Source organism: Sminthopsis crassicaudata, chromosome 1 (assembly GCF_048593235.1).
Source record: "Sminthopsis crassicaudata isolate SCR6 chromosome 1, ASM4859323v1, whole genome shotgun sequence".
Classification (NCBI taxonomy): domain Eukaryota; kingdom Metazoa; phylum Chordata; class Mammalia; order Dasyuromorphia; family Dasyuridae; genus Sminthopsis; species Sminthopsis crassicaudata.
In genome coordinates this window covers 7,348,389-7,471,551 of record NC_133617.1, presented here as the reverse complement: position 1 = coordinate 7,471,551, position 123,163 = coordinate 7,348,389, and the positions used below count along the sequence as shown (strand labels likewise).

At 57.0% G+C, this 123,163-nt stretch overlaps 5 protein-coding genes and 1 long non-coding RNA gene across 24 annotated transcripts; 3 read left to right on the top strand and 3 right to left on the bottom strand.

Moving 5' to 3' along the window:
- Nucleotides 1-15,077: 15,077 nt before the first annotated feature.
- On the bottom strand, nt 15,078-26,414 carry RAB36 (RAB36, member RAS oncogene family). Of its 18 annotated transcripts, none has more exons than XR_012486567.1 (12): nt 26,076-26,414; nt 23,356-23,428; nt 22,954-23,028; nt 22,498-22,613; nt 21,221-21,286; nt 20,768-20,869; nt 20,346-20,410; nt 20,207-20,258; nt 19,897-20,002; nt 19,416-19,529; nt 18,745-18,870; nt 15,078-16,425 (listed from the first exon to the last, which is right to left on the bottom strand). XR_012486567.1 is itself a non-coding variant. In XM_074290813.1 (12 exons), exons 1-12 carry the CDS (start codon nt 26,303-26,305, stop codon nt 16,367-16,369), a joined length of 1,188 nt encoding a protein of 395 aa, XP_074146914.1. In that variant the 5' UTR covers nt 26,306-26,412; the 3' UTR covers nt 15,078-16,366. The 18 variants fall into 18 exon arrangements, 15 of the variants coding, with proteins under 15 accessions (XP_074146914.1, XP_074146951.1, XP_074146920.1 ...); XR_012486569.1 differs by having other exon boundaries at nt 19,897-19,978; XR_012486570.1 differs by having other exon boundaries at nt 19,416-19,506; nt 19,897-19,974.
- Nucleotides 26,415-26,680: 266 nt separating this feature from the next.
- On the top strand, nt 26,681-33,747 carry MIF (macrophage migration inhibitory factor). Its single transcript, XM_074290919.1, has 5 exons — nt 26,681-26,714; nt 29,176-29,412; nt 32,747-33,110; nt 33,239-33,411; nt 33,601-33,747. The coding sequence occupies exons 3-5, from the start codon at nt 33,003-33,005 to the stop codon at nt 33,665-33,667; spliced, it is 348 nt and encodes a 115-aa protein (XP_074147020.1). The 5' UTR covers nt 26,681-26,714; nt 29,176-29,412; nt 32,747-33,002; the 3' UTR covers nt 33,668-33,747.
- Nucleotides 27,388-28,782, bottom strand: VPREB3 (V-set pre-B cell surrogate light chain 3). The gene is made up of 2 exons (XM_074290893.1): nt 28,652-28,782; nt 27,388-27,878 (listed from the first exon to the last, which is right to left on the bottom strand). Exons 1-2 carry the CDS (start codon nt 28,707-28,709, stop codon nt 27,571-27,573), a joined length of 366 nt encoding a protein of 121 aa, XP_074146994.1. The 5' UTR covers nt 28,710-28,782; the 3' UTR covers nt 27,388-27,570.
- Nucleotides 33,748-40,541: 6,794 nt separating the features above from the next.
- On the top strand, nt 40,542-42,928 carry DDT (D-dopachrome tautomerase). The gene is made up of 3 exons (XM_074290906.1): nt 40,542-40,785; nt 41,046-41,221; nt 42,752-42,928. The coding sequence occupies exons 1-3, from the start codon at nt 40,678-40,680 to the stop codon at nt 42,822-42,824; spliced, it is 357 nt and encodes a 118-aa protein (XP_074147007.1). The 5' UTR covers nt 40,542-40,677; the 3' UTR covers nt 42,825-42,928.
- A 1,826-nt stretch (nt 42,929-44,754) lies between these two features.
- Nucleotides 44,755-104,212, top strand: CABIN1 (calcineurin binding protein 1). Of its 2 annotated transcripts, XM_074290729.1 has the most exons (38): nt 44,758-44,952; nt 46,377-46,437; nt 46,908-47,000; nt 47,086-47,199; nt 56,649-56,783; nt 57,582-57,762; nt 58,008-58,137; nt 58,474-58,623; nt 58,854-59,128; nt 59,390-59,561; nt 60,237-60,373; nt 60,470-60,687; nt 61,268-61,346; nt 62,339-62,404; nt 62,843-63,030; nt 63,861-64,007; nt 64,300-64,494; nt 64,888-65,124; nt 70,257-70,419; nt 70,916-71,031; nt 71,149-71,310; nt 71,396-71,602; nt 71,691-71,836; nt 71,991-72,252; nt 78,416-78,676; nt 79,507-79,658; nt 80,054-80,229; nt 80,525-80,698; nt 81,076-81,386; nt 83,806-83,919; nt 89,886-90,049; nt 90,415-90,511; nt 91,202-91,771; nt 91,975-92,049; nt 100,628-100,832; nt 102,471-102,635; nt 103,470-103,672; nt 103,815-104,212. In XM_074290729.1, the coding sequence occupies exons 2-38, from the start codon at nt 46,435-46,437 to the stop codon at nt 103,956-103,958; spliced, it is 6,387 nt and encodes a 2,128-aa protein (XP_074146830.1). In that variant the 5' UTR covers nt 44,758-44,952; nt 46,377-46,434; the 3' UTR covers nt 103,959-104,212. The 2 variants fall into 2 exon arrangements, with proteins under 2 accessions (XP_074146819.1, XP_074146830.1); XM_074290718.1 differs by lacking the exon at nt 62,339-62,404 and having other exon boundaries at nt 44,755-44,952.
- LOC141556578 (uncharacterized) lies at nt 92,044-97,140 on the bottom strand. Its single transcript, XR_012486577.1, has 3 exons — nt 96,631-97,140; nt 93,103-93,191; nt 92,044-92,873 (listed from the first exon to the last, which is right to left on the bottom strand). It is a non-coding gene; the product is annotated as an uncharacterized LOC141556578 (long non-coding RNA).
- Nucleotides 104,213-123,163: the final 18,951 nt, after the last annotated feature.

Genomic DNA, 123,163 nt, shown 5'->3' with positions numbered 1-123,163 from the left:
CCTCCCCCTCCCTGGAGCGTGGACCGGCAGCAGGTCCCCAGGGCCCCGACCCTGGCAGCGGACTGAGGGGGGGACGGCCCGCTTCCTCTGGCCATCCCCTGGCCCTGCCCAGGCCGCCAAGCATCTCGGGTCCCTTATTGCGGAAGAGCTGTGCCCGTAGGAGGGCCCTGCCCTGGCAGCTCTGCCAAGGGGGCCCTGGCCCCCAGAAGGGACCCAGACAGCCCATCCCCTCCTGGGACAGACCCGCCCCCAGGGACTCCAGGCAGCCTGGGTCAGCTGGACAAGGCAGCTTTGTTTCCAGTAGGGACAGCCCCAGGGGGAGGCTCCAGGGACCTGACTCACAGGGCACTGAACCCTGGGAAACCTGGAGTCCGGCCTGGCCTCTGCCTCAACTGGGCCAGCCCCTTCCCACTCTGGCTTCCCCTCCTGTTCTAGAAAGGAAGAGGGTCAAAGACTAGAAACCCTGGCTGGTCCTTCACCTCTGTCTGTGAAGAGGGGGCCGTGTCCTAGGCCAGCCCCTCCCTCTGCCTACCCAAGTGCGGGGCATCAATCCCTCCTGCCTGCTGCAGCAGAGTGCTCCCTCCATTAATCCTCCTGCCCAGGCCAGCAGTGCTCCCTCCATCATCCCCCCTGCCTGCTGCAGCAGAGGGCTCCCTCCATTAATCCTCCTGCCCAGGCCAGCAGTGCTCCCTCCATTAATCCTCCTGCCCAGGCCAGCAGTGCTCCCTCCATCATTCCCTTGTCCCTGTTCTAGTAGAATGTTCCTTTCCGTATCCTTTCTGCCCAATCTAGCAGAGTGTTTTGTCAGTCATCCCCGCTCACTCCAGCAGTGTTCTATCATCCCTCCTACCTCTTCCAACAGAGTCCTCCCTCATCATCCCCTTCTGCCTTCTCTAGCAGAGTGCTCACTCCATCATCCCCTTCTGCCTTCTCTAGCAGAGTGCTCACTCCATCATCCTTCCTGCTGCAGCAGAGTGCTCCCCCCATCATCCTCCCTGACTCTGGCTGTTTCCCTGCTTCCTCCAAGTTTGGCCAAGTCACTGGCTCTCTTCATCCCAGCAAGCCTCCCTCTCTCTCTCTCCTCCTCGGCCGTCTACACTTGCTGCTTCCTTCCATTCCCCCTGCTGCCTGAATTCCCACCTCCCATTTAGTTCTTGAGCCCCTCTTGGTCACCAGAGCTAATGATCTTTTCTCAATCCTCGGCATTCTGGAGCTCTCTCGAGGCAGCGGCATACTGCCCGGAACTTGGGCCCGGAGTCAAAAAGATCAAGGTTCAAATACAGCCACAGACACTGAGTAACTGCCTGCTTTGGCCGAGTCACTCAGCCTTTGTCTGCCTCAGTTTCCTCATCTGTCAAATGGAGATAATAATAGTACCCACTTCATAGGACTGATATAAAGATCAAATGACATATCTGTAAAGTGTTCAACTCATTGTCTGGCAAATAATAGGTGTTTACAAGATTAAGTGGTGATCAGCCTTGGCTCTTTTCAACAGCGAGGTGCTTCAGGCCAATTCCAATAGGCGTGGGATGGAGACAGCCATCTGCACGCCAGAGAACTATGGGGCCTGAGTGTGAATCACATTGGATTTTCTACTTTGTTGTTTGCTTGCTTGGTTTTTTTCTTGTTTTTTCCCTTTTTGATCTGATTTTTCTCTCCTCATTCTCCTTCCTCTTTGTCTGTTCCTCCTCAGTCTCCTTTGCTGCAACCTCCTCAGAATCACACCCTCTGACCATGGATGTCCCTCAGGGCTCTGTCCTGGGCCCTCTTCTCTTCATCCTCCGCTCCCACGAATTTAATGATTCTCCAACCGACCTGTCCTACAAGAGTCTTTCTGCTAATTCCAACCCCCCCATCTGCAACTGCCTCCTTACCATCTTGAACTAGATGTCCAGTAGGCATTTTTAACTCAGTATGTCTAAAATTGGTCTCTTATCTTCCCCCTCAAACTACCTCCCATCCGAACTTCCCTATTACTATTAAAGATACCCCCATCCTCCTGGGCCCTCAAGGCTTCCAACCCAGGGGTAATCCTGGCTGGATTCTTCATTCTATCTACTCTCCCAGATCCAACATAGCGCCAAGGCCTGTCAATTTTACCTCTACTCCACCTCTGGTCCATTTCACTTCTGCTCCACCTCTGGTCCATCTCACCTCTGCTCCACCTCTGGTCCATCTCACCTGTGCCCCACCTCTGGTCCATCTCACCTGTGCCCCACCTCTGGTCCATTTCACTTCTGCTCCATCTCTGATCCATTTCACCTGTGCTCCACCTCTGGTCTGTTTCACCTCTGCTCCATCTCTGGCTGTTTTCAACACTTCTTGTTGATTTCAGTTGTGCAGAATCTCTTAGCCATGCCCCCTCCTCTTTGATACAATGCCCATCCTCAGGTAGCCCCTCAGCCCTTCACCCCTGAACTATTACACAAGAGCTGCCAGGGGTCTGCCTGCCTCCGTGTCTCCTCACTCCAGTCCATCTTCCACTCCCCAGAAAGAAAGGGGATGTGTCAGCCCCTGAAGCTTCTAACTCAGCTGGCTAGCTCCGCGTGGCCTCACCCTGGTTGTCCATCAGGCCGCCTCTCCAACCAAGCCTTGCTGCTTGTGCTTATCCTTCCATCACCCCAGACCCAGCACAGGACTCTGTACACAGCCACTGTGATTCAGACTGCTCTGACTTTTCTTTCTTGGGAACCCTATCTCCCAATAGGACAGAAGCCCAGAGAATTCCAGGCTACTTTCTTCCTCCCCTGGGCTGAGGTTTCCTCCTTTTCCTCTGTAAGATGAACCTGGAAAGGCTTTCCAGCTCTTCCCTCTAAGGATAGTCTTTTCTTTTGCTGAGGCAATTGGGGTTAAATGACTTGCCTAGGATCACACAGCCAGGAAGTGTTAAGTATCTGAGGCCACATTTGAATTCAGGTCCTCCTGACTTCAGGGCTGGTGCTCTGTCCACTGCGCCAACTAACTGCACCTAAGGATAGTATTAAGAGCCACAATTTCTGGAAGGGGAAGTCTGGGTGAAAAATCCATACTGTCCTTGGACTTGGAACATTTCGGCTTTTCCTCCCTTGAGGAACCTGCTACTCCTATGGCAGATGAGACTTGCCAGGACAGAAGCCAGATAGGAAAGGAGCTATGATATGTCTGGCACTGCCTTTCTGCTCAGGCAAAGAAGATCTCAGGCTACTCCTGTGTCTTCCCACTCCGGCCTCTGGCGCCCTCGTCCCCCCTCCTGTATGGGCTGCCCAGTGTCTGCTGAATCAAAAGGAAGGATTTGAGAGAATGGAGGAGATTGGAACTGCAGGTGGTGGTGGGAACTGGATGCTCCACACTGGTTCTGTCTTGTGACTCAAATCTGGAGCCAACTCAGTTTCCTTTCTATTCAGTTATGGGTCTAGTCCAAATTCTGTCCAGTGAGCAAACTTTATTCAAGGAGAAAACCTTATTTCATTGTTTGAAGCTGGCCCCGCGTGCCTGAAGCTGGACCACATCTCCCTGCTGCTTAGAGACCCGTAACTAAGGACCTCAGTTACACTGACCAGACACGGGCCAGATCCAAAGATGGTTGCAGAGCGTTTTCTCACAGTTGTACGGCTCAAGCAGCCCCGAGTCACATCTGAAAGCCAGCCCTGATCCATCAGTTACTGTTTCCAAGTTCCTTTGATCGTTTACACACACTGGGGGGGGGGCACCTCTTTTTCTGAATCCAGGAAACTACCTTTTGCCATTCTCCTCCTAATTTAGAAAATCCCTAGTCTTTCCTTCAGTTGAAATCAGATTGCCTAATTGTGTATTATTTCATTTTAATTCATGAATTGTTTATAATATGTAAATGCCTCTCTCCCTCCTCCCCTCCCTCCTCCTCCCTCCCCCTCTTCCCCCTCCTCCCCCATAGTCTGGGTCCAGGGCCAAAGCTGAGGGAGGCGACCGGCCCTGATTGCTTGGGCAAGAGGCATCCGTTGCATAATAAACTGAGATGTTTTGGAGCTTGACCCTTTGTCTCCTTGCCACTTCATGTTTCACAGATCCCTCCGGTCAGTCCAGTTCCCTAAGTGGTCGTTAAGCACCTGGTGACGGTTCCCCCTCATTCTTGAGGAGGCCCCAGATGACATCAGGTCATGGGAGTCGAGCTGCCTTGTGCCCAAACGTGGCCGATCAGACCGAGACGAGCTCGGACCAAGACGATCCGACCAGGGTGCTCGGGCCCAGGTCAGACATCCATGTGAACGCTTGGGGTGGATTCCCTAACTTGGAGCATCTTGTGTTTCTTCTGCGATCTCATAGAGCCTTCTCCGATGAAACGCGCCATGCTAACCCTAAAGGCTGTCCAGTGGCTCCTGTGTCATACAAGCACCTGCTGCGTGCCCCACTGGAGGCCGGCACTGGGAAGGCCAGATGGAGCAGTCCTCTCTGCCCCAGGGACATGGAAGTAAATGCAGGGGCTTGGAACATGGACCGGGTGGCCTCTGAGGAGGTTGCCTGAGCCAGAGAGCTGCTCCCCTGCTGGCTCAGCCGGAGTCCACTGCTGCTGAGCCATGTGACAAAAGATTCCAGAGGGTTCTTTCCTCCCTGGAGCCTGGGTAGCAGGCTGGGGGATGCCCAAAAGGCAGGCATTAGGTAGGAAAGAGGCAGCAGGTTCCGGTCTCCATCCCTGGAGACGAGGTCCCCAAAGACTACTCAGATAATATCACCATACCCATGGCCAGGAAGACCGAGTCAAATCTGGTCTCACCTATTATTAACCCTGGGATCCTGGACCAATCCTTTAACTCCTATCTGCCTCAGTTTCCTCCCCTACAAAATGGGCGTAAGAAGAGCATCTGCCTCTGAAGGATTGCTGTGAGGATCGAATGAGATGATGTTTGGGGCAGAGTGGGCCCCCAGCACCCCCTACAGAACCTTAGTTCTTCCTTCCCTGTGGTAGCCACGGTGATGGAGCCTGATGTGCCAGGGACCTTGATCTCATCTTTCTTTTGCTCTCCCGGCCCAGTCAGCCAACATCTGTTAAGTAGACACTAGGAGCCAAAGCCCGAGCTGAGGGATAGCCTCAGGCTCCGGGGAGGGGTCCTTCTTTCCCAGCTGAGAAGCCAGAGGAAGGAGCCCCAGTCCGGAAGGACTCAGCCAGGAGCCAGACGCAGGCTGGGCACTAGTCTCTCTTGGGACTGAAGGACAGAATGGAGGCCAGGAGACCAAGCTGGCTAGAGGCAGATTCAAACTTGTTGTCATGAGGAAAAGGCCTTAAGATAGGAGTTGCAGACTCCAGGGGCAGAAGCGCTGGCTGCCCCTTGTTCTTCTCCCGCCAAACCTCCCAGTGTCCCGGCAGCCTCAGCCTCCACAGAGAGGAGCACCCGGTGCATGGAGAACTTGCCTGGAGGGCAGCATGTGGTCTCAGACACACTCCCAGCTGTGTGACTCTAGGCAAGTCACTTAACCACACAAAGAGCAGGCCAGGACTTGCCAGCAGAGGCCTCCAGAAAGTCTAGGCCTGCCGGACCAGGGCCCATCAAGGATTTACTACAAGATCGTTCCTTTTGGAATTGTACCTGTTTAACATATATTCCATTAACTTCCCATCTAGGGGAGGGGGCAGGAGGAAGAGAGGGAGAAAAAAATTGGAACCCAAGGTTTTGCAAGGGTGAGTGTGGAAAATTCTCTGTGCATGTGTTTTGAAAATAAAAAGCTTTAAAATAAAAAAAAAATAAACAAGATCTTTCCTTTTTAATTTGTTGCTTGCTTGCTTGCTTTCTTTTTTTGCTTTCTTTCTTTTTAATACACATTGCTTTCTGAATCGTTTTGGGAGAGAAACATTGGAATAAAAGAAAAAACCATGAGATTAAAAAAAGCCCACCAACAACAGAAAAAATAATGAATCAGCTTGTGCTGGTTTACATTCAGCTCCTAAGGTCTTTTTCTGGCCGCAGATGGCACTTGGGGGCCAAAGTTTGTGAGGATGGCTTTGGATCACTGAACCATTGCAAGGAACGGAGCCTTTCACAGCTGAAGGTCTTTCCTTTCACATGTGACGGTTATGGAAGGTTATTGTCTCTAAGAAATGCTGAGCGGGCTGATTTCAGAGACCTGCAGAGACTGATGGGAACTGGAGCTGAGGGAAGGAAGCAGGATCAGGAGATCTTTGGACACAGCAACAGCAAGATCGTGTGATGATCCACTGTGATGGATGCGGCTCTTCTCAACGATGAAAAAACGGATGTTAAAAACTACCTTTACATGTAATTGGAAAAATCAAATACAGTGGATATTTTTCAAAAGATCTTTCCTTAATGATACATGTTGGAGAGGGTATGGGGAAAATGGGGCACTAATTCATTGTTGGTGGAGTTGGAAATGAGCCAACCATTCTGGAGAGCAATCCCCCCAAACTGTGCATGCCCTTTGACCTAGCGGTGTCTCTAATGCGTCTGTATCCCAAGGAAATCAAAAAGGAGAGGAAAAGACAGGTGCAAAATGGTAGCAGCCCTTTTTGTAATAGCAATTGATTGAATGCTCCTTCTTTGGGGAATGGCTGAGTAAATTATGGCCTATGAAGGTAATGGAATATTATTGTTCTATAAAAAATGATGAACAAGCTGCTTATAGAAAGGCCTGGAAAGATTTACAGGAACTGAAGCTGAGCAAAACAAGCAGAACCAGGAATACGTTGTGCACAGTAACAGCAAGAACGTGTGATGATCAACTATGAAAGACTTTCTTCTTCTCAGTGCTTCAGTGATCTAAGGCAATCCCAAGAGACTTTGGAGGGAAAATGCCATCTGCATCCAGAAAAAGAACTAAGGAGACTGAATGCAAATCGCCACATGCAATATTCACTTTTTCCCCTTCTGGTTTTTTTTTTTTTTTCCTCCCATGTGTTGTTTTTTTTTTTTTTTTCCTTTTTTCCTGATTTTTCTCTCCCAACATGATTCATAAAGCAATGTGTATTGAAATAAGTAAACTAAAAATTAAAAAAAAAAAATAAAGAAGAGAAATAAAAACAAAACCAAAAAATCTGGGGCAGCTAAATGGTGCAGTGGATAGAGTGCTGGCCCTGCAGTCAGGAGGACCTGAGTTCCACCGGGTCCCTGCTGCTTGCAAGCTGTGCTTCCTCAGTCCCGGCTGCCTCAGTTCCTCACCTCTAAAAGGAGAATCGGAATGGCCCCCTGCCTTCCAGACAAAATGGTGCCAAGGGCTTAGTGGGGGCCCGGCATACAGTAGGCACTTAATCCTTCCTCTCCTTCCCTGGAGGAATGCCAGCCCCCAAGGGCAGGACTGCTCACTTCTCCTAGTCCAGCCTATGGTTGGGCCCCGGCTCTCCCCCCACCCACTGAGCTCCTCGGTCCCTGTTGCCACCAGGACCAGATCCAAGGTTCCTTTCTTTGGTATCCAAGGCCCTCAGACTTTTCCCAACTTGGTCCACCTTCCATCCCCCGCCTCTGTGCCCCTTGCTCGCTGAGCCCACTGCCATCTCCCGTGGCCGCCTTGTGTGTACACTTGCCCTCGCTTCACCCGTTAGAATCCCGGGCACCTCTGGAGGCCCAGCCCGGCTGCCACCTTCTGCAGGGCACTGCGCTGCCCTCCAGATGCAGGCCGCCCGCTGATGGCTCCGTCCTCAGACAGGACCAGGAGCTCTTTAGTCTGGCTGCCGCTCCCACATGCCTTCCTCAGTTTCTCCTGGCACTTGCAGGCTGCCAGCCAAGCCCTGTGGCCATCCCTGCCGGGCCTGGCTGCTGCCGCAGAGCCTCTTCTCTTCCTAGTCCATGTTCCACTGGTGCCCGGCCCTGGCAGTGCTGAGTCCTGGAGGGAGCTTCCCTTCAGTTCTCAGAGTGCTGGCCGGGTCTCAGTGCGGGCCATCGCATGGGAAGGAGCTCAAGATGGGCCTTGGTTGGCACGAGGGGCGTGGGGGAGGGGGCCCCTGGTTTATCAGAACCTATTTGTTAGAAGAGCAGCTACAGGGCAGAGCAGTGGCTAGAGCCTAGCCCTGGAGTTGGGAAGACTCCTCTCCTAAATTCGAATGTGACCAGACACTGGCCAAGTCGCCTCCCCTTGTTTGCCTCGGTTTCCTCAGCTATAAAATGAGTTTGGAGAAGGAAGTGGCTAATCACTCCAATATCTCTGGCAAGAAAAGCCCAAGTGGGGCCCCGAAGGGTCGGATCGTTGAAATGACTGAAGAGCAGCAACATCATTTGTTCCATCGTTTGATGGCTTCTGTCAGGGAGAGGAAGAGGGGCTAGTGGCTGATGTCAGGCACAGAAGAAGAAAAGAGCTAACAGACCCTGAAAAAACCCGAGGAGGCGAACGGGAGGGAGTCAGAGACGGAGGAGAGAGGCCACGGCAGGACTGAGGAGAGGATGTGGATGTTTGTTACTGCTTCCCAGGGCACCCGGCAAACCCGTGCCCCTGGCCTCCTCCTCCGTCCCTCCTCTCTAGGGCTTTCTTCCAGCCCCGCCTCCAACTGCTGTCCTCCCTCTCTTCCCTCAAGGCTCCCCTCCGAGCCCCGCTCCAGGCTGTGTCTCGGACTATCCCCCATGAATCCCGTCCATTGTGCTGGTCCTCTCCCCTCCCCCAGTAGACTGGAAGGGCCTGAACTACTTTTGTTTACATTTGTATTCCCGGTGCATTCCGGGCCTCCTTTGCTCCGCTTGCCAGAGCTTGGTTACAAACTGGATACAAGCTTGGTGGCTTGGTTACTTTGTGTCTAGGAACAATGGGCTTTACAGAGCTTGCAACAATGTTACAAGGTTTCCCAGGAAGTTTCCCCAAAGATTTCCAGGGCTTTGTAACCCAGTAACCATCCTACTTGCAAGGGATCCTCCACGGCGAGGTGTCCCAGGTCCTCACTGCCAGGAGCCTCACTGGACAGGTGGTTCACGGGCTGGCGCTCCTCCCTCCCAAGGATGACTGTCTTGTGGGAGAGTCCCTCCCTTCATGGAAGAAGGGGATCACTGGAGTCATTTGAACAACTGGGGTGATTGGGTGCAGATCCCTGTTGGAGGAAGGCCTTTCATTGGAGCACTTTGTTCTGCTGAATCTCATGCTTATTCGTGATCAGCGGCCAGGAATCTGCTGGGAGGAAGCCGGCTCTACATCTTCCCCTTAGATGGAGTGGTAGAGATGGGGTCAGGAATGGAATAATGCTTAGAGAGCTGCCCAGGACCTGCTCATGCCCCCTCGAGGATTCATGGCTGGAGGAGGCTCTACAAAGTTTTGCATGGATGGGAAGGGAGGCGGAGAGATGTCTCAGCTTCGGTCCATTCAGGTGCTTTGGGGGCATTACGGAGATTTCCCCCCCCATGCTTTAGGCATCTCTCCATGCTCCAGGACCTTTAGCCCTTTGATACCCTCCCATTGTTGGGTTTGTTGGGGTTTTTTTATAGAAATAGGTGAAAATTTCTTCCCCTTTCTTTTTTACTATCCTGTCCTTCCACTTCTGTCGTCACACATTCTTGGGATGACTTTGGCTCTCCAGTGGAATCAGGTTTCTTTAAATTGGTTGTCTCCCCACATGACCTCTCACCGTTTTATAGGACAACACTGCTCCTGATCAGCTTTGCCACAAGATCTCAAAAGAAACAAGTTTATATTGTAAAAGTGAGTGTTGCCAGCTCTCTGCTTGGCAAGGATGATGACTTTAATGCTGAAGGTGCTTTGGAGCCCTTGAAGTCTCCTGTTCCGGAAACTGATGTTTTCTCCATTAAACTTGCAAGTAGAAATGTTTCTAATCGGTGTCCATGTCACTTCTGTTGTCTGTTATTCTGTCAACTTGATAGTTCTGAGCTATTCCAAGTGTACACCCTACTTTTTTACCCTTATTATTCTTTCTTCTAGCTCCTCACTTACTCTGATTCGTTCTGACAAGTTCAAGGTCGGAGGGCACCCAGGCAAGGCTGGGCCCCACTTCCCACCCCCTCAGGAACAGACCTTTCCTGTGTGTTTCACAAGGTCCTTTGACAATACTTGCCATGCTGGCCAAAAAATTGATAGCGAATGATCTCAAGAGTTCAGTAGCAGCGATTAGAGCCTCAATATCATTGAACCACTTGGTGTCTCCTCCATATCAATGACGAATCAATGACCTTCAACTAGCTTTCAGTAGGAGAGATGATAGAAGGCAAACTTATTGAGAGGAGGAGTGATTTCAATCTGTGTACTTCCATCCCAAGTGCCTGGCACATAGTAGGTGTTTCATGAAAGCTTGTTGCTATAAGATATAGATTAGATTTATTCTGAAAAGGTAAATACCCCCTCTGAAACCAGGGATGCTTTCCACCCTCTACACACCACCGGGGCTCCTGGAGAGAGTGGGTTCAAGTTCAACGTGGTTGCCTACCAAGGTCATTTGTGTGGTATGACCATTGTGTGGGTTTCTCATTGTATGAGCAGCTTCTGGCCTGGGTCCAGACTCAGCTGCCCTTATGATGATTGTCCGGTTTTTCCAACTCTTCATGACCCCACTCCGGGCATTCTTGGCAGAGATGTCCTTCTCCAGCTCATTTTACAGGGGAGGAAATTAAGGCAAACAGGGGTAAGTGACTTGCCCAGCCTGAGTCCCACAGCTAGTGAGTGTTTGAGGCAAGATTTGAATTCAGGAAAGAAGTCATCTTTTTTTTTTTTTTTTTTTTTTTTTTTAATTTTTTATTTTATTTTATAATTATAACATTTTTTGACAGTACATATGCATGGGTAATTTTTTACAACATTATCCCTTGCACTTACTTCTATTCAGATTTTTTCCCTTCCTCCCCCAACCCCCTCCCACAGATGGCAAGCAGTCTTATATATGTTAAATATGTTACAGTATATTCTAGATACAATATTGTGTGTAGAACCGAATTTTTTGTTGCACAGGAAGAATTGGATTCAGAAGGTAAAAATAACAGTTTACATTCATTTCCCAGTGTTCCTTTTCTGGATGTAGCTGGTTCTGTCCATCATTAATCAATTGGAATTGGATTAGTTCTTCTCTATGTTGAAGAAATCCACTTCCATCAGCATACATCCTCGTACAGTATCATTGTTGAAGTGTATAATGATCTTCTGGTTCTGCTCGTTTCACTCAGCATCAGTTGATGTAAGTCTCTCCAAGCCTCTCTGTATTTCTCCTGTTGGTCGTTTCTTATAGAACAATAATATTCCATAACATTCATATACCATAGTTTACCCAACCATTCTCCAATTGATGGACATCCATTCATCTTCCAGCTTCTAGCCACTATGAAAAGGGCTGCCACAAACATTTTGGCACATACAGGACCCTTTCCCTTCTCTAGTAGTTCCTTGGGGTATAAGCCCAGTAGTAGTATGGCTGGGTCAAAGGGTATGCACATTTTGATAACTTTTTGGGCATAATTCCAGATTGCTCTCCAGAATGGTTGGATTCTTTCACAACTCCACCAACAATGCATCAGTGTCCCAGTTTTCCCACAGCCCCTCCAACATTCATCGTTATTTGTTCCTGTCATCTTAGCCAATCTGACAGGTGTGTAATGATACCTCAGAGTTGTCTTAATTTGCATTTCTCTGATCATTAGTGATTTGGAACACTCTTTCATATGAGTGGAAATAGTTTTAATTTCATCATCTGAAAATTGTCTGTTCATATCCTTTGACCATTTATCAATTGGAGAATGGCTTGATTTCTTATAAATTAAAGTCAATTCTCTGTATATTTTGGAGATGAGGCCTTTATCAGAACCTTTAACTGTAAAAATTTTTTCCCAATTTGTTACTTCCCTTCTAATCTTGTTTGCATTAGTTTTGTTTGTGCAGAAACTTTTTAATTTGGTGTAATCAAAATGTTCTATTTTGTGATCAATAATGGTCTCTAGTTCTCCCTTGGACACAAACTCCTTCCTCCTCCACAAGTCTGAGAGGTAAACCATCCCATGTTCCTCCAATTTATTTATGATTTCGTTCTTTATGCCTAAATCTTGGACCCATTTTGATCTAATCTTAGTATGTGGTGTTAAATGTGGGTCCATGCCTAGTTTCTGCCATACTAATAGGAAAGAAGTCATCTTGACTTCCAACTTAGTGCTCTGGGCACCCCGAGCAGCTGGAGCTCCGGCGGACTCTGAGCTGGGCCCTGGTAGCCTCTCGGAGACGCCGAGGTCCTCATTAGTCTGATGTGTCTTCTGTGCTCTCACCCCCAATGAGGGACGGGAGGAAACACAAGCCAGAGAAACAAGAACCGGGTCAAAGACAGCGGGCCTCCTGCTGCGAGCCCTGGAGAGGGAAGAGCGGGGCCACAAGGGGTCAAAGCTTCTCTCCACTTCTGCCTGTCTGTGTCTCTGTCTGCCTCTCTCCTGCCTGTGGGTTCCTCTCCCCTCCTCTCCGTGCCCTGTGTCTGTCTCTGGGAGTGTGTCTCTCTGGGTCTCTCTCCTGTCCTCTCTCCCACTTCTCTGTCTGTGTGTCTGTCTCTTCCTCTCTCTGTGTATCTGACCCTCCCTGTCTCCTCCGGGCCCCGGGGCCCCCTCAGTCGGGCCGGAGGCTTCTCTGCACCCCGTGGACAGCAGGCGGCCCCAGAATTCCCGGGGCAGGGCCCCTCGGGCGCTCCCAGAGGCGGGTTCCCTAAGGGTCTGCGGCCGGGGAGCCCTTCCTGGGCAGTCCCCGCCTCCCCACACGCCGCCAGTGCCCGGAGGCCACACGGGGAAGACCCGAGTTCGGTGGCCACGTGACCCCAAGTGACCTCGGCCGCCTGGGCCCGTCCTCTGCACAGTGGAGCCCACAGTCGCGCCCCCTGGCTAGGTCGTTGTGGAGAAAGCGTCCCGGGACGAGCACCCAGCCAGGGCCGCCCGCGGCCGGGGTTTAATTACCGGGCGCTCCCCGCGGAGCCGGGCTGCCCACGGCCGCCAGTGGGGCTCCCTTCCGAGGAAGCCGGGGACGTGGGAGGGGAGCGGCCCCGAGCGCCACCTGCTGGCCGGCCCGGGATCCGCCGCTGTTCGGAACGCGCCCTCGGGCCGGTCGGGTTGGGAAGGAGACTGTGGCGGCCCCACAGCCGGCTCCCGGAGGCTGAGGCAGCCCCCCACTTCTGCCCCGGGGCGGGGGCGGCGCGGGCCGGGCATCGGGGTGGTCAGAGGTGGAAGGCATGGAGAGCCTGGCCGGGGACCCCAGAGGGGAGGGGGAGGAGAGGCCCAGAACTCAGAGGGCGCCCATCCCAGGCACTGAGGGTGCTGGTAGCAGCGATGGCCGAGAGGAGGGGTGCTGGGCGGGGGCGGGAGGAGGGTGCTGGGAGGTGGGAGGAGGGTGCAGGGAGGTGGGGAGGAGGGTGCTGGGCAGGAGGAGGGTGCAGGGAGGTGGGGAGGAGGGTGCTGGGCGGGGACGGGAGGAGGGTGCTGAGAGGTGGAGGGAGGAGGGTGCTGGGAGGTGGGGAGGAGGGTGCAGGGAGGTGGAGGGAAGAGGGTACTGGGAGGTGGAGGGAAGAGGGTACTGGGAGGTGGGGAGGAGGGTGCAGGGAGGTGGAGGGAGGAGGGTACTGGGAGGTGGAGGGAAGAGGGTACTGGGAGGTGGGGAGGAGGGTGCTGGGCGGGGGCGGGAGGAGGGTGCTGGGAGGTGGAGGGAGGAGGGTGCTGGGAGGTGGGGAGGAGGGTGCTGGGCGGGGGCGGGAGGAGGGTGCTGGGAGGTGGAGGGAGGAGGGTGCTGGGAGGTGGGGAGGAGGGTGCTGGGTGGGGGCGGGAGGAGGGTGCTGGGAGGTGGAGGGAGGAGGGTGCTGGGAGGTGGGAAGGAGGGTGCAGGGAGGTGGAGGGAGGAGGATGCTGGGAGGTGGGGAGGAGGGTGCAGGGAGGTGGAGGGAAGAGGGTACTGGGAGGTAGAGAAGAGGGTACTGGGAGGTGGGGAGGAGGGTGCAGGGAGGTGGAGGGAGAAGGGTACTGGGAGGTGGAGGGAAGAGGGTACTGGGAGGTGGGGAGGAGGGTGCAGGGAGGTGGAGGGAGGAGGGTACTGGGAGGTGGAGGGAGGAGGGTACTGGGAGGTGGAGGGAAGAGGGTACTGGGAGGTGGGGAGGAGGGTGCAGGGAGGTGGAGGGAGGAGGGTGCAGGGAGGTGGGGAGGAGGGTGCTAGGCGGGGGCCGGAGGAGGGTCCTGGGAGGTGGAGGGAGGAGGGTGCTGGGAGGTGGGGAGGAGGGTGCAGGGAGGTGGAGGGAGGGGGGTACTGGGAGGTGGAGGGAGGAGGGTGCTGGGAGGTGGAGGGAGGAGGGTGCTGGGAGGTGGGGAGGAGGGTGCTGGGAGGTGGGTGCTGGGAGGTGGGGAGGAGGGTGCTGGGAGGTGGAGGGAGGGGGGTACTGGGAGGTGGAGGGAGGAGGGTGCTGGGAGGTGGAGGGAGGAGGTTGCTGGGCAGGGGCGGGGAGGAGGGTGCTGGGCAGGGGGGGAGGAGGGTGCTGGGCAGGGGTTTCTTTCAGAGTGGGGGGCAGGATTTCGGGGCCAGAGAGACAGGAGGTGAGCGGCCCCAGGGGATGGTGGTCCACCGCAACACTACCGGACCCTGGATTCTGACACCGGGGTTCTCCAGGATGCGCCATTCAGGCCAGTTCCGCTTGTTCAGAGCGGAGAGAGCCGGCTACACCCAGAGGGAGGCCCAGGAGTTGAGTGGGGACCAGCGCAGCCTTCCCACGCTCCTTGTTTGCTTTGTTTTCTTACTCAATTTCTTTCCTTTTGATCCCATTTTCCCCCTTCTTTTTTCTTTTACTTTTTTTAAGCGAGCTCTAGGTCGTGGGTGCTCCCCCCTCCCCCGCCCCATCAGCATCAGGTTGGGTCCAGAGTGCTCGTGAGGGGAGGGAAGGTCGAGGGGGCAGAGGTGACCCTGGGGCTCGGCTAGGGTCAGAGATCTACCCCAAGGCTGTCGCTGGAGGTGCTGCCCTGCAGGCCGGCCCACCTCTGCTCCCTGTGCCTCAGTCTCTCCGTCTGTAAAACAGGGTGATGGCAGCCCCTCCCTCCCAGGCTGGCCGGGACTCTCCCAGGAGCAAACACTGACAGTGGTCGCCAGGCCCGGCCTGCACTCAGGGCTTTCTGTCAGGGCCCTCGAAGGCCGGCTCAGCCATCTGCAGACACGCTGGCAGTGCGCCCCAAAGAGACCTCCCTGGCCAGAACTCGGGGCGAATCACAGATGGCTTTTAATAGCAATAAATGTGAAATCAAACAAATTAAGTAGCAGAGAGGGCTATGGAGGGAGAGCAGTCTGTCTGAAAAAGATCTGGGGGTCTGAGAGGGCCACACCCCGGGGAGCACCAAGAGGGGGAAGGGCAGCCAAAAAGGAGGCACGGCTCCCAGGACAGGGCCGTGATCCCCCCGTGTCTGCTTCCTTGGGGCCATAGGGTTCACTTTTGGGGTGAGAGCTGAAGGGTGATCGGCAGAGGGAAGGGTCTTCAAGTCAGGCTGCCGGCCTCAGCTGGAACACAGGTGGAGACCCCCCCTGCGCCAGGCCCTCTGGCAGTGGCTGGGTGGTGTCTCATCTGGGGTCAAGGAAGACGTCCCGCCCTGGAATTGGGGGGGCTCAGCATCGCTGCAGAGGCCCCTTGGACCCTGCAAACAAGGAGCCCCTTGTTCCAGGGGCTGAAGCCCAGGGCTGGGTTGGAGGTCCCAAGCCAAGAACAAGATGGCGCATCCGCCTAACGGGGAGCAGGTCCTGACACCGACCCTGCTGGATTCAGAGCAGTGACGCCCACTCCTGCCCACGCCCTGGGCCGCTCTCCAAAGACTGGGAGACCTCGTCCAACCGAACTCCTCCCTGGTCCACTGGCCAGGGGCCACCCGCTCCAGCTCAGGCCATCTCCCCATGCCAGGAATTAGGCCCAAGGTGATGGCGCTGAGGGTCACGGTCCAAAAGCTGATGGAGCTGGGGTTGATGGTCCAGGCAGTGATGGCCCCCGTGCTGAAGAGGTGATGGAGCTGGGGCTGATGGTCCAGGAGGTAGCAGCCTTGGGGGTCACAATTCAGAAGGTGATGGAGCCAAGGCTGAAGGTCCAGGAGGTGATAGGGCTGGGGCTGATGGTCCAGGAGGTGAGGAGCCAAGGTTTATGGTCCAGGCAGTGATGGCCCCAGTGCTGACGGTCCAAGAGGTGGAGGCCCCCGGGATCACAGCTCAGAAGGGATGGCTCTTGGTGGGTGGCAGCTTCCAGGAGGGTGTGGGGCTGGGCGGCTCCCTCCGGTGTGGTCAAGGCCACAGGCTTGTCACAGGGGGAAGGGGTATAGAGGAGGATATCTGGAGAAAACATGAGGACAGGTGGGTTTGGCCACTATGCGTCCCAACTGTGCCCACTGTACGGATGAGGAAGCCACCGGCCAGGCAAGGCAGAAGGGGACACATGTCCTGAGGGTGGATGAGACACCAAAGACGTTCAGTCTGCACCAGACTGTCCTGGGGCTCCAGAGATCCCCTCCTAGCAGCACCCGGGGCTGCTAGCGCTGGCATCTTCCGCAGTAGAGTGCTCCTCCATTCCTGTAAATAAAGGAAACAGAAAGTGTTCTTCCATCATCAGTGAACCCATCCATGTGGGAAACTGGGGGAATGCTCTGTTTGCTTATTTGTTCATTCATTCCTATCCATTTATTCAATCATGTATTCATTCCTGCATTTGTTTATTCATTTGTTTGTTCATTAATTCACTTGTTTGCTCAATCATTTGTTCAATCATTCCTCTGTTAATTCATTTGTCCATCTGATCATCTATTCATTAATTCATTTGTTTGTCCATTCATGTATTCTATCATTTCTTTGTTTATTTGTTTGTCTATTTGATCATTTACCTATTCATTAATTCATTCCATCAGTTATTCAATCAAGTCCATCAGTTATATTCAAGTCCATCAGGTAATTCAATCATTTTTTCATTTGCTCATTCATTTATTCATTCCTTTGTTTGTTTGTCCACTTGGTCCTTCACCTATTCATTCATTCATTCGTCATCTATTCAATCATTTGTTCATTTGCTCATGCATTCAGTCATTCCTTCGTTTATTCGTTTGTCCATTTGGTCCATCAGTTATTCAGTCATTTGCTCATTCATTCAATCATTGCTTTGTTTGTCCATTTGATCATCCATTTACTTTTTAGTTCATTCATTTGTTTGCCCATTCATCTGTTCAATCATTCATTCATTCAGTCATTCATTCATTGCTCGACCTCCATGGAGGCTCACAAAGATGAATCAGAAGGAGGCCTTGAGTGGAGGACGCCCCAGCGGCCCTGCAACCCTCTGCAAGAGGCTCCTCCTCATTGCCCTTGATTGGGGGCAGGCACTGGCTAAGACCCTGTGTGTTACTCTGAACTGTATATCAGGACCCAGAATGGGCTGAGACTGGCTGGACATGATGGTCACTCATTCAGGTCCTACGTCAGGGAGGCCAGACGCTTCCAGGAGCGCCCCGGGGGTCTGTGGGTGACCTTGGGAACAGAGGGCAAGCTCCCCTAAGGGCAGATGACCCAGAGCTGGTCACTGGCATCTTCCCCTGAGGTCCAAGAACCAGCTTCACTACAAGATGAGTGAGATTCCTTCAATGCTGTATGAAGATATATTCTGAGGGAAGTGGAAATCTTCAACATAGGGAAGATCCAACTCACTTCCAGCTGATCAATGATGGACAGAAACAACTGCACCCAGAGAAGGAACACTGGGAAGTGAATGTAAATTGTTACCACTACTGACTATCTACCCAGGTTACTTATACCTTCGGAAGCTAATAATTAATGTGCAACAAGAAAATGGGATTTACACACATATATTGTATCTAGGTTATACTGTAACACATGTAAAATGTGTGGGATTGCCTGTCATTGGGGGGAGGGAGTGGAGGGAGGGAGGGATAATTTGGAAAAATGAATACAAGGGATAATATTATAAAAAAAATTACTCATACATATATACTGTGGGAAAAAAAATTCTAAAAAAAAAAAAAAAAAAAAAAAAAAAAAAAAAAAAAAAGATGAGTGAGATTCCAAAAAAGATTTCTGTACAAACAATACTAATGCAAACAAGATTAGAAGGGAAGTAACACATTGGGAAATTATTTTTAAAGTTAAAGGTTCTGACAAAGGTCTCATTTCCAAAATATATAGAGAACTGACCCTAATTTAAAAGAAACCGAACCATTCTCCAATTGATAAATGGTCAAAGGATATGAACAGACAATTCTCAGATGATGAAATTGAAACTATTTCCACTCATATGAAAGAGTGTTCCAAATCACTACTGATCAGAGAAATGCAAATTAAGACAACTCTGAGATACCACTACACACCTGTCAGATTGGCTAAGATGACAGGAACAAATAACGATGAATGTTGGAGGGGCTGTGGGAAAACTGGGACACTGATGCATTGTTGGTGGAGTTGTGAAAGAATCCAAGCATTCTGGAGAACAATCTGGAATTATGCCCCAAAAGTTATCAAAATGTGCATACCCTTTGACCCAGCCATACTACTACTGGGCTAATATCCCAAGGGAAAGGGACCTGTATGTGCCAAAATGTTTGTGGCAGCCCTTTCTGTAGTGGCCAGAAACTGGAAGATGAATGGATGTCCATCAATTGGAGAATGGTTGGGTAAATTGTGGTATATGAAGGTTATGGAATATGATTGTTCTGAGAGAAACGAGCAGCCGGGGACTTCAGAAACGCGTTCTGACACCGCCGCTGGCGTTTGGGCGGGGGGAGGGTCCGGAGCCCGGGGTTTTGTGCCAGCGCTGACTCTGGGCCCAGATTTGGGAAAATCAAGCACTCCTGAGACAACTACAAAGGGAGCCAGCAGGGGGCGCCGTACCGATGCTGATGGAGGCCCCGGCCCCAATCTGGGCGCGCCGGCTGCCTCTCCTCTCCAGTTCCTGCAGCACGGACTGCTCGAACGCCAGGGCGGCAACCCGGGTGAAGAAGGCCTTCACGTTCTCCCCTGGCACGAGACGCGGAGGGCACGCCAGGCGTCATGCCCTCGGGAAGCAGCCTGGCAGACTCGCACCCAGCCCCCGGAGGAGATGCAGGGCGGAGAGGGAGCTCCACACGCCCTCCCCGCCCTCACCTCTGGGTGGGGGTCCCTCATAGTGGGGTGCCTGGCTGGGCGGTCCGAGGCCCCCGGGTGGTGGTGTGCCCTCCTCAAAGGGACCCTCCTCTACAGCTGGCTCCAGTTCTTGCCGAAGCCTGGGGCCGAACTGGCCCCCCCCACCTGCCCCTGCCAGGCTTTCCCCTCCCCCTCCCCTGGGGCTTCTCCCTGAGCCCAGCCGGGCTGGGGGAGGACCGGGGCTCCGGGGGTCTCAGGCCTGCAGTGATTAGACTGGAGGGACCCTGGCAAATGTTCCATCCCACCCTTAACTTTACAGATGGGGACACCGAGGCCCCAGGGACCCCCGACATCTCCAGACCAAGCGGCTAAATTGGAACCCTGTGCCTTCCAGGGCCGGTTTCCGGCAGCCCCTCCCCCAGTGTCCCCGCCAGACCCACCTGTTTTGGCCGAAACCGACCAGTACTCGGCCTGCATCTCGTTGGCCAGCTGCACGGCGTCCATCTCTGTGCGCTCGCAGGCGGGCCCTGACTGGGGGAGAGCGGCGGGCCGGCCTAGCTGGGAGCTGCCGGGGTCAGCCCTGGGGGGCCGGGACCAAGGACCGTGCCCCCCCGCCGGGCGTCAGGCTGCCGGCTGGGGCCCCGAGGCGGAGCTCCGGAGGCACAGGGGCTGGGTCCGAGCCTCAGCTCTGGCCAGCCCAGGCCAGCCCCCTCCCTCTCCGGCCAGTCGGTCCGAGATGACGTCTGCATGGCTCCAGCTCGGCCAGGCCCCGTCTGATCCCGCCCCCCCACAACCCCCCCATCGCTGACCCAGGACCCGGAAAGCCCCCCCTCCTCAGAGGCAGCGGGGCTCCAGCGTGTGGCCCGGAGGCTGCCCAGCAGAGGGTCGGGGCGCACCTCCCCAGCAGGGGACCCCCCTCACCAGCAGATCCTTCTTTGTCCCAACCAGGAAGACGGAGCTGGAACCCGGCTCGTTCTCCCTTTGGGCGTCTGCCAGCCACTGCCTGGGGCATGGGGGGCAAACTGAGCTGGGGGGGGGAGGGAGGAAGGAGGGGAGAGGGAAGGAGGAGTCCCTGGGGACACCGCCCCCCCAGAGGCCAGTCAGGGTGGCGGAGGGGCTCCCCCACACCGGGGGCCACAAGATTGCTCCCCTTTTGCTTCAGGGGGAGCCCTGCCTGGGCCCTCGCCACCTTGGGGCTGGCTCCTGTGGGGCCCGGAAGGCGGGTACTCACCTGGTGTGCCCCAGGGTCTTGATGTCCGCCAGGTCAAACGCAGTGATGATAACTGCCCAGGCACAAGAAGCGGGGGTCAGAAGCACGCCTGGGGGGGCAGCCGTGTCCCCGCATGCTGGGCCCGGGGTGGGGGGCTCACCCTGGGCTCCCCTGTAGTAAGCAGAAGCGATGCACTTGAATTTCTCCTGTCCTGCCGTGTCCCAGCTGTGGGGGAAAGAGGCCCGTGGGAGGGGGTCCCCAAGCAGCCGGGGCCAGCCCGCTGAGGGCCAAGGGCCCCGACCCTCTCCCTTGGGTGCCCCCTCCCAGCCCCGGCTCTGCCCCGGGCTCTCGGGCCCTCAGAGTCAGCTTGGGCCCTGCCAGTCAGGACCCTGAGCCCTCTGCTCCCCACCTTCCCGGGGGCCCAGCCTGCCATGGTGCGTGGTCAGACAGAGCCACCCCTTCAAGTGCTGCCCCTGGTCAGTGGGGGCCCTCAGCTCCCCCCCAGCTCCCCTCCAGCCCCGGGGGGCCCCAGGCTCACGTCAGAGGGCAGCGGGCCCTGCGGGAGGGGCCGGGCGCACTCACATCTGGAGGCTGTAGGGGACGCCAGCGATCTCAAACCTCTCGATCTCGAAGTCGACCCCGATGGTGGCCTTGTAGTGCCGATCGAAGACGTCTTTACAGAACCTGGAGCCCCGGGCGGCCCCGGTCAGGCTGGAAGGGCGTCTGTGCCTCGGCCGGCCGAGTCTCAGACCACACGGCTCTGGGCCCCGCGGACGCCAGGCCGGCCCCCACCCGTCTCCGGAGCGTCCTCCTCTGGACACGAGGCTGGCCGGGCAGCCCTTCCCTCCCCGCGGGGCCCCCAGCCCGTTCCCACAAAGTGAGCACTCCCGGGAAATGGGCCAGTTGGTCCAGAATCCACAGTAAGGGCCGCAGGGAGGGCGGAGGACACGGCCCAGAAGGCCGGGACGATGGAGAGGGCCGGGAGAGGCGGAGGAGGAGGCCGAATGCTGGGCCCAGCCTGGGGGCCAGCCCTACCTGTTGATGAGGCTCGTCTTGCCCACGTACAGGTCTCCCAGGACGACAACTTTGGACACCTTCAGCCTGCGAGGGCACAGTGAGACTGGGGCGTCACCGGGGGCCGGCGTCTCCCGGAGCCCCCCGGCCTCTCCGGAGCCCTGGCCTGCCCTGGCCTTCTCCCACACAGGCTGCCAGCCGGCCCACCCCCCAGGGAAGCCAAGTCTAAGTGACAGGACACAGGGGAGCCGGGCAGAGCTGCCAGGGTGGGCGGCAGTGGGAGCGGGGAGGCTCTATCTGCTCCTGTGGCCCCTGAGGGGAGGAGGCAGGCAGAGCCCCTGCGCCCCAGGGACCCGAGGTTCTGGTGGAGGCCTCGGGGGCTGCGGGACCCCTGTTCGCCCCCACGGATGCTCCTGGCGAGATTCCCAGGGCCCAGCACCGAGGGGCCGGCCGCTTCAGCCTGCACCCTGAGGCCCAGGGGCCCCCCCCCGGTGCTGACCGTGGTCCCGATTCTCCACTCTGGAAGTCTCAGAGGTCTGGCCCCGGGCACCGCCCCCTCCCCTTGGGGGAAGACCCAAGACCCCTCCTCCAGCCCCCAGGACACTCCTGGCAGCACAGGGTGGGACTGGTGCTTGTGTGGGAGGGGGTGCACGTGTGTATAAGCATGCGGGAGGTGCACACGGTGTACAAGTGTCTGTGGGTGAGCGAGTGCACGTGTGGGCGCGTGTGTGGCGGGTGCAACGCGTCACGTGGGGGCCGCTCTGGCACATACACATGTCCCTGTGTGTAGACACGCCCTGGCCTCTGCTTCCCCCCCCCCCCCAGAGGGTGCCTCCTGTTGAGGCCATTTGTGGGGGCGGCCCCCCCAGCGACCCTGACCCCCCCATGGGCCCCTCCCCTCCCTGACCCCACCAGCCCAGCTCACTGAAAGCTCCCGAGGGGGAGAAGAGCCCAGCGCCCGCCCCCCAGGATGCAGAGAAGCTTCTGGGTGCATCCCTTCACTTTACAGATGGGGAAACTGAGGCCCGAGAGAGCCCCCGTCCGGGTTGGAGCTCCTGCCCTGGTCCCCATCCCGGGAGGCAGCGGCCCGAGACCCCAGAGCTGCAGCAGAGGGTCCCCGACTCCGGCCTTCCCCTGTGCTCCCTCCTCACCACGTGCGGGGGAGGGGGCGGCCGCTGGTGCTCCCCTGGGCCTCCCCCCCACGGGAACCACAGGCTCCGCGGCCCCCAGAGGCTGGCACAGGGGCACTGGTGCACGGGAGCTGCGGCCTCCCGCCCCCCCCACGCTGCCTCACTCACCCCACCGTGCCCGTCCTCCTCTCCCGGCAGGCCGCGCGCACCTGCCCGTGGAAGTGGTCCTTGAGCTGGAGGCAGGCCTCGGGCGTGTACCACTGAAAGACGGGGGGTCTGAGGGCCTGGGGGGCGGCCCGGGTCTCCTTCTTAGGGAGGGGCCGCTCAGGGCGCCCGCTCTGAGCTGGGGAAAGCCCGGGCGAGCCCGCTGGCGGCCCCCAAGCGGAGGTTCTGCCCTCTGACACCGGGGCAGCCCCGGGCCGCGGCCTCCCGGCCCCTCCCCCCTTCCCGCTGCCCCCCAGGGTGGCCCCGGGGCCAGCCGCTCTCTGCTGGACAGCTCCCCTCCGTGGGGGCGGGGCCGGCCAATCAAACGAGGCCCAGTGGGCGTGAGCGGGCGGGAGGGGCGCGGCCAGGGGCGGGGACTTGGGAGCCCAGGGGCTGCGGGGGCGGGGCTCCCTCCCTCACCTTGGGAAAGTCGGCGATGACGCGGTCCCGGCTGACGGGCGGCCCCAGGCGCGCCCCGGGGGCCTCCATCCCGGCCTGGGAGACACAGACGCACAATGGCGGCGGCGGCGGCCCCGCCCCTCGGCCCCGCCCCAAAGCGCCGGCCGCCGGGCCTGGGGTGCTCCCCCGCCCCGCCCCCATCCACCTCTGGGCCATCCCTCCCACCCGCCCCTCCCACGGTTCCCAGTTGGGGACTTAAAGAGGAAGGGGAAAGGAAGGATTTATAAGGCGCCTACTGTATGCCCGGACTTGTATGCACTAAGTGCTGGTGGCAAACGGGGTCTCTTCTCATCCTCACAACTATCCCCCCCCTCCCCATTGTACAGATGAGGAAACTGAGGCAGGCCAGGCTAAAGGACTCACCAGGTCACACAGCTCTACCACCGCTGGACAAAGTGAGCCCTGGTCCCCGGGAAGCCCGCCGGTCCGGGCGTTGCTAAAAGGAAGCAATTAAAGGAGGAAATGAGGTGAACAAGGGACAAGGGGATGGCACCAGCTCTGGGAGAAGTGGGGCTGCAGAGGGCAGGAGGGGGTGGGCACAGCGCCAGGGCATCCCTGAGCGTCGTGGGCTTCCCTGGGTGCCGGGGGCATCCCTGGGCAGTGCACAGACAACTCACAGGAAAGGGGAAGGCAGCCAAGGGGAGCCCCGGGGCTTAATGAACATAGGGAATAACAGAGAGGCCCGGGTCACCCACTGCCCCTGGAGGCCCGAGGTGGGGGGGGGGGCGATCAGGATAAGGCATCCTGACGGCGGGCGCCCCCTCCCCGTGGAGGTCAGTGTGACTTCAGGGGGCTGATGGGGACGTGGGTTCCACCCTGGCTAGAAGGGGCTGACCCCCGGGGGCATCTCAGACAGAATTTCAGCCTCCTAGTCCCACCCAGAACCCAAAGGCAGCCCGAAGGCCGCTCCCCCAGCCTCCTCTCCAGCCCCAGCGTCTCCCCGCTCCCCAGGACCACCCTCACTCCCCAGGAGCACCCTCCGCTCTTCTCCTTGCCAGGAGCCCCTCCTTCACTGTGGCCCGAGCCAAACACGGCATGCAAAAGGGGGCTGGACCAGGGCGGAGGATCAAAGACCCCCCTCCCTGTAAAGGTCCTTGTAATCCTAACACCTCCCGACCCCTGGACGTCCTCCCTGCTCGGAGCCCCCGAGGAGTCCTCGCTGCAACGTCCCACTCCGGATGCCGAGGACATTCCACGCTTGTCAGAACACCCGCGCCAGCTGAATCTGACCTCCTGCAAGCCTGCCCGGCCTCTACCCCCGGCCTCCGCTGAGCCGGCCCTGCCGGCCTTGCTTCCTTCCCAGGCCCAGCAGCCCGGGCCCTCCACGTTGTCGCCCCGCCGTCCCCTCCGTCCCGGATGCACAGAGTGCCAACTCCTCCAGTCCACTTCTCCCCTCAGTCTTCTCAGATACTCGGCCGAGCCGGCGGGCAGCGGGCAGCCTCTGCCCGGAGCTCTCTGCCCTCTGCCGGGCTCAGCGGCTCCAGTCCGGCCCCTTGTTCTCGCCGCGCCCCTTCCTATAGGGCTGCCAGGCGTCTTTCAGGTTTCCCAGGAGCTCGCGTCCAGCTCTGGGGCCTGTAACTTCCAGGCCCTCTTGTCTTCCCTTTGTTGGTGAACAAGGCGGCAGCACAAAGCGTCTAGCGACCCATAGCCGAGTCCCCGGCCGACTCCAGCGGCCTTCCCGAGCGGGGCCGGCCCAGCAGGGCGTTTTCTGGCCACGGCTGGAAGCCAAGGAGCCGACGGTTCAGTATTTTGGGCTCTGACTGGGGCCGGGACAGGGGATCCCCCAGACCTACCGGGCCAGGATTTGCCTTCTCCAGTCCCGGGGTTCCTCTTGGCTTTTTTATGGCCTGTCGCTCAAGGATCCCCCGGCCTTTCGTCAGAACCCCAGGATGGACGCGGTTCACCCGGCTCCGAGGCCCTGAGCTCAGGCAGGTCGGCTCCTCGCTCACTTGGGTACTCCCTCTGTCAGGAGGTCACATGCCACGGCAGGGGACAGAAACCGCGTGATTCCAGACAGTCCTGCGCTGGTCCCGCCATCGGCCCGGCCCAGCCTGGATCAGGTTCTCCCCTCCACCGAGAGCGGCTTCAGAGCCAGATGTCTGGTGCTCCTCCAGGGCCGCTGGTGCTCCCCCCGGGCCGCTGGTGCTCCTCCAGGGTCGCTGGTGCTCCTCCAGGGCCGCTGGTGCTCCTCCAGGGCTGCTGGTGCTCTGCCTGGCCAGCTGGTGCTCTTCCCGGCCCGCTGGTGTTCCTCCAGGGCCGCTGGTGCTCCCCCCGGGCTGCTGGTGCTCCTCCAGGGCCGCTGGTGCTCTGCCTGGCCAGCTGGTGCTCCTCCCGTCTCACTGGTGCTCCTCCCGGGCCGCTGGTGCTCCTCCAGGCCCACTGGTGCTCCTCCAGGCCCACTGGTGCTCCTCCCCACCCGCTGGTGCTCCTCCAGGCCCTCTGAGGCTGCTCGGAGCTCTGCCAGGCCAGGGCTGGAGATCTGGGCTCCGCCTCCAGTGCCTCCCAGCTGCGGGACCCCAGGCAGGTCTGGGACCTGTGCTCCCCTGGGAGGTGGGACTGATAAGCCCAGCCCCTCCTGTCTGCAAGCACTTGGGCTCCCTGGGGCCCAGGCTTGTGTGAAGCCACCTCCCTCTCTGGGGAAATTCTCCTTTCCCTGCAGAAGTCGCTGTCTCTCTGGGCCGGCCCGGGCCGCTTCCTAGCCGTGTGACCCTAGACAAGTCACGCTTCCGCCTGCCTCAGTTTCCCTAAACCGCAGGGTGGTTGCCTGGCAACAGTGGGCAGTCAGCAAATCCCTATTTCCTCTTTCCTTCCTCGCGGGCGGCACTCGGCTCCCCTCGGCCCCCCCTCAGCCCGCCCAGCGCCCCCTGCCTCAGTTTCCCCTCTCGGCGTGACTACAGGAGAGGCGAGCCCGGCGGGCAGAGGCCGCAGGGAGGAGTCCGGATGATTGAAGTCCCATCTGGGTGGCGGAGGCTCCCGCCTCCATCCCCCTCTCCCCTACTTCCCAGCTTCCCTCTCCCGGCTCCGCAGGCCCTGCCGCCCTCGGACCGCGGTCCAGCGGACAAGGGTGGGGGGAGTCCACTCACCGAGGCTGCCCAGCTCCAGCTCTCCACGCCGCCCCAGGGACGCTCCGCGTCACCATGGCAACTGGAGGGCACGAGGAGCCGAGCCTGCGCCCGGGCGTATCCGGAAGAGGGGAAGGGGAGGGGCGAAGAGAGCACGCCTGCGCACTTGGGATGGAAGAGAAGGGGCGGACCTGATGCGTATAACTGAGGGGATGAGCAGTGTGAGATGGCGGGGACGGAGCACTGCGCATGCGTCAATCGCCTGACCCGGGAGCCTTGAAACTCTGAAGCCCCGGAATGAGACTCTGCAGGCCCTCTGCAAGCCCCGCTCCTTCTCCCCGGCCCCTCCCTCACCCATAAGCTCCTCCCCGGCCCCTCCCTCCCCCATAAGCCCCTCCCCTCGCAGGCACCGAGCCTCCTCCCCGGCCCCTCCCTCACCCATAAGCCCCTCCCCTCGCAGGCACCGAGCCTCCTCCCCGGCCCCTCCCTTGCCCACTGGCCTCGCCCACTTCTGCTCTCTGGGTCCCCCAGTCTCCTGGTTCTGCCCTCCGGCCCCTCCCCCCCAGTCCCCTAGTCCTGCTCTCTGCGCCAGATGCGCCTGGCCGGGCAGGCAACCAGCCAGGAAAGGGACCCAGGCGTGGCGGGCCAGGGCGGAAACAGGTGCCCGCGTCCGTTTGCCCTTTGCAGCCCCCTGGCCCGTGCGGGTGTGTGCCGAGCTGGAGCCGGCTGAGGGAGGGGGAGGGGCTCATCCCCGCTGAGGAGCCGGAGCTGGCTGGCTCTCCCCAAAGCCCCAGGCCCCGCGATAGCAAGGGCGTCCCGAGATCCCGGCCACGGGGTTTTTATTCAGGGGCTGCGGAGTGCCAGACCCCGGGCCGGCGGCACAAGGGCCACGGCCGGCCGGCTTTTCTGGTGTTTGGGGCCCGGTGGGGTCTCTGGGCTAGGATGTCTGGGCAGCTTCTACCCTCAGGGGTCCAAGGACAGAGCAGGGGGGTGTCCTCCATCAGGGGCCTCGGAAGAGGCAGTGAGGGGCCGGGGCTGGCTGGGGGCTGAGGCTGGACTGAGGGGCCGGGGCTGGCTGGGGGCTGAGGCTGGACTGAGGGGCCGGGGCTGGCTGGGGGCTGAGGCTGGACTGAGGGGCCGGGGCTGGCTGGGGGCTGAGGCTGGACTGAGGGGCCGGGGCTGGCTGGGGGCCGAGGGGCCGGGGCTGGCTGGGGGCCGAGGGCCGAGGGGCTGGCTGGGGTCTGAGGCTGGACTGAGGGGCTGGGGCTGGACTGAGGGGCCAGGGTTGGCTGGGGGCCGAGGGGCCGGGGCTGGCTGGGGGCTGGGGCTGGACTGAGGGGCCGGGGCTGGACTGAGGGGCCGGGGCTGGCTGGGGGCTGAGGCTGGACTGAGGGGCCGGGGCTGGACTGAGGGGCCGGGGCTGGCTGGGGGCCGAGGGGCCGGGGCTGGCTGGAGGCTGAGGCTGGACTGAGGGGCTGGAGCTGGCTGGGGGCGAGGGCCGGCCCCAGGAGAGGCCCTAATAAGCCACGGAGCAATAATAGTCGGCGTGGTCCTCGGGCTGCACGGGGGAGATGGTGAGCACGCAGGCATTCTGAGCCGGGTCCTTGGAGGCCCAGAAGCGCCCGGGCAGCCCGGGCTTGCGGTCCTGGTCCTCCTCCGAGTAGTAGTAGAGCAGGAAGCGGGGGGCGCTGCCCGGGTGCTGCTGGAACCACGAGATGCCCTGCTCGGCGATGGCAAAGTCTGGCTTCAGGGCGCACAGCAGCGTGGCGGTCTGCCCCGGGAACACCAGCAGGGCTTCGGGCTGGGTGGGCCCCGGGGGGGGCTCTGCGGGGAAACGGGCGCTCAGGGCCGGGCCGGCACCCCCTGTCAAGCAGCGGACTGGGGGCAGCCCCCCCCTGCATGCCTTCCTTCTTGCCTCCTGGACCATGAGCCCCGGGGGATTGTGGGACTGGCCCTCGGGGGCCCCCAGAGGCCTCAGCCTCACAGATGTGGGGAAGCTCGAGTGCCCCTGAGCCCGCCCTGTGGCCGTTCTCCCAGGTTCCCAGCATGACTCCCGCCCCCCCACTCCCCATCTCCATTTTGTCTTGAGGGAACGTGTGCCCCCCAACCTCGGCTGGGGTCTGGCAGTCACCAAGTCCAACGGGACCACGACCACACATGTCATGGGTCTCCGTGCGCTGCGTGGCTTGGATACTGCCAGTGATGGGGAGCTCACCGCCTTCCCGAGCCAGTTCCACATTGGGATGCTCTCCCTCTTTGGACCCGCGGTCTGGCTCCCATGGTGCCTCACATCTCCCACCCATCCCTCCCACTGGGCCCCCTGAGCCCCCCCTCCTGCTGTCCTGGGACTTTCTTCTCTGAGCCCAACATCCCGCTCCCCTCCCCCCCTCCTAGTCCACACCCGTGGCCAGGCCTTGGGCACGGCTCCCTCCTGGGCCCAGGTGCCCACAAGTGACCGTGGCCCTCCAAAAGGGGCCCGACTGGCCCAGAGTTCCACGAGACCCTCTTTGATCTTGCTCCTCCTGCCGCATCCCCAAAATGAGCTGGGAACCCCCACCCGGAAGCCTCTCCTCTCTCCCAATGGGGGGGTCACTCACCCGCCAGGAGGAGTGTGGCCGTGTTGGCCAGGAGCAGAGCCAGCAGCAGGGGGGTCATGGCCGTCAGGGAGGCAGAGCGGGCTGGGGTGCGGGCTCCGGGGCTGCCTGGGCACAGAGCTGGGGCTCCTCCCACCTGGCCCAACAGTGCATGCAAATGAGGCAGGGAGGTGGAGGCAGGGGGGGCTGGGCTAGGCCCAAAGTGGTGCCCCAGGGGAACCAGGCCCTCCCCAAGCTTGGGGGTGCTTCCGGAGGCCCCCTCCCTCCGCCGTCACAGCCATGGGGACAGACCCCCCCCCACGTGTGCCAGAAGCCATCTGTGGGAAGAGGTGCTATCAGGGATGGGCACAGGGAGGACAGCCGTGGAAGGCCCATGCTGGGGAGGGGCTCAGGAGGCTGCAGGGCTGCAGTGTTCCCCTGTGCCCGCTGCCTGTGCCCGCTGCCTGGATCGGCCGGCCTCCCCCTGTGCCCGCTGCCTGTGCCCGGGCCGGCCGGCCTCCCCTTCAAGCTGCCCTTCTTCCCTTTAGGAACAAGGGCTGGGCTCCAGCCCAGGGCTCCGGGGCGCTTTCACAGCCCAGGCCGGCCTTCCCTGCACCCGGAGAGCGTCCTCAGCTTCCAGCCCGTTTCGGACGCGGCTTTTGGACCACGGAAGGGAAGCTGACTGGTCAGAGCCCGGTGGGGTGGGATGACTGCTGCCTCCTGAGACGTCACTTGTGTGGCTGTTTTGTGAGAGGGGCATTTATTAAGCGCCTGCTGTAAGTCGGGTAAGCGCATCACTCTTGTGGTTGTTTTGTGAAATAGACATTTATTAAGTGCCCACTGAATGCTGGGCAAGAGCGTCACCCGTGTGGCTGTTTTGTGAGATGGGCATTTATTTATTTTATTTTATTTTTTTAGAGAGTATTTAATAATTTATTAAATGAGATTTACTGGGACCAATGGACCCATGGTTTGGTCCCAGGGCTGAATGAGACCATCATCTCTAAGAATCCAAGAGATGGGCATTTATTAAGCGCCTGCTGCATGCCAGGCACTCAGCAGTGGGGATACTCATTTTGAGGGGGGCGGCTTCATCATCATCCCACTTTCTGGGAGCGGAGACCGCGGCAGGCAGCACCAAGTGACTTGCAGTCTCCTTGCCAGAAAGGAAATCACTTTCCCCTGAGGACGGCCCTTGTGGCAGCGACGCCCTCTAGCGGCCTCTGTGGGCCGGTTTCCGAGGCTCAGATGGAGCTCTCCGGTCCGGGGGCCTGCCGAGGCTAGCTCCTGTGACGCGATGACGGCCACCTTTAGCACAGTCGGCGCCTCCAGACTGCTCCGGGAAAGGTCCCCCCTCCCCTCATTAGGAACTTTGGCTGCCCCTGATGTCACAGTAAAGCTCTGCCCTTTGACCCGGATGAGGTCTGGATTTAGGGCGGTCAGGGACCCAGATGAGCGTAGGGGTCCTGGTGGTCAGGGAGCTAAATGATGAGGTCGGGCGACAGGTTTGGGCCCAGGAACCGAATGGAGCGGCTCGGCTCCCCCGCGCTCCCTTGGCATTGGCGCAGGGACAGGGAGTTGGGGGGACTCCCCTCTGCGGCGCCGCCTAAAAAAGGGAGGCTGATATGGAGATGTTGATGGGGAGTGGGCCTTTGCTGCACAGGGAGAGGGGGCGGAGCTCCTCAGTGCAGGGGTCCCCCCAGAGGCAGAAAGTCTGGGGATGGAGGCCGGGGAGATAGAGGGGGGCTCGGGCCGGAGAGCAGCTGCCAGCGGGCACAGTTTGCTTTTAGATTGGCCCTTGTATATGGAAGCTTTGGCTACAAGCCCAAGGGGGCAGTGGGGGCCAGTGGGGGGGTGGGCCCAAGACCTCTCCTCACAGCAGAGGGCCCGGCGGGCTCCCGGGTCAGCGCCCGTGCTCCGTCTCGCACTGGGACGGTTTGGTGCCGGCCCGGAGCCCGGTGGATGCCCGCTGTGACTCTGCCAGGGACTCTGGGCCCGCCTCCTCTAGACAGAGGGAGAAAGGCCCAGACTCTCCTCAGGGATCCGGAGCAGTTCCTCTCCTCACTTCCGGGCATCCATCCGGCCCGGTCTGGGCAGGGGCAAGGAGAACCCAAGAGGGAGAGGAAATGGGCAGAGGTGGAGCCGGGGGAGAGTGGGGGCCCAGATGGGGGGTGTGAGGGGCAGCCGCCCCGGGCCCCCCAGCAGTGCCGGCCCCACCCGGGACGTAGTTCCTGGGGGGTGTATTAGGGGAGGGTCAGGCGCCCTTTTCTTGTGAGGAGCTCTTCCCTCTCCTCTAGTCCCCCTCCTAGCCAAAGCCCTCCACGTAGCCTGAGGACCAGCGGGGGCAGGGTGCCTTTCCTGAAGCTGTTTCCCTTCAGGCTGTCCCTGGGAGGCCGGGGCCCCTTTTCTGACCTCAGACATCAGGGTCTCCCAGCTCCAAGGAGTCCAGCCGCCCCCGGGGCGGGGGAAGCCACGGAATCGGCACCAATCCGCTCCCATAGAAATTCATTCTCGGTCTTTGCTGAGACCTGCCCCGATGCTCAGTGTGAGATCCCTGTTCCCGCAGCCCTCCAGCACCCTGTGCAAGCATCCACTCCATTCTGCAATTAATCTGGGAACCAGGGGGTTCTTTCACTCCCAACCTGCTGCCGGTGAAGGGCACATTAACAGCTCTCTCACCACCGGGAATTGGGGGAACTCGGGCCTGCCAAGCTAGGGGTGAACCAGCCTTTGGTGGGCTTGGGCCTTGAGGGCGGAGGGCCCGGGGTGTCAGGGTTACCAGGTGAGAACTCAGGTTGTCTGGACAGTGACAAGGTGAGAAGTAATTTAGTTTGCATTTCAGCTTTCTAATAAACATTGCTTCTTGTGGTTTGGTCTGGTGTACTAGCAGTTCCAGGTGAGAAGGCCTAGGATATCATTGGCTTGGATCTTCCCTCCACAAATCCTATTCATCTCTTTTGATAACTCTATAAATTCTTCATGGAGCCTCTAATCTTTGGGAAATGTTCTTCTTCTTATATAATAACAAAGTCATCTCTTCAGCATCCCTCTCTGTCTATACACGACCAACTCACTTTCTTTTCTAGTCACATGTAAAGTTCTTGAATTGTGAGGATCTGTCTGCTCAATTATGATCCTTCTCTGGGAGGAGATCTGTAAAGTCTTTTCCTCTGTGCGCAGGTTTCTTGGAGCTCTGAATCTCCTCCAGCTCTTGTCCTTCCCCATCAGACCGGTCTCCTTTCAGCCTGCCTGGTGTCACAACTGTATCCCAGAGTCCATTCTCCCAGACCCAATGCTGCCCTTCTTTTATTCTCCCAGAGAATGGGCTGGGATAATGCAAGGGCTTCTGGGAAACATTGCTTCAACCAATGAGCTTGCTCCTCCTAGAATTCCTAAGGTGTAAACTCCCTTTAAAGGCCCGAACCAAAGGTCTGAGCCAGAGAACTGTCAAGTCAACCTGAGTTCTCACCTTGTCACTGTCCAGACAACCTGAGTTCTCACCTGGTAATCCTAACACGGGGGTTATGGCCATTAGCAGGATGGCAGCAGGTTGTTACACCAGTGAGGACACTTTCTATCTGGCCCCAGGAGGCTCCAGCAGATGGAGAACTGCTGCAGTGCCCCAGCTTCTCCTGAGGGGGGCGCCCTTCCCAACCCTAGCAGTGCCCCAGCTTCTCCTGAGGGGGGCGCCCTTCCCAACCCTAGCAGTGCCCCAGCTTCTCCTGAGGGAGGCGCCCTTCCCAACCCTAGCAGTGCCCCAGCTTCTCCTGAGGGGGGCGCCCTTCCCAACCCTAGCAGTGCCCCAGCTTCTCCTGAGGGGGGCGCCCTTCCCAACCCTAGCAGTGCCCTCTAGCTTGGGCCCCCCAACCCCTAGCAGTAGCCCCAAGGGGCTGAGCCAGAATGTGGAGAGCTCTGGGGAGCATGACTTCTGAGGGGGCAGACCCTCCCCCCCCCCCCCCCCCGAAGAGCCGCCCCTAAGGGAGGCCAAAGTCCTGCGAATCCCGCAAGCTCAGGCAAAATGGAGTCAGTGAAGCTCTTCCACACACTCCGGCCACGAGGTCTCCTGGCCAGCTCTTTGACCCCCCCAGGCCATTTCAGCATCCTCCCCCTCCCCCCCAGCCATCAGCTCACCCGGCTCCGTCCCCGGGGCGGGGCTTTACCGCGGAGGCGGGGCTTCCCGGGCGAAGGACTGCGAGCGGAGCTGCACGCACGCGGGGCTGGGGGGGCGGCCAGTTCCGGAGTCCGGGCGAGGCCCCGCCCCCGGCGGTCACATGGTCCCGCGCCCCGCCCCCTCCGCGCGCTATCCTTCTCGGCGCTCGGCGGGTGAGGACGTGCAGAGCTCTCCCGGTCCGGCCCAGCCCCCGCAGCCGCCGCCATGCCCATGTTCGTGGTTAACACCAACGTGCCCCGCTCCGCGGTGCCCGACTCCCTGCTGGGCGAGCTCACGGCGCAGCTGGCCAAGGCCACGGGCAAGCCCGCCCAGGTAACGGGGCTCCGGGGGGAGGGGCGGCGGGCGCGGGCGGGGGGCGAGGTCCGGGGCGGGATGGGGGGGCCGGGGCTCTGGCGGAGGGCGGCGGCGGCGGGCCCCCAGCACGTCCCCCCTCCCCCCAGTACATCGCGGTGCACATCGCGGCGGACCAGCTGATGGCGTTCGGCGGCTCCTCGGACCCGTGCGCCCTCTGCAGCCTGCACAGCATCGGCAAGATCGGCGGGCCCCAGAACAAGGCGTACAGCAAGCAGCTGTGCGAGCTGCTCACCAAGCACCTCAAAATCCCCGGGGACAGGTGAGGGGCGGGGCCGCGGCCCCGCTGACCCCTGACCTCCGGCCCTCTCCCGCTTAAACTTTAAGCTGGCGCGGGGGGGGGGGGCGGGGGGAGGCTGGGGCCCCGAGCCGGGAGCGCTGCGGGGGGGGGGAAGGGCGTGGGACACTGGGACCCTCCTAGCCGGCCTGACCCCCCATTTCTTTCCCCCAGGATCTATATCAATTACTACGACATGAACGCCGCCAACGTGGGCTGGAACGGCTCCACCTTTGCCTGAGCCCCCTCCCCGCCCGCGCACGTGCCCCCTGACCCCCCCCCTTGTTACTGCTGAAAGAATAAAGATCGTTTAGAGTCTGAGTGTGGCCGCTGCCTGGGGGGGCCTTGCGTCCCCGGACCTTCCTGCAGAATCGGGGTGCGGGGGTTGGTTTGGGCCCTTTTCCCCGTGTGACCCCCTCCGAAAAAGCGGGGTGTCCGCACCCCAAATGCCCTTGGACGGGAGGGGGGAAGGCTCGGGCCTGCGGGGCTGAGCGCCGGCTCCTCGGCAGGGCTCGGGGTGGGGGGACCGCCCCTCCCTTTTGACTGGCTGTTCGCAAGTGCAGGGGAGGGGCTTCTGGACCCTCCCTAGCGCCCCGAAGGCTGGGGCTGCTGGAGGCGGGGAGGCCCTTTGGCCCTGGGTTCCGGGCCGCGCGGCGTGCGGGGCTCCGGTCCCAGGGCCGGCCCCTGCCCCGTTCGGGCTCGCGGTCTCCCGCTAAGAGGGAGGGGAGGGCTTGGCCCGGGCTGAGAAGGAGGCTGAGTCACGGCTCCCGAGGCGAAGGAGGGATGCTCAGGGATGAAAGGGGGGAGGGGCGCTGCCACGTGCGGGGGGGGGGGGGCGAGCCTCCGCAGCCCCTCCCCGATTGGAGGCTGAGCGTGCAGCCTCCTGGACAGGCGGAGCCAGAGGTCTCCTCCGGCCTAGCGCGTCCCGGGAGGGGGGGGGCTTCCTTTCTGCAGCTGCCTCCATTGGCGTCCTGTATTCCGAGGCCAGTGGAGAAGGGAGGTACCGCTCCCACAGGCTAAGCCATTGGCAAACATTTATTCTGCACCTGCTGTGTGCGGAGTCTTGGGGGGGGGGCGGCGTTGGGGATGGCATGCACTGTGAGGATGCTGCTCCCCTTTTGTGCCCCTGGGGGGCGCCCCTAGCCGGGCCGGGAGGCGGGAGAGCCAAGTTCGAGTTCTGCCCCAGACTTGCCCCCTGCTGCACGTGACCCGCGTCCTTCTCCCTGCCCCCTCCTTCCCCCCCCCCCCCCCAAACGCTAGCCAGGGTTGGCCTGGGCACTCCTTCTGGCTCCGCCCCCTCACCTGCTTTCTTAGGGAAAGTGGGAAGAAGCTTGGGTCAGGTACCTGGGCTGGCCTGGGGGATGGAGGGGCCCACACTGGGAGGCCCAGCCCAGGGAGCCTCTGACCTGGGAGGGCCCAGCAGAGGCCCCGGCCGCCTGCCTCGGCTTCTGCAGGGCCCGTCCTGTCTCCGGCGGCGGCCCCCAAAGAGCAGGGCGGCCCCCACAGCGGCGGAACTTTTGCCCTCGAGATCACGTGGTTCTTTGGGGTCGGGCTGCTGTAGGTGGGAGCTGCTGGTTTGGGGGAGGGGGAGCCTGCTGGGGGGTGCTCTGGAGACTCCCTTGGGGGCTGCCTGGTGGGTGGGGGGAAGCCCAGAGCTTCTCTGGGATTGTGACCCCTGGGCCTGGGCACAAGCCGTGCAAAGCCCATTTCTGCTAAGGCTCCCTTCCTGTCCTGTGGCTCCAAGCCTCAGTGTGCCCGCAGCCCTCCTGTGCAGCCCCCTTTGGGCTCTCGCCCCTCTCACTGAGCTGTGCCTCCTGCTGGCTCCCGTCTCACTGGGCCCCATGGCCTGCCCCCTCGGGGTGGCTCAAGCCCTCCACACCCGACATGGCGGACCTCCGTGGGGCCTTTCCTTCCCTGTGGGCAGCTGGCCTCTAGGGAGCGGTGCCGAGGGCCCGGAGCCCTGAGCCCGCTTTGCCTCTCCTCACCAGCCCGCCCCGCCGTCCTCTCAAAGCCGGAGCACTCATCTTTGCACCCTGAACCCAAGGCCAAAGTAGGGCCCCAGAGCCATAGTCCTGGGGGAGGGGTGGGGAGGGTGGGAGGAGGCAGCCCCCTTTGCGGGAGGGAGCCAGGATTGGCTCTCCCCCCTTTCTGCCTGAGTTGGAAGCGGGCACCCAGTGCCAACAATGGAAAAACAACTGCTTCACGGATTGGCCTTGGAGGTCCTTCAAAGCCAATGGGATAGTTTGAGGCAGAAGTAAGGGGGGAGGGAGCCCATTTTCTGGTGCTACACCCAGCACTGGGGGAGGAGGAACCTCAAGAAAGCCAAGGGGAGCTAGGAGAGCAGCAGGAGACCAATGTCCAAGGAGTCAGGATGCCCTGTGGCCAAGCCTTCTGGCTGGGGCCCCAAGGCAGCAATTTTCCATGACTTTCAAGCCAGTGCCCTCTGGGTCCAAGGATAAGCCCTAGCACTGCCTGACTGGGGGCTCCACGCTAAAACCAGAGGGAATTAAGAATCTCCCAGTTCCAGAGAAGCCACCCAGCCACTGCACAGACATTTATTCAATGTTGACCGTGTGCCAGGCCTGGTGCCAAGTGCTGAGGAGATGAAAGCAAGAGCAGAGAGGATGCTGCCAGGGGTGCCAAGGGCCCATAGCCTGGCACCCTGGGGGGGCAGAGGAACCCTGGTCAAAATTTGCCTCCGATAACTCCTAGTTGTGTCACTTTGGCAAGCCACATGACCTCTGTCGACCTGGGTAAACCGAGGATCCCACATATATATAGATACATAGATACAGATGTCCTCTGAAAGTCCCCATGTTGTGGCTTGTTGCAAGGGTCCAGTGAGATGATAACTGAAAAGAACGAGTGCTTGGGGCCCCATAGGTGCCTGCTGTATGCTGCACCCTTCCCCTGGGAGGGGGCCTGCCCGCTGGGCCTCGAGGCCTGGAGCCCACGAGGTTAAGGGAGGCTCAAATACCTATGTGAGTGGGTCTTGGAGGCAGACTTGAATCCAGACTTTGACGCTCTCCTCCATCCCCCACCCCAGGGACACTTCCTGCACCCCCTCCTGGAATAGGGAAAGTCTCAAATCTCCTCCAGGTGAAGGGTCCAGCAGTAATGAAGCAGACGTTTATTTCTTCTTGTTTAGCTTCTTCTTCAGGTGATAGAGTGGTTTGCCATTTCCATCTCCTATTCATTTGCTGTTAGGATTTTTACAAGGTGCTCAGTCACTGGAATGAATAGAGACTATTGATTTAACCCTACCAGGAGATGTTACGGGCCAGCACTTGAAACAAGGTACTGAGTGGAACTGAGGAGACAATGGTTAAGTCTAGTTTAGCACTGCTTTAATCCTACAACAAATAATGGTTTCCTAGTGAAGAAATGATTGGTGTGTGCTCAGTGTGGAGCATATAAGCAAGAAACTCTCAGGGCCAAACACAGACGCCCACAATCCCACTCTTGGAGGCAAAGTCAAGATTTCATTCCCATATCTACCTTCGTGCTGGCTGGAGGCTTTGGATTCAAAGGGAGCTAGAGACTGAAGCTGGCTGGAGACATTCTGACAAGAGCTATTAAAGCTAGCCGAGCCCCAGGAAAAGATTCAAGACTTTGAAGGACCCAATAAAGGATGTGGATTTTAACTCCTGGATGGATTTGGGATTATTGAACAGGAACTAAAACCAAGGCTTCCTCCAGAAGCTCCCCAAGAAATCTTGCTCCCAGAGAAGGATCACAATTTAGAGACAACAGAACTTTACAATTTACAGATAAGAAAACTGAGGTGAAGTGACTTGGCCAGGGCTACTAAGTAATTCCAAGCTCAGTGCTCTGTGCGCTGCACCTCCTAGCTGCCCCAAATATTAAGTGCCTACTATGTGCCAGGCTAACTGTAACCAGATTTTTCTTATTATAACTTTTTATTTACAAGATAATATGCATGGGTAATTTTTCAGCATTGACCCTTGCAAAACCTATTCCAACTTTTCCCTTCCTTCCCCCACCCCCTCCCCTAGATGGCAAATAAGTCCAATACATGTTAAATATGTTAAAGTAGATGTTAAATACAGCAGGCACCTATAGGGCCCCAAGCACTCGTACTTTTCAATTATCATCTCATTGGACCCATATAGTTATTTTGCTGCACAAGAAAAATCGGACTTTGAAATAAGGTAAAAATACCCTGAGAAGGAAATCAAAAATGTAAGTGGATCAAAACAGAGGGACTGGCAATGCTATGTTGTGGTTCACACTAATTCCCAGAGTTCTTTCACTAGGTGCAGCTGGCTCTCTTCATTATTGAACAAATGGAACTGATTTGGTTCATCTCATTGTTGAAGAGGGCCAAGTCCATCAGAATTTATCATCAGATAGTGTTAGGATTACAAGGTGCTAACTCAGGTTGTCTAAACAATTCTCTAGCTCAGAGTTCACACCTTTAGTTCACACCTTTAAAAGGAGTTTACACTTTTAAAGAATTAAGTTCATTGGTTGAAGTAGTTCCCACAAGCCCATTCTCTGGGAGGATAAAAGAGGAGGGCAGTCAAGAAAGAGGCCGTCTAGACTGGGACATTGAGTTGGGACAGCAGTCTGGATTGAATCAAATTGAAGACGTCCCGAGTATTCACCAGTCCAGCAATCCCACCCTTTTGGAGGGGAAGGTTCCAGAGGCCTCCCAGGAAACCTGCTCACAGAGGAAAAGATTATACAGAAAAGAAACCTCCTCCCAGAGTAGGATTATAACTTAGAGATGGCAGAACTTTACATTTTGGCGCCCAACATGGGGCAAAGACTTTTGCTTATCCTGACAAGGACTGATTCTGAGCCCTTCAGAGTGAGCTAGCCCAGACCTTGACAAGATAGTATTATTGTTGAAGTATATAATGATCTCTTGGTTCTGCTTATTTCACTCAGCATCTGTTCATGTAAGTCTCTCCAAGCCTCTCTGTATTCATCTTGCTGGTCATTTCTTCCAGAACAGTAATATTCCATAACATTCATATACCATAATTTATACAACCATTCTCCAGTTGATGGGCATCCATTCATTTTCCAGTTTCTAGCCACTACAAAAAGAGCTGCCACAAACATTTTGGCACATACAGGTCCCTAGCCCTTCTTTAGTATTTCTTTGGGATATAAGCCCAGTAGTAACACTTCTGGATCAAAGGGTATGTACAGTTTGATAACTTTTTGGCCATAGTTCAAAATTGCTCTCCAGAATGTCTGGATGTATTCACAACTCCACCAACAATGTATCAGTGTCCTAGTTTTCCCACATCCCCTACAACATTTGTCATTATCTTTTCCTGTCATCTTAGCCAATCTGACAGGTGTGTGTAGTAGTATCTCATCATTGTCTTAATTTTCATTTCTCTGATCAATAGTGCTTTTGAACACTCATATGGGTGGAAATAGTTTCAATTTCTCTATCTAAAAATTGTGTATTCATATCCTTTGACCATTTATCAATTGGAGAATGGCTTGATTTCCTATAGAGTCAGTTCTCTATATATTTTAGAAATGAGGCCTTTATCAGAACCTTTAACTGTAAAAATGTTTTCCCAGTTTATTGCTTCCCTTCTAATCTTGTCTGCATTAGTTTTGTTTGTACAAAAGATTTTTAATTTGATATAATCAAAATTTTCTATTTTGTGATCAGTAATGATCTCTACTTCTCCTTTGGTCACAAATACCTTCATCTTCCACAGGTCTGAGAGGTAAACCTATGTTCTTTTAACGTAATTATAATCTCATTGTTTATGCCTAGATCATGAACCCATTTTGACCTTACCTTGGTTATGGTGTTAGGTGTTGGGGTGACCAGATTGTTCCATCCCCAAAGACAACCCAGCTTTGGGGTCTCAGTGCAGAAGAGATTCCTGGGGATACCCCCAGATGTTTTTTCACATGTGCTGATGTCTAGTTACACCTCTCTCTGGTGAAGTCTGTTACACCAACTGGTGTGAATTGGAAGAAATCAGCATTTATGTAGTGGCTATTGTGTTCTCTGCTAAGCATGTCACAAATATTAGCTCAATTAGCCCTCACTACAGCTTTGGGAGGTAGAGGTTATTATGATCCCCATTTTTCAGTTGAGGAAACTGAGGTAAACAGAGAAGAAGTGGCTTGTTCAGCTGGAAAGCGTCTGAGGCTGAATTTGAACTCTGAGCCCAGAGCTCTTTGCGCTGTGTCCCTAATTGCTTCTGGTGGTTACTCGGCCTTGCTACAAAGGGAGCTTTTATATTGGCGCACCCTCTTTCTCAGGGAGAAGTGAGATGTAATCAGTTGGGGTAAGTCAGAAATCACAGCCAGGCTCTGGCACAAGCTTTGCCATGTTCATTTTTGACACTCATCTGTCAGCTGGCAAGGTGGGCAAAGAGGGGGCCGGTGGTGGTGGCCACTGGGGGGTGCAGAGAACATGACCAATTGGGGAGGGTATCCTGCTCCCTCAGCATTCCCTAGAGCTGCCCCCCATTCCTTCCTTTTCAATTTTCTTCTTTTTTTTTTTTTGCTGAGGCAATTGGGGTTTAAGTGACTTGCCCAAGGTCACACATCCAGGAAGTGGTAAGTGCCTGAGGCCATATTTGATCTCTGGCCCTCCAGACTTCAGGGCTGGCACTCTATCCACAGCGCCACCTAGCTGCCCCTTCAATTTCTTTTTAATTGCTGACTCTCCCGAGTTCAGCACCTAACTAACTCCAGCATTCAGTATTTAATAAAAGTCTCTTACTGATTGCTCGATTGGGGGAGGGGAGGTGGTATATCTGGAGGCTTCAAACTGGGGCCCGAGGCAGTGCCTGAAGAGCTCAGCCCCGGTATCTGAAGGGAGACCCCTCTCATGCCAGGGCTGTGCTCTGGACCCAGCGGCTTTCCACAGGCCCTGATCCTCGGAATTCAGGGCGAGCACACTGAGCCGGCCCACTGGCTACAGGGAGCACAGAAGGTCAGAGTGGACCCCTGGTGATCATCTACTGCAGCCACCTTTGACCCCATTCTCCCTCTGAACACTCATCTCCTATAGGGTGAGGAGGGGAGGTAGAACGGGAGAGGGGCGGGGGCGTGGTCGTCGCGTCCAATCGGAGACGCCCGCGTCCCCGACCGGCCAATCAGAGCCTTGGCCCGCCTCGCGGTCTGACTCCCGGCTCCAGAGACCCGCAGTTGCAGGAGTTCCGGACTCGCCGCCCCCTGCGCTCCGCTTCCTGCCCCCGGGACCCTCTACGAGTGAGCCCCCCTCCCGCCCCCGCCGCCATGCCCTTCGTGGAGCTGGACACCAGCCTGCCCGCCGCCCGGCTGCCCAGCGGCCTGAGCCAGCGCCTGTGCGCCGCGGCCGCCGCCGTGCTGGGCAAGCCCCAGGACGTGAGTGTGCCTTGACCCCCGAGAGCCGGGCCCCGACCCCCCACCCGGCCCAGGTCCCCGACCCGTACAGCGCGACCCCCAGACCGGCCCCTCGCCTACACGGCCTTTGCCCCTTGGGCCGAGGCTCGCTCTGGATCCTGGGCTCCTCTCCTGCCCTTCCCAAGTTGAGCCTTGCTCTGCACCCGCATCCCTGCCTGAGGGCCGGGCCCTGTCCTGGCGCCTCTCCTGGGGGCCACCTTCCTCCTCCCTCTTCTCTGCAGAGAGTGAATGTGACCGTGAGACCAGACCTGCACATGGTCCTGAGTGGCTCGGGGGACCCGTGTGCCCAGCTTATCGTGTCCTCCATTGGAGTGGTCGGCACAGCGGAGGAGAACCGGAAGCACAGCGCCAAGTTCTTCGAGTTCCTCACCAAGGAACTGAGCTTGAGTGAGGACCGGTAGGTTCCAGCCCTCCACGGTATTGAAGGGGAGCCTCAGATGCTTGGCTTGGGGTCCCAAGTCAGGACACTGACTTTCCCGTGTGATCCTGGAAAGTCACTGATTGCCTCTGGGCCTCAGTTTACTCATCTGTGAAATGAGGCCACTGGACTAATTGGCATCTGAGGCTGTGCCCAGCTCTGTATGCTTGGAGTCTAACAAGCCTTCCTGCTTCTGCCTTCTGGGGTACCGAGCAAGAAGGGTCCCGGCCAGTACCACATCTGAGTCTGCATTTAGGGTTAGAGGTTCTCTCGAACCTCGACTCTGGCCTCTTTTTCCAAGCTTACTTCATTCCCCTCACCCACTCCTGTGTTTCCTGCCCTGGCCCCTCTCCCTCCTGCCTGCCTGGGTGCTGCATGCACAGGCTCCAAAGGGCAGCTCCCAGGCCCCTCCCTGAGGTCACTTTGTGACCTTTCCTCTTTGCTCCCCGTGTCTATGCAGGGCCGGGAAGTAAGAAGGCTTCTGCCTCTGCCCAGGGTCCCGGGGCTGACCTCGTCCGAGCCAGCCCAGGGCCTCCTCGCACAGTTTGGTGCCAAAAGATAAATCCTCCCGATTGGGAAAAACGGGGATAACAATGATAGCATGTGAAGACATACGAGAGCTTTATAAGTGCTGTCTCACTTGGGCCTCAAAATAGTCCTTGGAGGGGGGTGCTATTATTATGTCTCTGTTTACAAATGAGGAAACTGAGGCAGAGGTAAAGTGGCTTGCCCAGGATGATACCCAGGAAGTGTTTGAACTCAGGGCTTCCTGACTCCTGGCTTGGTGTTCTGTGGACTTCCCTGGTGGGGGTGATGGCGATGTCACATGACCCAGTCTGGGGTCCTTGGCAGGGGTGTTTGGGGCTAGGGGGACGAGTTTACAGGATTGAAATCCAGGCCCCTCTGTATCTGTAGTTACTGATTTCTCCGCTTGGCTGTATGGGAGAGGAGCCGAGTGAGAGGCTTGAGTCAGGAGGCCAGCTGGGAGCCGAGAGCCCCAGGTCCACATCCTGGATGGGTTTGACTATCTCTGGCTATGACGAATTGCTGAATGTCTGGGCCTCACTTCCCCCTGTGTACAGTGAAGGGCAAAGCGGCTAGAATGCCCGAAATGCAGGGCCCAGGGAGGAGCTCCTGGGCCCCCTCCTCACCCTGTCAGGGTAGCCAATCACAGACCCAGGAGGAGGGAGGAACTTGGACAGGGGTCAGGGGCTAACCTGGCCCGCAGGCAGAGCCTGCCCTGGCCCTTCTCCCGCCTGCCTGCCTGGGGGCTGCATGCACAGGGGCTAACCTGGCCAGCGGGCAGAGGCTGCCCTGGCCCTTCTCCCGCCTGCCTGCCTGGGGGCTGCACGCACAGGGGCTAACTGGCCAGCGGGCAGAGCCCGATTCCCTGGGTGCTAAAAGCACGGGCTCCAAAGAGCAGCTTGGGCAGCCTTGGCAACTGGGTAGAGAGCTCTGGGGTAACAGGGAGGCGGGGTCGTGACCAGCTTGTATTCTTCCTTTCCGCAGAATTAACATTCGGTTCTACCCCTTGGAGCCTTGGCAAATTGGCAAGAAGGGCACGGTGATGACGTTTCTGTGAGGAGCCCAGCGATGGTGCTGCCGGAGCAGCGGGGCCTCTGCCCGCACCTGCATCAAGGATTCCCGTTAGGGACAGTAGAATAAAGTGGAGCTCTTGTTGGTTGAGCACGGACTGGTTTTTTCATGCCCAGAGGCAGAGGCTGAGTGGGTGCTGGAGGTGCCAGAGGTCACAGGCAGAGCTCAGCATCAGGACTCTGGGGCCCTAATTAAGCACACTCTCCCCTGGGCTTGGTGGGCTTCAGGGGGGCCCTGTGTCCTCGTCATTGGCCTCTTCTCCATCCACCTTCTTGACCTTGTTGCTCTCCTCTGTGTTTCTCCTTCCGCAGCTGGCCAGACCCTGCGGGTGCCCCTTCACAGTCTCCCTTCCGCCTGTGCTCCTGCTGCCCCTCCGCCCCTTCCATCGAAGGGGTTGCCGTCAGACCGGAGCCCCCCGCTTTCTACCCCCCTGCAATCTCACTTCTCCCAGCCGGTGTCCCTAGTGCACAGGGCCAAGCCCAGCGTCCCTCTCTAAAGCACTGTGGCCAAAATGGAACAGCCTGCAGCAGAGAGCCCTGGGCTCAGCCGGACAGGTGGAGTGGGCGTCCAGAAAAGGTCGCCTTTACAGGAACAGAGTGGGGACCCCAGGCAAGATAGCCCCGAATCTGAACCAGATGGCGGGCTGGCTTCTGCAGCCGGGGCAGGGGTCCCGCCGCACCCTAACCCTGAGCGTGGTCAGAGCCGTGCAGCCCAAGGTCCCGCCGGTCCCGAGGCTTGTCAGAAAAAAGGCCCAGCTGGAGACTCGTCTTGGGCTCCTCGGGCACCGAGGATGCTGAGAGCCCCAGCGTGTGTGTGTGGGGGCAGCCCGTTAGCCCCCTGGCCGCCTTAGAGTCCCCGCTCAGGACCAGCAAAAACCCTTGGTCTTTAGGGATTGGATGCAGAACCTCTGGCCTTCTTCCAGCCGGGGCCCTCCCACCGCAGCGCGGAGGAGTGGGAAGGGCACGTCTCCAGCCCGCAAGATGGTGGAAGTTGGGGGGGGGCCCGGGAAACCCCCTGAAGTGGTCCCCGCGGGGACTCTGCTCCCAGAGCTTGTCCTTGTCTGCGCCCTCTACAGGCGGGGTCTAACAGTGAACCGGGGCGCCCCCCCTCCCCCCCCTCAGGGTCTGGCCCTTCCCAGCCCCGGGGAGGAGCCGCTCATGGGGACCAAGCTCAGGGAGAGGATCCCCTCCCCTGCGAGACAGCGCCGGCCAGAAGCGGACCCAGAGCTGCCCACGCGCCTGAGGGGCGCGGCCCAGGGCCGGACCGCACGCGGCGGGGCGGGAGGGGCCGAGTCCCAGCGCCAGTGCCGGGCGTTCAGCTCTTTCGGACTCCGGGCCGCGAGGGGGTCCCCAGAGGGGAGGAGACTCGGGGGAGCGTGGGGGGAGACAGGGAGCCTCAGACCACCGTCCTCTGCGGCCCGGGAGGGGGGAGGGGTGCGTGCTCCCATCCCGTACAATGGCCGGGCCCGGGATCAGTCTGCTGGTTCTTACCAGGCGCCCCACGGCCCTGCGGGGCCTTAGGCACACAGTAGGCGCCTACTCCCTGCAGGCTCCCGCGAGAGTGGGAGCCTGAGCGCCCTCTTGCGGGCTCGGCCGGCCTTCGCTCCGGAAGCCGGGCTGAGGGCCTATTCCGGTCCCGCCCCGTGAGGTCATTTTCTGTCGCGGCCCCGCCTGCTTTCCCTGCCCTCCCCTCCCCCCCAAGCTCCTCCCCCAGGCTACCGACATTACGTCAGAGCAGGGCCCGCCTCCGCCGGGCGGGGAGGGCGCGTTTTGTGTCCGCAGTGAGTCACTTCCGCCGCGCCGGGGAGGCCCCTCTGCTCCCCGCCTCCTTCCGTCCCGCTCAGCGGGGAGCGCCGGCCCTCCGACCTGGCTCGGCCTTCCCCCCCCCCCCCCCCAGGTCGCCGACACGGACTAGCCCGCCCTCCCGGGCCGGGGCTCCGCGACGTCACCAGAGTACCCGCCCTTTCCTCTCCGATTGGCCGAAGCCGCCCGGAACAGCAGCCAATCGCCGCACGTGTTGTTGGCCGGCTCACGCGCCGGCTTTTGCTCTCTCCTGCGCCTGCTCCCGGCAGCACCGAGCGGGGGAGCGACCAAAACAATTGTCAGGAAACCGAGGTGAGTGAGAGGGGCGGGGTGCGGTAGGTTGGGGTTACGGGGTGTCGGGGCCTGCGTCCCCTCCTCCATGCTGCCTCAGTTTCCCCCCGTGTCAGAAGAACATTCTGGGCCTTCTGGTCTTTCCCTGCCTCAGTTTCCCCCGTGTCATAAGAACATTCTGGGCCCTCTGGTCTTTCCCTGCCTCAGTTTCCCCCGTGTCATAAGAACATTCTGGGCCCTCTGGTCTTTCCCTGCCTCAGTTTCCCCCGTGTCACAAGAACATTCTGGGCCCTCTGGTCTTTCCCTGCCTCAGTTTCCCCGGTGTCACAAGAACATTCTGGGCCCTCTGGTCTTTCCCTGCCTCAGTTTCCCCCGTGTCACAAGAACATTCTGGGCCCTCTGGTCTTTCCCTGCCTCAGTTTCCCCCGTGTCACAAGAACATTCTGGGCCCTCTGGTCTTTCCCTGCCTCAGTTTCCCCCGTGTCACAAGAACATTCTGGGCCCTCTGGTCTTTCCCTGCCTCAGTTTCCCCCGTGTGACAAGAACATTCTGGGCCCTCTGGTCTTTCCCTGCCTCAGTTTCCCCCGTGTCAGAAGAACATTCTGGGCCCTCTGGTCTTTCCCTGCCACAGTTTCCCCCGTGTCAGAAGAACATTCTGGGCCCTCTGGTCTTTCCCTGCCTCAGTTTCCCCGGTGTCACAAGAACATTCTGGGCCCTCTGGTCTTTCCCTGCCTCAGTTTCCCCGGTGTCAGAAGAACATTCTGGGCCCTCTGATCTTTCCCTGCCTCAGTTTCCCCCTGAGTCAGTCTCTCAGTCAGAAGCCCCGCAGGCAGCATCTCAGCCCCGGAGGACTTTGGGCCCAGGGAAGGGAGCAGACGAGGCCCCTGGGAAAGGGGTGGGGGAGGCTCATGGTGGGCGCCCCTGGGGCTCACGAGGTGGGGGCGCGTCCCAAGGCGAGGAGGCGGGGCGGCCTGCCGCTGGGTGAACGCCACTCCCTGGGGGGTTGTGGGTCCTCTCTGTGCCCCGCCCCCATGCTGGCGCAGCGGCACCTCAGCGCCCTCCCGAGGACCCCACCGTGGGCACTTCTGCAGGGCGGGCTGGGACTCTGGGCCCCTGCTGGGAGCCGCCCCCACCCGGCCCCGCCCCTGCCTCCCCACGTGGTGCGGGCCTGTGTATGTGTGTTGTGTGTTGTGTGCTTAGCTGTGCGTGTTGTGTGTGTCGTGCGCATGCGTGTTTATTTGCTGTGTGCACGTTTTGTGTAGGTCTGTGTTTTGTCTGTGCTGTGTGTGTGAGGCCCTTCCGGGCCACAGTTAAGGTCTCGGGGGGCGGGGCTGGGGGGAGGGTCAGTCTGGGGTCTGTGTCCCAGGAGGGACTGTATGGGGGGGCCAGGGCAGGGGGGATGGGCCGGGCCCGCGGCCCCGCTCAGGCCCCTGGTTTGTTCTCAGAGGTGACCTCCGCCGGGACGGGGGATGGTCCAAAGGGGCAGCGCCGCCCCCCGCAGAGATGGTGAGTGAGAGAGGGAGCCGGGCGGTCCGGCCCCGTTGTCTCCCTCTCCTGGGGGACAGCGCTCCGGCCGGGGGAGCCTGGGAGGGCGCGGGCGGTGCCCGCGGGGCCTTGTCCAGCCTGGAAGGGTCTGAGAAGGCCCCGGCCCCTGACCCGCTCCCGGGAGATGGGAGGTGGGGCCTTGGACAGGCTTTGGGGCCCAGGGCGGCGCTCGCTGTGGGGGGCTCCCAGCACCTGTGGTGGGAGGAGCTGGGGGCACAGAGTCCTTGCAGAAGCCCTGAGGTTCATGGGTGATGAGAACCCCAGCCCCCATTCTCCCCGAGATGCCCAGGCGAGGTGGGCACTCGGTGCCCGCTATTGGCAGGGGCTTCGGAGGGAGGAGGCGCAGATTCGGGGCCCGTGCCCTCCTCCAGGTGGCTTTTGCCGGGGCTCCCCAGCCCCGTCCCACGGGCTTCTGTCTGCCCTGGCTCTAGATCCGCATCGCAGCCTTGAATGCCAGCTCCACTGTGGAGGATGACCATGAGGGCACCTTCAAGAGCCACAAGACCCAGACCAAGGAGGCGCAGGTGAGTGGGCGGGCCCGGGCCTCCCCCTCCCCCGGGTCCGGGCAGCCGCGTGTGGATTGCATCCTTTCCTCCTGTGCCCTGCCAGGAAGCGGAGGCTTTCTCGCTGTACCACAAGGCCTTGGACCTGCAGAAGCACGACCGGTGTGAGGAGTCCGAGCGGGCCTACCAGGAGCTGCTGGAGACCCGCCTGCTGCGCGAGGTGAGCCCCCGGCCGGTCTTTCCCGAGGGTGCCCTGCCCGCCATTTCTCAGGGCACTGCGGGGTCCCTCCCCGTCCGGCTCAATGAGCTGGGAGGTGTCCGACTGTACCGACTTTCTGCCCCGCTTTCCAAGCAGTTTTGCTCCGTGGTGATTTCTGGTCCCGTAGCTGGGCTCGGGGGTACCGCTGACTTGGGTACCTCGCATGCTGAAATCGGCTCTGCTGAGCACTCTGTCGTTCCGTTGTTCCCCTCATGTCTTCATTTCTTGTAGAATGATACTATTCCTTAACATTCATAAAACAGAATTTACCCAGCCACTCTCCAGCTGATGGGCATCCACGCAGTTTCCAGTTTCTGGCCACCACAAAGAGGGCCACCACAAACATTCTTGCACACACAGGTCCCTTGCCCCTCTTTAAGATCTCTTTGGGCTAGAAGCCCAGTAGAAGCACTGCTGGGTCAAAGGGCATGCACAGTTTGATAACTTTTTGAGCATCGTTCCAAACGTGCCCAAACATTTTAAATACATTTCCATATTAGTCATATTGTGATAGAAAAATCAGAAAACGAGGGAAAAGCCATAAGAAAGTAAAGGCAGACAGCAACAAAGAAGGTAGAGCGTGTGCTTCGGTCTCCATTCGGTCTCCATGGTTCTCTCTTGATACGGATGGCGTTTTCCATCCCAAGTCTATCGGAACGGCCTTAACTGTACCGCAGACGCGCCACGCCGATCAGAATTGTCACCGCGTGATCCTGCTGTTGCCGCGTGCGACGTTCTCCCGGCTCTGCTCCCTTTACTCAGCATCAGTTCCTGTGAGCCTGCCCAGGCTTTTCTGAGCTCAGCCTGCTCAGCATTTCTGATCCCAGTGGTATTCATTCGTTCCCATCCCGTGATTGGCTCAGCTCTCCCCCAGTCCATGGGCATCCCCTCGATGTGCAGTTCTTAAATCCCCACGAGGAAAGCTGCTCTAGGTATTTGTGTGCGTGTGAGCCCTTTCCCTTTCTAGTGATCTCTTTGGGCGATAGCCGTAGCATTGATGGTGTTGGATCAGAGGATCTGTACAGCTTGAGTGTCCTTTGGGCACAGTTCCAAACAGCTCTCCAGAATGGTTGGATCAGTGCACCACTCCACCAACAGTGCACTAGTGTCCCAATTTTCCTACATCTTCTCCAACACTTACCATTTTCTTCTCTTTCTTCTTCTTTCATTTTCTTTTTCTGTCATATTAGTCAGTGTGAGAGGTGTGAGGCGCCTCCTCCAGTCAGTGATTTGGAGCATTTTTTCATATGTTGATGGATAGCTTTATTTCTTCATCTGAAAACTGCCGGTTCATATCCTATGTATCAGTTGGAGAATGACCTGTATTCTTAGAGAAGTTTGCTTCAGTTCTCTATTTTAGAACGGAGAGCAGTAAAAATTGTTTCCCACTTTCTTCTATGATTATTTTAAATGGAATTTCTCTTTTGATCTCTTACCTTTGGGCTTTGTTGGTAACATATAGAGATACTCTTAACATATGTGGTTTTATAAGAAAACCTGCAACTTTTTTGGCTGATTATTTCAACTCATAGTTTAATTGATTCTCTAGGTTTCTCTAAGTATACAATCATATCTGTGAAAAGTGATCATTTTGTTTTCTTGTTGCATATTCTAATTTCTTCCACTTGTTTTTCTTATTGCTAAATCTAATATTTCTAATACAATATTAAAATAGTATTCTTGTTTCACCCTTGATCTTGTTGCAAAGGCTTCTAGCTTATTTCCATCATGCTTGCTGATTGTTTTAGATAGATACTTCTTATTTTAAGGAAAACTCTTATTTACTATGCTTTCAAGGGTCTTTAATAGGAATGGGTGCTGTATTTTATCAAAAGCTTTTTCTGTCTCTGTTAAGATGTTCATTTAATTTCTGTTAGCTTTGCTATTGATATGATCAATTATGTTAATAGTTTTCCTAATATTGAGCCATCTCTGAATTACTGATAGAAATCCCACCTGGTTATAGTGTATTATTCTTTTAACAAATTCTGTAATCTTTTTGCTAATATTTTATTTAAAGTTTTTGCATCATTATTATTTAGAGAAACTTATCTATAATTTTCTTTCTTTGTTTTGGTACTTCCTGGTTTAGGTATCAGCACCGTATTTGTGATATAAAAAGAATTTGATAGGACTCTTTCTTCTCCCATTTTCTTTCATAGTTTATATAGTATTGAGATTAATTGTTCTTTAAATGTTTGGTAGAATTCCCTTGTAAATCTGGCCCTGGAGATTTTTTCTTAGGCAGTTCATTGATGGTTTATTCAAATTTTTCCCCTAAAATGCAGTTAAGTATTTTATTTCCTCTTCTAATCTGGGCAGTTTATATTTTTGCAAACATTCATTTCACTTAGATTGTCAGATTTGTTGACATACAGTTGGACAAAAGAAAGCTCCTGATCATTGCTTTAATTTCTTCTTCATTAATGGTGAGCTTGCCCTTTTTTGAAGCTGCTGATTTGATTTTCTCTTTTTAAAAAAATCAATTAAAAGTTTATCTATTTTATTTTTTCATAAAATTGCTTAGTTTTATTTATTAGTTCAACAGTTTTCTTAATTTTATTAATCTCTCCTTTGATTTTCAAACTTTCTAATTTAATATTTAATTAAGGATTTTAAATTTGCTCTTTTTCCAGTTTTTTTTTTTTTTTTTTTAGTTTCATGCCAATTCGTTGATGTGCTCTTCATCTATTTTGTTTATGTAAGAATTTATATATATAAAATTTCTTTTTTGGATGTGTTCCATAAATTTTAGTATGTTATTTCATTGTCATCCTCTGATTTAATTATTGTTTTTATAATTTGTTTGGTCCACTCATTCTTTAAGATTAGATTATTTACTTTCCAATTGATTTTTTAATATCTTTCCATAGCCCTTTACACATAATTTTTATAGTATCATGATCTGAAAAGAATGTATTTAATATTTTGCCTTTTTGCATGCAAGGTGGGGGTTATATTCTAACATGTGGTCAGTTTTTGTATTCGTGCTATGTACTGGTGAGAAAAAGGTATATTCTTTTCTATATCCATTCAGTTTTCTCCAGAGATCTATCATATCTACTAAATAATTTTCAGACCCTCTACTAGTACAGTTTTGCTATTTCTGTAACTCATTTCTCTAAGAATTTAGATATTATACCACTTGGTACATATATGTTTAATATTGATATTACTTCATTGTCTATGGTACCTTTTAGCAACATGTAGTTTCCTTCCTTATCTCTTTCAATTAGATCTATTTTGGCTTTTGTTTTAGCTGAGATCAGGATCGCTATCCCTACTTTTTTAACTTTAGCTGAAGCATAATTTGTTCTACTCCAGCCTTTGACCTTCACTCTGCGTTTCTCTGCTTTAAATAGTTTCTTGTAAAGGATTCTGGTTTTTACTTTTGGACAAGGATTTCTTGTGGGATTCCGGTTTTTAAGCCATTTTGCTATCTGCTTCCATTTCGTGGAAGGGTTCATCCTGTTCACATTCACAGTTATGATTACTAATTTTGTATTTTCCTTCTTCCTCTTTTCCCCCTGTATATACTTTTTTTCTCTTTTTCCATCTTGTCCTTCGTTAGTGTTTTGTTTCTGACCAACCTTTCCCTTTGCTTCTCATTTTCTTTTCCTACATCCCACAGGGTAAGATCTGTTTTTGGGGTCCAACTGAATGTGTATGTTATTTCCTCTGAGCCAAATCTGATGAGAATGAGGTTCAAACAGTGCTTACCTCTCCTCTTTGTAGGTTTTGGCGCCCTTTCGTGTCATGTCATGTATGCTAGTCTGTCTCCCCTTTTCCCCATATAGTACAGTTCTTTTTTTAACCCTCTAATTTTTTTTATATCATCACATCAGAATTATCTTATGCCCACAGCCTGTCTGTATACACTTCTACCTGCACTAATAGAGTTCGCAAGAGTTACAAGTATCCTCTTTCTGTGTAAACAGTTTTAACCTGATTGAATAACGTTTTTTTCTGTCTGCCATTTTATGTTTCTCTTGAATCTTATATTTGAAGATTGAATTTTCTATTCAGCTCTGGTCTTTTTTTCAGGGAAGTTTGAAAATCCCTTATTTCATTAAATGTTCACATTTTCCCCTGAACGATTATATTCACTTTTGCTGGATAGTTGATTCTCACGTTATAATCCAAACTCCTTTTCCTTCTGCAGGATCCTATTCCAAGACTTCTTAACAAAATGTAAAGTCCTGTTAAAATCTGTTAAGTCCTGTGTAATCCCGGCTATGGCTCCTTGATATTTGAATTGTTTCTTTCTAATAATTCTGGAATTTGGCTACAATATTCCTTAGACTTTGCATTTTGTAATCTCTTTCAGGAGATGATAGATGGATTCTTTGAATATTATTTTACCCTCTGGTTATCTAGGGGTTAGGGCGATTTTTCTTGGTAATTTCTTCAAAGATACTTATCAAGGCTGTTAAGTTGTTTTTTTGTTTGTTTGTTTGTTTTTTTGGGGGGTTTTTTGATCATGGTAGTCCAATAATTCCTAAATTGTCTCTCCTGGTTCTATTTTCCTGGTAGATTGTTTTTCCAGCAAGGTATTTTGCAGTTTCTTCTTTTATTATCATTCTGTTTTCTTCTATTCTTTTGATTTTTATTTGACCGATTGTTGATGTCTTATGGAATCATTAGCTTCCACTTGCTGAGTTGTTAAAGAATTATTTTCTTCGGTTAGTTTTTGTACCTCCTTTTCCATTTGGTTCATTTTACTTTTTAAGGAATTTTTTTCAGTTGACCAAATTGTGTTTTTTCAGAAATTGTTTTCCTCACTCAATTTTGGTTCTTTCTTTTCAAAGCTGTTGACTCTCTTACATATCTGTCATTTCTTTTCCCAATTTTTCTTTTACATCTTTTACTTGATTTTGAAAGTTCTTTTTGAGCTCTTCCAAGAAGCCTTTCAGTCTTAGACCAGTTCATACCTCCAAATGAAGGCATTTTGTCCTGGTCTGAGTTGGTGTTTTGATCTTCCCTGTCACAATAGTAGCTTTCTGTGGTTAAGGTTCTTTTTTTGTATCTTGCTCATTTTATTTCTTACTTATCTGTTTTGTGGCTTTTAAAGCCAAGCTTCTGGAGTCCCAGGCTTCTTGTGCTAGGAGCTGAGGTCCTGGTCATTGGCTTTGAGGGCTGAGGTCTCAGGGGCTGGTGATTTGCCTTTAGCCTTGGTCCTGGAGGCTCCCCTGCTGGCCTGTGAAACCAGGACTGAGGGGCGTTGAATGCTGATCCATGCTGGGATTAAGACTTTTTCTCCGGATTGCTCGGACACCATCTGTGCTGGGCTTCTCTTTGACCTAAGTGAGACATACATAGCATGTGTTGATTTAGTCTCCATGGTTCTCTCTCTCCCATCCAAAGTTTGTTGGGATTGCCTTGGATCACTGAACTGCTGAGAAGAACCAAGTCTTTCATTGTTGATCCAGTCTTGCTGTTGCTGTGTATAATGTTTTCCCTTTAACCTGTTTGTTTCACTCAGCATCAGTTCATGTAAATATTTCCAGACCTTTTAAAAATCATCCTGTTCAGCAGTTTTTATAGAACAATAATATTCCATTACTTTTACATACCATAATTTATTCAGTTATTTTTAACTTGGTAGCTTTGTAATTCTTTGGTAATTTAATTGGTTTGGCACCGAGTCAGTAAATTAATATAGGTAAGGTTGTAATTTTTTTATTGCATTGGCTCAGACCACCCATGAGCAATTTATATTTCTCCTGTTTAGGTCTATTTTTATTTGTGTGAAGAATGGTTTATTATTTTGTTCCCGTAGTTCCTTAGTTTATTTTTGGCAGCTAGATTCCCAAGTATTTTATATTGTCGGCAGTTATTTTAAATAGAATTTCTCTATCACTTTCTTCTGAACTTTCTTGATAACATAAGAGATGTGGGTTTATTTTGTATCTACAAATTGTCTGAAAAGGGATTAGTTTCATTTCCTCATTGCCTAATTTTTATTTCCTCAATGTCCTTTTCTTGTCTTATTGATGATGTTAGACTTCAAATACTGTATTCAATAATAATGTTGATAATGTGCATCTTTGCTTCACTCATGATTTTACTGGGAAGTCTTAGTTTATTGCCACTGCAGATATTTGCTGATAGTTTTAGATAGATGTTTCTTATCAGTTTAAGAAAAAGCTTTATTAATTCCTGTGTTTTCTAGTTGTTGTTGTTTTTTTTATAGGAATAGGTATTATATTTTGCCAAAAGTTTTTCTGCTTCTGATTTAGTCATACAATTTTTGTTGTCCCTGTTATTGGCTTAGTCTGTTGGGTTGATCGTTTTCCTCATTTTGAACCTGCCCTGCATCATTGGAATAAATTCCATCTGGAATTTGATGATATGATTCTCGTGGTGTGTTAACACAAGCTCTTTGCGAGTATTTTATTTGAAACTTTTACGTCAATATTCATTAAGGAAATTGCTCTACAGTTCCCTTTCTGTTTTTGCTCTTTTTGGTTTATGTATTAAAACCATATTTGTGTCCTAGATGGAATTTGGCAGGACTCTTTCACCTGGTTTTTTCAAATAGTTTATATAGTATTGGAATGAATTATTCTTTAAGTATTTGGTAGAATTCTCTTGTGACTCTTGTCTGATCTTTGGGGACTTTTTCTTAGGGAACTCTTTGAGGATTTCTTCATTTCCTAAGTTAATCAGTTAATTTGGATTAACTAATTTATATTTTTAAAAAATATTCATCCTTTTCATTTAGATGATCAATTTTACTGGCATATAATTAGGCAAAAATAACTCTAGTATTGGCTATAATTTGTTAGGATTACTAGGTGAGAACTCAGGTTGTCTGGATAGTGACAAGGTGAGAATTCAGGTTGGACAATTACAAGGTGAGAACTCAGGTTGACTTGATGGAAGGAGCAGGCTCTTTGGCTGAGGTGGTTCTTCCCAGAAGCCCTTGCATTATCCCACGCTCACTCTCTGGGAAGAGATCTGCTGTGTCTTCTGTCTCCAGGCAGTTGCTGTTAACTCTTGTCCAGAGAAGTGACTTCCCTTCCTGCAGAGAGCCCCGTCAAGCCTGATGCAATGCAGAGTCTTCTTCTTGAATCCTGGCTCTGAATCTCCTCCAGCTCTTATCCTTCTCCAGGCCGATCTGCTCTCTGGGCCCAATGCGTCTCTTTTATCCTCCCAGAGAAATCATTTTTTGATAGTGGTAATTTGATTTCCTTTTTACTTTATAAAAGTCAGATTAGCCAAAAGTTTATCTTTTGCTGCTTTTTTCATAAAACAAACTCCAAGATTTATTAATTAGTTCACTGACTTTTTGACTTTGAGTTTTATTACGCTTTCCTTTAAATTTTAGGATTTTTATTTTAATGTTTAATTGAAGATTTAAAATTTGTTGGTTTTCTAATCCTTATTAGTTGCATGTCCAATTTGTTGATCTGCTTTTTCTCTTTTAGTGATATAAGTGTTTAGAGATATGTATTTATTCCAAAAACTGCTTTGGTGCTCCCCATAAATTTTGGTACATCGTCTCATCGATGTCATTATCTTGAATTAAAGTATTTTTTCTTGCTATGATTTCTTCTTTGATCTAGTCTTTTTTATGGGTTGGATTATTTAGTTTCCAATTATTTTTTGAGGTATACTTCACAGGCTCTTTCTTAGAATGTCATTTTTATTACAATTTGGTCTGAAAAGGGTATATTGAACATTTCTGCTTTTTTGCATTTGCTTTTGAATTTTTATGCTCTCACTCATCATCAGTTTTGGCGAAGGTGTCATACATAGCTAAGAAGTATGTGTGTGTCTTCCTATTTCTATTAAATGTTTGACAGAGTTCTATCTTGTAACTTTTCTGTAATTCTATTCAACTTCTTTTTTCTTTGTATTTTTTCTTATGTATTTTGTGGTTAGAGCTGCTAATTCTGGATGAGGAATATTGAGGTCCCCTAGATGCATTTCTGTACCCAATTGTGGGTGATTTTATATTATTTTTTCCTTTTACCATTTTAGATGAGAGTTAGGTTTAAGGGTCAGTCAGTGCCCCCTCCCTATTTCTGCCTCCGCTGTATAAATTCTTCCTTGCATGTGTCTCTCTTTTTTAAAATGGTACTTTATTTTTCCAAATAAATGCAAAGATAGTTTTCAACCTTGGCAAAGCCTTGTGTTCCAGATTTTTCTCCCTCTCTCTAAAACAGCAGGCAATGTGAGTTAGGTTAAACTTGTCCAGTTCTTCTAAAGATACTTTCATATTGGGGCCGCTAGGGGGCGCAGTGGTAGAGCACCAGCCCTGAATTCAGGAGGACCCGGGTTCAAATCTGCTCTCGGACACTTAACACCTCCTGGCTGTGTGACCCTCTATCCACTGCGCCAGCCAGCTGCCTCCCGATCATTTCTTGCAGAACAATAATATTCCTTAGCATTCACATACCGCAATTATTCAGCCATTCCCCAGCTGATGGGCGTGCACTCAGTTTCCATTTCTTGCCACTGCGAAGAGGGCTGCCACGTGGCCCACGTGGCTCCCTTTTCGTGATCTCTGGATCGTGAGCCTGCCCGGTTTGACGGCCCTTTGGGCACAGTTCCAAATGTGCCTGCTGCTTTTAGGGGAGATGATTCTTCCTTCTCCTTGTTCTCTCCCCCAGTATGTGGCTTTTCTCCATCCTTCCAGTATTCTTCTGAGATCATCCAAACACCATAGAATTGCTCCCAGGCCTCTGTCTAAGGAGCTTCTCTTGGAGACCCCGCGGGATGATGGCGTTCAGAGAAGGCGTGTAGCGGGCCCTGCTCCCCCAGAGAGATGTTCCCCCTCATTGAGCCCCTTTCGATTTCTCTTTCCCGTTTATGACATCACGCTTCTCTTGGAGCTTGGGTTTGAATGTCTGGTTTTCTCTTCCCCTCTGGCCTTTTCCTCTGTTTCCTCAAATGTCTGCTTTTCCCATGTAGAGTTTCGCTCAGTTCTGGTAAGCAGGTGGCTCTTGACCTCAGCCAGGCTGGCTCGTTCCCGTCGCCGTTGTCCACTCCCGCTGACGCTCCGCGCCTCCCTCCCCTGCGTCCAGGCCCAGCTTCCCCGGGGGAGCCCCACTGGACCCCCCGTGCTCTGCCCCAGGAGGTCTTGCCGGGTCCCCCCCCCCCCCCCCCCCCCCCGGTCCTTGTGAAATTGATTGTTTGAGCCCAAGGGGAGGCTGAACATTGATCTGTGAGCGACTTGGCTTCAGTGATGAGACGGACGGACGCGGGGGTGCGGGGAGGGGGAGAGGGACAGACAGACGGAGAGAGGGAGCCTGAGAGTAAACGGGCCGGGGTCTCTGAAGCCCCGGACCACCGTTGCGCAGCCTGCCCTTCTCCCTGGTGACCTCCCAGCATAGGGGGTGGGGGGCGCTCTCTGGTCTCCCTTCCGGTCACGTTGGCTCTGGGGGGTCCTTCTTCGCTTTCAGGCGGTTCTGTCCGGGGATGAGCGAGAGGGCTTGAAGCACCCCGGGCCCATGCTGAAGTACTCCACCTACAAGAACCTGGCTCAGCTGGCGGCCCAGCGGGATGACCTGGAGACGGCCATGGAGTTCTACCTGGAGGTGCCCGTGGGCCCCCTCGCTCCGGCCCCTGCCCCCCGGGGCCTTCCCCTTTGCCCCCCAGCTCTCCTCCGGCTAGTGCCCGAGCGCCTGTCCCTTGGGGGCGACATCTCCTCCCAGAGTCCCATTCTCCTCGTCCCTGTCCGTGGTTGTCTCTGGTGAGAAGGGGGCCCGTCGGGGCCTCGGGTTCCTGTGACGGCCTCCAGGTGCAGCAGCTCCCCGGCAGGAAGCCCTGGGCCTCTTCCCCCCATCCTGCTGGAGCCCGGCCCCCGTTTTCTTTGGGGACCTTCTTCCCCCGACCCCTGCAGAGAGGCTCTGCAGCGTCTGGGCCGGGAAAGACTCAGGGCGTTGACTTGGCCCCCCGTTTTTCTGGTGGGGAATGCCCCCCCAGTCAGTCCGAGTGATGTGACAGCCTGGCCTCTCCCCACCCCGTTGGCCCTCACGGCCCCTTCCATCGCTCGGCTCCTCCCTCTCTCCCCCCAGATCCCATAGGCCCTCCCCCGGCCCCCTTCTCCTGAGATGTCCTCCGCGGGCTTGCGGGGTTGGGAAGGCCTCGGGCTCTGGCAGCCCCCCTCCGTCACGGGGGCCTCACTGGGCCGGGGAGGCAGAGGGTCATGTGGGCTCTGGCCCGGGGGCCCCTCGCTTGGCCCCCAGTCTCGCCGGAGGGACTCTGAGCCCTTCCTGGTCTTGATGCCGCCGCCCATTTCTGGGCACTCTGGGCCCCGGGGCACGGTGGGGGGGGGGTCCTCTCAGGCTGCCGCCCCCGCCTGAGCTCCCCCGGGTCCGTGTGGGCGTTCCCAGGCCGTGATGCTGGACTCGACGGACGTCAACCTGTGGTACAAGATCGGGCGCGTGGCGCTGCGGCTGGTGTGCGTCCCGCTGGCGCGCCACGCCTTCGAGGAGGGGCTCCGCTGCAACCCCGACCACTGGCCCTGCTTGGACAACCTCATCACGGTCCTGTACACGCTGGGCGACTACACCAGTGAGCCCGGGCCTGGGGGACGGCCGCGGGCGGCGGGCGGTGGGGGGCGATGGGTGGCGGTGGGCGGCGGGCGGTGGGGGGCGGTGGGCGGCGGTGGGCGGCGGGCCCGGCTGCGCCTCTTCCAGGGGACTCACCTGTCCGCCTCCAGCTGTTTGTCCCGAGGCCGGCGGAGGCCTTTCACTCACCTGCCTGAAAGGGGGGGCCGGCAGCCTTGCCTCAGCGCCCCGCCCCCCTTTCTCTGCCAGCCGGCCTGTACTACATCTGCAAGGCCCTGGAGAAGGACTGCCGCTACAGCAAGGGGCTGGTGCTGAAGGAGCAGATCTTCCAGGAGCAGCCCTGCCTCCGCAAGGACTCCCTGCGCATGTTCCTCAGATGGTACGTCCGCCCTGCGCCCACGCCCCGCTCTCCCTCTGAGAGCCGCCGTCCCGGCCGGTGCCGCCCCCTGTGATCGGGGACCCCCCTTCTCCGAGCTGAGCTCCTCGTCCTGGTGGTCCTCCCTCCCTCCCTCTCCGGCCCGGGGGTCCGGGCTTCCTCCCTCGCCGGGGCCGCCAGGCCCGGGGAACCGTGCCTTCTTGGCCCCTGCCCCGGGGGCACCTGCCGTAGCCCCCTCTCCCTCCCCGGCGGCTCCCCCAAACACGCGGCCCCCCGCCAGCCTCGGGCCGGGCCCCGGAGCCACCGCTCACCTCGGCCTCTCCCTCCGCCCGGCCCCAGTGACATGTCGATCCATGACGTGAGCGTGAGTGCCGCGGAGACCACGGCCATCCTGGAGGAGGCGCGGGCGCTGCGCAGGAAGAGGCAGGCGCTGCTGGTGCGCGAGAAGGAGGCGGACCTGCACCTGAGCCAGCCCATCCCTTTCCTCACGTAGGTGCCCGGCCAGGCCCCAGGCCTTGGGGCCCTGACTGAAGGGGAGCCGGGGGGGCGGGGGCGCCCCAGCTTCTGGATGTTGGCGGGCGGGAGGCCCTGGCAGGGATCTCCCCCCAGGCCCCTATTCCAAGTGGCTGCCCTGGGGTCACCAGCCGGGCCCAGCTCCTTTCTGGGGGCGCCCCCAGGGGCCAGGCCGGCCGTGACGCCCCGATGGGTCTCGCGCCCAGGTGGAAGTGCCTCGGGGAGAGCTTGCTGGCCACCTACGCCCACTTCACGTCCTGCGACCCCCCCCAGCCCAGCTTGGGCAAGAGAATCGAGCTTGCGGAGTACCGAGACCCCGCCACGCTCTCCGTCCCTGCCCCGCCGGCGGCCCCCACGGTCAGCGTCGCCCCGCCCCCTCCCGCCGTGGCGGTGGCGCCGGAGCCGCTCTTCCCCTACACCGCCGTGGCTCCGGCGTTTTCTCTGCCCAACCCGAGCTTACTGGAGGCCGTGGCTCCCCTGGGTGAGTGGGGAAGCATCCCCAGGCTAATCCGTGTGGCCTTGTGAAGGATGCAGTGGGAGGAGGGGCCGTGGGGGGGTCTCCGGAGACGGAGGGGAGCGGAGGCTCACTTGGGCCAGGGGCGATTGGGGGCCGTCAGCCCTGATTGGCTCACGGCTCTGCGCTGGGCCGGGGCCGCCTCCACGGGGGCCTCAGTGTCTCTCCCCCCCCCCCCGCGGCCTCCCAAAGGGGGCACTCTGGGTGACCGCGTGCTCGGCCGTGCAGGGGACGCCTCTGGGGGGGACAAGTCCAAGAAGGGCGTCAAGCGGAAGCGGCCGGTGGCGGAGGAGAGCGGGGAGACGGCCAAGAGGCGCTCGGCGCGCGTCCGCAACACCAAGTGTAAGAAGGAGGAGAAGGTCGACTTCCAGGAGCTGCTGCTCAAGTTCCTGCCGCCCAGGTACCTGACCCCCGCCCTGCGCGTGCCCCTGCCCTCGAGCAGCGGGGAGCCCGCTGGGGTGTGCGCTCACCGCGGGGGGGGCACCTTGTGGGCGGGAGCAGGCGGGCCCGGGGGCAGTGTGGCCCCGAGCTGGGGAGAGGCTGCCACCGCGGGGGGGGCACGCCCCGATGGAGGCAGACGGTGGCCCGGGGGCCCCAGCGCACGGACGGGGGGGAGCCTCCCGACTGCCCTTGGCCTCAGCCCCTGGGTCAGCACCGGGCTAACTGGCGCTGCCGGCCGCGGGGGGCCCCCCGATGGAGGGATGGCCCGGACTCTGGGGGACACGGGGCCGGGGGCGAGCTTTGGGGGAGCCCCTGGGCGAGGCCCCGGTCCCCCTCATGAGCCGGCCGTGGCGCTTCCTGTCCCTGGGGAACCGTGACTGGTCACCTCCACAGAGAGCGTGGGGAGCCTCACGGGCGCCTTGAGGGCCGGATTTGCACTCGGGTCTCCCCAGTGCCGGGCCGGCGCCCCACTGTGAGATGGCGCAAAGATGGCAGAGAGCTGGTCCCGAGAGCCCGCGCCCTGAGAAGTCGGCTCCCCCTTTGATGCTCAGGGCGTCCCCCCCCTCCCCACATCGAGAGCGGGGGGGGCACCCGGGGCCCCCTCCTGACGACCGGCCTTCGGCTCTTTGCGCAGGCTCCGCAAGCTGGACCCCGAGGAGGAGGACGACCCCTTCGGCGGCTACGAGGTCCCGTCGGAGGTCAAGCCCGAGAGCTTCCCCAGCGCCGGCGCCCCCCGGCTCTCCTTCGACTCCACCACCTTCGTGGAGTCCGGTAAGGGCCCCCTTTCCCTCCGCGCGGTCTCCCCGTCCTGGGACCCTTCCGCCGGGGGGCCGGGGGGCTGACGGGCGGGGCCCACTCTCTCTGCAGAGCAGCAGGACGTGCACCGGTTCCTCCTGGACAACATGAGCAACGGGGGCCTCCTGGAGCTGATGATGCGGTACCTGAAGGTCATGAGCGCCCAGTTCCTGGTGAAGTGGCCCCCGGGCCTGGGCCAGGTGGTGCTCAGCATCTACGGCAGCTGGCGCAAGCACAGCAGCGGCCTGCCCAACCCGCTGCTCCGCGACTGCAGCGACCGGCACATCAAGGTGCGCCCCGGACCCCTCCCTGAGAGCCCGGACCCCTCCCTGTGACCCCGGACCCCTCCCTGTGACCCTGGACACCTCCCTGAGTGGTGCCATGTGACCCCGGACCCCTCCCTGTGACCCCGGACCCTGCCCTATGACCCCTCCCTGTGACCCTGGACACCTCCCTGAGTGGTGCCATGTGACCCCGGACCCCTCCCTGTGACCCCGGACACCTCCCTGTGACCCTGGACACCTCCCTGAGTGGTGCCATGTGACCCCGGACCCCTCCCTGTGACCCCAGACGCCGCCCTGAGACCCCGGACCCCTCCCTGCTTGGGGCTCCATCTCTGCCTGTCACGCTTTCCCTGGGGGGCGCTTGCTGAGCCTCTCCCCACCTGGCCTGCTCTGCCTGTCCGTCTCCTCTTCCCTCTGTTTCTCCCCTATCTATCCCTCTCCAGAGCGTCGGGATCAGTTCACAACTCCGCTGACAGGGCGTCAGTGTCTTCCCCATTTCCCCTGACCCTCCCCCCCCGACTGCCCGGGGCTAGCCCGCTCCCACTCCGTGCCATCACTCGCTCCTCATTGCGCTTTCTTTGCCCAGGACATGATGCTCATGGGCCTGTCGTGCATGGAGCTCCAGCTGGACCAGTGGCTGCTGGCCAAGGGCAAAAGCTGTGCGGGTAGGTGCCCCCCAGCCCCCGGACCCCTCTTTCTCTTCCCCCCAGCAGGGGGCGCTTCTGGAACCGTCTCTTCGCTTGGCGCCGGGTCCCCGGCGGGCAGGGGCGGCCTCCCGGCCTGCTCTTTGCCAGGGTGGAGCCCGGCTGTTGCGGTGCCGGTGACAGAGGGCACCTGCGAGTGCCCATTTTGGAGGCCCCGGGGGCTCCCTGGCCATCCTAGGGGCCGTTGGGGCAGCTCTGGGTGTTCCCGGCCCCGCTGCCCGGTCCCTCGCCCCCTGTCCCAGGGCTCCGTGGAGGCTGCCCAGGGTGGGGCCTTGGCATCCTGGGCCCACCCATCCCTGTAGCCCCCCCTGCCTGTCCTGTCCATTCCCTCTCCCATCCTCCACCGGAGTCTGGCTCGTCTTTGTACTCGGGGCCTCCAGTAGGGGGCCCATGAGAGCGGCCCCTCCTCCAGATTGTCTGAGCAGCTTTCTCCCCCCCCACCCCCCCATGCCCCGAGCCGTGTCCTGAAGGGGAATTCTGGGTGAGCCGTGTCTGGGTGGGGGCTGTCGGGTGCTCCCCTCGGCCTCTGCCAGTCTGGCTGCCAGGGGAGCTCCCTGTGCCCCCCATTAATCTCTTGAGACAAACCCCCCTTTCCTGCCTCATGGGAAGTGTCCCCCGAGTGACGCCCGCCCTTTGGGGCTGACCCCCCAGGACCTGCCGCCCGGTCTGGGAGCCTTCCCCGCTCCCTTCCAAAGCCCGGAGGGCCCCCCAGAGGCCCCTCGGGCCGGCCAGGAAGTTCTGAGCTGCCGGGGGGAGGAGTCCAGGAGCAGAGAGCGCCGTGCCGGCTCTTCAGAGGCCCCCTCCCCATCGGCGGGCCGCCCCCCCGAGGGCTGAGTGTGGCGGGCAGAGGGGCCTGCCCAGCCGTAGCCGGGGCTCCGTCCCCAGCGGCTCCCACACCTCCGCAGCCTCCCTCGGGCCCCCTCTCCCCTGAGACCCTGCCTCCTATCTTACAGAAAAATGGAGGCCCTTCGCCGTGAGCTGCCCCTTGTCCCCTCTTCCTCATCTCCTATCACTCAGGGGTCAGTATCTCCCCTCACCCGCCTCCCTCCGGACCAAGGGCACACCCTTGGAGAGAGGGGGGGCTCAAAGCAGAGGGGGTCCCAGGGCTAGGAAAGGGGTCTGAGGCAGGATTCGAACTCTGGGCTCTCTCCAGCCTCCCTCCGAACGCCTGGTACCCCGACCTCTCCTCCGTTCAGCCTCAGAGCCGCGTCCCCGCCCCTCTGCCCCCCCCTCGCCTCCAGCTTGGCCTTAGAAGCCCCCTCGTCCCTCCCCAGTCTTCTGACCCCTGAGTCCGCAGGGCCCCGCCCCCGCCCCCCTCGTCACTGCCGGCCGGACCTTCTCTCGGGGGGACCCTCCCGACGGGGTCCCGCTCCTCGTGGGCCGGGCCGGTTCCCTGCCCCGGTGGCCCCGGCGTGCGGGAGGCACCTAACGGGTGCCCCCCTCTCCGTCGCTTTCAGTGTCTCCCCGGCACTGCCCGGCCAGCGTGGCGAACGGCCGCTTCGGCCCCGACTTCCCGGGGACGCACTTCCTGGGGGACCTCCTGCAGCTCTCGTTCGCCTCTTCCCAGCGGGACCTGTTTGGGGACGGCTGGCTGGAGTTCATCGTCCGGGTGTACTGGCTGAAGGCGCGCTTCCTGGCTCTGCAGGTGGGCGCGGGCGGGGAAGGCCCCGGCGGAGGGGGCCCCCGTGAGCCTCGCGGCCCCCCGCTGGCAGAGGGGCCAGTGGTCACCCCGCCCCTCGTCCTCTTCTTCCTGCCCTGCTCCTCCTCTTTCCTCCTCTCCCTCCTTCCCCTGGTCGTCCTCTCCCTTCTCCCCGATGGTTCTTCTTTTCTTCTCTTCCTCCCCATCTCCTCTCCCGGTCCTCTTTTACCTCTCCCTCCTCCCCTTGGTCCTGCTCTCCCTCCTCCCCAGGTGCTTCTTTTTCTCTTCCTCCCCCCTCTCCCTCCCCCATCCCCCCTCTCCCCTCCCCCTTCCCCCCAGTTCTCCTCTCCTCTTCCCCCTGGTCCTCCTTCCTCCTCTTCACTCCTCACGGTTCTGCCTCCTACATAGTCAGCTGATGATTATTAAACAAATTCAGAAGATGCTCAAACAGAAAGAGAGGCATGATGGGAGAAGGCGAGAGTGTTCATGGGGAGTGGTAGGGGCACGCAGCATTGATTGGGCACCTACTGTGTGCCAGGCTCTGTGGTAGATGCCGAGAGACCCTGGGGGGAGTGGGGAGGGAGTGGTCCAGAGACCTCCCACAGGGGGCAGAAGAGGGGGGGTGGGAGGGCTTTGTTTGGGGGGTCACCGGCTGAGGGATGGCCCAGTCAGGGCTGCTTTGGGGTCATCCCTTTGGCTCCTGAGTAGAGGACAGACCACAGGGAGGGGGACCGAGGCGGGCGGAACCCCGGCGCAGGGTGAGGAGATGAGGGTCTGGATCGGGGCACGGTGTGATCTGGGGAGGGGCTGATGGTGCCGGATGCCCTCCTCATCAGGGAGACATGGACCAGGCGCTGGAGAACTATGACATGTGCACGGAGCTGCTTCAGAGCGCGGCTGCAGCCAGCGGGCATCCTGAGACCCGGAGCCCCCTCATTCGCCTGCCCAACCTCCACCTGGACTCCGTGGTCTCCCTGGAGGAGGTGAGTGGGCCAGTCCACCCCTTCCCCCATCCCGCGCTCTCCCCTGGTCCCCCCCCGGAGACTGCTCCAGGGCCTGGGAGCTTTTCCCAGTTCTGGAAAACCTCGTCACTCTTTGGGCACTCAGGCTTTCACACGGCCTTTCCCTCTTAGGAGGCTTAGCCCGTGCTCAATGACACGGCATCCCGACGTTCAGCTGGCCGGGCACCCCTGGGGGCTGTCGGTGGGGACTGTTGGCTGGGCACGCTCGGCAGGCTCTGACCTGCCTCCCCTCCTTTGGCCGTGACTTTTTCAGATCGATAAGAATTTGAAGTCCCTGGAGCGCTGCCAGTCCTTGGAGGAGCTGCAGCGGCTCTACGAGGCCGGGGACTACCAGGCCGTGGCCCACCTGCTGCGGCCCACCCTGTGCCTCAGTGGCTACGACCGCTCCAAGCACCTGGAGTTTGTCACGTCCATCCCGGAGCGCCCGGCCCAGCTGCTCCTGCTGCAGGTGAGCCCCGCTGCCCTGGGGGCCCTTGGGCTTTGTGTTGGAGCCCCAGTGAGTGTGTGTGCACATGTGCTGGCACAGAGCCCAGGACCCCCACCCAGACAGAAGACAAGGCCATTTCCCCCCCGGAGCTCCGGATAGGACAGGCTGGCTGGTGGGTCATGAGGGGCCCCCCGCGGAGGGGGTGGGACACATCCCCTTCGGCCTCTGCTGTCAGTTCCCCATTCCCCCGGCCCTCTGGCCTTGCCCAGCCCCTTGCCCTACGGACCCCTTGTTTACTTACATGTGGAGCGCCAGGTCAGCCAGTGGGTCCCGTCCCTGCCCCCCAGTCTTCTGGAGGGGCCCCAGCCGCAGGCTCCTTCTCCGTAGCCAACGTGGCCCCTGCTTCTTCTCCAGGACGCCCTGCTCAAACTCAAGGACTACCCACGCTGCTTCGAGTGCTCCGAAGTTGCCCTGCACGAGGCCATCCAGCAGATGGTCAACCTGACGGACGCCTCGGCCAAGGAGGAGTGGGTGGCCACGGTCACTCAGCTGCTCCTGGGCATCGAACAGGCCCTCTCTGCAGACGGCAGCATCCTGGACGAGACCCTGCGCACCCCCAGCCTCATCCGGCTCACCAACAACCTCATTCAGGTAGGTCTGTCTGCACTGGGGCCAGGGCTGGGGCTTCTGGACGTGTCTGAGACACATGGACCTTCCTCCGGACCCAGCCTGGTAACCCCGGGGCCCTCAGGGCTCCATCCCGGACCCTCCGCCCTTCTTCCTCTGCCCAACCTGACTTGGGGATCTCATTAGTCTCCTCTGGGCTGGTGACTCCAGTCTGCAGACATCTCCAGCTGGACAGGCAGTGAACATCTGAAATGTGACAGGCTGCAGGTTACTCTCCACCCCGTGTATCTGCCCAACTGCCCCTTAGTGGCTCCCTTGGCTCCCAGCCTCCTTCTTTGCCCCCCTAGCCTCTCACTTCCGGAAGGATAGGGGCTACCTTCTCCTTAGCCTTCCTTCCTGGCTGCTGACCTCTCAGCTGCCAAAGGGAATCCCATGAAAAGAAACCTTGGTCAGACCTGGAAAGCCTCCTCCCGACCCAACCTGGGCTCTCGCTCTGCTGCTTTCCCAGCAAACATTCCCTCATTTCCCTTGTGTGCTGACTCGGAGGTCTCCGTGCCCAGGCCGGAAGCTCAGTGCATGTGCCTTGGCTTCTTGGACGTGACAAACCCAGAATCTTGAGAGCACGCTGAGTTGGCAGAGAGCTTTGTGTCCATCATTTTATTGCATCTTCTCCACAGTGCTGAAAAACAGGGGCAAGTATGATCTCCATTTTACAGATGGGGAAACTGAAGCAGTCAGAAGTTGACTGATTTATGTGCTGCTTGGAAGGGCCTAAGGCTGGATTTGAACTCACAGCAGGCTCAGACTTTTGGGCCTAAAAGCTATTCATCACATTTGCCAGTGACAGCCTCTCAACATGGGGATATTCAACTTGGGACCAAAAGATGAAATGTCATGGAGATAAATGTAAAGTCTTAAAGTCTTGGACTTAGTCCTCACCTGCAGACCTTCAGGTTGAGGAGATGTGGTTCAATAGAAGGAGTTGCAGAAAAAGATATAGAGGGTCTTATTTACTTAAGTTATTGAGTCTCCTGACCAGCAAAATGGCGCACCAGATATTTTCTCTGAAATATCAACCTCTGAATCCCCAAATCAAATAGAAAAGGAGATCAAGGAACTGAAGGGGACCTAAAATCAGCGGAAAAGAGAAGATCTTAGAAATTAGTTTGGAAATCAATCAACTGCCATCAAAATGAGAGGGAAAGTAAAAACGAGGTCTTTGAAAAGACCAATTCCCCTGGAGAAATCCTCAGTTACAAAGAGCGGGAAATCAAGTCAGAATCAGAGCCGGATTAGAAGAAACAAAAAGAAAAATCAGGACGTTTTTGGCATAGTTACAAACATGCTAATAAAATTGGGATATCGAAGAAACAGAAATAAAAATTAGGAACTCCTTAATCTCTAGAAGTTTAGCTTGAGGCCTTAAACAGCCTGATTTTGGAAAAGGAAATAGACTGATGTGTAAAGGAGCTTACCAAGGAGATGGGGGGGGGGCGACAAATGCCTGGATCCTAATACATTTACAGGAGAAATGTTTGTAACTTTTAGAGAGCAATTAGTGACTATGTTTCACAAATTTTTCTTAAAAACCAAGAGAGCGTCCTACCTTTATGAGACAAATAAAGTCCTAATATTTAAACCAGGGAAAGATAAAACATGGAAAGAAAATAATAGACCGATGTCATTAATGAGCATCAAAAAAATTTTAAGCCAAGCAGGCCATAGTGATTTAGTCAAGTAATCATCCATTGTGATCATGTGAAATTTATACCAGGGGTGCAAGGATGGCTCAACATTGGGAAAAAGGTCAACATAATCATATTAAAGCCAATACATGCAAAGCTACATAATATCTCAATAAGTTCAGAAAAGTCTTTGAGAAAGGATGATGCTCTTTTATGCTAAAAACCCTACAAGGTATAGGTATATGTGATGTCTTTAGGCTCTCATTAAAAAGCAAATATGATAGACAATGAGAACACACAAAAACCTTTGCCAATAAACATGGGAGTGAAGCAAGCATTCCCAAGTTCCGCACTATAATTTGATATAGCTCTGGAAGCTTTAGCGATAGCAAAAGGACAAGAAGGGGAAATAAAGTCATAAGAAGTAAAGAGATATATAAAACTGCTGCTGATGTGATGTGATGTTTACTTAGAAAACTCCATGGAATCAGCAAGGATACTAATTGAGACAATAGCTTCAGCAAAATTACAGGCTATAAAATAAATGTTCAAAATCCACAGCATTTTTATATAATGATTATAAAACATGAGAAGCTATTATAGAATTCTGAAAAATGCCAAATGCATAAAATGTCAGGATCAGCTCCCAAAGCACACAAAAGACTTGTATAGATTCAGTTGCAAATAAATAAACAAAGAACACTCTAAATAATTGGAGAGATAATGTTCTTGGGTAGGCTAAGAATAATCACTTCTTAAGAATTTATTTTATTGGGGGCAGCTAGGTGGCGCAGTGGATAGCGTACCAGCCTTGAATTCAGGAGGACCTGAGTTCAAATGTGGTCTCAGACACTTAACACTTGCTAGTTGTGTGACCCTGGGCAAGTCACTTAACCTCGGCCTCAGGAAAAAAAAAAAAAGAATTTATTTTATTTATTTTGCTGAGGCAGTTGGGGTTAAGTGACTTTCCCAGGGTCATACAACTAAGAAGTGTTAAGTGTTTTGAGACCATATTTGAACTTGGATCCTCCTAACTTCTGGGCTGGTACTCTATCCATTGTGCTACCTAGCTGCCCTAAAGAATTTATATTCTTTGTTATACTAGTCAAATTACCACAGAGATGCTTTGCAGAGCTTGACAAAAAACTATTCATTTGAATAAAACAAGAGAGACCTAGAATATCAAGGGAAGTGATGAAAAGGGAAACGGCACTTCCAGACTCAGACTGTGATAAAGCAGCAATCATCAAACTCATTTGGTGTTGGTTAAGGAAAATAGGAAGATCAGTGGTGCAGGCTAGACGGAAGATTCAGGAACAATAGAGACTGAATAGCCCAGTTTTTGGTACAGTGGAACTCATAAATCAGGAACTTTTCTTGTTATAAACTGTTGGGAAAACGAACGCAGAAGTAAGACTTGGATCTTCCTTGAGCTTCATATATATATCTTTATTAAAGTTTTTTATTTTTTATTTTTTTTAGGCTGGGGTTAAGTGACTTGCCCAGAGTCACACAGCCAGGAAGTGCTAAGTGTCTGAGACCAAATTTGAACTCGGGTCCTCCTGAATTCAAGGCTGGTGCTCTATCCACTGCGCCACCTAGCTGCCCCCAGTTTTTCATTTTTCAAAACATATGCATAGATAGTTCTGTAACACCTTGTGTTCCAGTTTTTTGCCCCCTTCTCTCACCTCCCTCCCCTATGTGGCAAGAAATCTAATAAATGTTAAACATGGTAGAAAATATGCTAAATCCAATATATGCATATTTATACAATTATGCTTCACAAGAAAAATCAAACCAGTAAAAAAAAAAATGCAAACAAACAACAACAAAGAGTGAGAATGTTATGTTGTGGTCCACACTCAGTTCCCATAGTCCTCTCTCTGGGTGTGATAGTTCTCTTCATCACAAGACCATTGGAACTGGTTTGAATCATCTCATTGTTGAAGAAAGTCACATCCATCGGACTTGATCATCGTATAGTCTTCTTGTTGCCATGCATAATGATCTCTCGATTCTGCTCATTCCACTTAGCATCAGTTCATGTCAGTCTCTTCAGGCCTCTGTGAAATCATCCTGTTGGTCATTTCTTATAGAACAATAATATTCCATAGTGAGCTTCATATATTTTTATTATTTTAAAGTTTTATTTTTCCAAACATGCAAAGATAGTCTTCAACATTCACCTTTGCAAAACCTTGTGTTCCAGTGTGGGTCAAATGTGTGCAGTTCTTCTAAACATGTCCATATTCATCATGTTGTGCAAGAAGACACAAGAAAGGAAAAAACAACAAAGGCGAAAATACTGTATTTGCTCCACATTTAGCCTCCATATTTCTCTCTCTGGATTTGGAGAGCACTTTCCATCCCAAGTTTAATGGAATTGCCTTGAATCTCCCATGAGCTTCATATCTAAGATCATGTTACAAAATGATTCAGGGAGAAGCATCTCGGACCATTCTCAGTTGTGGAAGAGATGGCAGCAACAAGATAAAATAAAAAACTTGGATTACTTAATACCGAAAGATTTGTGCCCAGATAATGTTAATGCATCTGGGAAAGACAAGTGGTCAGGTGGAACATTTACATCCAGTTTCCTTGATATTTAGTATCCAAGATGCATAAACGATTGGATAAACTTACTCTATTGCAGATGACTAGTAGCCATTCCTTGATGGATAAATGGTGAAACAGGAACAAACTTTTCTCACAAGCACTACTACAGTGTTTTCAGCCAGTGGAAAATGCTCCAAAGCACTAAGAGAGATACAAATTAAAATCATCCCAAGGATTCACTGCACATACCGCGCAACGACAGCAATGACAACTGGGCAATGGCCCACGTTAGAGAATTTGTGTTAAGATGGGCACGCTGATGCATTGTTTGGTGGAGCTGTGGTAAAACAGGGACACTGATGCATTGTGTGGTAAGACAGGCACACTGATGCTTGTTAGTGGAGCTGTGGTTTAGACAGGCACATTGATGCATTGTTGATGGAGCTGTAGTAAGAGGCACACTGATGAGTTGTTGACTGTGGTTAAAGGCACACTGATGCATTGTTGTTGGAGCTGTGATAAGAGAGGCACACTGATGCATTGTTGGAGTTGTGGTAAGACAGGCACACTGATGCATTATTGGTGGAACTGTGGTAAGAGGCACACTGATGCATTGTTGGGAAAGAGGCACACTGATGCATTGTTGGTGGAGCTGTGCTAAGAGACACTGTGAAATGATAGAACCATTTTGGAATGTGTTTTAAATATAGAAGGAAGACAGCCAAGGGAGCTGTTGATACCCCTGTGTAAATGGGCAAATGTGTACATGGAGAGAGTAGTGGGCCAGAGCTGGGAGAAGGTGCCCCAGGCTGCTCTTGGTGGGAGCCAGGAGGAAAGCAGCTGCCATTCTGCCCATCCCACAGAAGTGCCATCCTCCTCCTCACTTGCCCTCATGGCCCAGGCTTGTCTCGACAGGTCATCGACTGCAGCATGTCTGTCCAGGAGGAGGCCAAGGAGCCGTACGTGGCCTCGGTGCTGCCCTGGGTCATCCTGCACCGCATCATCCAGCACGAGGAGGAGGGCTTCCGGACCCGCTGCCAGCAGCAGCAGCAACTGCAGAGTCCGGACGACAGTCAAGGTGAGGGCTGGGGCCTCCTCCCCATTCCCCCTGGGCCTGTTCAAGGCTTGTTCTCCCTAGGGCCTGGGGCTTTCATGTCTGGCCTTGAGGGACTATGCACTTGTAGCTCTTTGGGCCTGTCTTGGACCTTCGGCAGCAGGGTGGCCGGCCTCAGTCTGTGAGCACCGCCACCTGCTAGGCCCCATCAGCTGACCCTCCTGCCTCAGGAAGCCCTTTTCCCTGCCCCAGAGGGACTGCTGCCTAGAGAGGAGCTTCCCATAAGCACTTCCAAATAGGGTCTCCCCCATCCCCAAAACCTGCGTAGCAGCAGCCCTTCAGCCCCTCCGTGTCTGACCCTCCAGGCTGTGGCCCCACATCTACCCAATGACCCTGCCACTCCAGGGCAGGCGGGTTGTGCTGGGCCTTCAGGGCCTTTTCTATCTTTGTCTTGCTTTGTTTGGGGTGGGGAGGGGGTGCCCCCCCTCACTACCTCACCCGGTTCCTCTCCTCCTGGCAGGGAGACCCGACACCCCGCTGCTCCCGTCCTCACTCATGCTGCTCAACACGGCCCACGAGTACTTAGGGAGGAGGTCGTGGTGCTGCAACTCCAACGGGGCCCTGCTGCGCTTCTATGTGAGTGTGTGTGTGCGTGTGTGTGATGTGTGAGCACGCATGTCTGCTGTGGGTGTGTGCACTCACGGCCCTGCACTGGCACCTGTGGGCCTCCCACTGACATGACGCCCGTCCCAGGTGCGAGTCCTGCAGAAGGAGCTGGCAGCCTCGGCCTCGGAGGACACGCACCCATACAAGGAGGAGCTGGAGACGGCCCTGGAGCAGTGCTTCTACTGCCTGTACAGCTTCCCCAGCAAGAAGAGCAAAGCACGCTACTTGGAGGAGCACTCTGTGCAGCAGGTCTGCCCCGCCCCGCCCACTCCCCATTTCCTGTCCTGCCCACGGGCCCGCCCCGCCCCCTCCTCACCCTCTGCCCCCTGCCCAGGTGGAGCTCGTGTGGGAGGACGCCCTCTTCATGTTCGACTACTTCAAGCCCAAGACCCTCCCCGAGTTCGACAGCTACAAGACCAGCACGGTGTCGGCGGACCTGGCCAACCTCCTGAAGAAGGTGGCCACCATCGTCCCGCGGACCGAGAAGCCCGCGCTCAGCCTGGACGATGTCTCGGGCTACATCGAGGGCACCCTGAGCAAGGTGGGGGTGAGGATGGGGGCGGGGCTGCTGGGGGTGATGGGGGTCCACCCACGGCAGGGAGGGCTCAGCGCTCATGGCCCGCCCACAGGTGCCTTCGCTCCCTGAGGGTGCAGACCGCTCTCCTCCCGCTGTGAATGAGCTCTACTACCTCCTGGCCGACTACCACTTCAAGAACAAAGAGCAGTCCAAGGCCATCAAGTTCTACATGCATGACATCTGCATCTGCCCCACCAGGTCTGTGCCCACCCCGGGCAGAGGGGTCACAGGGCTGCCTTCACATCGGAGCCCTAGGGGGGAGGGTATCCTCGGCACAGCAGAGCCCCGGGGGGCCCAGGTCAGTGCCAGCCCAGCAAGTGGGCCCCATGGCATGTGGCCTGTGCTCACGCAGGTTTGACTCATGGGCCGGCATGGCGCTGGCCAGGGCCAGCCGCATCCAGGACAAGCTGAACTCCAACGAGCTCAAGAGCGACGGCCCCATCTGGCGGCACTCGGCGCCGGTGCTCAACTGCTTCCGGCGGGCACTGGAGATAGACTCCTCCAACCTGTCGCTATGGATCGAGTACGGCACCATGTCCTACGCGCTGCATTCGTTTGCTTCGAGGCAACTCAAGCAGTGGAGGGCTGAGCTGCCCGCCGAGGTGGTCCAACAGGTGGGAGCCCCTTCTCTGGAGGCCCCTGCCTGGCCCTCCTATATGTCCCCGGAGGTCTGAGATCTGCCCCTGTGGATGGGGGCCAGGGTCCCATGAGGCAGAAATCACAGTTACTTCAGAGGCTCAGACCCCCCCAAACTGTAGCTCTTGTTTCCCCACACTTGTTCTCAAGCCGACATGTTGTGCCCCGGGGGCATTTCTGGCTCAAAGGAGCTCTTTGAGTGCAATTTCAGTCCACTTTTCAGAAGGGTAGGATGGGCTCCCTACGCCCCCAAGAGCATCAGTGTCCCCTCACACAGCCCTTTATCATGTTCCTTTTCGGCCCTATCGCCAACCTGGTGGGTGTGAGGGGCCCTCAGAGTGGTTCTGAAGTGCATTTTGTTCACGTGACCATAGAAGTTTTGATTGCTTTGTCCAAAAAGCGCCCGTTTGTGGGTTTTTACCATTTATCTTGTGGGGAATGACTTGTGTTCTTACCAAGTCTTCTGTTTTTGAGAAGAGAAAACTTTTTTAGAGACTTTTGCTTATAGAACTTTTCCCCAGTCTTCTACTTTCCTTATAATTTTGGCTGCATTGTTTTTGTTTGTGCAAGCTTCTTCTTTTTTTTTTTTCTTCTTTTTTTAAAGATTATCCATTTGAGGTTTTGTGTTCTCTGGCTCTTGTTTAGTCATCAACTCTCTCTTTATTCATAGATCTGACAGGAAAATTGCTGCTTTGGGTATCATTCTTTATGTCTCCATTTTGTCCCTGTTTCTACTCTTTCTTTATGTTGGTCACGGCTAGGTGATGTGACTGGTTTCTGTCTAAAGCCATCAGCTCACATTTATCCCCATTCGTTGATGATTTTAGACAGAAACTGTTATCATTTGAAGGAAATTTCCTTATTATTTCTGTTGTATTTTGTCAGAGGTTTTTGTACCTATTTAGATAGATTAAAGAAATGATTTTTGTTTTTGTTATTGATCCAGTCAATTCTGCTGATCGTTTTACTAATGTTGAGTAGATTTTGTTGTAGTTTAGTCATTTCAGTCATGTCTGATTCTTTGTGATCTCATTTGGGTTTTTCTTGGCAAAGATACTGGAGTAGTTTGCCATTTCCTTCTCTAGTAGGGAAACACAGGTTACATGACTTGCACAGGCTCATGTATCTAGTAAGTGCCCGAGGCTGGATTTTAACTCAGATTCTCCCGACTCTAGGTCTAGTGCTCTATCCATTGTGCCACCTAATCCAGATCTTTTGCCTTTTGGTTCCAAGACCTCCAGATCTTGACCATTGTGGCAGCTAGAGCTTGGGTGATTGTGTGGCTGCATGCTAGTGGAAGGCTTTCTCTCTGACTCTGCATATTTTCTCCTTGCCCCAGGTGTTCCTGGGGTTCACATATTCCTAGGAATTCTCATTTTCTGATCTCTTTCAGGGCATGATTGGGGGAGTTTTTCAAAAACAATTTTGCACATGGGGACCTTTTCCCTCTTTTATGATCTCATTGGGATACGAGGGTATGCACAGTTTGATAGTCTTTTGGGTATAGTTCCAAATTGCTCTCCAGAATGGTTGGATCCATTCACAACTCCACTAGCAACTTAGTGTCCCAGTTCTTCCACATCCCTATTGACATTTGTCCTATCTTTTCGTGTCATCTTAGCCTGAGAGCTGTGAAGTAGTAGCTCAGAGTTGTCTTCATTTGCATTTCTCCAGTCAATACTGATTTAGAACATTTTCTCAATAGGATTGTAGATGGCTTTAACTCCATCATCTGAAAATTGCCTGTTTTATCTTTTGACCATTTATGAGTTGAAGAATGGCTTGTATTCTTATAAATTTGATTCATTTCTTTCTGTACTTTAGAAATTAAGCCTTTCTCAGAAACACTGGCTGTAAAAATGGTTTCCCAGCTTTCGGTTTCCTTTCTAATCTTGGCTGCATTGGTTTTGTTTGTGCAAACCCTTTTTAATTTAGTATAATCAAAAACAGCCATCTTGGATTTCATGATGTTTTCTAGTTTCTCTGACCATAAATGCTTCACTTCTCTAAAGATCTGAAAGGTGAACTATCCCTTGTTCTCTTAATTTACTTATATTATCACTCTTTACATCTAAATTATGTACCAGTTTCGACCTTATTTTGATATGGGATAGGAGATGCAGTTGTATGCTGATTTTCTGACGTATTTTCCAATTTTCCCAGCAGTTTTTGTCAGATTGTGAGTTCTGAGTGCAGAAGCTGTAGTCTTTGGGTTTATCACACACTAGATTACTTTAATCATTGATCATTGTGTCATTTATCTCATGTATTCCATGGATCCATCCCTCTGTTTCTTAGCCAGTACCAGATGGTTCTGTTTTTAAGTTGTTGTTTTTTTTTCTCCACTTGACCAAATTTACTTTTTAAGAAGTTGTTTATAATCTCCCTATAAAGCTCTTGGTTCTCTCCCCCATTTCTCTTCCATCTCTCTTTTGAGATCCTTTTTGAGCTCTTTCAAAAGAGCCTTTTTGGCTTCAGAGCAGTTTATGTCCCCTTCGAGGCTTCGCCCGTAGGCATCTTGCCATTGCTGTCCTCCTCTGGGTCTGAGGTCTGCTCTTCCCATCACTATACCAGTTCTCTATGGCCAGAGCTCTTTTTGCTCATTTTTTACTTGTTTTTATACATTGGGGTCTGCTCCCAGCACACAGCAGAGATTGTCACAAGCTGCTTTTGCAGAGGAACAGGGGCTTCTCACTAACTGCCCTGGGGCCAGTGCTTTCCCAGTGTGCTAGGTGAGCCCTGGTCAGTTCCTTCTGTCTGGTTCAGGGGGCTCACAATTTGCCTTGGAGGTTTCCCAGCTGGCTGCTCATCCACTGGCTTTCTGAACCAGGATAGAGCAGCCAGTGCTGCTGTGCTTTGGCTAGGAGCCTCCTGCTAGATTCCCTGCTCAGGCTCTCCCTGGGCCTGTGCTGGGCCGCGATCCCTCCTACCCCATTGAGACCGACCTTTCTCGAAGGCCTTCAAGATATCCTAAGCTGGAAAACTTTTGTGGGTTCTGTTACTCCAAAGTCCATCCCGAGGCTGATCCAGTGTCAAGTCTGAGGGAAGCTGGGCAGGGCTCGGATGCCATCCTGGCTCTCTCCACCCACTGGGCTCGCTCCGCCTGACCCACAGCGCTGTGAAGAAGTGGTTTCCTTCTCCAAGCTGTTGACCTGCTCCCAAGCCTCTTGTTTCTTTTCCCAGTTTTTCTTCTGCCTCTCTCATTTGCATTTTAAAGTCCTTTATGACTACTTCCCAGGAAGGCTCTTGGGACTTGGGGCCTTTTGTGCTCGTCTGAATTGGCGTTTTGTTCTTTCCTGTCACCTGTGCTCAAGGCTCTTTTCTATTTCTTTTTCTTTTTCTTTCTTTTTTCCATTTTGTGATTTCTGAGGTTGAACTCTGCCTCTGGGGCACAGGGGTACCCTCCTAAGCTTCTTGTGCTGTTCTGAGTCTCTTCCCAGGGGCCCCTGTGTTGGGTGTCGTGCTCACAACAGAAAGTGGGTGACCTAGGCTCCTTGTTTGCCTTCTGCTCTGGCACTAGGGGCTGCCCCACTGGTCTACTCCGCTCCTGTTTCACTGAGCCCGGACCCAGTGTCAGAGTGGCTGATGTGCTATGATTAAGAGCTTCCCACTGGCGTCTCTGGACACTGTCTGAGCTGGGTTGCCTGCCCCTTTCACCCCAGTGAGACTGATCTTTGTGGAAGTCCTTCCAGCCTATCTTGAGCTGGAAAATTGTGTCATTCTGTCTTTTCTTGAGCTCTGTCATTCTAAACTCTGTTCAGAGGCTTGGTTTCATGTGGTTTTCAAGGAGAACCGGGAGACCTTGAGGAGCTTCCTGGCGTCTTTCTGCCATCTTGGCTCTACCCCCAGAACTGCCCCCTCACATTCTAATTTTTAAGGAATTATTTTCTTCAGTGAATTTTTGTACCTCTTTGCTTTCATTTAGTCAATTCTTCTTTTTATGATGTTCTTTCCTTCTGGAGATTTTTGTGCCTCTTTTACCATTTGGTCAATTCTGGTTTTTAAGTTCATTTCCTTTAGTGTTTTTGCAATCATTTTCATATGCTTGTTTCTACATGTAGGCCGTGGTATCTACTATGGATCCTACCTATAGAAAGAAACATAAAACACTGGAGTTGTTCTTCTATTAACTCTCATAGCTACCTCATTCATTGGTGCCTCCTTTACCAAGCTGTTGACTCTTCATAATTTTCTTGTATTTCTCTTATTTCTTTTCCCAATTTCTTTTTCTCCTAATATTTTTTGGGACTTCTTCAAGGTAGTCTTTTTGAGCTCTTCCAGGAATTCTTTTTGGGCTTGTGTCCAACTCACAGTATTTTTTGAGGCTTTGCTTATAGCTGTTTTGACACTTGGTTGTCTTCTGAGTTTGTATCTTGCCTTCCCTGTCACCATAATATAGTTTTTTGGTTTGCTCATTTTTTAAGCCTATTTCTTGACATTAAACTTTGTTAAAATTCAGCTTTTCTGCTGGAGTGGAGGAGATATTGTTCCAAGATTTAGGTTTTTCCCACTGCTATGGGTTTGTAGTGCTTCCAAGGTGGTGTGATCACTGTTCTCCTGGCCTGTGCTCTGGTCAGCATGTGATCATAGACGTTCTTCTCCACCTGGAACTAGAGCCCGGGGCCCCTGCTCCCCTGTCCCCATTCCCCTGCAGATAGAAGGGAGGTAGTGTTCCTCTTCCCCCCGTGACTGGGATCTGAAACTACACGTGGGCAATGCAGCAGGGGCCTGCGCCCAGCATCACCAAAGGGATCCTTGGGACCCCCCAACCAGTTGTCTGTGCCCATCACCATCTGTGGGCTGAGAGTATGCTGCTAGCGCTGCCCCTAAGGCTCAGCCCTCCCCGTGAGACAGGCCCTTCCGTCTAACCTCAGGTGATTTCCTGCTCCTGCTCCTCCTCCTCCAACTACCTCTTGCCTTGAATCTGTCTTAAGCTTTCATATCTTTAAGAAGCACTAAGACTTAGAACACCCTGTATTTGTGTTCTTTTTTCATATCTTTGGTACCCGACCTTAGCAAGAGATCTGGTGAGCCTCCCCCCCACTTTTTTTCCCTTTCTAATTCTAACTATATTCATTTTGCTTGTGCAAAAACTTTTCCATTCTATGGAATAAGAATTACACTTTGTGATTTTTTTTTTTTAGTTAAGATTTCCCCAGGAAAAAGTATTTCTTTTTGTCGAATTTGTTTAAAATCTTTAAGTCATGCTGTTTTCAGCCGGTTTGGGGGTATGGCGCGAGAAATCGGTTACCTCCAGTAGCTGCCAAATTGCTTTCCAATTTCTCCAGCAGCCTTTGTCGATGAAAGTGACCCGAGATGTAAATCTCCCCCTTGCCTTAATCTCCACCTCAGAAGTTTTGATACATTATCTGATTATTTTATTAACTGGAGTGTGTCTTCATCCCTTTGATTTGTTCTTTAGTTCTCCACCGAGTCTTTAGGATTAAGTCTCTACTTCACTTTTTCAAATGGCATTTTATACTTTTAGATTAACAAGCATTTCTTATCCATTCAGTTTTTAATTCTTTTTTTCAAAGGCCTTTTAGCAAATAAAGTTTCTGTTGCGTTAGGGTCATTAAAGGAATATTTGTTATTTCTGCATTTCTATATTGTGGGGTGAGTTTTTGGTGGACCACTACATAGTTTTTGTGAAGAAGGCTCAGAAGTATGGAAACTCCCTCTTTTGCCATTCACTGATTGTCGGGATTTCTCCATCAGCTACAGTTTTTCTAAAGTTTGGTTAGGTCCTTTATTTTTTGCCGAGTTTTTTATTAGATTGGTTTACACTTAAAAAGGGGCACGCCGAGGTCCTGTACAAAGAAGCTGATGGTTTATTTTCCCTGCGCTTTTTACCTTGGTTGCCCTCTCTGTAGCTCTTCCCCCTCAGTTTGTTCCCCCAGACCCAAAAGAAGGGTCCTCTTTCCCTTGATCCCCCTTTATGTTCAGAGATAGGGTCAAGGTGGGTAGCTGTTGCTGAGAGCAGGTTGGTGGGGGGCTGGCAGGCAGGGGTTTCTGCTGACAAATGAGGCCTGATGAAGAGGGTCCCCTTAGATGCTTCCTGTGGCTCAGGGGTGGGTGGGCGGGGGGGGTGCCAGGCCATGGGGGAAGGGCCAGTGGCTCACCCCCCCCCCCCCATCCTAGATGGAGGAACGCCGGGACAGCATGCTGGAGACAGCCAAGCTGTGCTTCACGTCGGCTGCGCGCTGCGAGGGTGACGGGGATGAGGAGGAGTGGCTCCTGCACTACATGCTGGGCAAGGTGGCCGAGAAGCAGAAGCAGCCGCCGGCCGTTTACCTCCAGCACTACCAGCGGGCCGCCCACTACCTGCACGAGGAGGCCGCGCGCTACCCCAAGAAGATCCACTACCATAACCCCCCGGAGCTGGCCATGGAGGCGCTGGAGGTGAGGTGGGGCACCCGTGGGGGGGTACGCTGCAGATGCACTTGCACACTTATACACGCGTGCCCGCGGAGGGGCATGGTGCACGTGCACTCCCACTCCCACATTGACACACTTGCGCCCGCGGAGGGGCATGGTGCACGTGCACTCCCACTCCCACATTGACACACTTGCGCCCGCGGAGGGGCATGGTGCACGTGCACTCCCACTCCCACATTGACACACTTGCGCCCGCGGAGGGGCATGGTGCACGTGCACTCCCACTCCCACATTGACACACTTGCGCCCGCGGAGGGGCATGGTGCACGTGCACTCCCACTCCCACATTGACACACTTGCGCCCGCGGAGGGGCATGGTGCACGCACACTCCTACACTCACTTAGACTCGCACACTTACATGCTCCCGCTCCCACTCCCACACAGTCACTCACGCCCCCTCCCACTCACGCCACGTACCCACGGTCACACTAGCACAGACACACTCAGATAACACAGGACTCCGGGTCCAGGATTCCTCCGTCGCTGGTGGGGACCAAGAGCCCCACTCAGGCCGCGGCCCCTCCCTGGCGCTCCGGAGGCCTGAGGCAGTCGTGCTGGTAACGGGCGTCATCGCGGGGCCTGGCACACAGCAGGGGCCTACTCCGTGCTCGGTCCCTTCTGTCCCCGCAGTGGTTTGGGAGAAAGAGAAAAGCCCCAGGCAAGGACCCGGGCTCCCGGCCGGCTCTCGGGGCCCTGTCCGCAGCGGACCCTGGCTGTCGGTCACCGGGGGCCTCGGCATGAGAAGGAGCCCGCGGAGAGCCCGGGCCCGACCGCCTGCCCTCGGTCCCTCCAGGTCTACTTTCGCCTGCACGCGTCCATCCTGAAGCTCGTGGGCAAGCCCAACGCCGGCGTCGACGCCGAGAGCCTGGTCGCCTTCATGAAGGAGTCCGCCGACGGACCCTTTGCCAGGGGCGAGGAGAAGAACACCCCCAAAGCGTCCGAGAAGTGAGTAGCGAGTCCCCTGGTCGGGCACGGGGTCCTTGGGCCCTGGAGCCATCAGTGTCCCCAAGACTGGGGGGCTTGAATGATCCCCTCCCATCCCAACCCTATTGAGAGGCTCGCAGAGGAGCTGGGGCCCTTATGGGGGCACCAATGGGGAGGTCTGGACGGGGGGGAGGGGAGAGATGGAGATGGGGCGGGGGGCGGGGGATCACTCAGGCTCTGGATTCTGCCACCGGCAGCTACTTCCGCCTGAAGGTTTCCTCTCGGATGAAGGTTTGGGGGGGGGTCTGTGCGCGGGCCTCTCTGTGCTGCCCCGGCTACTTCAGGGCAGGGGGGCCAGGGGCGCCCCCTGCGGGGGTCCTGGGGCTCTGCACCCAGCACTCCTCCCGCCTCCCCAGGGAAAAGGCCTGCGTCATCGACGAGGACTCCCACTCTTCAGCGGGCACCCTTGTGGGCCCCGGCGCCTCGGCCCCTCCCTCCGGCCCGGGTCTGACGTCCCCCCCTTACACGGCCACTCCCATCGACCATGATTACATCAAGTGCAAAACTCCGCGCCAGCAGGGCACGCCCGACGGTACGGTCGCTGAGCTCCGTCCTGCCTGGGGGGGGCGCCCCTTCTCCTCCCCCGCGGGCCTCCCCACTTCTCCAGCCTGCACGTGGCTCTCCAGGCCGGCTCACTGTTCCCTCCTCGGGTCTCCGTCAGGCCGGGGCTGCCAGTGCGGGGCCTTTGTGAAAAGCAGCGGGTGCGGGTATGGACGTGGGGAAGCCCCAAGAAGGCCGCCAAGCACCCGGGTCGGGGGGGGCTCCCGGGCCCGGCTCTCGGCCTCCCTGGGGCGGCCGACTCAGGGGCGCCTCCCTCCTTTGTCCAGAGAGGAGCCAGGACAGCAGCGCCGTGGCCCTGTCCGACTCCAGCTCGACCCAGGACGTCTTCAGCGAGCCCACCAGCTCCCAGGAGAACTCCCGGAAGCCTCCCCTGGACAAGCGGCCCCCGGGCTCCTGCGCCTCGGCCGTGGTGGGGCCTCCCGGGCCGCTCCCAGAGAGAGGTGTGTGCGTCGGGGCCTCGCCTGCCCTTTGGCCCCGGGGCCCCTCCTCCGGGCACCCTGCTGTGTCACGCCGGAGACCTCCACGTCTCACATGGGGACACTTCCTCTCACCTCATGCAAAGGCGTCAGCCGAGGCCCTGGCTGCAGGACCCTGGGCACAGGTCCCCTTCGGCCTCCGGCAGGCCCTCCCCCACCTCCTGCCTCCTCCCATAATCCCTAGTTCCCCAGGCAGGGCCCCCAGTGGGGACTGGGTAGGGATGACTAGAGAGAGGCCGCCCTCCTCCTTCCCCGCCCCAGCCCTCCCTCCCTCCACAGATAGGAAATTGGGTCCGGCTGGTGTCGGGTTTGGGAGCTGAGACTTCGCTTCTCTCTTTCAGGCAAAGGCGAGGAGCCTCTGGAGAATGGGGAGTCTCTGCGGGTCCCAGGGGAGCCCGGGGCCCCACGTGGCCCCGCCGAGGGCCCGGCCAAGCCCACGGCCTGCCCCCTGTGGGACGGCCGGAGGAGAGGCGAGCCCCCCGGGGAGCGCGGCGAGCTGGGCCAGCGGCTGCCGGCCGACGCCGAGGGCCAGCGCAAGTTCCTGACTGAGCAGTGCGTGGCCTCCTTCCGCCTCTGCCTGAGCCGCTTCCCACAGCACTACAAGAGCCTCTACCGCCTGGCCTTCCTCTACGCGCACAGCAAGACCCACAAGGTGAAGGCAGCCCCCAGGGGGCCGTGGAGGGCGGAGGGCGGAGGGCAGGCTGACTGCCGGGGTGTGCTGGATTCCAATCTGACCTCCCCGATCATTTTCCTGCCACCTGCCTCGGTTTCCTCAGCTGTACATTGGGCACCCTGGCCCCGCCCATGGGCCGGCCCACAGTAGGGGCTTGACAGGTGTCATGACTTGTCCCAGCTCTGTGGGGGAGGGCGGGGCTGCCTTTTCTCATCTGTCATCCTGAGGACTCGTGTTTTCTTACTTTGTCCTGGAATCTGTGGGTCCCAGGTTCTGGGTTCTGGGAAGTCTTTCTAGGCTTCTCCGCTGCTGTCATCTCGGCCACTTTCCTTTGCCCTCATTTGCGCAATAGTGAAGCCTCCTTTCCTGGTCTGTTGGAGCTCCGAGGGGAAGGGGGCTTTCTTTGTGGCCTGTGGCCTAACAGCGGGGTCTGTGGGTCAGAGGGCACGGGCATTCCGGGCCCCCTCCTCGAATCATCCCGGAGGTTTTGCAGACTGGTCGGACCAGGGCACAGCTCCACCACCAATGCATGTGTGGGCCCGAGGTGCAGCTTTTTACACAAAAAATTAGCGATAACTCCCACCTGTGAGCCTTTGTCCTTGGGATGCCTCGGCGAGCTTGGCGAGAGCGGGGGAAGCCCCAGCCCTGAGCCTTTGGTTTCTAGGTTTAATCTTTTTTTTTTTTTAGTTAAAGTTTTTTAATTCCAAAACATGCACAGTTGTTGGAGTTGTGAACGGACCCAACTGTTCTGGAGAACAGTCTGGAACACTGGCCAAAGGGCCATCAAAATGTGCGTGCCCTTTGACCCAGCAGTGTTTCTATAGGGCTTAGATCCCCAAGAGATCGGAAAGGAGGGAAAGGGACCCATGTGTGCAAAGATGTTTGTGGCCGCCCTCTTCTTAGTGGCCAGAAACTGGAAACTGTGTGCATGCCCATCAGCTGGAGATCGGCTGGGTAAATTGTGGTACGTGAATATTATGGAATATTATTGTTCTATAAGAAACGACCAACAAGAGGATTTCAGAAAGGCCTGGAGAGACCGACCGGAACTGACGCTGAGGGAAATGAGCAGGACCAAGAGATCCTTGTGCACAGGAACAAGAGCATACAAAGATCAATTCTGGTGGGCGCGGCTCTTCAAAAGTGAGATGGTTCAGGCCGTTCCACTGGTTCGGTGATGAAGAGAGCCATCCACCCCCCGAGAGAGGCCCGTGGGAGCTGAGGGTGGGACACAGCACAGCATTTCCACTTTCTGTTGTCGTTTGCTTGCGTTTTGTTTCTCCTTTTTTTCTTTCTGATTTTCTTTTTCTTGTACAGTGTGTTATTTGTGGAAATATGTTTGCCCATGTTGGATTTAACATGTGTTTTGACACGTATACCATATATTGGATCACTTGCCAGCTAGCGGAGGGGTGCGGGGGGGGGATCTGAAGCCAAAGGCTAGGCGAGGGTCAGTGTTGAAAAGTCCCCCGTGCATATGTTTTGTAAATAAAAAGCTTTAATATAAAAAACAATGCACGGATAGTTTTCCACACTCACCCCTGCAAAACCTTGGGTCCCAAACCTCCCCCCTTGGGCCCACTTTCCCGCTCCCCCAGACCACAAGTGATTCAATAGAGATTCCACGTGAGTAGTTCCTACATCTGTATTTCCACATTTATGTTGCTATATAAGAAAAGTCAGATCAAAAATGAAAAAAAAAAAGAGAGAGAAAGCAAAAAGCAAGCAGAGACCAAAAGGTGAAAAGCCTGGGCTGCGGCCCACACCCGGTTCCCACCCGGCTCTCTGGGGGCCGACAGCCCTCTCCTTCTCGATCCCTGGAACCCCGAGCCACCTCGTCCATCAGAATTCGTCATCATGTAATCCGAAGGCCTTTGTGGGGGAGCGGGCCTGGGGCCTCGATGGATCCCGGCGGGCAGCCCCTGGCCAGAGGGGGCCCTACGATGCCGGCAGTCAGAGCGGGGGGCCGCGGTCGGGACGCCGGGCCAGCCTTTTCCCCTCTCGGCGAGCTTCTCTCAGGAGGCCAGAAGACACCAAGGACCCAGGAGGCTCTGACAGGACCCTCCTCCCTCACACTCGGCCCCTGAGCCCTGACTGGGCCGGAGCAGGGTCGGCGCTTTGAGAGCTGAGGTTTCCGTGGGCGCAGCCCTGAACAAAAGGATGAGAAAGCAGCATGCCCCAGATGATGGGAACGAGGGGTTTTCTCTGTCCCCCAATGGCCCCCCCCAAGATCCTGGGGCCGCCTCCTTGGCCCCATTATTGTTCTGAGCATTGGGGATTGAGGAGCTCCTCTCTGCTCCTCTTGGGAGGGGGGTCGCCTGCAGGGGCAGGTGGGGGGTCTGAGGGCTCCACTGCCTGACTGAGCCAGGCCCCGCCACGGTCTCCTCCTCCCCCACAGAACCTGCAGTGGGCCCGAGACGTGTTGCTAGGCAGCAGTATCCCGTGGCAGCAGCTGCCGCACATGCCGGCCCAGGGCCTCTTCTGCGAGAGGAACAAGACGAATTTCTTCAATGTAAGTAGCCGCTTCTGGCGGGGAGAGGCTCGCACTCAGAGCCCTGGGGGGGGCGGGAGGAGTGCTGGGACCAGGACTGAGCCAAAGCAGTCCTCGTCTGCCTGGGGGAGCTCGTCTTCTCCCTGGGAGTCCTGGTGTGCAGGGTTGGGCGAGGCAGGGATTCCGCCCGGGCCTCAGTTTGCTGACCTCCAAAATGGGAGAGGAAGGTCCCAGCCCGGACAATCATGTAAGGCCGCCTCGCTGAGCCCATGGCACAAGGGATGCTGGGCACCCGGCCCAAGGTGCCCCCGGCTCTTCAGGAGTACCTCTGTCAGGGTTCTTAAAACCATCTTTTTGGGGGGTAGCTCCCCCAAACTGGATAACTGAAGAAAACCGAGAGGGGAGCAGGCAGGGTAGTGAGCTTCTTGGGAGAGGGGGTATCCCAGGGCTGAGAGGCTGAGGAGGGGGTGCCCAGGGTCCTTGTGGCCTTTGAAAGCCAAAATGGGACACATGAGTCAACCCCCCACCCCCACCACAGTGAGGGACGAGGGTTGTCAGGGAGCCACCTTCCAGGTGAGCCAGCGTGGCCGGGGGCGGAGCTGCCAGCCTAGGGGCTGCCTCTGCCTCCACATCCTGCTCAGGAAGGTGCTTCCTACAGTAGCAGGTTGGTGCCGACTCCTGCCATACTCATAGAGGCCACTTGGGGGCGCCACTGTGGGAGTCAGGTGGGCACAAGTCCTTGTGAGGGCACGAGGGGGCTCCACAGACAGGCAGCTTCACCTGCCTGCATCCACATTTTTGTCTGTAAAATGGGATCAGAGCAGCAGAGGGGCCCGGACATTCTCTGTTGTGGAGGTCGTTCAGAGGGTCGGGCTGCACTTCTGCAGTTGTTGCGCTGATTTGTGCGGGAGAGCGGTCTGAAGCTCCTTCACGCCAGTCTCGCGGCCGCCCCCAAGCATCCTCTGAGGTCGGTCGTGTGTAGTCCTCCCTCCCGTCCAGTCTGTCCTTCATTTCTGTTCTTTGGCCCGAGCTCGAACCGCTTTCCCTTCAGTTAAGGGCTGAGAATGTTTCTGCCTCTTCCTTTTTTTCTAAAGAAACATCTTTCTTGGGATTTGGGATCTTTTGTTTTTAAAAAATATTTTAGCTAACTACAGAATAGTCCCGGCTGAAAAGCGCCGAATGCATCACGTGGGCAGCGGCGCGTCCCCTTAGGGAAGACCTCCTCTAGGTCCCGGAGGTTTTCCGGCCCATGTTTTGTTTGGTTCTGTGGTGGTCGCCCTCCCGCTGCTCACAGGTGGTTCTGTTTGTGGGCGCTTCCCTTGTCTTTGGAAGCTTCTCGCCCTTGGTTTCTTTGCTGCTTCTCCAGGGTTTTCTATGTAAGCCCCAAGCCAGGAGGGGTCGTTTGTCTCTTTGTGGCTCTTGGAGGTTGCTCGGCCTCGGGGGTCCAGCATCTGCTACCCAGGACCCCCACAGGAAGCCTCTGGGGGGCGGGGGGCGGCTTCTGCTAGGAGGCCCCAGGACGGAGAGCTCCCTACCTCCCATGGCCGCCTCTTCTTGGTCCCAGCAGAATATTGGCTCCTCTGGGGCCTTGGTGGGCAAAGAGTGAGCACCCATGAAGCTCCTACTGTGCGCCAGACTCTGTTTGGCTCAGCAGGAACGTGTGCTCACATGATCCTCACACTCCCCTTTCCCCCCCAGGTTGGTGCTGTCTCAACTGGGGAAACTGAGGCAGACAAACGGAGGCCCTGTGTGCCCTTAGGGATCCCCCCTTGTGGGCCTCCCTCAGGGCCGTTTTTGGCTAGTCTGACAGCTGGGGGCCGGGTCTGCGCCCCCCCCCCCCCCCGGGCTTTCCCCCTCTCAGGCTCGGACTCACTCTGTGCCGCCTGCCGGGCCTGGCCGCCCTACGCCCACTCATTTCTCTCTTTGAGACGTGGGGTCTGTGAGCCTTGGGAGGCCGGGGGGCTGGCCCCCAGGTAGAAGGGAGCACCTCCAGAAAGTCCCCAAAGTGGGATCTGGATGGCAGCTCCCCTGCCTGCTTCTCCCCATCAAAGAAGCCCCCCAAATCTAGGTCATATCCTGACAATCGAGGGGAGCGAGGGGCGAGGAGGGCTCAAATGTGGAGGCCGGGAAGAAAGGGCTGGGGCTGGGGGGGCTGCGACCGTCCTTGGGACCTCGGCCTCCAGGCCTCCATCATCATGGGGAGCCTGCCCGTGCGTGCCCGGGAAGTCGCACCTTTGTTGGGCACTGCCGGCGTGCCAGGCCGCCCGCCAGGAGCTCCCACCCCTGTGGGCACGCGAAGTCCCCGCGCGGGGGAGGTGGTCAGGGCCCGGCTCGCCAGCGGCGGCCTCAGCGTGGCGGGCAGTGACTGGGCTGCTGGGGAGGGAGGGAGGGCCAGCTCGGCCCAGGGGGGCGGGCACTGCCGGGGCACCAGCTGCCGGGGCCACGCTTCCCTGTCGGCTTCCTGACCCCCGCTGTGTAGGCCTGGTTTGGGCAGCGCCCGAGCGCTTCCCTTTCAGCTCCCTGCCGGCGGGGGGGGGGGGGAGGCTGAGATGGGGGCCTCGGGGACCGAAGGAGGCCCTCTCCTGGGAGGGGCCCCGGGCCCCGCTGGGTGCCCAGGCTGAGGAGTGCCCATAGAGCGCTCAGATGTGTGCTGGGCTTCCCGGGGGGGAGGGGGGAGAGGCAGAGACAGGGAAAGAGGTAGAGAGGAGAGACAGAGGAGAGTGGGGGGGGGCAGAGAAGGCGGGGGCTGCCCTTTTGCTTCCCTCCCTTCCTCCCGGGCTCCCCGCCTGGCTGGTGGGGCGGCCCATGGGCGGGCGGCCCGCTCCCCCTTCCTGATTGGCCGCTGCCGGCCCGGGGCGGCCTGAGAGAAAAGGACCCAAGAGAGAGAAGGGGAGAAGGGGAAGCCGGGCTCGCTGGCAGGCTCGAGGCTCCAGACTCCGGCGGCCAGGGGTGGGGAGGGAGGGGGCGGCCCCGGGCCGGCCCCCGGAGGCCCCCCCCCAGCGCTCCGGAGCCGGGCCTGTGGGGCAGGGAGCCGCCTCCTGGGATGGTGAGTTCTTCCTTTGCTGTTCGGGCCGCCCCCCAGAAGGGCCTCCGCTCTCCCCGGGGCTGCCGCTCCCTGGCCTGGCTCCCGGGGCTCGGGCCAGTCGCCGCGGAGCTTGGGTGGAGCCGGAGTGGGGAGAGGAAGCTCGAGGGGGGGCAGCCCGGCGCCCCAAGGCCCCTTCCTGGCCCCGCTGCTCAGTGGGGTCCCAGAGGGCGGGCTGCTTGCTGGGACTGGGGGGCCGGGAGGGGGGCTGCTTGCTGGGACTGGGGGGCCGGGAGGGGGGCTGCTTGCTGGGACTGGGGGGGAGCTGCTCCGGGCGGTCAGTGGGACTGGGGGGCCGGGAGGGCGGCTGCTTGCTGGGACTGGGGGGCCGGGAGGGGGGCTGCTTGCTGGGACTGGGGGGGAGCTGCTCCGGGCGGTCAGTGGGACTGGGGGGCCCCTTCGCAGGCCGAGTTGGCTGAATCCCGGTGCTGCTCGGGGCAGACAGGGGGAGCTCTGGGCCTTCTGCTGGCGGGGGGCGCCTGGGGCCGGGCTCTGCACCCACCCTCCCAGGAGAACGGGGGCTCCCGGGCCGCTCGGGGGGCGCCTGGCCCGGAGCAGGGGGCTCTGAACGCGCGCTGCCGTGTTCCCGCCCGGCCCGAGTGCTCCGCGGCAGGCCCCCACCCCGTGCTGCTGGGAAGGGGGGCATCCCTCCCAAAGGGGCCGGGCCCTCCTGCCTCCCTCCATCCCGGGGTGTCCGCACCCCAAAGCCCCAGCTGTCCTGACTGGGGGGGGGCTGGGACCGGTACCCCCAGAGAAGGGACTCCCTCAGGTTCACACCTACGCCGGACTCGAACTCGGGTTCTCCTGACTCCAGCTCTGGGCGCCCCCTTGTGGTCCAGGGAGGAACCCGGAGGGCTGGGGGCGGGGCACGTGGCTGATTGGCAGGGGTGCTGGGTCCCGTGGGGGCGGAGCCCTGGGAAGGAGCCAGGCCCCGCTTAGGCCGCGTCTTTCAGAAAGCTTCTCCCTTGCCCCATGTCCTACAGACTCCCCAGAATGCACCTGCCCGGTTGGGGGCTGGCTTCTTCCCCCCTTCAGGCCCTCCCCCCCCCAGCCCTTGAGGTCAGAGAAGCCTTCCCGGGTCCCGTCCCCTCCCCCCCTCCCCCCCCCCCCCCCACCAGAGGACTTGAAGAGCAGCAGCCTCCGGGCCCACCCACCTGGGGCCCAAGGAGGGGAGAAGGGGGCGGTGTCTTCTGGGCGTCTGGGGAGGACTGACCCCCAGAACCCAAGGCCACGGGGTGGGGGGGACAGCTCCCCCGAGTCTTGTTCCATCAGCCCCCCCCCCCAGATCTTTGGCGGGGGAGGGTTCTGTGATGGGTCAGAGGTCATGGAACCGGGTGCACGGGCAGACGGGATCCAGACACAGGGTGTCCCTGCCTAACGGCTCGGGGGTCTGGGGGGGAGAGCCACCAAATGGGGCCGCAGCAAAAGGCGCTGCTCCCCCGAGGCTTGGAGGGAGCCCCGAACCCGTCCGGAGACAGAGGCGCCTGCCATGGGGTTGAGGGGGATCGTGGGGCGGGGGCAGGGGGAGGCTTTCTGAAGGGGTTGGAACGCCAAGCGAGGTCCTGGAGGCAGCGGGAGCCCCTGGAGTTTGGGGGGGCCCTCGACTGGTGAGGAGGCGAGGGGCTCAGCTGGACCGGGCACCCTCAGGGGAGGTGCGGATGGGGGAGCCTTGGGGAGCGAGCAGCTCGAGCCCCGGCCTGGGGGGCGGGAAGCCCTCAGATCCCCATGGGAGGCTCCGAGCGCCCGCCCCCAATAACCAAGGTCCCAGGGCTGGGGGCGCTGAGCCCGTGGGGAGGGCCGGGCCCTGCCCCGCTCAGGGGTGAGAAGAGATGCCCGGACGGGAGGGGGGCGGAGGCTTCCTGCTGCCATCCAGACCTGCGGCTTCCCTGCGGAGTCCCGCGCCGGCCCCTCCCCTCGGGCTTCATTGCCCCCTTCCTGAATGTGTCTGACCGGCCGCCGGTGCCTGCTCTCCCTCGGCTGGGAAGGGAAGGAGCCCTCCCCCCCCCCCCCCCCCCTCCGTGCAGCCCTTTGTCTCCTCCTCCATCCGTCCACCTGTCTGTCCATCCTGGCGGGCTCCCACCGCAGCCGGGCGGTTCTTCCCCTCTCCCCAGCCTCTCGGGGCCTCCCTCACCAGGACGGGCCTCCTCCTGAGGCCGTTTTCTGGGTGCCCGCTCTCTGTCTTGGGTCTCCCCGTAGCTTCCCTCCCTCCCTCCCTCTGCCCCGATTCTGATCCCAGAGACCCTTCTCCTTGCCGCGGGAGAGACCGCCTGCCGCCTGCCCGTCCAGGAGGCACCGATCGCGAGGTTTCCCCCAGAAGGACGCCCTGAGCGCGCTCACTTTCCAGCCCCCCAAGCTCCCCAAGAGCTGGCCCTCCCTGCGGCCTCCCCGCCGGGGGAGGACGCCAGCCCTGGCCCCCAAGTCGCCCCCTCCGAGCCCTCTCTGACTCACTTCCGGCGCGTTTAGCCCGCCGTCGGCCGTGCGCTTTCCTGTGGTGTTTCCCCCGGCTTTGGCCTCCACGCAGACGGGAGGTTCAGCCGGCTTCTGGGAATGTTTAAGCTGTTTGGGACACTTATTAAACCCCAGCTGGGTACCACACGGCGTGCCGAATGGATTCTCGGTGCCGGACGGCCTTCCCCCAGTGGGAAGGATGCTCAGGGGCCTCTGCGTGGGGCGCACGAGGCACTCGGTTAACCCTAAGACCACAGAATCTCGGGAGCACTTGGGAAGAGTCTCGGGGTTCCGGGGCGCTCACAGCTGCCTCCTGATACTGACACTGGGCAGGAGCCCCCCACACCAGAACCAGAAAGTGTAGGCTCTGTTCTCTGCCATGGGGGGGGCTCTGTGCCCACAGAGCCTGCGGTGCCCGCACGCCCGCCCTCACGGGCCCGCCCCGCTCTCTCCGTAGGGAATCTGGCGCATCCCGGTGGACGAGATCGACCGGCCTGGCAGCTTCGCCTCTCACATGAACCGCTCCATCGTCCTGCTGCTGCAGGTGCTGAGCCAGCTGAAGGACTATGGGACCTTGCTGAGGGTCTCCTCGATGCTGCAGAGGACGCCCGACCAGGGGAAGTAAGGAGGCTTTGGGGGGGCGGGGGCTTCGGCCGCCATCCAGCCATCTTGGGGGGGGGGTTCGCTCTCTGCCTTTGGGGCCGTCTGGGGGCCCCGGACTCCCAGGAGCCCTCCAAGTTTGGGGGCCATGGGGCCCTGAGAGGTGAAGGTGAAGGGCCCGGCCCTCCCTGCATCCTTGTCTGTGTGGGGGGCCTTGTTGGGTCCAACGGAGCCCATGTGCGAAGGGGGAGGGGAGAGGCCGAAAGGAGGGAGGGGAAGGGGTCCGGCTCTCGGAGCTGTGGGTGGGCGCCGTGCCCCGCATCGGCCTGGGCTGGGGAAGCCCGCGTCCCGGCCGGGCGGCTCAACGTTCGGTATCACTGCTCCAGGAAGTACTTGCGGGATGCGGACCGCCAGGTGCTGGCGCAGCGGGCCTTCGTTCTCACCGTGAAGGTGCTGGAGGAGACGCTGAGCGAGCTGGCGGAGGTGAGGGCAGCCGGGCGCCGCCCCTGTGTCCGGCCTGGCCCAGGCCCCGTGGGGGCTCAGCAGAGTGACCCCGTGCTCGGGCCGCCCCTCTGCTTTCAGAGCACCCCATCCTGTGCTTGTCCTCCCCCTGAGCCTTTGCACCTGCCCCCCATCCCTAATGTGTCCTCTCACATCTGTAAAGATCGCCCCTCTCCTGTGCCCCGGCCCCCAATCTCTGCCCCTGAGCCCCAGTTGGAAGCCCCGGCTCCTCTCCCTGCCAAGCAGCAGGTGGGTCCTTGGCTGCTCTGGCCCCCACAGCCCTGCCCCCACAGCCCTGGCCCCCACAGCCCTGCCCCCACAGCCCTGCCCCCACAGCCCTGGCCCCCACAGCCCTGGCCCCCACAGCCCTGGCCCCCACAGCCCTGGCCCCCACAGCCCTGCCCCCACAGCCCTGCCCCCACGGCCCTGGCCCCCACGGCCCTGCCCCCCACGGCCCTGGCCCCCACGGCCCTGCCCCCCACGGCCCTGGCCCCCACGGCCCTGGCCCCCACAGCCCTGGCCCCCACAGCCCTGCCCCCACAGCCCTGGCCCTCACAGCCCTGGCCCCCACAGCCCTGGCCCCCACAGCCCTGGCCCCCACAGCCCTGGCCCCCACAGCCCTGGCCCCCCAGCTGCTCAGGCGCACTGTGACCACGCTCTGCTCTCCCCCAGGGCTCAGACAACCACAGGATGACAACAGACGTTCCCAACAAGCCGAGCGCCGAGGACGCTAACGAGGTCCTTCCCAAGAAGCTGGCTCTGTCGGACGGAGGGGGCGGGGGGAGAGGGGCCACCCCCCAGTACGGCCCCCTGGCCGTGGACCCGGGCGACCCCGGCACTCTGAAGGAGCGTCCTTGGCTGGGCTCCACGGAGCCCATGGACCTGGAGCCAGAAAGGTTCGACGGGGTCGTCCGGCGCCCCGAGGCCGAGAGGCCCCCGGCCGCGCGCACCCCCAAGGACCGAGGGCCGGACGGGCGCCCCTCTGAGCTGTCCCTGGAGGAGCTGAGCATCAGCTCCCGCCAGCCGCCGCCGCCGCCCCCGCCCAAGGGCTCGGGCCAGTCGGCCCCGGAGGAGACCGCGCAGAGACCCGGCCGTAAGAGGAAGCTGCTGGACGACCCCGAGTCCGGGAAGAGCCTGCTCCTGGACGCTTACCGAGTATGGCAGCACGGCCAGAAGGTCATGGCCTACGACCTGGGGAGAATTGAGAAGATCATGTCTGAGACCTACATGCTGATCAAGCAGGTAACGGGGGCGGGGCTGCCTTGGAGACTCGGGGCCCAGCAGCCACTTTGGGGCTCTTCAGCACCTTTTCATCAGAAGCCCCGGCTGGAGCTGGGTCCTGGGGGGCGCCCTGGGACTCCCCCACTCGCCTCCTCATTCTGGGGCCGCGGGAGGCCGAGGGATCGGAGCGGGACCTCCGACAGCTCCTTCCCCTCTCTGCCCAGGTGGATGAGGGGGCCGCCCTGGAACAGGCAGTCAAGTTCTGTCAGGTGCACCTGGGGACGTCAGCCCAGCGACAGGTAAGGAGGGGGGGGCCGGCCCCGAGCTTGGCTGCTCGCGGCGACCGCTGGCCGGGCCTTGATGGCCGGCCGAGGAGAGAGCGCCGGCTCCTCCGGAGTCAGCCGGGCGGGGGGGGGGGGGCTGCAGAGCATGTTATAGCTGGGGTCCCATCTGGTCTTTGCTGCAGCTCTGGGAGGGAGGCTGTTCTGGGCCCCTGATACTCGTGGATAGACTGAGGCAGGCAGCGGTGAAGTGACTTAGCAGGCTCACTGCAAAGCCCAGAAGCGTCTGAGGGTTCGAACTGGGGCCTTCCCACCTCCGTGCCCGGCCCAGGGCCCCCAGCTGGCTTCCTGGCTTCAGGGAGCTGCAGCAGAGATGGCATGACGGGTCCCTTAGAGATGCTCCCGAAGGGAGGGCAAAGGCTGGTGGAGGAGCCTCGGGTGTGATGGGCCTCGTGGGGCCGGGCCCGAGTTTGAATGCGGAGCGCATGAGGGGCTGACTTCTGCAGGCCATGGACCTCAAAGGGGCCGGCCTCCCAGAGCCTCCCTGGGCCCAGACTAAGGACTGGATACCTCCTGGGTGATGATGGGACCCCAGGGCACCGGGGGCTGCCCTTCTCCGCCTCCCCCACCTGGGGTCTCCCTGCTCTCCTTGGCTGGGACGGCTCTGCTATCGAGCTCCTTGGCACGTGTGCCCTGCGGGGGTGTCCCCGGCTCGGCAGAGACAGGCCTTAGAGCCTGTGCCCACTGGCTTTTGCAGCTCCCATCGACACTTTGTGTGTCTGTCCAGTGTCTAGAGCATGAGGGTCAAGGTCAGCCTCGGCCCTGGGCCTCAGTTTCCTCATCTGTAAAGGGAGAGGATTGGACTCGACCTGCAGCTCTTTCTCATGGTCTCTCCCCTCCAGCCCCTCCCTAACTCAGTGATTTTCCCGGCATTTGTCTGTTGCCTTTGCCCTCACGATCCCCTCCCGGTCTCATCTCCCCTTCTGCTTGCACGTGACCTGCCGCTGCCTCTGCGTGGGCTGAAAGGCCCTCCCCCTTCCCCTCTGCCTCCTACGTGCTGCTTTCGCTCACCGCCACCTCACTTGGAGCTGCTTTATGTTCTTTTAGCTTCGGATCTGGCTTTGGCCTCTCTGGGTCTCCATCCCGTGGGAATCTCGTTTCTGTAGACAGAGTGATCCGTCCCAGGGTGGTTCAGAGGGGGGTGGGGGGGAGGCCTGGGCCAGCCAGACAGTGAGGGGTGCGTTGGGCTTTCATCCTCCCGATCCCCAAACTTGATCAGCCCAAGCTCTCGAGGCGGCTGTGGTGGCACTCTGTGCCCATTTTTCAGAAGAGGAATTGAGGCTCATAGAGATGAAATGGCCTGTCCATCATTGTGCCCCTAGCAAACAAGTGCAGGGGGTGGAATTGAGACTTCAGGTGGGCAAGGGCCAAATAAGGCAGCGGGCCGTACCCCAAGCTGCAGGGATGTCAGACTGCAGTGGGGAGTGTTTATAGGGGAGGGGGAGGAGCCAGTCAGCGTCACAAATCATAGAATCCCAAGGTTTCTGTTAGAGCGGCAGGAGCTCAGCACCATCTAACCTAGTCATGTCAGAAAGGTGGAAATAAGGAGAGGGACCATCCCCAGAATGGGAGACAACCTGTCTGCAAGCACATCCTGGGGGAGTCTGGCAGATTGTCCCAGCTTCCAGAAGCATTGAATGCCAGGCTACAACGGACTAAAAATGCCAGGTTTGATCCTGGAGGTCATAGTCCTGGGAACTTAGGGAGTTGAGGGTGATGTGGTTAGTCCTTTTTAAAGAACATCTCTTTGGTATCTGAATGGAGGATAGATTGGAGGGGAAAGAAACTGAGGCAGGATGATCCCTCAGCCCAGCAGTTACCTCAGCAGTTTAGGTGTGAGGTGAAGGCTTGCAACAGGGATGGGGCAGGATTGGAGGAGAAAGGGAGCACATGATCAAGAGAGGCACATAGAGCTGAAATGGGCCAGAGATGGTACGGAGGGGAAATGGACCAGAGGTGGTGCAGAGGTGAAATGGACCAGAGGCGGTATGGAGGGGAAATGGACCAGAGGTGGTACGGAGGGGAAATGGACCAGAGGTGGTGCGGAGGGGAAATGGACCAGAGATGGTACGGAGGGGAAATGGACCAGAGGTGGTACGGAGGGGAAATGGACCAGAGGTGGTACGGAGGGGAAATGGACCAGAGATGGTACGGAGGGGAAATGGACCAGAGGTGGTACGGAGGGGAAATGGACCAGAGGTGGTGCGGAGGGGAAATGGACCAGAGATGGTACGGAGGGGAAATGGACCAGAGGTGGTACGGAGGGGAAATGGACCAGAGGTGGTACGGAGGGGAAATGGACCAGAGGTGGTGCAGAGGGGAAATGGACCAGAGGCGGTACATAAGGGAAATGGACCAGAGATGGTACGGAGGGGAAATGGACCAGAGGCGGTGCGGAGGGGAAATGGACCAGAGGTGGTGCGGAGGGGAAATGGACCAGAGGTGGACCAGAGGGGAAATGGACCAGAGGCGGTACAGAGGGGAAATGGACCAGAGGCGGTACAGAGGGGAAATGGACCAGAGGTGGACCAGAGGGGAAATGGACCAGAGATGGTACGGAGGGGAAATGGACTAGAGGTGGACCAGAGATGGTACGGAGGGGAAATGGACTAGAGGTGGACCAGAGGGGAAATGGGCCAGAGGTGGTACGGAGGGGAAATGGACCAGAGGTGGACCAGAGGGGAAATGGACCAGAGGCGGTATGGAGGGGAAATGGACCAGAGGTGGACCAGAGATGGTACGGAGGGGAAATGGACTAGAGGTGGTACGGAGGGGAAATGGACTAGAGGTGGTACGGAGGGGAAATGGACCAGAGGTGGTACGGAGGGGAAATGGACCAGAGGTGGACCAGAGGGGAAATGGACCAGAGGTGGTATGGAGGGGAAATGGACCAGAGGTGGACCAGAGGGGAAATGGACCAGAGGCGGTACAGAGGGGAAATGGACCAGAGGCGGTACAGAGGGGAAATGGACCAGAGGCGGTACATAAGGGAAATGGACCAGAGATGGTACGGAGGGGAAATGGACCAGAGGTGGACCAGAGGGGAAATGGACCAGAGGCGGTACAGAGGGGAAATGGACCAGAGGTGGTACAGAGGGGAAATGGACCAGAGGCGGTACAGAGGGGAAATGGACCAGAGGTGGTACGGAGGGGAAATGGACCAGAGGTGAAATCAAAATCAACAGACCTTCATACCATATTGGATATGGGGGTGAGAAGAGAGGAGCCCAGAATGACTCCCAAGTTGGGAGCCTGAGGGACTGAAAGAGTTGCCCCTCACCAGTGATAGGGAAGATAGGAGGGGGTTTATGGGTGGGGGGAAAGTGTTGCCCTTTGCAGCAGTTGCTTGTCGTGAGTGGGGAAAATACTTCCCCTGATGTCTAATATCCATATGGCTTAGACTCTGGGTTACCTTTGAAAAGTGTGGTTGGGAAGGAAAAAACAGGCTCAGAAAGCATATTGTGACTCTCATGACAGTCCTTTCCATGGCTGTGGGCAGGAAAGTGAAATGAACTAAGTCATGAGAGAAAGTGCCCTAGGCTCCCCTCTTATTGGGAGGCTCCTCACTCCTCCAGCTGCATCCTGCCCATCCCCTCCTTAGTGTCCCCAGGGGGCTGTGACTGTGCTGGGGCTTCCATGAAGGCCGGAATGGGGGACAGCAGGGCCCGGTGCTGCTCTCCTTCCTCTCAAAGACCAGCCATTTTGTTTGCTGTTGCTCTTCCCAGTTGCCATGACACCCCCTCTCTCCTGGAGGTGGACTTGTGGGCCTCATTAAAGCCGCAGTTTGCTCCCTCTGCCCGCTGCTTGGAGCAGTCGGGACTCACACAGAAGGAAGAGACGGGTTTTACCCTTCCTGCCTCTGCCTGTCAGCCTTCTCTTTTCTTGTCTTTCTCATCCTTTCCTTGCCTCCCATTTCTTTCCAACCTTTCCTCCCTCCCTTCCTGCTTCTCTCCTTCCTTCTTCCCTCCTTCCTTATTTCCTTTCCTCCTTTTCCTTCTTTTCCTTCCTTCCTTCCTTCCTTTCCTCCTTTTCCTTCCTTCCTTCCTCCCTTTTCTCCTTTCTTTCCTCCCTCCCTCCCTTTTTCCCTTTCTCCCTCCTTCCTCCCTCCTTCTTCCCTTCTTCCTTCTTTCCTCCCTCCCTTCCTTCCCTCTCTTCTTTCCCTCCCTCCCCCCCTCCCTCCTTTCCTTTCCTCTTTCCCTCCCTCCCTCCCTCCTTTCCTTTCCTCTTTCCCTCCCTCCCCCCCTCCCTCCTTTCCTTTCCTCTTTCCCTCCCTCCCTCCCTCCTTTCCTTTCCTCTTTCCCTCCCTCCCTCCCTCCCTCCCTCCCTCCCTTCCTCTCTCCCTCTTTTCCTTCCTCTCTTCTTCTTCCCCGTCTCCCTTCCTTCCCCTTCCCCCCCTCTCCTCCTTCCCTCTTTCTTTTCCCCTCCTTTTTGCCTCTGGCATCCCTGTGTCCGACCCCAGGTGGAGTCCCGGCCGCCCCGAGCGTGTGCGGGAACACCAGGTCTGTGGGTGAATGGGTGACGCTCTGGAGGTTGGCTTACCTGGCAGGTATTCAAGGTGGAAGAGGCTGGCGGGGGCAGTGCTGGGGAGGGGAGGCCGCGCGGGGCTGGGGACGGATGTGGGTGGGAGGCAGGAGGAAGTGGGGATGAGCCTGCTCTGAGTGGTGGGTTTGGGCGCTGCTCCCCCCGCGGGTCAGGCCGCGTTGTCCCGGCCCCGGGGCGGCGGCGGCGGGCGCCCCCCCCCCCATCTCCCGGCAGCTGTGGCCGTGGGGGGAGGAGGGAGCCGGGAAGCCGCCGCCATCTCCTGGAACAAAGCGAGAAGCGGGGCCTCTGCAGTGCCCCTCCCCCCGGCCATGGGCGCTGCGCTCGGCGGGCGGCTCCGGGTTTCCTTGGCTCCCCACCTCATCGGTTCACACTAGTCTTCCTGGGCTTCTCGGCGTTTCCTCGCTTCTCGCTGCCCCTCCCCAGCCCGTGCCCCTCCCGCTCCGGGCTCTGATGCTCCGGAACGTGGCGCCCCGGGAACTGGATCGCTCCCTCTGCATCGCCCGCTGAGTCTCCACCTCTGCCGGCCCCGGGTCACGCTCGCCGCTTACCTCAGAGCCGATGGAAGGGGCGCCGCTCCCCGCCCGCAGCTCGGCACCAGTCGGGTTCGGAGCCTCCGGCCTCTCGCCCCTCGCTCCGCGATTTAGCTTTGCGCACTCACGTTCCGGAGGCGGGCGCCAGAGGGGCTGCTTCCTTCCCATCCTCCCGGGGTGCAGAGGCTTCCCCTCACGGGCTTCGCCTCCCTGTCACGTCGTGGGCCCCGCTGTTTTGGTGGGAAGCTTGAGGGAAGCCTTGGGAAGAGCTGGAGCGGCGGCCCGGCGGGGCTGCTGGGCGCAGGGAGCGAGCGAGCTGGTGAGGGGCGCCCCGCGTGGGGCTCAGCCCTCCTCCCGGCCTCGCGGGCCCAGCCGTCTTGCCTGCCCATGGCCAAGCCGGCTCTGACTCGGTCCTCGACTGGCCCTTGGGGGGGGGGGGGATCCGCGGCGCAGGATGCGAACCCTCGTCCTGTCCTCAGTGGCCGCCGGGCCCGGCCCCCGGTCCCTGACTCTGGGGTGTGCGGTGTCCCACTTGGAATTAGGGGAAAAGCTCAGGCAGCAGCTGAGGCTGGAAGGTGTGGAGATGGAGCAAGGGGAGATGTGGGGCGTGGGTGCTGGCCTCAAGCACCCCCAGGACTAGGTGGGAAGGGGTCCCAGCTCCCGAGACAGAGCGGGTGCAGGAAGGTCAGGCACTTTGGGCGAGGAGTGCTGAGGGCTGAGCTTCCAGAGAAGGCTGGGAGCTTTGGATGTGAGGAGGAGGTCGGGCCAAGGGATAGGGGTCTGAAGGGGACCAGTGCTACCTGCCCAGCGGCCTTCTCGGGACCCAGGCCGGAAGCCAGGACAGAGGCTCCAGGTCCACGGTCTTGACCTGTATGAGAAGCCCTCACTCGGTGCCTCTCCTTACTTTACACTGACTTCTCACCACTTTGCGCTTCTGGTTCTCCAATCCTTAACAAATGTGAGTGAACGGGGAGGACGATTCCTCCCTTTGTTAAAGGGAGGGAGCAGGAAAAGAAGCGGGAGAAAGCTCACCTCACAGCCGTGGCCTGTGCAGTTCCCTTCTGCTCTGAAACGCCGATTGGGCCTGCACGGGGCACGTGGTTCTGTCCGAGCAGAGTGCAGGGGGAGTGTGAAGTCCATGCTCGCTGCCAGAGAAGCACGTCCCATACCATAGTGTCAGGAGGACCCGAGTTCTAATCTGGCCCCAGAGCTTCCCGCTGTGTGATCTGGGCAGGATCCTTACTCTCACTCACTTTAGTCTCCATCTCTGTCGAATGGGGCTCCCTGGCCCTTACAAACCACAACCTCAAGCTAGAGGGTGACTGTCCTCCCTGCCTCGTCTCTGACTCCTGACATGAAATCCCCCACCTCAGTCGGAAGGAATGAACAAGCATTCACTACTTAGTGGGTGCCATGCCCTGACCCAAGGGGTTACAGAAGCAAAGACCTACCCGCTGGGTGCACCGAGCCACTTCAGGGTGAGAGTCATCAGGACAGCGAGTCTTGTCTTAGGGGGCCCGGCTGACACACCTTTTCCCAGGAGTGAAGAGTTGATTAAATTGTGTTCCAGAGCTGGGATTGGGGGAGGAGTGGATGGCTTAAGCTGGCTCTACTCTGAATGGGGTGAAGAAAGACACTCCTCGCTTCCAGAGTTCCAAGCGTGAAGGGGGGAAGTCATGTGTGGAGGCTGATGCCATGGCTAGGCATGAATGTGGTTTGGGATCCCATTATTTCTCCAGAACTGCCCCCTCCAAAAGTCATCGGTGATCCCCGAGTAGCCAAATCCCATGGGCTTCTGTCCATCGTCATTCTTGAATTCTTTGTAGCCTTTGCCACTGTGGATCCCTCTCCTCCGAGGGCCTCTCCTGGCTCTTCTCCAATTTCTGCGTTCTCTGCTGGGTTTTCTCCCAAGTCATGTCTCTTAACTCTGGGTATCCCCAAAGGTTCTGTCCTGGGTCTCCTTTTTCTCAGTAATCTCATGAATTCCCTTGCTTTAAATGATCATCTCTGTCCAGACCTCTATGTGCTGGTTTCTTAAGCTCCAGTCTCCTCTCCAGCTTCAATTGAACATATCTAACAGGATGTCCCAGAGACATCTCAAAGTTCATCATGTCTAAAATGGAACTCATTAACTTTTCCCCCAAATTGCCCCCTGTTGCAAATTTCCCTGACACCCTCCTCCCATCCCTCAGGCTCTCAACCTCAGAGTCATCCTGGATCTTTGCTGTCCCTCATCCAATCCGTGGCCAACACCTGCCCATTTCCCCTCTGTACCACCTCTGGTCCATTTCTCCTCTCCTACACCTCTGGTCAATTTCACCTCTGCTCCATCTCTGGACTGTTTCATTTCTCCAGATCCTCTAGTTCATTTCATCTCTGCAACACCTTTGGTCCATTTCACCACTGTACCATCTCTGGGCTATTTCTCTTCTCCTACATCTCTGGTCCATTATACTTCTGCAGAATCTTTAATCCATTTCACGTCTGCAGCTTCCCTGGTCCATTTCACTTCTCCTACATCTCTGGCCTGTTTCACTTCTGCAGAGCCTCTAGTCAATCTCACCTCTTTTCCATCTTTGTTTCTTAGAATCCCTGGTTGTCTTGCGACTCAGTTCAGATTCTTCTTCCTTTAGAGCCTCTCTGGGTCCCCTGGTTTCTTCCTCCAAACTGATTTTTATGTCTGCCCTACGGGTTTTATATTTCCTCTACATGGAAATGTTGTTTTCCCAGAGGAATGTACAGTTCTTGGAGGCTCTGGCTGTGTTTCTTTGTTTTTTCCTCTGCCCCAGGACCTCATTGGCTTCTAGGGGGTGAGACAGATTTGATATACTCCTATAGAGGGCCTGTCCAGGATTACCTGCCATATTGGCAATCACTCAGACCAGGACTTGGGTCCTGAGGATACTCTTCTGGCTAATAATCCCCTAATCAGGAGCCAAGCCAGGAATGGCTTGCAGCCACGGGGACGCCTGTCTGCTTTCCTAAAGCCAGCTCCCCGGGATGCTCTCTGCATAGAGCTCTGACTGGCAGGCAGGTGCTGTCTGCTCAGGACCTTGATCCTCCTCTGACTGGCAGAGGACAGCTCACCTGGAGGGTGTAGGAATGGACTGGATAAATCTATAAAGGGTCTCGAAAGTGATTTGGACCCTCTGAAGGCACGCGAGCTTAGCCCTCTCTAAGGTGGATGGGCTTCCCTTTGAGCGAGTTGGGGAACACCAGACCTGGAGCCCCATCTAGGAGGAAGAAGGTGGGAGCCAGAGGCAGCTTGGGGATGCAGTGGAGAGCCCTGGCACTGGAGGAGGGAAGACATAGCGTGCAGGCTACTTCACCATCTGCCTCCGTTTTCTCAGCAATAAAGTAGGAATAATAGTAGCATGCCTATCACACGTTGAACTAATGAGGTAACATTTGTAAAGTACTTGCTATTTTCTCCCTCTTCACTTTCTCTTTCTTTGCACCCACAGGCCACAGGGGACACCCCCACCACACCTAAGCCCCCTAAGGACAGCAGAGAGAGCTTCTTCTGGGCCAACACGACGGCCTCCCCGGCCCTCCAGCCCGCACCCTCAAACCCTGACCCAGCCCTTCCTGACGCCTCGCCCAAAACCAAGCCAGCTTCTGCCTCCAAGGATCCCGAGGCCCTTCCAAGCATGGCTTGTCCGGCTCCAGGTAAGGCGTTGGCCGGCCCGCCCACCTCCCGGCGACTTCTAGGCATTATTGCAGCTGGTTCACAGTCAGAGAAAACAGTGAGCCACGGATCGCCAGGTAGCCTGCTCAGAGATTAGCGGGCTGGACCCCGGGCCCGGGCTGCTTTCCATACCCTCGTGTGTTCCAAAATCAAGGAGTCCTCCGCAAGCAGGGGACACAGGGACAGAGAATGAGGCAAGATGAGCTTCTCCCAGGGCCTCGGGGACACAGAAAATCTGGGCAGCACAGACGCAGACGCGCGAGGTAATTCTGCCCGCGGCTCTTGCAGGAGATCAGGAAAGGGTTCTGGTGGGGCCAGCCAGTGCAAAAGCAGAGGGACCTCCAGGGAGGCCGTTGAGGAAGGGATGACACTGAATGGAGCTGGGAGAGACCGAGGCAAACAGAGGGGGCGAAAGGGTAGAGTTGGGGGGACGCCTAGAAGGAAGCTTCAGGTTATCCGGGGTGCGGCGGCCGAGGTTACAAAACTGGGAGCCCGGTGACGGCAGCACCTGCGAAGTCTGTGCTAAGTGTGAGGTGCTCAGCAGGGGCCGGCGACAAATGGACCTTCCCATGGGGGCTGCTGAGAGCAGAAGGCCCGGGAGGGAGCTCTGGGGGAATGGGGGGACACTGCAGGTCCAACAGAGACGACTGAGAACCAGGAGCACAGGCCGCAGGGCGGGGGGGTTCCGTCCATAAACTTTCAGTGTCAAATGTGGAAGATTTGGAAGGACACCCGAGAAAATGGCCTTGGATTGGCTCAGAAGCCACAGACTCGGGGCTCGTTTGGCAGGACCCAGGGTTCCCCGCGAGCTCCAGGCTCGGACGCCCCAGGCCCTTCCACGCTGGGCAGGGACAGCTCTCTAAGCCCGGCGGCTTACCCCACGTCTTCTCTTCCCCGTTTCCTTCCACCAGTTCTTGTGTGACTCGGGTGCCAGGCCCTTCCTGTCCCTCCCCCAAGGCTGAGCAGAGGCTCCCCTCCCAGATCCTGAGGAGCCCCCTCTCTCCATAAGCGCCCCTCTTGCTATGGGGGCGCTGGCTGTGGGTTCCTGAGCGCCAGCCGGGTGCCCCCTGCAGTTTGAGCCCGGGGCTGGCCCGGCCCCTCTGCTTCTCCCTGGGTTCGCTCTCTATCCCTTCAGCTGCATTTGGGGGCTTGGCTGCCGGGCCCCGGGGGTGAGGAGGGTCGGGCCATCCTCCCGTTCAGCGCCGGGCGCCTCCGTTTAAGCAGAACGTGAAGAGGTTCAGCCACGCTGGCCGAAGATCCAAGGGCTCTTGGCCGGGTCTTACCCTCCCTGACCCACCCTGTCCCCCAGGCCCTCACCCCCCGGGGTGTGGGCTGACTCGCTCTCTCAGGGACCCCTTCCTCGGATGCACCTCCCTCCGCGGGGGCCGGGCCTGGCTGCAGGTGCCCGGCTGGGTCTCTCCTCACTGCGGCGCCTCCTGTGGACGCTTGGGGGCATTCGGTGGCAGAGGGCAGGGTCCCCCGCCTTGGCTGTCCTCCAGCCCGTTCGGCCCTGGGGGGGCTGGGCCCCTCAGAAAATGCACGCTGTGCTCTTTGCTCACGGGACGGGGGCCGTCCATAGAAGGCCCGCCCGTGACTCCTTGGACTCTCGTCTGGTGTAGGGGAGGAGCCGGCGACCGGCGGTCGGAGAGGCGCCTCGGGACCTCCGCAGCAGGACGCCCACCTCGGGCCGCAGGTGGACCCGGCCGCGACCGCCACGTCAGACCCCGAGCTCGGGCACGGCGAGTCTGTGAGCGGCGCCGTGGCAGGACGCGCCTGTGGTCAGGGTAAGGGACCCCCCTCCGCTGGCTGCGGGTGCCGGGAGGCCCGAGGCCCCGTCCTGGGTATCTCCCAGCTCCCGGTTATTAAGTGCCTGCTGTGTGCCAGGGCTGGCCCAGAGAGGAGGACATGAGGTGTCTGCCCTCGAGTTCACCATCTGGGGCACAGGCACCGCACAAAGAGCTGCGTGCCAAGTGGCCACACGCCGGGCAAACGGGGATAGGCAGAGGGAAGGCCTGCTCGAGGAGGCAGGGAGGACGGGAGGCTGGGGGCAGAAGAGAGGGCCGGGAGACAATCCTGAGGGCTCGGAGGGAGCAGGGCGGCCTGGAGGACGGCCAGCAGAGGGTTCAGGAGGGGGCAGGGTCCTGGGTGGGCCCAGTGACCTCCAAGGAAGAGTCAGCTGAGGGAAAAGGGGGCAAAGAGGGCTGCAGTTTCCAGGGGTGCAGAGAGGAGGCCGGAGAGCGGGCAGGGGGCTTCATGAGCGTCCCCGGGGTGGCCGGGGTAAGCACTGCGCGAGTGCACGCCCCCAAGCCCCGTGCCGGGCACCTACACACGGGGCACGGCACGCCGCCTGGGCGCTCACACAGCCGTCCTCCCACCCCGGCCCAGCCGGGCCGGCTTCCGTGCGGCTCCTCTCTCTGCACCTTTGCCTGGGCGGCCCTTGGACCCCTTGCTGGGGCCCAGCCTGGGTTCCTTCAGGGCTGCCTTGCAGCCTTTTCCCCTGGACTGTGGAGCTGGGGGGACTTTGGGGGCCGCCGGAAGTCACTTGGGTTGCAGAAGGGGCTCCTTTGCCCTCCAAGGCAGGGCTGCTCCTTCACCTGCAGGCTCTGCTTTTTCCTCAGCCTCCGGCTCAAAGCCTTCAGGAAGCCTGGCCCCCCGGGCAGACCCCCCCCGGGTTAAAGCCCGCCTCCTGCCCACCATGCCCAAGCTCGTCATCCCCGCCTCCATCTCCAAGTTCCCCCCCGAGATCACCGTCACTCCTCCGACCCCCACCCTCCTCTCCCCCAAGGGCAGCATCTCCGAGGAGACCAAGCAGAAGCTAAAGGTAACTGAGGGGAGGGCTAAGGGCAGGGCTCCGGGGCCGCTGGCACGAGGGTGGCCACGGGGGCGGCTGACCCCAGGTGAGGGTGCGGGAGGACACCGGGTTCCCACCAGGCCGGCCTCACCGTTGGCTCCCCCCCCCCCAGTCGGCGATCCTGAGCGCCCAGTCCGCGGCCACCGTGAAGAAGGAGAGCCTCTGCCAGCCCGCCCTGGAGATCCTGGAGATGTCCAGCCAGGAGTCGTCCCTGGAGAGCGAGAGCGACGAGGAGGACGACTACATGGACATCTGAGGGGGGCGGGCGCTGCCCACTGGGGGGAAGGTTTTTATAGAGCTCGTGCCGAGAGGGGTCGGTGGGCCGTTCCCGCGAGAAGTGCCGGTTCCTCGGGGCATCTTTTTGTACCAAGTGTTAGTTTTATAAGGCGGCGGGGGCAGAGGTGCCGGGACCGGCTCGGGCCTGGGGACCGCGGGGGCCCGGGCGGCGTCCCGGCATCACCGGCCTAGAGCTGGGCAGGTTTGCTTTTCTAATAAAGTGGGAACGTGCAACCGCGTGTAGCTGCGTGCGGCTGGGTGGGCCGTCGGGTGGACGCGGGCGGCCGGGCCCCGCGGAGCTCCCTGGCTGCCCCTCGCCTCCCCAGGACCCGGGTTAGAGTCTCCTGGAAGGAGAGTGGGAAGGGACGGCAGACCTCTGCGATGACGGAGAGCTCCCTCCCTCTCAGCCCCCAAGCTCTTCCTGGGGACCCCCTCCCCCCAACCCAGTGCTCAGGAGCTCGATGTACCAAGGGCCAGACTTGACATTCATTCCCGTTGAATTTCAGCCTGTTTGTCTCCCAGGGGGTCACCTCATCGCCTGGGGTCATGTGGCCCTCCCCCGGAGACCTCCTGCCAGAGCCACGAGCCACGCGATGTGGCCATCCACACTTGGGCCTGTGATTGTCTGATGCACAGTGTTCCCTTCCCGTGGATTAGATGCCTACTGTATACCGAGGCATCTCGGTGCACCTTCACCACAGCCCGTGGGTGCTGTGATCCCCATTTTACAGATGAGGAGTCGTGCTCACAGGGATTTGAACTCGGCTCTCCGGGACTCCGCACTCAGTGTTCTGTGTCCTGTGCCTCCCCCTTCCTGACTGCCCCAACTAGAGAGGTTGATAGAGCATTTATTATGTGGCTTCTGGGTGCACAAATGCAAGGAAAGTCCAGCCCCTCAGAAGCTCAGGCTCATGGGGAAGAAATGCCAGACCGGAGACCTGAACAACAGCTGGGAGTGTCCTGGAGAAGTCGGGGGCTGGGCTGTGTCTGCAGGGAGCCCGGCAGGTGTGGACGCCCCTGGGGGAGCTCGCCTTGGAGGAAGCTCAGCGGAGAAACCCCGACAAGAAGGAGGCGGCAGAGCGTTCTGCCCTCACTGGGGGGGCCGCCGCTCGGCCTTTGGAGGAGTGGTCATCTGGTGATTCATCTGCTTCTGGGAAGCGGTTTCCCTTGGGAATTCTGGGGCAAAGGGTCTGGCCCGGGCCACTGTTCCCAAACTGTCCCACTCGCGGGCCCTGGACACAGACCTTCCCATCGGTGTTCTGGCGCACACGGCTGAGGGGGCTTTTCCAGAAGATCCCCAAGTGTGCAGGGCCCCTCGTCGAGGTGCGGGGAAGGCCTGGGCCATCAAGCCGGGATACTGCCCCCGGACATTTGGGGTTTCCATATAAGATAGCGGGTGTTCTTCCTTCCTGGGGGGTCAAACACAAAGTGGGTGGGAGAGGGGGTCGGAGGATAGAGCGATGAGCATGAAGGGAAGGGAGGCGGGCCGCCGTCGTCCAGGAAGGAGGAGGCGGCGAAATCTGGCAGACTGCGGGCTTTCATGTCGCAGGGGGAGAGAAAGTGGAGGCTCTGCCCAGATGCCAGGCGCATGGGGCATGGGCAGGATATAAATATGTCCTTGGGAGGAGAAAGGCAGCCCGCTTTGATTCCTGACAGCAGGTGGTGTGTAGGAGGAGTGGTATCTCTTCACCCAGCCCCTTTCCTTGCTAGCAATCCAAGACTCGGCAGCCTTGGCCAAAGCGCCGGGAGGATTCCGAGCTCCTGGCCAGAAGAGCCCGAGATGGCCAGAGCTCCCCGGGGAGACATGCTGGCCACTGCGTCCAGAAATGAGTTCTGAGATTTCCTCGGGATTCCCAAGTTCTCTCTCACAGATGTGCTTGAGGAAAAGTAGTAGCTGGCTTGGGAGGCCGGATCAAAAAGAAAGACTAAGATTTAGACTTGGGCTTAATAAGTAATTGGGGAAATTATTCAAATGTGGGCAGTCTGTGCTCTGAGGGGAAGCTGCCGGCCCACACCTTGTGGCTATGAGCCCAAGGAGATGGCCAACGCTGTAGATTGTAACTTGGGAAGCCCTGAGCACATGAAGAGATCTCTGAAAAAAGCTGCCCTATAAACAGGAGCTTGGGATTTCCACCCCGAGACCCAGCCTTTGCTTATTTAAGTGGCGAGTTGTTTGATACCAAATCTGTGACAGCGAACTAGAGTCGGCGTAATAGGCCGGTCTATGTCCGTGTAAGAACTGTGAGGCAGCCCTGGATCACCGGCCGGAGCCGCAAGGCTTCCCTTCTTGTCTGATGCCCTGCGTTAGGCTTCCCGGGCCAACTGCAGCCAGCAGCTTTCTGGGTTTTGAGTGAATTTTCCTGCGTTCATTTTTGTGTCAAATCTCAGATGGGATGATTTTCTTACAATCTAAGGATGAATTTTTGCATCTATGTAGAACTAGAGAGAAATTGGGATTTTTTTGGAGAGATCTTGCATATTCCTAATATAAACGATGAATTTTTGTTTTGTTGGAAACTTGCTGATATGACCGTTAATCCCAGCATCAGAGCCAAGCCGTGACCAATGGGCTTTGCTAGAGTAACTTGATTTGCTCCAAGTTTCAAATCCAATTATAACTTTAAATTATTGTCAAACTGGTAAGTAAACATAGAGGGAAAGAAAACTCAATGATCAATGGAGCGCTGTTTACAAATGCTGCATGTGGATCGAGAGGAGGGGGAAGGTGGAGAGAAGGCCACATAAAACTTTTTTTTTAAATTTTTATTTTATTTTATAATTATAACATTTTTTGACAGTACATATGCATGGGTAATTTTTTACAACATTATCCCTTGCACTTACTTCTATTCAGATTTTTTCCCTTCCTCCCCCAACCCCCTCCCCCAGATGGCAAGCAGTCTTATATATATTAAATATATTACAGTATATTCTAGATACAATATATGTGTGTAGAACCGAATTTCTTGTTGCACAGGAAGAATTGGATTCAGAAGGTAAAAATAACAGTTTACACTCATTTCCCAGTGTTCCTTCTCTGGGTGTAGTTATTTCTGTCCATCATTGATCAACTGGAGCTGATTTAGCTCTTCTCTATATTGAAGAAATCCACTTCCATCAGAATACATCCTCGTACAGTATTGTTGTTGAAGTGTACAGTGATCTTCTGGTTCTGCTCGTTTCACTCAGCATCAGTTGATGTAAGTCTCTCCAGGCCTCTCTGTATTCCTCCTGCTGGTCATTTCTTACAGAGCAATAATATTCCATAACATTCATATACCATAGTTTACCCAACCATTCTCCAATTGATGGGCATCCATTCATCTTCCAGCTTCTAGCCACTATGAAAAGGGCTGCCACAAACATTTTTGGCACATACGAAAGCCACATAAAACTACAGGGAACATGTCTTAGATTCAATATTTTTCTTTTAGCCCAGTCCTCTCAATTAAAAAAAAAAATGCTAATTGCTACATTTACTTCCTTTTAGAGTTTCCTATTTTGTGGTGCCCCCCCTTGTAAAGATAGTTTTCAAAATTCATTTTTGTAAGATTTTGAGTTGCAGATTTTTCTCCCTCCCTTGCTGTCTCCCCTCCCCCAAGATAACAATCCTGTTAAACATATTTCCACATGAATCGTTCTAGGAAAGAATGAGAACAAAGCAGAAAAACCACGAGAAAGGAAAAGTGAAAGTCGTCTGCTTTAATATGCGTTGGGAATCCACAGTTCTTCCTCTGGATGTGGATAGCATTTCTAGCAAGAGTTTTGGAACTGTCGTGGATTACGTAATTTCGTTTTTGAACAGAAGTGTTCAGTTTTTCAGGCATGTCTGCCTTTTCATGCTTCATTCTCTTGGAAAAGATGCTGGAGTGGTTTTCCATTTTCTTTTCCAGCTCGTTTTTACAGATGGGGAAACTGAGGCAAGCACGGTGAAGTGACTTGCCCACTGGCAAAGAGAGTAAGTGGCTTAAGCAGGATTTGAATTCAGGTCTTCCTGACTCCAGTCCCGGCATTCTATCGACTTACACCACTTAGCAGTCTGGGTTCTTACCTTTAGATCCTGAGGCCCTTTGAAAATGTGGAGCTCTGTTGCACGACTGGCTGCTCCAAAAGGTCCTTATGGTTTTTACGTGAAATCAAAGAGAGCGAAGGAGGCTTTGTCCTCTGATGCCTGTGGCAGGTCAGTCTGGCTGTAGGGAACGTTGAACAACTATGTCCCTTCCCCCCCTGGTATAAGGAACTTCTCTAGCCATGGCAGGTGGGATCATATTGTTCCAGCCACGTAGCAATGCTGAGCCTCCTCTAGGGGGTGCAGACATAAAAGACTGCTCCATGGTGTTTCTATAGGGCCCTCACTTGTCTCAACCTCCTGATCAGGACAGCCAGGACCAGCGAGTTCCTAGGTTGGCCATCTCCTTGTTCATTGGTTTGATGATGATGATTGTATATACAACGATGTCTCTCTAGTCTCACTCTGTCAAAATAACCAGCCCTCCAAGGATGGGAGAATTATCTCACCTTAAAAGAGGCACCCAAGGACAAGCTTTTATCAGAAAAAAAAGGGGGGGGCTGAATCTCACGCTCATCTGCCCTGGTTCAAAGAGGGAATAAACATTAGTTGGGTGTAGAAATATCTCTTACCCAACAGGAAAACAAAAGGGGAAAGAGATATGAAAAAGGTGGGTGTGGGGGTATGAGGATATATTGAAGGAGGGACAGGGAAAAGGGCGAAAAGGACAGAAGAAAAAGGGATGGAAGGAAAAGCAGGATGTGAATGTGAATGAGATGAACTCACCCATGAGATGGAAGTGGGTGGGAAAGTAGGATAGAAACCAGGATCAAACAGTATGTTGGTTATAAGGGACACACGTGAAACAGACTCATAGATGCAGAATTAATATAAGGGGCTGCAGCACAATCTATTATACTTCAACTGAAGCTGAAGTAGAAAAGGCAGGGCTAGCAAGGATGATTTCAGACAAGCAAACGTGAAGATGGACCTAATAAAAAGCAGTCATCAGGGAAACTACATTTTGCTAAAAGCCAATATAATAAGTAGCAACACAAAATATATAAAACAAAATGGCATAGCATTCAAATTATTTTTTAATATTTAATTTTTTCCCAATGACATGTAAAAACATTTTAAATACTCATTTTCAAAAACTTCAGTTCCAAATTCTCTATCACCCTTCCTCTTTCCTCAATGAGGACATGATCAATTTGAAATAAATTATACATGTGCAGTCATGCAAAATGCATCTCATATTAGTCATGTAAAGGAAAAGACACCCCCAAATACAAGAAAATGAAAAAAAAAAACCTATATTTTTATTCAAGCTTTTTTATATTCAAAACATATGCATATATAATTTTCAACTCTCATCCTTGCAAGATCTTGTTTTCCAAATTGTTTCCCTCCCCTAGACAGCAAGTAATCCAACGCATGTTAAACATGTGCAGTTCTTCTATACGTATTTTCACAAATATCATGCTGCACAAGAAAGGTCAAAAAGGAAAAAAATAAGAAAACAAACAGAGTGAAGATCCCATGTTGTGATCCCCACTCAGTCCCCACAGTTCTCTCTCTGGATGCCGACGGCTCTCTTCATGACAAGACCATTGGAACTGGCCTGAATCACTTCATTGTTGAAAGGAACCATGTCCGTCGGAATTGATCGTCCTGTACGCTTGTTGCTGTGTTAAATGATCTCCTGATTCTGCTCCCTTCACTTAGCTTCAGTTCATGTAAGTCTCCCCAGGTCTCTCTGAAATCATCCTGCTGGTCGTTCTAAAAGTATATTATTTCAATCTGCATTTAGACTCCATCAACTCTTCCTCTCTAGGCAGATTTTTTCATTTCTCACCATGAGTCCTTTGGAATGTCCTAGATCGTTGCTATTGCTGGGAACAGCGAAGTCATTAAAAGTTGATCACAGTACAGTATTGTTACTCTGTGTTCTGCTAACTTCACTCGGCATCAGTTCAGATACATCTCTCCAGGTCTTTCTGAAAGCATCCTGCTTTGAATTTCTTACAGTACAATGGTATTCCCACGATCACATTATTGTGAATACAACTTGTTCATCCATTCCCCAATTGATGAGCGTCCCTTCAACTTGTGGTTCTTTGCCACTACAAAAAGAGCTTTGTACAAATAGGCTTTTCCCTGTCTTTGGGATAGAGACCTAAGTAATGGTATTGTTGGATGAAAAAGTAACCAATTATATGTCACTAAAATAACTAAGTGGAATGGATGAATATTTACCAAAACATCAAATTAATAAATTTAAAAAAGGGGGGGGGGGGAGACAGCCCTAGCTTGGAAAAAAAATGAACAAGTTGTAAATGGAAATCCCTAAGAAAAAAAATCACCACTTCTAGCTGGATGTAGAAGGAAATTCTAGTAAACATTTAAAGAACAATTAATTCCCATTGTATAGGCAAATCCTACCAAGTTCCTTCTATGACAGAAATATTTTTTGTTTGTTTTTGAGATGCAATTGAGATCCTTACCTGCCAGGGCCACACAACTAGTTAAGTATTAAGTGTTGGAGGCCACTTTTGAACTCAGCTCCTACTGCCACCAGGGCCAATACTTTAGCCACTGATCCCTAAAGAGATAAAGGAAGCTGGGTCAATTTGCCTAATGAATATTGATGCAAATTTTAAAATATTAGCAAAAGAATTATATCATATAGAATTATATTCTAAAGATCATGTGTCAATAACAAAAAAAAAAATCACTTGATTATCTTAATAGATGAAGAAAAACCTTTGACAAAATGCAATCCCCATTCCTATCCAGACTTGAGAGCACAGCACTAAATGGAGTCTTGATGTGATTAATGCTTTCTTTGGCAGAAACTAAGCAATGACCAACATCTCACACCCTGTACCAAGAGAAGGTCCAAATGGATTCATGATTTAGACATAAAGGATGATTCTATAAGTAGATCGGTAGGGCTATGGCTCAGATCTGTGGAGAAGGGGATGAATTTATGAAAGAAGAACTAGAGAACATTGTGAGATGCAAAATTTGCATTGGCGGGGCCAAGATGGTGAAAAAAAGGAACCAAAAAAAAAAAAAAAAGGAACAACCAAAAAATCAGAACAAATTCTGGAATGGTGGAACCCACAAAAGGACAATTTCCCCGCCCGAGTGGACTTAGAAGGACATCGGGGCCGAGGTGTGAGTGCCGGGACGAGGATGGGCCCATGTGGGGCAGTGCAGCCTGAGGAGACGGCCAGAATTGGAGCTTCCCTCCCGATTCTTCTGCCCATCCCCAGCAGAGTGTTCTCTGAGCACTCCCCCAAAGGCGAAGCCATCCCTGAAATCAGGAAAAGGAGACCAGAAAGGACCGACTGGGAAGGGGCAGAGGCTTGTGAAGATGGATCCGGGCTGCCTGACTCTCTGACGGAGGGAGGGGGGGGGCTGCTCAGGACCCCCGGGTCAGTTCTGAAGAGCAGCGCCCTTCTCTGGGTCTGTGATGGGTCTCTGCTTGGCTTTGGTGCCTGACACACGTACGTGTGGGGAGGGGTGAGTGTGAGTAAGTCAAAGGAGATCTTGGGCAGCAACGGCCGGGAGGACCTGCTGCTCCGGCTGGCGCAGGCTGGGGGCCTGGCCGCGCTGCCCTCCCACAGGCTCCTTAACCAGAGGCCAGGAGGCCAGCCTTAACCTTCAGTCCTTTCGGCTGGCCCGAGGCCTCAGAAGCCTTGAGGGCAGGTCCCTATGGGTTGGAGTCTGTGACGCTGAGAGGAGGGAAGCTTGTGATGGGGACTGGTGGTCACCTGGAGGCGGCCGCTCTCCGTCTGGGTAAAAGCTCTGGGCTGTGGGCCGGGGCTGGGGCAAACCTTTAGCAGAAATTAGTGAGAAAAGGGCAAAGTTCCGGGGATCAGCCACAGCAGGAAGGCGTCCTGGATACAATGTTGCCCAGCCTCTGCCCCTGCCCCGACAAAGAGTAACAGTAACAATAGCAACAGCAACAGTAACAGTAACAACTGTAACTGTAACTGCGAGGAGGGCAAGGCAGGCTTGCGCCTCACCGGGCCTGGCCATGCTCACAGGGCCAGTCCGGAGGCGAGTCCAGTCTGGCAGGCGCCCTGAGAGGGGCCAGGGCCTAGTGGCTGGTTCACTTGGACCAGGACCCCTTCTGACCAAGGGAGGGAGAGGCTGCCTGAGCGGAGACCAGCAGGCTCCCCTCACTGGGGGGGAGGTTTAGGATTTTTAGGGATAGCCCTTGGTCCCTGATCTGCCTTTGACCTTGGCCCCTACCAGGGATGTGGACGGAGAGGACGTGCCCTGGGTGCCAGGTACTGGGCTGGGCACTTCTAAAACAGGACCTCATTTGATCCTCTCACAACAGTCCTGGGGAGTAGATGCTATTATTTTCCTTATTTTTGCAATGGGGAAATGAGGAAGCAGAGGTCTGCAGAGGGCAAGGGACAGGCTGGAAGACCCAGGTAGGAAGTATCTGAGGCAGATTCAAGGCTCAGTTTTCTTCTCACTGTTCCATCAGGTGATGAGTGAATGATTGAATCGGGCACTGATTGGCAACTTACTGTGTGCCCAGCACTGTGCGAAGCAGGGGGATACCGCTAGAACAGTGGGAGTTCCTGCTCCCCAGGGCCCCATTCTGAGGTGGGAGACGGTCCTTCGTTTCAAAGAGGACCAATGACGGCTCAGGGTGAGGTTTCGAGAGTCCCCGAGCTGGACTTCAGTGAGACAGAGCCTCAGAGTCGGCAGCCTCCTCTCTCCCGCCATCGTCAAAGGCCGGTGGCGGGACGCAGTCAGTGCACTCGGGCGCAGAGAGTGGCTCGGCACCTTCCGGGCTCCCCAGCGCTTGCCGCAGCTGCCTTTGGGGCTCCCGTCTCTTCCGTGCTTTGAGGACATAGGGCTTCCCTCTGATTTATCTCTGGGCTGAGGCCCAGTGGTTCCCTCCGCCTGCCGCAGCCAGTCGGCTGAGATGCTTTCTAGGCCGAGCTCCTTATCCGGGTTCCGCCTTCTTGGAGTCACAGGTGGGAGTCGGGCAATGGGCTGGACGCCCAGATGGACGAGCAGCTCCGCAGTCCTCTAGGATTTCTGCCCCTGCCCGAGCCGTCGGTCTCCAGGGGACAAGGGCCCAGGGCCCCAGTGGGAAGCCCGGCCGTTCCCAAGGCTCCTGGACGGTCTCCCTCGGGGTCTGAAGGGAGATGGCAGCCAAGGTGAGGGGATGCTTGATGTGGCTGGGCACCTGCCCCCCCCCCCGCCCCCCTCCCCCCGCTGTGGCCCCGCCCCCGTGGCCCCACTCCCGCCGCCGCCCTGGGGTGCCCAGCTTCAAGGGCCCCTCTCCCCGGGGGTTGCTCACTTGGACAGCTGCTTGTGGACGCCGGACTGGAAGCTGGCCGGGGGGGGGGGGGGGTGGCGGGGGGGGGGGGCGTGCTCCTCAGCCTGTAGGTGACAATTAGTAATTGACCCCCCCTTCCCCCTAGTCCCACCCCGCCCCCACCTTCTTTCCCAGCACTGTTAAACCTCACCACCAGAGGGAGCTCCAAGGGAGACCACAGCCCTCTGGCCGCAGACTTGCCACTGCTTCAGGCTCGATGGTCCCCTCCTTTCCACTGCCCCTCCCCCCTCCCCCCTGGGTTTTTAGCTGGAGGGAGGCTCCCTCAGCCAAGGGAGCCCAAGCCCCTGAGACCAAGCGCAGCTGCGTTTTCGGCCTTCCCCCTCGGTGGCTGATGGAGTGCAGCTTAATCTGTTCCAGGGGGAGTCCACAAGGCCTGGGGGACTGTGGGGAGCCCCTCTCTGGGGCCCCCCTCCTAACTCCCGCAGGCAGTGGGGACCGCTCCCCTCAAGGGTCTCTAGAGAGACTGAAAGGGTGCGGCTCTGTTGCTGTTGCCCCCAGCCTCCCCTGGCCGCCGTCCCTGCTGATCAGATAGCAAGATGGCGGCCACTGGAGAAGCTCCCGCCAAGGCTGTGTCCAGACTCCTGGCTCCCGTGGTCCTTCTTTCTCTTCCCAAAGTCCCCGGGAAGTCTGCTTGGGAGCAGGCGGGGTCCTGGCCGAGCTGCTCCCTTCCCTCCTCTGAGCTGGCTCCCCCAGCTCCGACCTCCCGGTTGACCCGTTATCCCACGGGTTAAAAGGTTGCCTTCACTGCCGAGGCTCACGGCTCCGGGTGCCAGCGGAGGCTCGCTGACACCCTCCCTGGCTCCCCAGGGCTCTCCCCTCTCAGAGCAGGACACACACGATCCGGGTCCGGAGGCCCCTCACTGGCTCGCCTGTTGCTACCTGTCCCCGGTCCGGTAATGGCAGGGGGGAGAGCCCGGCCGGACCTCCTGCCCTGGCTCCGCTAAGTCGGCTGTGAGTCCGTGAAGAGGCTGGGGAGGGATTCCCAGCCCCCCCCCCCCTTCTGCCTAACCAGCCTCAGCCCTCGCCCTGCCGTTCTCCATAAAGAAAGCCGTTTCCAAAGTCAGCAGAGAGAGCCACAGAACCCAGGAGGGGCAATCCCGGAGCCGGGATGACCTCCATCCTCCAAGGAACAACCGAAATGTGGCTGGGAGGGGGCTTTAGTCTGCCCGCCCTGGATGGACTCGCCCACCATGAAGGCAGCATTTGGGCCGGGGCCACGACCAGTGTCATGCTGGAGCTGAGCTCCATTCTTAGGCTGGTGCCCGACATGTCGGAGGGGCCCATGTGGGCCGGGGGTCAGGCGGAATGGGCTTGTTCTCGCTACTTCTTTGATGGAAAGACGCCATTGAAAAAGCCCATGGAGAGAGACAGTGGGCTCTACTGGGGGGGGGGGGCGCTGGAGCCCTAGCATTAGGCCAGGGACACCTTCCAGAGTCCTGGCCTGGAACCTCCAGAGGCCGGGGAGCTTCCCAGAGAGCCTCCGCCTCCAGCCAAGAAGCAGCGGCCATGCTTCCCGGAGCCCGCGGGCCCCACGGGGAAGACAGGGAAGCTGCCGAACTGCCCGCCAACTCACCCAGAAGGAAAAGCGCCGAGGCTGCCCAGGAGGCTTCCGTAGTGCCTCTGGGGGCTTACCAGCGGCTCGGATAGTACGCCCCCCCCCAAAGAAGCAGCCAGAGCGGAAGCCATGCCTTGCACCTGCGCCCTCCCCGGCGGCCCTTCCCCCATTACAGCGGCCAGGCTCACTGGGACCCCCAAAACCAGTCCCGGCCCAGCCTCGCCCATTTTGGGTAGGAAAAACACCAAGCAGTCTTGTTAAAGGGTGGGCGGATGGGGGCAGCGGGTGGAGCACTGGGTGGAGCACTAGCCGGAGAGTCAGGGTGGGACCTGTCCCTTAGTGGCCTTAACAGGCTCCCTTCCAAAATGGGGCCCTGAAAAGGAAAGAGCAACAGTGGCTGGGGTTAGAGCCCCTAGAAGGTGACCCCGTGACCCGGTAATCTCACTTTCCTTTCACAACTCTCAGGGAGAGATAAGATAAGTGGGATTTTATCGGGAGGTCACAGGGATGGTGTCAGAGGGCAGATTTGGCTGGGGGCCTGGGATTCCATCCTGATCCCAATCTCCCCATCCCAGGGCCCGCTCCCTCCGCCACCCCGCCGCGGCAAAAGCGGGTTGGGGGGGACACAGGCGGCTGCGCGAGGGGTTCTGCTCCCACTGTCCTCATCCTGCTGACGCCGCGTCCTGAGGGGGAGCGGTGCCACTCTGGGCTTGGAGGCGCGTGGGGGCTGGGGATTCAGGTTAAAACCTCCCGAGAATAGAACCTTGGCTGCTGGAGCCTCTTTGGAGTTTGGGGGGGTGCGAGCAGACAGAGCTGCTTCCCCGGGGTCAAAGAAAGGGCAGGGGGGCGGGCTTAACTGCGCTGAGGTGCTCCACTGCTCCCAGGGCCGTCCCTTCCTTCCTTCTTTCCTTCCTCCTTCCCTCTATTCCTCTTCTCTCCTTCCCTCCTCTCTCCTTCAGTCCTTTCCTTCTTTCTCCTTCTGTCCTTCCCTTCTTTCTCCTTCTGTCCTTTTCTTCTCTCTCCTTCCCTCCTTCCCTTCTCTCTCCTTCCCTCCTTCCCTTCTCTCTCCTTCCCTCCTTTCTCCTTCCCTCCTTCCCTTCTCTCTCCTTCCCTCCTTTCTCCTTCCCTTCTCTCTCCTTCCCTCCTTCCCTTCTCTCTCCTTCCCTCCTTCCCTTCTCTCTCCTTCCCTCCTTTCTCCTTCCCTCCTTCCCTTCTCTCTCCTTCTCTCCTTCCCTCCTCTCTCCTTCAGTCCTTTCCTTCTTTCTCCTTCTGTCCTTTTCTTCTCTCTCCTTCCCTCCTTCCCTTCTCTCTCCTTCCCTCCTTCCCTTCTCTCTCCTTCTCTCCTTCCCTCCTTCCCTTCTCTCTCCTTCCCTCCTTCCCTTCTCTCTCCTTTTTCTCTTTCCTTTCTCCCCTCCCTTTTGCAAGAAACACATTCTCTTGCGGAGACTCGCTGCTGAGCGCAGGAAGGTTTCTTTCCCGTCCTGGCAGGAAGGGCGCCTGGGCCAGTAGAAAAGTTCAAGGGCAGCATTTTGTTGGCTCCGGGCCCCCCATCGCCCGTAGTCCGGCTGTTTCGGAAGTTACTCCCCGAGGGGTGAATCCCTGCGGACACAGCCCCGTCTGCTCTTAGACCGGAGCCTGATGTCCCCGCCCGCGAGCCCCGAGCCAGCCTGTGAATGGGGCTCCTGGTGCCTTACACCGGGGCCCCCTGGCAGCGGGCCACCTTTGCCGGCCGCCCTGTTCCCGGTGATTTCCCCAGTCCTGGGTCGGGGCCGACTAGCCCGAGTCCGCTCCCCAGCGCTGGCAGACGGGGAGCCCTTATTCCGGGAGAGGCTCGTGCGCCGTGGCCAGATTTCCGAGTGGATGAGACGGCGAATGGGGGCGGGGCGCGGCCGCCGACAACCTCGCACCGGGCTCCCTTCTCCGGGGCAGCCCGACGCTGAGAACTGCGGGGGTGCCGAGAAGCAGGCCCGCCCGGAGGCCGCCAATGCAGGAGCAACAATTTCCATACGACCCACAGTGTGCCAGGCACTGTGCTAAGCGCTTTATACATACCCCATTTGCTCTTCACCAAAATCCTGAATAAATGCGCCAATATCATTCCCATTTTACAGATGAAGAAACTGAGGAGATAGAGAGGTGACTTATCCAGGGTAACACAGGCAGGGCGTGTCCGAGGCTGAATTTGAACTCGGGTCTTTCCCGACTCCAGTGCTCCTGGATGCCCCTGGTGTGGTGGGATGCAGAGGGCCTCCACGGCGGATTCCCTGGCTCCCAGGAGGCTGGGGCGTGGAGAAGGTGCACCCCGGCATGTTGCTCCTTCCGTGGGTGTGACCAACATGTGCGTCTATACACTTTACTGCATTTGCCGGCCCGGCAGGAGATCTAAAGGAAGCCAGGGCCCCCAGCCCCCCCCCTGCAGGAATCTGGAGCGGTTCGGGGCTCCCAGAGGCTCCACATCTGGCACAGGCTCCAGCATCTGGAGCGGCCCTGATCTCATCCGGGCTCCACCGGGCTCTGCCCGCTCTACCCTGGAGACCTGAGCCCGGCATCGCCAGCTCCTCCGGCCCAGGGGCCCAGGGGGGGAGAAAGGCCGGCCCGGGCCCCCTCCGGGGAGAAGGGGGGGAGGCAGCGTTTCTTCCCGCTCAGTCTCCGTATCCGGCGCCGGGCTCAGGGCCAGCTTCTCCTCTAGAAGCTCGGTTGCTGGGAAAGTCTCCGGCCGCAGCCGGGACAAACTAGGTGCAGGAGAAGGAGGTGAGGAGCCGGCGCGGCCCCGGGTCCTCGGGAAGGGCCCCCGCTGGGTGAGCGCAGTTCCGGCCCGTGCGGCCTGGCCGAGCCCAGACCGAGCCCGGAGGCCCGGGGACTTTTCGGGCTTCCCTAAGCGCCCAGCTCACCTTCTGAGCCCCTTGGGTTCTGCTCGGAGCCCGGCCCGAGGAGGAGGCGGGGGGCGGCTCTCGCGTGTCAGGCAGCCCACGAGGGGCACATCGGGCACTGGAGGAGCGTCGGGGCAGAAAGTGAAAGCTGCGAAGGCCTGGGGGCGAGGCGGGGGAGCTCGGGGAGGGCAGATACTGGGATTAGAGCGGGGATTGGGAGCTCCGGGAGGGACTGCCTCAGGGGGGTTGCTCTTTTCCGGGGGCAGAGCTCGGAGCCCGCTAGAACTAGAGACCAAGAAGAGTCTCCCTACAGGATGGCCCCTGGGGGAGACTGAGGCACCCAGAGCACTGGGCACCCCAGAACACCCCAGGCTGCCCGCTTCCAGGCTGCTTCTCAAAAGCTAGGGCAATTGTGCGTCCCGCTCTGGGAGAATCAGGGGATGCAGGGGCTTCCCGGCCCTCCAAAAAGCTGGCCCAGACGTGCGCTGGTCACTCCTTCGCTTCAGAACCCTAAGGGCTCCCTATGGCCTCTGGCGGAAATCCAGAAGCTTTCCTCCTCCATTCCGAGCCGCCACTCATCTTTCCACGTCCCGGATGTTCCCGCCGGGCCGGACCTAGGAGGAGGCGGGCCGTGGGCTCGGAGGCGTGTGGGAGGGGGAGGGGGAGAGGGACTCCAGCCAGCCGGGCACCGGCAGGAGCTGCCCGGCCCAGCGCGAGGCTCCCTCGGTCTCCTCCCCAGCCGGGGGCGCGAGAGGGAGCCCCGCCCTCCCCTCCCCTTCCTTTGTTTCCTTTGTGGTTCTTTTCCGAGGAAAGGCGAGGGGGGGGGGCGGAACCCCAGGGGATTAGGGCTCAGGCTGCCTCGGATCAGAGCCCCAGGGGCTTTCCCGGCATGCCTCGGGCTCGGGCTCTTTTGTCTCCTGCAGCCAGCGGCTCCCGGCCCCCCCAGCCCCGCCGGGGCCCCGGATCAGGGGCAAGCGCCCCGCGCGCCCGCACAGAGGCTGCCCAGGTGTTTCTGGGCGTGTTCCCGCCGTGCTCCGGGGCCATTCCTCCGAAGAGCCAGCGCCCTTCCACCCCTCCCCAGGCTCGCTCTTCCCGTTACCCGAGTCCCTCCCCCCGGTGATTGCCACCACAGCCCGTAGAAGCGGGGCCGGCTCGGGGGCCAAGGGCACAGAGCTCTCGGCCTCCCGGACTTCGCCGGCCCGCGCGAGCTTTGTTGTCCCCGTGGGGACGCGGAGGCACCGGGCGTTCGGCCGAGCCCCCTTTTCCTCGGCGCGGTCTGACAAGCGCCCCGCTTGGAGCGTGCTCTTTGGACCTCACATTTCTCGCTATTAAAGTTCAACCTGGCTGCTCTGGGCCCGGCTCGTGGGCGCTCCGCAGCGGCCCTTTTGCCTTCCCGGTGTCTCTGCTGGTCCCGGAGCCCCATGTCCCGGAGCCAGGCCCTCCCCAGACACCTCCGCCCCTCAGCTCGGCTCTGGGCCCCGCTTCTCATGGAGAAGGGGAGACGTCCTCCCAAGCTCTGCGCCAGGTGAGGCTGCCAGGAGCCCGGCCCCCGGCCCCCTCCCCTTTCCATCTCCGCTGGCCAATCAACGCTAGACTTCTCGGGGGCTTGGAGTGAAGCCCGGGTCTCCCCACCGCTGGCGCAGGCTGATCGCAGCGTGCTTGGGAATGCCGGCCCTCTGGGTCTCCTCCAGAGACTTTCCGGGCCCTCGGGGGCCTGACGATGCCACTGGGGGGCCAGCCTGATGCCGGCTCCCTATCTCCTTATCTCAGGGCTCAGCCCCACGTGAGTCATTTTTGTGCCATCGTTTCTAGAGCAAAGGTTGCGCAACCTCCGGAGCAGGGAAAACCAAAACAAGCCCCAGTCAGCCATCCCCCTCCTTTCTGCGGCTACCCATCAGCCCGCGGAGGCTCTTGGCCCTGCTTCCAGCCTCCGAGGACCTGGCCACCTTCCACCGGCGCTCCAAGGCCCTTCGGAGAGCTGGCTCTGCTCACATCACTCTCTGCCCGGCCTCCACTCCTTTTCCCCAGACGCCTTTTCAAAGTCCGCGTTGCCTCCCTGGGCATCCCCATCGCCCTGGGAGGGGAGGGACCCCCTCCTTTCCCGCTCAGAACTGTGTCCTGCCGGCTCCCCAGAATTTCATTCAGGAGTCCCGATGTCTCTCCACGAACCCTGCTCAAAGGGCTGTCAAACGGCCCCCCTTGGCCCGGCAGTGTCCTCACCTGGGTCTGGGTCCCAAGGAAATCAAGGATCGGCCCGGGCGGCCCACGTGCTTGTAGCGGCAAAGAACCGGAAATCGAGCGGATGTCCGGCCGCTGCGGAATGGCTGAACCAGCCGTGCTAAGCGAGGGGGACGGGATATTCTTGTTCTAGGAAAAGTGATGACCAAGCTGCGCATAGAAGGGCCTGGAGAGATGGCCACAAACCGGTGCTGAGGGAAACAAGCAGCAGCAGGGACGCACGACGTCGGCAAGAACGTGCAACGAGCCACTAGGGAGGCTTCGTTCTTCTCTGCCTTCGGTGAGCAGGCCATTGCCCCAAACTCTGGAGAGAAAGCACCACCTGCATCCAGAGAAATCAGCACGTGCTCTGCTCACTTCCCCCCATCCCCCCCCCCTTTTGTCCTGATTTTTCTCTCCCAAAGTGATTCATAAAGAAAGGTGGGTGTAAAAATGAATGTAGGTGTGCAACCAGGAACATAAAACAAACAAAATCCATGCCTCCTCTCAGTCCCAACAGGGCTAACCCTTCTCTCCAGGAGTCGAATGCGCATGTCTGGCCTTGAGCAGTCAGACTCCTCTCTCCTGCCTGGGTGGAGCTGGCAGCTTGGAGCAGCCTTTTCCCACACCCAGAGCCCTTGTTTATCTGCCCCTGCAAACGGGGGGATGGAAAAATTAGATAGCAATCCCTGGGGAAGATGAATGCAGAAGCGGCTTCCTTTTTTCCCTCAAGAGTTTAATTTAAATGAAATGCACGTCCTTACAGTCCGTTTGGCTTTGGAGCTCAGATCATTGCTGAGGTTCCCAGTACAAACTGGGCTGGAGGCTTTAGGCAGTGGAGTTCCACAGCTCCCAGGATTCCCTACAGTGAGCCAGGAGCTCCTGAGTGGAGTGCTGAGTGACCCACAGGCAACGCCTACTGGGGGCACTGTGGCCTGTCGGAGCAGCCAAGGAGCAGGACTGGACCACGAGACTGGGAAGAGAAATTCCTTCCTTTTCTTTTCTTCCTTCCTTCCTTCCCTCTTTCCCTCCCTCCTTGCTCCCTCCCTCCCTCCCTTCTTTCCTTCCCTCCCTCCCTCCTCTTCCTTCCTTCCTTTCCTTCCTTCCTTCCTTCCTTCTTTCTTTCCTTCCTTCCTTCCTTCCTTCCTTCCTTCCTTCCTTCCTTCCTTCCTTCCTTCCTTCCTTCCTTCCTTCCTTCCTTCCTTCCTTCCTTCCTTCCTTCCTTCCTTCCTTTCTCTTTTCCTCCCTGTCTCCTTCCCTCTCTCCCTCCCTCCTTCCTGCCTTTTTTAGCTTGGTGGCTGATAAGGACATTGCTGCATCACCCCAAATCACATGGGTGTCTCTGGCTCCTGCATGTAATGGGGCTCACCTGTTGATCCCCATTCTGCTTCTAATTGGCTTCCTTGCCTCAAGACTCTCTCTGCTCCAAAGCCCCCCCCCCCAGCTTTTAACGTGACTTTCCTAATGAGCCAGTGTAAGTTCCTGAAGCAAGCATAAATGTCCATACTTGTAACAGCTTCCCACACTCGCTTCATTTTTCATCGTATGATTGTATTACTCTGTCTGGTGAACTTTTCCAGCCAGCCTGATGGGCCTTCTTGCTCTTCCTCGTGGTGATGCTCTAGCATCCTTTGTATAGTTTTCCTCCACGCCTTCTCTCCTCGGCTGCTTACCACCAAAATGCTTCTCAAGGGATACCTTTTACTCGAGGCCTTTTCCGACCCTCCCATTCGCTGCCTCCCTTCCAAAACTTTAGCAGTGTAATGAAAGGGCTGCCCATGGAGTCCTCAAAGTGTGTCCGGATTGCATTTGCTGATGGACTTAGAGCATATTCCCTGGCTGGTTCCCGACATTGAAGGTTTGGTGAGCCAGTTTCCAGCCATGTACACATGTACACTAAGCAGTTTTTCTGGGGTGATAATGAAAAGTTTTCCAATTTGCTATGGAGCCAAAAGGGTCAGGAAGCACCGAGTGCACACAGTTTGTAAGGCAAAGACTGCTGGGAGCTGCTGGGGGGGAGGTGTCCGACCTCTCAGTGCCAGGTCTTGCGAGTTTGACCACACTTGTTCTCTACATGTGTTTCTTACCACCATCACACCCTTAACCGTAAGCCCACTTTCCCCAGGAATCTTTGTGAGAGGGAGAGGGAGGAGAGTATGCCCCCGCTTTGGGGAAGATGATGGATCATTTCTGTATCAACTGCTATTACACCATTGTAAAAATTAATTATTCTTTTTTTAAAAAATAGCTTCTTATTTTTCCAAATTCATGCAAAACCTTGTGCTCCAAATTTCCTCCCTTTCCTCCTCTCCCCTTCTACCCTAACCCTTCTAATACAACATGTTCAATTGTGCAATTCTTCCAAACATATTTCCATATTTGTTATGCTGTGGGAAAAAAAAATCAAATCAAAAGGGAAAAAAAGCAGGAAAGTGAAAAACAAATAACAACAAGACCAAAAAGTAAAAAATATTCAGCTTTAATTTACATTCAGGCCTCTTCTCTCTCTGGATGCAGATGGTTCTCCTTCCCCCTCTATTGGAATTAGCCTGAATCACTTCACTGTTGAAAAGAGCCCGCTCCATCGCAGTTGATCATCACATAAGTTGTTGTTGCTGTGGACAATGTCCTTCGTTCTGCTCACCTCGCTCAGCATCAGTTCATGCAAGTCTCCCCAGGCCGCTCTGAAATCATTCTGTGGGTCATGTCTTGTAAAACAATAATATTCCATTACATGCATATCCCACAAGTCATTCAGCCATTCCCCAACTGACGGGCATCCACTCGGTTTCCAGTTTCTGGCCACTAGGAAAAGTAGTGGCAAACTGCTACAAACGTTTAGCCCGAGTGGGTCCTTTCCCCTCTTTTATGATTTGTTTTGGCTGCAAGCCCGGTAGAGACACTGCTGGATCAAAGGGTGACGGTTTGATAGCTCTTTGGGCATAGTTCCCAATTTCTCCCCAGAATGGTTGCATGGTAAATACTTCTTGTAAAAGGTAGTTGAAGCTACAGATTGATTTATTAATGAGGAAGCACGCCAGTGGGGCTGGGGAGCAGCAGTCAGCGGCCCTCTGGGAACCAGTCCCAACTATGTGAGTAGCGCCTAAGGGGTGGTGCTAGAGCTTGTGCTCATTTTCTGTGCTTAGAGACATTCACT

What these genes read in the sequence shown, in the direction of transcription:
- CABIN1 (XM_074290729.1), top strand. An exon ending in AGACCCGCCTGCTGCGCGAG is followed by an intron (nt 47,200 to 56,648) that starts GTGAGCCCCCGG and finishes CTTCGCTTTCAG; the next exon opens with GCGGTTCTGTCCGGGGATGA. An exon ending in GGGCCCTGCTGCGCTTCTAT is followed by an intron (nt 71,032 to 71,148) that starts GTGAGTGTGTGT and finishes CGCCCGTCCCAG; the next exon opens with GTGCGAGTCCTGCAGAAGGA.
- MIF (XM_074290919.1), top strand. Translation starts at nt 33,003, where the DNA reads ATGCCCATGTTCGTGGTTAACACCAACGTGCCCCGCTCCGCGGTGCCC. An exon ending in CCACGGGCAAGCCCGCCCAG is followed by an intron (nt 33,111 to 33,238) that starts GTAACGGGGCTC and finishes CCCTCCCCCCAG; the next exon opens with TACATCGCGGTGCACATCGC. An exon ending in CTCAAAATCCCCGGGGACAG is followed by an intron (nt 33,412 to 33,600) that starts GTGAGGGGCGGG and finishes TCTTTCCCCCAG; the next exon opens with GATCTATATCAATTACTACG.
- VPREB3 (XM_074290893.1), bottom strand. Translation starts at nt 28,709, where the DNA reads ATGACCCCCCTGCTGCTGGCTCTGCTCCTGGCCAACACGGCCACACTC. An exon ending in GGCCACACTCCTCCTGGCGG is followed by an intron (nt 27,879 to 28,651) that starts GTGAGTGACCCC and finishes GTTTCCCCGCAG; the next exon opens with AGCCCCCCCCGGGGCCCACC.
- DDT (XM_074290906.1), top strand. Translation starts at nt 40,678, where the DNA reads ATGCCCTTCGTGGAGCTGGACACCAGCCTGCCCGCCGCCCGGCTGCCC. An exon ending in TGCTGGGCAAGCCCCAGGAC is followed by an intron (nt 40,786 to 41,045) that starts GTGAGTGTGCCT and finishes TCTTCTCTGCAG; the next exon opens with AGAGTGAATGTGACCGTGAG. An exon ending in CTGAGCTTGAGTGAGGACCG is followed by an intron (nt 41,222 to 42,751) that starts GTAGGTTCCAGC and finishes TCCTTTCCGCAG; the next exon opens with AATTAACATTCGGTTCTACC.
- RAB36 (XM_074290740.1), bottom strand. Translation starts at nt 26,305, where the DNA reads ATGCGCAGTGCTCCGTCCCCGCCATCTCACACTGCTCATCCCCTCAGT. An exon ending in TGGTAGAGCTGTGTGACCTG is followed by an intron (nt 23,029 to 23,355) that starts GTGAGTCCTTTA and finishes TGTGTCTCCCAG; the next exon opens with GCCGGGATGGAGGCCCCCGG. An exon ending in TTACTACAGGGGAGCCCAGG is followed by an intron (nt 20,259 to 20,345) that starts GTGAGCCCCCCA and finishes GTGCCTGGGCAG; the next exon opens with TTATCATCACTGCGTTTGAC.